General features: G+C 39.4%; 2 protein-coding genes and 1 long non-coding RNA gene across 8 annotated transcripts; 1 reads left to right on the top strand and 2 right to left on the bottom strand.

The window, feature by feature from the left end:
• Positions 1–32,932: 32,932 nt before the first annotated feature.
• Positions 32,933–76,162, bottom strand: KCNK13 (potassium two pore domain channel subfamily K member 13). Of its 2 annotated transcripts, XM_088167464.1 has the most exons (3): positions 75,799–75,964; positions 38,262–38,335; positions 32,933–34,744 (listed from the first exon to the last, which is right to left on the bottom strand). In XM_088167464.1, exons 1-3 carry the CDS (start codon positions 75,849–75,851, stop codon positions 33,852–33,854), a joined length of 1,020 nt encoding a protein of 339 aa, XP_088023590.1. In that variant the 5' UTR covers positions 75,852–75,964; the 3' UTR covers positions 32,933–33,851. The 2 variants fall into 2 exon arrangements, with proteins under 2 accessions (XP_088023590.1, XP_014725359.1); XM_014869873.2 differs by lacking the exon at positions 38,262–38,335 and having other exon boundaries at positions 75,799–76,162.
• LOC148223399 (uncharacterized) lies at positions 47,233–50,392 on the top strand. 2 transcript variants are annotated; one of them, XR_015804669.1, is made up of 3 exons: positions 47,233–47,308; positions 48,021–48,121; positions 49,442–50,392. It is a non-coding gene; the product is annotated as an uncharacterized LOC148223399 (long non-coding RNA). The 2 variants fall into 2 exon arrangements; XR_015804668.1 differs by lacking the exon at positions 47,233–47,308 and having other exon boundaries at positions 47,554–48,121.
• Positions 76,163–79,567: 3,405 nt separating the features above from the next.
• Positions 79,568–120,900, bottom strand: TDP1 (tyrosyl-DNA phosphodiesterase 1). Of its 4 annotated transcripts, none has more exons than XR_015804670.1 (17): positions 120,823–120,899; positions 119,576–120,126; positions 118,055–118,098; positions 117,338–117,393; positions 116,080–116,176; positions 114,940–114,974; positions 113,732–113,824; positions 112,038–112,208; positions 110,375–110,453; positions 107,394–107,579; positions 106,558–106,606; positions 103,584–103,650; positions 101,266–101,373; positions 99,656–99,758; positions 95,370–95,418; positions 90,315–90,429; positions 79,568–80,042 (listed from the first exon to the last, which is right to left on the bottom strand). XR_015804670.1 is itself a non-coding variant. In XM_014869872.2 (16 exons), the coding sequence occupies exons 2-16, from the start codon at positions 120,120–120,122 to the stop codon at positions 79,969–79,971; spliced, it is 1,824 nt and encodes a 607-aa protein (XP_014725358.2). In that variant the 5' UTR covers positions 120,123–120,126; positions 120,823–120,900; the 3' UTR covers positions 79,568–79,968. The 4 variants fall into 4 exon arrangements, 2 of the variants coding, with proteins under 2 accessions (XP_014725358.2, XP_088023591.1); XR_015804671.1 differs by having other exon boundaries at positions 120,819–120,888; XM_014869872.2 differs by lacking the exon at positions 95,370–95,418 and having other exon boundaries at positions 120,823–120,900.
• Between the last annotated feature and the right edge of the window lie 2,618 nt (positions 120,901–123,518).

Raw genomic sequence — 123,518 nt, 5'->3', positions numbered from 1 at the left:
ATTCACATAAATTAGTTGGATTCACTTTGCAGGACTCAATCAAATGATGGAGAGCTAGTGAAATAATTTTTATGTAAAGAGAAAAACATGAAACAGGCATTTCATTTAAGAGTAAGCAGTATTTCCAAAGACACAAATGCCTTCTAAATATTATACTGACTACTACTTAGGTTGTGAGTCTGAAATTCCTCGACAGTACTAAATGTTTGCCAAATCTTTGTACTCCATTGTTTTATTAACTGCTAATGATTCATATATTTTCTGCCATGAAAGGGCAGAGTTGCTATAATTACTCATCTAATGCTGCAAGTGTTCCTGCTTTCCAAAACCCAGGAAAGTCATTATGCCTGCTCCAGGTCCTCTCCTCACTGTGCAGTGCAGAGAGGCCAGAGGGCAGAGCACATCCACACAAATATACCAGCAAAGCCTTCATTAAACACAGGAGTTTGGAGGAGAGTCTTTAAGTCAGAAACCATTTAGGGACAGTCCCAAAGCCCACTGAGGCAGATGCAAAGAAAGGCTGAATCTAACAATGAAAAGCATAAGTGTGCTGAATGCACCAGAATATTAAAGGCAGTAGAAATTTGAAAGAAGGGAGAGAACTATCATCAGTGTAGGGGAAAGAGAAGCAATTGTCTAAGACATCAGAAAAACAAGGTCCCTGGTAAGCTAGGAGACACTAGCTTCACCACCTTGCCAGTGGAACTGAAGATATGTTGGTTTTAATTGCTCCTCCCTGAAGTGCTGCATTAATCTGTTGACTATAATGTAATGGCTCCTCTGTCATTTCCTGCAGCACTGTAATCTAATACTGCACAAGTGTCTCACCATGTTCATATTCTCTGTTGAGTAATTGTGGCTTTGATTTCATGATGCATAGTCTGTTCAATCAGCCTGTAATTGCAGCACTATCTGGAAGTATTGTTGATATATCTATGTAATTATGTTTATTGTTAATAATGCAAATTGAATCTGTTGAGTTAGTCAAGTCAGTCATCCTCAAGAAGCGGTTTTTACAGATTATTTCTTTAGCTTTAGTATTTGGAGATGCTAGTCTTGTCTGGAAAACCTAGGAGCCATGCAGGTGCAGTGGCTCTGAAGCTGTATTTTATCTTCCACAAACATGTTTGTTAAATAAACTTTGTCCCTCCCTGATAGAGATTTCTTCCCCCGCCCCAGTCTCACATAAAGTCAGCCCTGGCAAAGGTTTATAATTGATTAAATTGTCTGTATTCCCTGCTGTAAACACAGCTCTCTATATCGATTTCCTTCATGTTACTCAAATGTTACATCTATCAGGATAATATACCTAATATTCTGTTCAAGGCCAGATTGGAGGAGGCCCTGAGCAACCTGATGTAGTGAATGGCATCCCTGCCCACAGCAGGGGGGTTGAAACTAGATTATTTTTAAGATCCCTTCTAACCCAAAACATTCTATGATTCAATGGTTATAGTGTGAAGTGTTTGGATTATCTGCTTCCTAGTAGTATGGAGCACGTAATTTCCTTCTGCTGAAACCTGCTTTCTTGGGAATTTATTTTTTGTTAAAAGGAATTACTCATTTTGTGGTCTTTTTATCTCAGGATGCTCCTTTTGTAAATGAAGAATTGGTCATACAGTATGAATAACACTTGAAAATGGGTCTCTTGAGTGCATTTAATTGAGACTGAATATAGCACTCTTGCAATAAAATTAATTCAGTTCTGCATCCAACAGCTGGGAACCCTGTATTTTACATTATACAGTTACAGAGTTCTGCCCCCTTTTCTGTATTTAGGTGGCTGTTGGAAACCATTTGTTGGTCTTGCATTGTTTTTCTGGGCAACTCTATTGCCTGTGGCTCTGAAAACTCCCTGAAAACAGCCCTGAGTTCAGCTATTTACATAACGACTGTGGAGTTTTCTTAGGGAGTGCTCTCTGAATATGCGAATCTCTCCTCTTGTTGCTGGCTCACGTGATCCCTCATCTCTGACTGAATTGAAGCTTCACTTCAGGTTTTTACATGATGCCAAAAGTGCACAAGACTGTCAAAGATGGTGCATTCAAGGGGTATTGTTATTTCATTTGCACAAAGCTGGTAAGCACCTTCAAGGCACTCTCCCTCCATCCTCCTGTCTTACCACTGGCCAGCTGGGTGGAGATGGCGTGGCCATGCAGCAGCTCTGCACAGTCTTGGTGGCAGCTGTGGGGCAGGGTTATTGAAAAGGTTACAGAAAGCAATCAAGGGGAACCTTGATTACCTTGATACCAAATATGCTATTGGTTCTTTAGCAACTCTGTCAACATTTTTACACTTCATTTCCTGTCTTCTGCTTAAGCTTTGAAATTTCACAGTATTCACAGGGAGTTCAGGGTATTTTACCAACCAGTCCAGCCGTTTGGCTATTCAGACTGGAGAGTAGTTACTGCATGGTAAATTGGAAGCCCTTCCAAGTTGGTGTTATTGTAATTCTATGGGAACTGTCACTGTTTCCCTGGAAGGTAGCCAAGAGCCCTCTCCTGTTATTTTGACTTCCACTCTTAGTCCACCTCCCCTCTGCTCTGGGGGGATGAGTTTGTAAAGACATGAAATAGTTTCCTTCTCTACAATATGAATGATGAATAACAATCTTTTTTTTCTCTTTTTGCATTTTCGTGATAATGAGACACTATTTGCCTTTTTTGCTCAACATAAGCACTACTCCTCTAGAGAAACAATCGAGGCTTTGAAAGTGAGTATCCCAACAAAGGTGAAATTCCCCATGCCAGGGCTTGGGCAAATGCAAACCATATAATCTACAAAGTGATTTTACAAGAAAAGTAGGGCACTCCTCTGAAACCTAGATAGAAATGGTGTGTTCCAAAGCTGATAACTCTCAGGAATCAGCTGTGATCAAGGAAAGTGAAAACTCCCTTTATTTTGACCCTAATCTATTTTTTTAGTCATGCTTCTTGCTTCTAGCTTCTTGCTAGTCATGCGAATGACTTTTTAGTCATTACTCATGCTTCTTCTATAGCAGACAGCATACAATATGTCTTAAACACAGCCCAGCATTGTGAATCTTGTTTTGGAGGTTCTGACTTTTTCTAGGTGTTTCCCACAGCCAAGTGAAGATCATGATTTCCATGAGGTGACAAGAAGGAACTCAAAATCATGCAATTCCAGAGGATTTTGGTGGATTTCTGATGCCCAATTTGACACTTAGTCATTTGAGAATCTAAATTTATGGCCTTTATAGTAACAACAGACACCCCTGTACTAGTATGAACCACAGCCAGGCAGATAAGAAGCAGGCATGGTACTGTAAGTAATTATTATAGTTAAGTAGAAGTCTTAGTATTGAATTGTTCTTCAGGCAGAAAAATCTGTAGCATGTATAGTCATGATATTTTCACTTATGCTAGATTCCAGGCTACGAACATGCTGTCTTTAAGAGATAAGGAAATCAAAATGCTATCTATAAGATATAAGAAAACTAAAAAAGAATCTGACTCATTGCCTTGTAAGAAGGCTGTCTCTCTTCTCATTAACTAACTTTAGCCTGGGTCTCCCCAAGATATTTGGAGTAGCTGATCTGTATTTCACCCCCTGACTGGGTTATTGGCTGTATTTCAACAGGATAAATGGAATCAGAACAAGTAGCACACAAATGATGTGTTTGTACAGTGAAGGGGAACAATATCAATCGTGGCTTGTGTTGACTTCAGTGAAAGTTTTCAAACTGTTCAATATTGTATGCAAGACAAACTAGAAGCAGGGATCTCTAGAGTGGGTGGATTTGCTAGCCCAACCAGATGCATTTTTCAGAGGTCCTACTGCCCGTTAAAAAGTGATTGGCTGTGTAATTACGGATATGATTACGAATATTAGATCAACAGTCTGACAATGATCACGGCAGCCAAATTTTAGTCTCTGGCAGAAATGAAATTAACAATTGAGAGGTTCTTTCATGGAGACTAACCAGATTTCCTGTGCAACATAAGCATTTTTTATTAAGGTTGTCCAATGAAAAGGCCACAAGACATCCTGAAATAGCAGTTTGTTTCATTGTCTTCCTCTGAATATATGATGTTCCTATCAGTTTGTTCTATAGACCACTGACTGTATGTAGAATGGACACCTGGTTTGATGGGTAACCCAAACATGGCAGGGAAGGCAGCAGAGCTGGATCCCTGCTAGATGAGGTGTCTCATCTGCATCTGAAGCAGTGCAGATCAGTGCATAGCAATCTGGACAAGCTGTGGGAGGCTGGTGCATGGGCTGTTCGCAGGCTGTTCAGAGCAGAAGCCAGGTTTGAATTGCGGAGTCAGAAGTCACCGATTTCCACACCAAGCAGGCAAAGGTTTTGGCTGAAGGCAGAGCAGCCCCCAGGCAGGCAGCCAGCACCATTTCCTTGAGACTACATGTTCATAGCACTGGGTACCTTCTGTTCCTGCCAGTTTGCAGAGTCCACTCTATCCCTCAAGGAGGCTAAATCCATTGTAAGCTTTTGTCAGAATTTTCTGCTGTCTCCTCCTGGTAATTTTAATGTGGGAGCTGCAGACAATCCAGCCCCATGCTAACAGTTTCTCACTGCAGTGCTTGTGTGGAATATTCACGGCACTTCCAACCCCAAATCCCAAAGCCATGCTATAAACACTGAAATGAGAACTGCAATATTTTCCATGATTTTTAGAAACACATTTTAATGGTTCCTCTGCCCACAGCTTTATGACTTTACAGAGTGTACCAGGACCTTGTGTTCCAGCTTTTCTTTGTGACCATGACAGAGTACTTTCTTTTATAAAAGCTGAGATTCTCCCAGATGACAGTGACACAGGGGCTGGGAATTCTACAGAAAGTGTTCAATATGCTCAATGCATTAATAAAATCATGGTGCTGACAAATCCCATGAATACTGATGATTACTCCAGGAGCACAAGCCTTGCAAGGCAGTGATGAAACAGTGAGAAATTGTTGGTTAGATAAAAGGCAACAACAGGTGAAGCAATGAAAGGAGAGGCAGGGGAGCAGAGTTTCATAGGGCTGTGCTGCCTGGCTGCTGGCTGAAATACAGTGGGATTTCATCTGATTGCTGACACCTATAGCCAGAGAAGGTATTTCTGTAAAAGTCTGGAGGAGATGTATAACAGTGAACAGCAAAAAATGGGAACATCATTCAATTTTCATCACTAGCTTGTGGTAGGAGCAGTAGAAAGTCACTGTTTACATGCACTCCAAATAAAAAGGAGTGTTGGGTAGGCAGAGGTCTGACGTATTCAATTAACATAAAATAAGCAGGAATGCAACGTCTCTGTGCTCTCAAACTCTTTGGAGGAGGCAAAAATTGCTGCGAGAACCCTTAACAATTTACTTGTTTTAATGTCCTGAGTTCATAAAAAATTTTATTCCTCCCACGGTAAAGAGATACAGTTTTGTTTCTGGGCTGAGATATCCTGACAACACTTCATGTCCCATAGAGCCAGCCTAGTCAGGCTTCCCGGTGACTCAGGGCTACTGGAGAGCTCCTGCAATCACTGCTGGCAGCTGAAAGACAGCATCACACAGAAAGGACCAGGAGATCTTTTTTACTTCTTTTCATTCTCCATGTATCATATGAAGTTCAACACGCTCACTGACAACCCTGTGACTGAAGATTTCTATACATGCAAAAGACAGCCTAGATTTCATCCCGACTTGTGTGATCTGAGGATATAATTCCAAAGAGAGAGAAGTTCCGTTTTAATGACCCTATGTCTCTTAATCCTTTACCCTCAGCTCAGGTGGTGGCCAAGCATACCACCTGCAAAGTATCATGAGGTAGGAGCATCAGCCCCAGATGAACTGGAAATAAACAACTCACTTCCCAAAAGAGTGGCAGAGGAAAAACCAGATGCTGCAGTTATCAGGACTCAGCAACTGCCTGGAAACTTGTAGTGACCAGCCCAGAGGGAAAATCACGGACTGTCACTCTGGTGGTCCCAGCTCTGGAGAACAGATAAGGAGGAATGGAAACACACAAAGTAACACCTACAGCGTGCCAGGAAGCTCCCTACACATGCTATTCAATGATAGGCATAGATACAGTTGGGTCACTTGACATATTGTTTTAATTTTGGATGGGGGCACTGCTGAGAAAAATAAGAGATGAGAATTTCTCCTCATGTGGCTTGTAGCAACTGATTATTATAGCAACTCACTGTGAGAATGTGAAAAACACGATACCTCTTGAGAGCACATGAGCTTTAACAGCTTGAGAGCTGTTTGGTGCCTTTTTGGTAACCTCCATGTTACCTCTGGAGTAGCAAAGTTCTCAAGTCCTTTGTCCACACAGCTAATTGAAAATTAACCTCCACCGCTCCAAGCATGAATGCAACACTCAGGACCAGAACTGGGTTTGGTCATTAGGCTAATTGAAATCTGTAAAAGTAAGTTTGCATCAGGGCTGACTGTAAGAGTCTGCCTGCACTTTAAGAGTGGCCAGAGCTAAGACTTCTGATGGAAGTACAGAAGTAGCAATAATACAAATACCGGAAGTTTTCTCACTAAAAATTGCAGTTCTATTAGAGGCCTGTAAATTCTTTCAGTTAAGCTTAAGTGCATGGGACCAGAAGCATTTCATGCTGCTTGAGGATTATGTCATTGAGCAGCTATTGTTACAATTAGCCTTAATAGAAAAATCCTCCTGAAAGAATATTTCAGTTGATTGTCTGAACTCAGCTATTCATTTCCTATCCAGTTACCAAGCCATATTTCCTCTTTGTTACAAATCCCTTGCTATTTTATGCCTTATGAAGAGCTAATCTAAAGTTTTTTACTTTTACTGCTGTATATCTAAGGAGAAAATTGCTTCAGGAATTCCCTTGGGGCAGCTTGTTAAGCAAAGCTCATTAATTTACTTGCCTGGATTGCCTACACCCTTCTCTGCAGCTGGGAGTACAGGTGCATGCAAACACTAGCGATCCCCCCTTTACAATCCAATCCTTTCCCGTGCTGGCACTGTTCCTAAGATTTTTAGTTCTAGAGTCAAGCAAAACTTTATCTTGTGCATCAAAATAAAAGAGCTAACAAGCGCATAACATATTTCAACAACTTCAAAAAGCTGTTTGAGTCATGAAATCCAGTCCCTATGACCCCAGGCAGTCACACAATAGAATGCTCCAAAGCATACCCTCTGTGCTATAGCACTGGCCTGGAAATATTTCCCTATTTCCTGTGATAAATATAACCTCTTTTGTACCCACTACCAAAAGTCCACAAGATTGTAACATGCCACAGCAAAAAAGCACAGGAGATATGGAGAGAGTCACCACAGTCCCAGCAACAGCGAGTCTTTAATGGGTGAACATGCCAATCTGATCTAGAAACTGATGGCAGCTCATCTTTCCTTCGGTTTGGATTTTACTCTACAGATTCTTCCTTCTGTCACTTGGTGACAGGGAATTTCAATTAATTTTCTCTGCCTGTAAATTGGATGGTTTTGTTACTGCGCTGCCATCTTTGTGCCTATGTTTCCAAGCTGTCAAACAGCTTTGTAACCAAGCATTTCTGATTGCAAATTCCAGATTGTTTACTTACATTTGATTTGGTTTCTCACACAAAGTCAGAAACCATGTTGGCAAATGAGAGAACAGGGCTGTGTTGCTAATTAGTGTCCTGCCAATTTATAATATTTTACCAAGCCTAAGCTCCCAGCGTGCTCCACTCTGCTCTAAATTTGCTCAAAATATAAATGGAAACTACAGGGGTTTTTTGCCTTTTTCAAAAAAGGCAAATTAAAATTAATGTCAAAGATGCTCTGAAGCCATTTGTTCCACTTAACAACATAGAATTCCTATTGATTCATCTGGAGTTCATGAAGCATATCTAGGCCATAGCATGGAGAGAATCTGAAGTCTGTTAAGAAATAACAGGTCTGTAGAAGGACCAAATGATGTCCAGAAGAGTATCAACCGCCATTGATTCCTGGAAAGGCCCAAGGCATCACCATGTTTCCCAGTCCTGCAAGCAGACCTCTGGGGCACCTGCTGCCCAGGCAGTGAAAGCTGGTCTTTCAGCAGGGACTGTGTTAAAAGGATGTGCTCTGTGTGCAGCAGGCAGAGACACTGCCATGAGCAGCAGTGTCTGTAGAAACACTCAACCAAAGGAAACTGGAAGGCAATGATGAAGTGCAACAAAGGCAGTCCTGACATTCCCAATCTTTCAGCTGCCTTCTTCCCTTATACATTAGTCCTGCAGAGATCAGCCTGAGCTTCCCAGGGAATACACTTTTTGCCATAGCTGGGGTGAGGGCAGTCACCAATCTTCCTGCAGCACCTGGTTGTCTTCTTCTCATTAGGATGGAAAGAACAACTGCAGTAATACAAGAGCTTTTATGTTTTGTTCACCCCTAAATTTGCAGCAGCTGCTGCTACTGTCCTCGAGGTACTTGAAGCTAGAGACACAAGCAGAAGGAATAACTAATTCCCATAGCAGCAACCTCCAAGCCTTCAGCATGAAGGAAGGAGCCTGCCACAGGAGAGCAGCTCCCAGGATTTTGAAGTATGAGATGTCAGTTCACCTGCCTGTCCATGGGACGTGTGAGTGGTTTAGTGTTAAGTGCAATGAACTTACATCTTTTTCATACCTCTAAAAATCACTCTGACAGGTTAGCACAGGTAAATCCTCTCAGGTGTATGTGCCACCACTGCTCAGGGTACCAGCTGGGGAAAGCATTTGGATTTGAAACATCTAGCCAGGACTGCCTCACAAAACTGTGACAGCCATGCTGTGAACATCCTGCACTCTAGGTCCCTAGCTGCTCTGCAACATCTGTTAATTCTCACAGCATGCCATGGTGTTCATTTTGATTGTTTTGTTTCTACAAGAAAAACCAACTTGAAGAATAGGTGACTGATCCCAGAAAGACTGTTCTGATGTGTATTATTTTACCCAGTTTACAGATAACCTTCTCAAATACTGAAGGAAATTTCACATACTGGTGCAGAGCTGAGGAGGTGTGGACAGCACCAAAACTGATATCAACAGGGCACAACCACTTCCCCAGAGTGCAGCAACATTGCCATTGGTACCTGATGGTGACATCCACCAGCACAGTGTGGAGAATGGAGGATTTTAGAGAGAGGATTTCCCTGCTCCAAGGCAAAAGCATTCACACAAATAGCTAAAAAGATAATTCATGTCAATCTGATGCCATTATGTTTAATGGACCTAAATGTGACTTCTGCAAAAACAAAATACTCCTATAGCAGAATGAGGAGAGAGAGAAACACATTTTACATTGTAGCAGCCCCACGGGAATGAGAATAAAGGCTATAGATGCTGTCAGCCTAATTACACAGCTGTGGCTATTTTGTGCATTGCAAAACATGGGATTGATATTTACGAAAATTCCCTAGGAAAGCCGTGTAAAGGCACAGTGTCTGGCTTCCTGACTAGCATGGCCTAACAGGCACAAATATCTCTGACTCCCTATTCTCTGCTTTGTGATTTCTCTTTGCTTCCAATGTCATGCTACTACAGAACTTTTATCATCATGACGAAGGCCTGATAAAATTAAACTTCCCAGCAGAACTCCTAGCTTCTGTCCTAAAATTTCAGAATTTTTAAAATGGATCAGTTAAATTGTTGCTTGTACTCCCTGGCCACACAGCATCTCACAGTGGAGTAATGGTTAATCCACTAAAGGGTATCTAGCCAACACTGACTCTCTGGTCCCACTTTTTCTCTCAACCTTTCTTAATGGGGCCAGACTTGCTAGCATGAGCCACAGTTAGATCCACAAAGGATTCATGTGCCCAAATTGCCACAGAAGATCACAGCAGAAAGTCTGAGATGCTAAACACAGTTGCTGCCCAGCCGTGGAGATGCCTGGGAGAAGCTTCATTGTTATGTCCTCAGAGAGAGTCTGCATAAGGAACTGCATTTTGACTGAGCACTTGGCTTACACTGTGGGGTCTTTAGATGCTGTTTTCCCTTCAAATGTTCCTGGAGTGGGCCTGGAAGGAGTAGGATCTCTCAGCTATCCTTCCTCTGAATGTGGCAGAATGTACTTTGAACACATGCTTTAACACTGGTTTGCCTTGGATGTCAGACGTCTCTTTTTCTGCCTAGCCTCAAAAGCTTAAAAAAATCTGTACTCATTGAGGGGATGGTAAGAACAGCCTGTCATAAAAGTTATACAAAATTCTAGTGTTTATAGTGAGCAGATTATGGATATGCTGCTACCTCCCTAGACCAAGGTTCCTTACATATTCCAATTAACAATTGTGGCCTTGTTTTAGAACCGTGTACCTGGGCAGATAAGAAGTGATGTTGGTACAGGACAAGAAGCATCCCAAACTAAATGCAAAATAGATATTAACTCCCAGAAATCTTCCAGAGTTGGATATCTGGAATCAAACTACATTTTTGGACAATTTTGGGAGGAAATAATGCATCTGTCATCTGGCTTTGTAACATGGCCCACTGCAATCACTTTTGTCAGTGCATGTTTTCATTGTACCATTCATGCAAATTCTGGAACAAGAGATGACAATGTAACTGCTAGTGAGCTTTCCCCCCTTTCTTTTGCTATAATTATGGGTCTCTGTTCAGTTCCTTATTACTTAAGGAATCTTTGGTTTTACATGACCCAATTACTTTCCAATCTTCAGTTTCTCCACTTCTCTCCAGGGTGGGAAAATGTTCAATTTGTTTTACAGTATCAAATTTTCTGAAGGTCTGATTATAGATCAGGTTCTCATCAGTGTGTTGCATCTATCACTTGAGGCTCAGTCACTTCAATAACCCACAGGAAAATTTAGAATTTTGAATTTAAATGTCATTTTGATCCCAGTTCAACCTGGTTATTCAACAGAAGAGGTTAAATAGCCTTGCAGGCTGGACAACTGGGGTGGAAAGCCACATGGCTGAATGTTCATGCCTTAGCATATTCCCTGGTAACCAGCTCTGCACTGGATGAGCTGTGAAGGAATAACTGTGATGCTCATGTCATGGGAGTAAACACAGGAATGGACTACCATGTGTCCTACCCAATCCTGCAACATTTCCTTTTGGATCAAAGAGGACAGATATATAAGTTTTCTTCTGAGAGAATGAGAAAATTTTTTCTTTGGGTTTTTTGGTTTTGGGGTTTTTTTTGATTGTTTGGGGATTTTGCTTGTTTGGTTTGGGGTTTGTTTTGGTTTGTTTTGGTTTGGTTTTTTGTTTGGTATTTTTTATTTGTTTGTAGTTTTATTTTTGTCATTAATACAAAATTCTACCTTTTTTTCCCCAGGGAACTCCTCACTCAACTTTGACAGGAGATGCTATATCAGTATAGCATTATACCAATCAACTTTGATGGTATTTAATGACTCCAGTTCTTCAGACCATGGGTCAAATGCTCTATCAAGAAAGAAAACAGTACTTTTTTTCGCCTTGCTTATTTAGTAATGGTATGAGTTACATGGATATAAAAGTAGAACACTAATTGGCATGAAGACCTATTTAAACATTTAATCTGTACAATGGCCTAAGTCAGTGATTTTATCCCTTAGGGTCTCAGCTTGACCTTTCTTGCGAAATTCTGTCACCTCCAAGGATCACAGTGTGCTTTGGCTGGGAGCTTGTTTCTCCCACGGAGTGCACTTGTGCTTTAAAGATCACAGTAAAATGCAGAAAATATACAATTAACATATTTTATCCCAGGCCAGATCCTGCAAGGACACCATATGCTCCCACAGCTTGCTGAGATTCTCATTTTTAAAACTTTCAACAAAATCATATAACAGCAAATTTGCAAATTTAGGGAAAAAAATTCTTAGAATTTGGACTCCACTGTGAGCTTTTTGCAGGTCTTGACTTCATTGCTCTGACTTAACTCCCCTGGTTGTATGAATCAAAGCATCCAAAAGAGAGGAGCCCTGGCACAGTGCCACTGCCAACACAGTCAGATGTATTTGAGATTAACTGGTTGAAAGCAAAGTGCTCTTGACTTCCATTTGGTTGCAGTCAACATATCAGTGAGGTGAAGATCCTAAAGATCAAAATAGCCCCTTCTGGAGGGCTTTTGGTTTTGTCCTGGGACTTCCCAAACTGTCAGCATTAAAGTAACAGCTGCTATGAGACGAGTTTGTGCATCCCATTCTTCAACAACTAATCACATTGATTCCTCAGTGAAATGGACTCTCCTGTTGAGTCATGCAGTCTTTATTACAGGGTTTCCTCCAGAAACCCTGCATTTCCTACTCTATTCAGGTCTATTTATTAGTCTTAAGAATCTCAAAGTCTTCAAATTGTCAGGCAAAAGCACAAGAACATACTGGAATGGAGTAGAAGTTAATATACTCTCTCAACAATTATACTAATTTGGGAAGAAAATTTGTAATTGCTTTCAGGTCCATAAATATAGATCAAAAGCCCTTAATGCACAACTGCAGTGCACAAATGCTGTTTTCCACTGGTGCTTTCCTTTTGCACATCCTAATGCATCTTACAAAAACGAGCTACTGCAAACTATTATAGAGGTGGGGAAAGTGAATTACAGAGAAGTTACATTTCCAAATCCCTACTCAGAACCAGCGTTATCCAAGCAAAGTCCAGGCTTCATAAATCCATATTCATAATGCAGGAGGTACTAATCACACACAGAAAAGCAGTTAAGTTTTGCTCCAAGCTACAGATTTACCAGCTCAGTTTGGAGCTCACTCTACCGATTTCCCAAGCCTTAGGTGCACTGGTGTGCTTGTGTGGGCAGGTGTGCTGGAAGGTGGGAGTTTGCACCTTCCCATTTCTCCTTCCTTCACAATAGCTCTTCCACCATGGTCTTCTGGTGAGGTCCTGTTGAGATTTCTGCTGCTCTAAGTGAATAGGTTCTTTTCCCCAGTGCTTGGAGTGTGGATAAGAGTCCTCCCTTCTTCTAAAAGCAAGCTGTTGCTCAATCTGAGTGATCTTGTCAAGCTGTCTCAGTCACAAATTTCCCCAAATAGAGACTCTAAGAAGAGATTCTAAAGATTATAAAATGAGACCTGATGACTGATTGTGTATTCATTATGAAAAACTTTGACCATTTCTGCTTAAAGAACATCCAGTATTATTGGTATTGCAGGAAATAATTGCCCAGACAGGCCCAGTGGTTTGGATCAATGCAACAGTCATTACATCCCTGGGGACACTCTGTAATTATTCTATATTTAAACAGTTGATAGAGTCCCAACCCCCCATCATCCTGACCAAAGCTACCTGCATATAATGAGGTCTCTCAAAGTCTTCCTTCCCCCACCATACGTGCTACCAGCAAGCCTTGTCATCCCATTTCTCACAAGCCCAATCAGACTTAGTTCTCTTGACATCAAGTAAAAGGACACAGCTGCTGCACTATGGCCTCTCGAGGGAACCCACATGAGGAGTTAGTACTCTCACATCCTTCACCAGTGCTACACCATCCAGCCTATACAACCAGCTCCTGCTCCCTCCTTCACTGCACTTCACTCTACCAAACCTGCCCCATGTCACAGGCCAGCTTCATTCCCTGTCTCACACAACACAGCAGTTTCTGTACTTTTTTGAACCCTCAAACTAACTTTTGTTCTCATGGTATGTTTAAGGAGAGGTATTTCTCAGTTAACAGCCAAAAGAGACTGTGGCACTTGCTCATGATAAGCCTTTGGCACACCGAGGGTTCTCTGAGGACCTGGCAGTGCCAGTTAGAGTGATGGATTTCTCCCTTCCTGCACTGAGCCTTTTGGTGCAGGTCACCCTGCTTGTGTCTCACCACAAAGACCACAGCAGAAGAGGCCATAATGCTGCTGCTGCCATCACCCTTTCACCTCTCAGGGCAGAAGGAAAGAGAGTAAGAGGCAAAGTAAATACAGCTTTTGCTGTGCCTTACCAAGGAAGCTGTCACCAGTGTAGGCATTAGTGTACTTGTCTGAGGACAAGACTTCCTCTTTTTCAAATTGCCATAGAACAAATTGCCTATACTAAACAAGGGATCATGGAGGCCTTTCTCAGAAGGGGAAGACTCTCTTCTTCCCAAGCACACATAGCTTTTACCTGCATCACCTAATTAGCTTCCTGCAGTCCAGTCTGCATTGCTTCAGAACCTGATATATCCCATATCCGACAAAGTCATTCCTGTTTCTATGTCATGCTTCAATTGCACCAGTTTGCAGGAAGTATTTGGATGTTAAATTTGATTTAAGCCATTATGCTTCATTTTTATTGAGACTCTTTGACTCACCATTTATTTAGCTGCTTCAGCTGCTTGTATGGCAGGTTGCCCATTGCCAAGGCATCTGAGAACCTCATCACCGGTTTAAAAATCAGCAGACTGACAAGCCCCAAATCCTGAGAGACTGGGCCAGATTTTACAGGGGATGATATATCTTCCAGCTGATAACTTCCAGCTTCTGATATTGGGAGGTTTAGTCCTCTGCATTGATAGCACAATTGTCTCAGCCAGTCTCAGTCATTTTAGGCAATACAAAGATAAAATGTCTAAACTAGCTGATCCCTGATGCGAAAGGACCTGCCGCTGTTCATTGGTAATGTCAGGAAGGCTGTGTACTCTCTCTAGTTCCACTGATAGCCCTTGACATCACTGAGAACAGAGTAGCAACTTTGTGCCATTTTCTTCATCCATGGTATCAAGATTAGGAATCAGGAGTGAGTGTGAGGGTTCTTGTGATAAAGCAGTATGTCTAGGAGCTGTGCAGAGGAGCATGCAGGTGCATATCTTAGAGCCTCAGAGGTCCTAAGTTAGCAAGTTGGTTGTGGGAGATCCTGGGGTTACTTTCTAATTATCCTGATGACAGTCTCTATAGTTTTTGACAGTGTTTTATTAAAATCCAATTCGATCACAGTTATCCAGGCATGCAGTTTCCGGCCCCCTCCCAGGAAGGACTGCTTTAATTGGGCTCCAGGGGAAGGATGTGCTCTTTCTTACATTTGGTTCTTTCACCAGCTATCTCTACGGTAGCAGTATAATTTTTTTCCTATGTCTAATCTCAAAGATATTAAAGTTACCACAGGGAAAAAATTTATTGGACAAACAACAAACAAGTGAAGTGATTTTCTGCCTCTGGACCCGCCTACTTGCCCTCCTTAAATTAACAGCTTCTCAACTGAAATCCCAGTACTTCTTAGTGTAAAAACCATCCATGCTGTTTATTTATGTCTAGCAGAGTGAATAGTTCAGTTAGTAGGCTCAAAGGGAAATCCTTGTAAGCACTATCTGCAGCTGGAGAAAGGTTGCCCCAGGGCTCTCTGAAAGTCTTTCCTGTCTCTGTCCTTCTGAGTCACACCAGTGCCTGAGACAGCTGGTAGGTGTCTGGCAGTGACAGAGCAAACAGGGCAGTGCTCCCTGAGCCAGAGGAGTCAAACTGCAATTCACTCCTTGTGTGGCCCTGGTCAAAGTATCTCTTGCCCTACCTCATCCATGGGTTGCCTGATGGTGGGACACTGTTTGTGAGCAGAGGCTGGATGCAGCAGAATGAGCAAGGATGCTTCCTGAAACCAGGTCTGCCTTACCTGTCAGAGCTGTAGAGGGCCCTCCCCATATCTTGAGGTGTTCACTAACCAAACACTGGTTCATGAAGTGAGACTGGGGGGAACTTTCAATGTGCTCTAGTCATTAAAGAGCACCGGCCCTAAAATTGAGTTAAAAAAAATTTGAAGAGTTTCTCAGATCTGCACCGAACACAGACAATTAACTATTTTCTAGCAATCTTTACACTACTTACTTTAAGGCAGTCTTTCTAAGCTCTGTATCAAGCTACCTTATGGTAAAAAGTCTGGATAAGAATGTCAACAGAAGGCTTGACTTTCAAGGTCTTCACTGTAAGCTCAGTAGATATGCTTTGGTATGCACAGGTGGTCAGTCCCATTTTGGCTGGATTTGTTAATGCTTTTATTAATGTAACTGCATCTCATCTAGGCTGTCCTGTTTACATGTAAGTAGGAAAGTCTAGGATAATACTCAGTTCAGAGAAAATAACACTTATCCTTGGTGTAACCTGCAATTATCTTTATTAGGCACCTGTGAGGAACTTGGACAAGAGAACATACCTTTGTCCTGATAATCTTCTAATTTTCTTGAGACATATAACAAAGAAACCACAGAAGGGGCATTACATTGTAAATCCCCATTTTATATGCTTTGGAGTATCTTTTTAAGGAGAATGTCCAATGCAAATTTTGTTTAAAAATACATAAATGAATATCTACTGGAGCTGCTAAACCAAGCACAGAACTGTTAGACTAGGTTCTCTGGTTGTGATTTTTCTCTCCTTTATCAGGTGCACTAGGCCACAATTTTTTATTTTATATAAGTATTGGGGGAGTTCAGTAGCCTCAACTAGAGTCCATTCTTTGCAAATAAAAATCCAAACTTTCCGTAAGTATTTATTGAAAATTTTTATAAAGACAAGCAAAGAGCAGGCCCACTTGTCAGCTCCAAGCAGATGAAACCTACCTGCATGAGTATGCTAGCCACAAATTGTGGCAAAGCAATGTAATTCCTTTCTTCAAGAGGGGCCCTTCTAACTAAGGGAGAAGAGGTAGAAACCATACACCTTTGAAAAGTTCTGATGCCATCTTTCCACAATATTTTCATAAGTAATCTAAGGAAATGTGGCCCAAATTAGACTGCTTGAAGGTGAATTAGAACTGACTGAAAACTGTTCACCATCAAAATGCAGGAAAAGAGACTTGGTATAATTCCACATTTTCACCAGCGAAGAGGTCAGAGTTAATACACTGAAATGTTCTGCATACTGTTAATGTTACATGCACAGTCCTTGTGCAATACAAAACCATAAGTCCAAAACCATACTAGGTTACTCTTATATAATCTCCTCTTATTTAAAATACTTGAGTAGGTTATAAACCCCTAAGTTTAGGGAATACAGTTACATAAAATACTAGCTGATTTTGAAGCCACAGGGAGAAAAGGTAAGTTAATTTTTTTTCCATTTTATCAATAAGCTACTTGTGAGGCTTAGCAATCATTGACCTTAACCTCATTGTACATCTAATTGCTGTAATCACTCCTGACACCTGACACACACATTTTCTTGTATTGAAAGAAAAGTATAAAATAGTGGTCTTAGAATTATTTCTGAAATGTAGGTCTATTCTGTTTGAACAACTGCTACCTTTACTCTCTGCAAGGCAGAAAGTCTCATGATGATCTTTCCAGATAACCTGGGATTAGGGAGACACAGCCTGACCCCTCTCAATGCTTCTACCATCAGGTTGCTGCTTCTGCCATACACTCCTCAGAAATATTCTGTGACATTTGTAGCTCTCCTCCCAGAGCTTGCTCTACCCTGCAGAGCTGCTGATTGTGACTGGCACACAGCAAAGATAGTTTGGGAAGCCATAGCATAAAATTAAGGAGTACAAGTCCAGAGTAACAGCCTGCAACACTGATGATGCTCACTAACACTCCTCACTTATGATTTTGCCTATAGTAAACTATGATGTACTGCAAACATGGGACTAAGTTTTAATGAACAAATGCCAAAAACTCCCCCTTCCCCCATGTTAAAACTGGAGAGCTGAAGTGATAAGCAAGGACTATACAGTTGCTGAAACTCAGGGAGAAGATATCACTGTATCTTTCCCAAGGACTGTCACGGGAGCTTAAATTCTTCTCATTTGACTTCACATTAGTCATCTGCTGATTTCATTACTCATCAACAAAACCTGGAACAGCGTGTCTTGTTGGAGTAGTAATAAAAAAAGGAGACTTCATAACACAGAACAAACAAAGCTAAACTGCAAATATTTTTACGAAGAACTTTTTAGACCAAGAGCCAAAGCTGAGAGAACTTACTTGAAACCAAGTACTGATGGCAGACTGACCCAGCACACCAGTGTGGCGAGTGTCTGTGCCTGACACAACTTCCAAAGCTGTGATACCTTGGAGTGTCTCACACTACAGGGTCAATCTTTCAGCCTGTAAATTACCCACACAGTGTGCACGTGTGCACCCATTTCTGTACTTCTTGACAGTACAGAAAACGTACCTATTTTGGTTTTTTATTACTCCAGGGTAACACTAAAGACAACAAAAGAGGTTCTGTAGCTATATCAGGTTGCTCCAAGAGCAATAAACACCTCACATCCCTCTAAATGGGTCATTGCACACTTATTCTGTATGTGGAACAATGTCTTATTTTTACTGAATGTATGGTTGTGCCATACAGCTTTGTAATGAAAATTTTTAAAAAGGAAGAAATCAATTTGAACACTTGGGGTACAGGTGTAATGTGAAGTTAGACTTCTTTCAAGAACCATGTATTGCAGCCATAGGAGCTATAAACCACTATCAAGGCCAGTAGTAAGAAATTTGGTGTTTTTTATTACTTACTTGTGACCATTTGGTCAGCACCTGGTTTTTATAACTAAGGCAATTAAAATGGTATTTTTTGTCCTTGCCAATGCACTGTTCTCTTAAGCTTGAATTATCTGAGAAGATAATTAAGGGGAAAAGTAACTACCAAGCCCTAAATCACCATGACACCAGGAGTTGGCTCTGAGTAGAGGCAGGATCAGGAAGAACGTTCCCATCCAGAAGGAGATGTGTGGGCAGAGCACAAAAACAGCAGCAGAAGTGCTTAGGTGGACAATGAAGTGGTGGGGCTGAAGGCTACAAATGACAAATGTCACCAGCACAACACAAATTAGAGGTGGGAACATGACATTTAAGTCTGGTTTTGCAACCTCCTAGTTCATAAAGGATTGGGAACGTGTTGAGAATACAGCTGGACTAAAGGGCTGCTGCAGGTATGATCTGTAGTGGAGAAGGCCAGGGAAGGCTTGAAATGTTGGCATAACTATGGAACAGTTGAAGGAGAGGAAATGGCACACCTATTGATTGGAACAAACTAGAACTGAAGAGTCAGCTGCTACTCTTTCACTACAGTTGCCAGAAAAAAAGCGTCTCCAGCTGACATCACAGAAGAAATATTATCGATCAGTAAATGAGACCTTCAAACTTGTAGTTCCAAGTTGCCTGGGTTAACCATAGACAGTCTAGCACTCACCACCATAGTTCAGCTGTCTCTATATGAACACATATTTGATGATCCAGTTACTTAATGGAACATCCATCAGAGACAAGCAGCAGTTTCCTTCTGAAGTGTTTATCTGAGGAGCGGAGAACACAAATGAGTAATTTAGTAAGAGATGAAATTACCACCCTCCCCTTATGAGTTCCATTTTGTATTTATCAGAGCCAAGCTGCTCTCTGAAGGTTTGTGTCTTTTTCTCTAGACTCAGATAATTTTCCCCATGAAAATATTCAGTTGAGCCACTTGAGATTGATGAGAATTCTGAGCCTTTTCAGGAAGAGATGTAGCTGCTATAATTGGTGAACAGAAATTGCAGGGTCTTACTGTGATAAGCAAAGTCCAGGTTGCTTGGGAGAAATATAATTTCTATAGCTCATTTGCTGCAATATAGCTTTGAATTGTCCTTGTTTTACTTTCAGAAGAGATGGCCTGACAAGATCTAGTTAACCAGTTAACGTTAACCAGTCCCTGTCTTTGCCACATTTGCACTAGTACAATGATTAGCACAGAACCACTAGGCTGTTTCAAGTTCTGATCCTTGCTGACATGACCTTTAATTTTAATGTCTTAGAAGCATTTTCATCTTCCCTCTTCACAACTCTATACCTACAACATTGTTAGCATTCCTACACACAGCCAAGAGTCAGTGTGTCTGCTAGAAGTGGAGTTTGATTTAATTTCCCTCAGATGGATCATTTTGTTGGCTTGGATGATCCCCTACCAAATAGGACCACAGATCACTCCAGAGAAATGCTATTATGATGCAAATGCAAAACACTTAATACATTTTATCTAAATGGGATGTAACTCACTACTGCCCACAGTTAAATTCGATTCCTCAGTCCTTGAGAGGAGTGAGGTAAAGTGGTAAAGAGCCAATATTCTCAGAATTCTGAGATTCATTCATCAAGATAACAACTAGTGGCAACAAAAATGTCTTTATTAAAAACACCAGAGAACCACCTGCAGTGTGGTGCTTTTTAAAGCAGGTGCTAGTCTAAACACTCTTGCAACAAGCAGAATATCTACAAAGAACCTTGCAGTTTTGTGACATATTCTCAGAATATTAGAACGATTACAGATCAAAGCTATTTCTAAAAACCGAATAGTTAAAGTAGTGCTGCATTAGGTATAATTGTGTACAAAAAGTGTCTGATTATACATTTAATGGCCAGATGTCATTCTTTTAATATTCTTCTGGTATTGGAAACTGTATTTGAACTTGCTCTTATATTTTTGCAATAAGTGGAATTGCTGGACTTTGTGCTATATTGCTAGAGCTGGAGCAAAGTTAACTGCTATTGTTCGAGCGAAAGGTAAGTGCCAGATGACTGTGACATGAATGGTGATGAGCACAAAATGGACATGGATTTGTTAAAAGGCTTACAGGTAAGTGACACTGTCATTGCTTTTCTTACTACAGGTACTCCTATTACTTCTATCTTCAGGACTTGAAATTATAAAGTAATTTTAAGTGCTTTTACCATCAGACTTGTCTGCTATCGAATCATTAAAAGGTAAAGAATTCTCAAAGTTGAGAAGAGAGATACATAGCAGTAAAATCAGTGAATGAGGAAAAAAAAATTTTGCACAGTGAACATATTAAAATTTGTTTGGAGCTGATATAAAGTGCATACATGCAAGACATATAATCATGAAATTTTTAAATGCAAGTTAGTTGAATATGTCTCTGAGACATATCTCAATTATTTCTCTTGTACAGTCTGGTCTATGAGTTTACACTGGAGATTTCAGTTCAGCCTCATTTCCTAGAATATGAGAAAAGTTACATAGTGCTGCTGTTTAATCTATTTAGTATTATTCTCTTAAGATTTGGCTACCATCCCAGGAAAGGCACATAGATAAGGAAACATTTGCAAAATAAAGGTGAAACCTTGGAGGAATTAATTCAAATAAGCTAAATGAGACTATTTTCTGCAGGAATCTTAGAAAATCCAGTTGTATTAATTCAAGTAACTTTCACATAGAGAAATTGTTTTTACAATTAGGTATGACTACCAATTGAAGATAAATCCACGGCTAGTTGTTAATGTCTGGACAACAATAGCAATGCAAACACAACCCATAAACACATTATCAGATTGCCTGTACATAGCACAATTGCATAGGCAGAATCCCCAGGCACTTTATGGTTTTGGCTCACAATAAAACCTAGACTGCCAGATCTTTATTCTGGTGTTTTCCCTACTGCAGGTCATTCCTGAACCTTTTTACCCACACATGCTCCAGATCTCCTCAGTGTTGTTCCTTTTACATTACTTTCTTCCAGAGGGCAAACAAAAATACCTGTATTTTTGAACTGTATGCATATAGACTTGCAAAGATGTGCGTTCCAAAATGGCATAGACATTAACTGGCAACTCCAAAGAAAAGTGCTAAACTTTTGTCTAAGGCAAAAAACTTAGGGTAAAATCCTGTAACTCAAAATAACTTTTTCTTGTAGCCGTTCCCAGAGGAGACGGAATGAAGTATTGTGTATTTTCAACAAATAAAGAATGGAAAGGAGAAATATGTTCCTATATTCTTTCTGAGGTCCTATGTCCCATCACAAATTCCATTTAAACAGGCTACAAGAACTCTGGTGTAATAATCAGGGAGAAATGGAACCTTCAGTCCTCTTTTTTTCAATCAGGCATTTTAATTTGGAAGCAGATGACTGAAATTCAGGAATATATGGAAACTCATTCTGTTCCTGGATATTAGATAACTAATTCATAAGAATGCCACATCTGCTATATGCAGGAGGAAGAGGGAGCATCATAAAGGCAAAGAAAACTGCCAGCATATTAAGCAGCAAATTTCCATGAATGTCCTTAGATTTCTATCAATCTACATATGTAGACTTCTTCTGACCACAGCTTCTGACATTTAGATCAAAAATAATGGTCAAGAGAGGTATATGAGACTACTTGCATTTATTTTCGTCAACAACAAGTGGTTTTATATTATCAGTATCACGGACATGCTATGGAAACCTCTGAAACAATCAGAAGTAACAGGAAGTAATCAGTAAATTGAGGGAGTTTAAAAAGTAAAAAAGAGGAAACATTAGCAGGGAGTGTATGAAACTTGACATGAAGCACAATTCTCAGCTGTCTTTGGAGATACAGGCCATAACTTCTTTACTTGCCTCTATAAATTCATTCATCTCATGCAATTTAATGTTTTCCCTCTAAAACAGAGTATACTCAAGTGGTTTGTGGTATCTCATTTGCTAATACCACTGTTTCTGCAGTGTCTCAGTGTTTTCTCTTGTTCCATGAATGTGAAATACTGTTCTTTGATCAGATTTTCTACAGACCCTGAAATATTCTGATATCCTCTCTAGAAATACTCTGATTCTAGTTAGTTTTTAGACTATTTGTCCTGGCAGCTGGACTGAGTCATATCAAGATTCTTTTCCCTTCACAATACCTATTTGGTTTCAGAGGCGTGTCATGGTTACAGTACCCTGCTTAAAATTTTTTGGTGGCCATGAGCTCAGAATGTAACTGTTAGGGTCTTTGGAAACATTTGAACCTCTTGGTTATTTCTAAACATATTAGATACAGGAGTAGAAATCAGAAAGACACTAAATTTCTACAAATCTAGGAAGAAAGGGGATGGAGACCCTGCCCCAGGAACGTGCAGGGGTCTCAGCACCCAAATTGCTGGTGGGACAGTGCAATCTCTGTCAGACACTGGGCAGATGGCCCAAGGCACAGCCTTTTCTGCTCCTATGGTGGATGGCTGTGTGGGTACTTTGGGGTGTAGTGCCAGGGAAGCCCACAGGACAAGTGGCAGCCTGGCTGGAAAGCCTGCTCCTTGGGAAAATCAGGGATGGATAACCAGGAAAACAAGTTGCAAGAGTGAGGAAAACCCTTGCAGCCTTCATGGGATGGGCTGGGCATGCCTTGGAACCCTCTAGGTGTGAAAGGGCCCCAGCTCTCTGTGTAGAGAGGGAAGCATGTGGTGGCTGCAAAGGAGGCATTTGAGGTGGCATGGGCACATTCCCAACTTTCTGTGGAGCTGTGGTGTAAAGGGACTGTCGAAGTGGCTGGTGTTGGAAACACAACTGCTGTTTTAAGGTGACCAATGGAACTTGGCTGAAAATAACTCTATATTCAAGTTCAAGCACCTAAATTATCTAGATATTTTGGAAATTTTATTTGAGAGGAACCTAGCCTGTTTAAGATATTCAAGTCCTTTTCTTCCCTTCAAAAGAACACTCAGTTTCTGTAATAATAACTCGAACACTTTGATTATCATGCATTCTCCTGCTGCAGTTTACCACGACAATGGGATTACCATGCATTTTCTTACACATTTCTTAAATACCAGGCCTAAAAATTTCCACTTTAGCATCCCATCAGAAAGGAGACCAGTGCTTCCCCTCTAAAAGTCCCAATGTGCATCCAGATCCAGTCTTTGACGTCCAGTGTCACTTCCTAATGATAGTAAGAAGATGAGGAGTATGTTTAGTCAAATCTCATAACTTTCCTTTCTGTGGTCCTCTTCTACATTGGCTCTGTTGTTTGTTATTATTAACCTTTATTTGCCTCCAGAGGCCCCATTTAGCTCTGTGCTGGAAATTGCTTACTGCAGTTATTGCTGTTGCCAAACAGTTGTGATACCACTCCTCTCATGAGCCCAAACTTTATCAAAATCAAGAGAGTGATGGCTTTACTGTACTGACCTATTTCATATAAAGCTGATTTTGTATATTTAATTTGTAACTCTCCAGGGTTCAGAGAGGGAGCAGCATAACTCCCTTCAGCAAGCCCTAATTCAGTCTGGCTTTCCTGCAAGAAGGATTTGCTTATGATGGGTACCTGATGGGACCACAAAGTACATGTAAAACCTTCTTTTTTCTGTCAGAAGACCATTTGCTTGGACCATAAGCCAAGATGCCTTAAACTAATGAAAAATGAACTCCCTCAGATACAGCACATTCATTGTAAATCTACAAGGTTTGTTTGGGAATTGAAGCAAGGAAGTTTCTATCATCTGCTGGTCACACAACAGTTCCTGCTGTCCTTAAGGACATCAGTGCTTGAAAAAATATAATCAACAGCCTGACACATCAAGGGAAGAATGTTCTTGAAAAACCTTTTTGTCATACACACAAAAATAGTTATTTTGTGCTTCAGTACTTGTAGCCAATAAGGTTAAATATGCCTAGCAAAATTCCACTTCAAACAGGATTTGATGTATAAACTTAAATAAAAGTAATATTTATGGAAAAATATTCCATGCTGATGTTTGACTTTTAAAATTGATTTTAATCAGTAGAATGGAAATTCATGCTGTGTTTTACACATGTGTTGGGAGATTGGATTTTTCCTTTTGTTTCTTTCTCTCATGGAATTTTGCCCCATCTATTGCTAGGAAACAAAAACTAACAATACTTAAAAGAATAAAAGATGTGGCTGGGAGGAGGAAGAATAGGAGAAGGTGCAGCTGGTTACTTTCTTACCTGGGGGATTTTCTCTTAGGAAGGGCAAAGATACCACAAGGTTTTGGCCGGGTGGTGACAGGCTGGGCTCTGCTCCTTCCCCTCTCTGGCTTTTGGCATCAGAGAAGGCACAGACAGTCTGTGGCTGCTGCCCGGAGGATTGGCTGCCACAAGGAGCTTTTGTTGTCTCATTGCTTCTCCTACCGTGGGTGAGCCTTTGCTCATTAGAGCAGCTGTTGAACTGGGACCTATCTAATGCCCATTCTGACTGGAAAGGACACTCATCATGTATTCAGGCATGTCAGGGGAAAAGCCAGGACCCCTACCCACTCCTTCTTCCCAGAGGACACGTCTCCCTGGTTGTGTGCAGCAGCTGCCATGGAGGGGCCCAGCAGCCGCTGCCAAGCCCCGCTGCTTTCTGCTGCAGTCTGGAGCTTTTTCGCTACACTCTAATCCACACTCCCTGCCTGCTGGGATACGGGAGCTGTGGAGTTTCTGACACATTTCCTTGGCTACTCTGGGGCCTGCTCGTCCCTGCCGTCACAGCCGTGATTCCATTCCACCACGCCCGCCATTGCCGCGTGAGGGAGGCCGAGCCCCAGCCACAGCGCCCCCTGCAGGCGCGGGGGAACCACAGCAGCGCCCCCTGCAGGCCCGGGGGAGCCATGGCAGCCGCACTGCCCGGCCGGGAGCCAGCAGCGCCCCTGGGGGCTGTGAGAGGAACTGCACCAAGGGGAGGTGCCCGCGGCCGAGGCAGGCTGGGACTGGGCTCCTGTTCTGCCTGCTGCTGTTGGTTTGCCTTGTTATGTACATATACACACTACTAAACAACTGCTATTCCTGTCCCAATATCTTTGCCTGAAACCCTCTTAATTTCAAAGTTGTAATAATTCAGAGGGAAGGGGGTCATACTTTTTCCATTCCAAGGGAGGTTCCTGCCTTCCTTGGCAGACACCTGCCTTTCAAACCAAGACGATGTGTAAAAGTCAACCCAAGTCCTTCCATGTATTGCCAAAGGGCTTTTGTATTTTTCAGACTGAATTCTTCCAGGTGATCTATTAGTTTCATCTATTTCTGTAGCTCTGGGAACACAACTATTTTATAATATGCACCTGTAAAAGGACAGATTGGAGTTTTATGTTGGAGACTTGGCAAATCAAGATTTACTTTTGTATAATTTAAAAATTTAAACAATTTTCCATTAACTAATCAGTTGTGCAAATTCCCTTGGGATCTGAAACCTAAATCTTTTTTTAGCTCATATCTGACGGCCTAGAATAAAAATATTGCAATTGCAGCTTACTGTAATTGACACTTGATGAAACTAACAAGAAATGAGTGTAAAATTGATTGGGAAACAGTTTTCACACAACAGTAGGTACAGACCAATAGTTTTGTTTCAAACAGGAAGAAAGTATTGACTGGGTTTTACAAAAACACTGGATCAGTATTTTTATTACTAACTTGGATGATGGAATACAGGACACAATTTTAGGTCTGAAGATGATTCCAGACAGTCAGGGTGGCAAAGATGCCGAAGGACAAGGATTCAGATCGATATGGATATGGGAAAGAGATCTGAAAAAACAGAAGTAATTCAATAGCAATCTATGAAAGATGGTACATTGGAATAATCACCTGCATAACTATAACATATATAACTATAGCATATAAGCACTATAGTTTAGGTAACAGTTTTGGGGAAAAAAAATTGCATTGATATAATACGAAAACATGAAGATAAATCAACAGTGTTTTAAAACAGCAATTACCAGTCCAGAAACAGGAACAGGATAGGGAGGTAAGATAAGGAAAATAATTGTGCTGCTCCATGCTCTATTAACAATAAATTTTCTCTGTCACTGGATTTCATTTTGATCACTATACTTGAAAGGAAAAGTGACCAAGAGAAGAAGCACAATCTGGAGCAAGGTAGAGCAATGGTAGAAAATGTCACATAAGGAAGAGGATATTTCTAACCTGAGATAGCAAAGATGGGATGAGATATTGTAAAAAATACCTTCCTTCCAAAAAGAAAGGGAATATTCTGTTCTCCATATTCAGCAGGGCTCAAATGCAAACAATGTGCCTCAGCTGTAGCAAGGGAGAGTTAAATTAAGCATCTGGGAAAATGTTTAAAATTAAGATGCTCAGCAATATGTTTGCAATAGGTTGCCCGGGACAACTGCGACATCTCTAACACTGGAAATTCATTAGAAGCATGACAAAGTTCTCCATTTTCATACCATCATGGGCTGTGGTTTGTGGATTCTAATTCTTGCTATTGCACAGGCTTATTACATGGTGCCAAACAAGGACCAAATCTTCTGCAAACAGGGTGAAACATTTCTGTAGTTTCGGTTGTTCACAGGGCCTTAAAGCCTTAGGCATCCAAAGAAAGTAGAAGAGGGAAAGGCAGGGATAGAACCCTGAATAAAGAAGTTAAAATCTTGGCAGATTAAAAGGATCTTTTTTTAAGAGATGCTAAAATATCACAACACTTGCTGTTTACCCTTTGCATCTATGCTGCAATCTGAGGAGGTGTAAGCTCTGTTTGACACCTTCTCAGCTGATAGGGCATTCAGAACTCTCTGTACCTCGCTTGCTTTTCCTCCTGGCTTGCTTTGTGTGGTACATATACCATGGTATATTTGGCTAACAGAAGAATTTGATGAACTAAGAAAAATGATAAATGGAAAGAAAAAAAAAGAGGGAGAAGGGTCCTGCAGGTGTGGACTGAGAGCAGAAAGCTGAGGGAAAGAACAAGCTGACACAAGCAGTCAGCACAGAGCAAAATCTACCCTTGCAAAATTGCAGGAATTTTCATAGAAAATGTGTTATTTGTTAGAGTTTTTTCAGCTGAGGAAATGAATGACTACCAAACAATTCTTAGAGATAATAATCTGGGTATTTTCAATTTTAAATTGGTCTTCTTTAAAATTATATTATTATTTTGTAGACCAAAAAATGGTTGCTGGGCAATAATTTATTGCAAAACACTGCACTTCATGAGTAGAATTAATAATTTGCACAGTTGGTGGTAAAAGCAAAGGCAAAAGGCTAGTCACATTTCTTTGGATTATTTTGTAAAGTGAAATTAATTCTTGTGCAAAATATCAGATAAAGGATCCAGAAGCAAAGTCTCCATTGATTTCAGTGAAGCAGAATCCATTCCTGAGCGAGTACCCAGCCAAACCAAATGTGTAGAGCCAAAGTGCCATGGGTTGCTTGCCAAAAGAGTAATACCCCTGCCTAGGAGCCTAGGACAAACAGACTGACCTTTTCAGTATCTGCCATCTCAAATAAGACTGCCAACAATAATGATACCTAGGGATCAAAATATCCATCTGCTATGTATGAGGCTGAGAAAAGCAGCTATCTGGATGATATTTACAAAGTAATGTGTTTAACTTAGAGTTAAGTGTTTGTCCAAATGCAGAGGAAGGTGTGTCACTCTTGGTGGGGTGTTGTTCATTACTTCATGCAAGGAGGCCACTGTCAGTACACTGTGAACAGAGTGCTGAAGAAGCATCACCCAGAAAATAACAGATATATTCACTGAGAGGGGCAGGAACTAGCCAGGCCTGCTTTGGAAAAGGGTATCAGGATGGCATCCAGAGGCATCTTCCATAGTAAATTATTCTGTGAATTTCTGAACTGGTGGTTCTGGACAGCATTCCCTCTGTCTAGGTCTGGCCCTGGGCACTAAGTGCAGACCACAGGACACCCAGAGCTTAATGGCCAGCAATTGCTGCTACTGCAGCACTAAGGACTCTTCTGGACACTACTCAGTGTCTCCCTTACCATTGCAGAGATGAGAACAATGGTGATTCCAGCTTTTTGAATGCTAACAAATTTAGAACAGCATCCACTGCTCAGACCATCAGCTCATTGCCTCATTTAAACAGATGAAAAAATACAACTTTAAAGTTCTTTAATTTGAGCTGTGACTACTCACTAATAAGATGAAACGTCTTTGGTGAGCTGGAGAAATTACCCTGGTGCAAACTTGAGTTAGGATAAAGAGGAAGATTCCTGCAGCTCCAAGCAATATATGCAAAGATTATGTAAGGTCATTTTATTTTTTCTTCATGTGCATCTTTTTCTTCTAAAGAAAAAAAGCAAGGTTACGTTTTCTCAGATAAGACAAACAAAAAACACTGACAGTGTTCTATAGCTTTAAAAGGGGGAATAGTTTTGAAAAGCATTTAAAAAGATAACATTTGTGAAAACTAAGCCATCTTGCCCCTCTGGGAGCTTCTGCATGTACCTAATAGGAAATCCATTTGAGTCCAGAAATTGAACCCTTGCTTGCGAAGAGTTGATTCTGCCTATCATCAAACTTCCCCTTTACAGAAAGCTAGGCAGCCTGTGGAAAATAATATTTCATTTAAAATATATCTTACTATTGTACCTCTTCAAATCTTTGCAAATTTATATTTATTCTACTATCACAAATAATTTCAAATAATGAAAACTAAAGGCACATATTAGAATGAAACTGTAGAAAACCAAAATATAATATAGTGCATGTATTCCACAAGGTTGTTCTTAGACTTACTTATGCTCTTAAACACCTGCAGTGATGTGTTTTTTGTCTGCTTTGACATTAAACAGCTCTATAAACACAGGTTATATCAAAAAACTTCTGACAACTTGAACGTGAAGTGTCATTCTTTGTGCTCACAATTTCTCTTAAATCTAATAAAAAATAAGACTGTGTTGGTCCACCTTGATGAGCAATGCCTTTAATTTTCCTAGTGAAATGTGACCTTTTAAGCAATAAGCAGAGTATAGTGTAGATATTGTTGCCAATAGATGTTTGGAAAATAAGGAGTAGGGAAGGGATTGTACTCTTAATTCCTGAATTAAGCAAAAAACTACTGTGAACATTCTCAAACAGACACACTGTACTTGTGTATTTGGCAGTATTTTCTACCCGGGGAAAGAAAACTTGGTGATTCTCCACAGCTTGTACATGAACTTAGATAAAATAACTTTACTACTTCTTAAAGAATCTAAGAAAGTGCTGTGTTAGCCCAGTGTTAGTAGCCTAAATTAAAACAACAGAAGATTCCAACTGTATTGCTTGAAAATGCCGACCCTTCTCTAGGCTAAGGCTCACTGAGCTTCTGTTCCCAGAATGGGGACATCAAGGGGTTACACAAATAGTTCCACTTCCACAGCTGTTGGAGAGTAGTCATCCAAACAACTTAATACCCTCCACCTCCAGAGAAACTTTATTGAAACATAATGTTAATCAAGAATCTCTTTTCCCAACCTGACCTCTTTCTGTTGATCAGTTCAGTCAGAGAAATGGAACTGGTTTATTTTTTATACCTAGCCCAACCTTCTCTTTGTTCTTCAATTTGTAAATGTGTCAAATATAATTAAAACTGACAGAGGCCAAGATCAAATCAAACAAAATGTAAACATTGTTTGTGTTATTTGGTTGATGCAAAGCTTTCACTGTAAAATGCTTTTAGATAAATTAATTCAGCTATGAGATTGCAGCAGCACTGAAACTTTGCTCCAACTGTTTGAGCTTTTCAGGGACACTGTCAGGTCATCTTAGATTCAAAACCTAATACATAATTGGGATTCTGAAATTGCCTAAGCGAATCAAGTACCTGACTTCTGCTGAAAGTTGGTATGTGGTGGGAAGTTAATTGACTTCCAGCAGGAATTGAATGCCTTTAAAGCGTCTATTCATGTCCTTGCAAAAAGAGGCCCATGTCCCTCACGGAGATAAATGAATGTAACTGCTTTCACAAACACCTACCAGCAAAGTACATGATACACATATTTTACAAAACTTAAAGTAGCAAGAAAACCCTAAGAGCTACCTCTACTGTAATTTGATTGTATTTTGGTTAGCACTAGATATTACCTTTCAATGTAAAATAATTATACTGTTCAATAATGGTATTAATAATTTGTGGCATAACTATAAAGTTAAATTTCAGAAGATTGCTCCATTAAGGACTTTCAGTTTCAGCCTGGCAGATTCAACTTACAGTTTAACCCATGATTTTAGTAGTACACCTCACCTTTTAAAGTGCAGATTCAGAATCTCAAGGCATCCAAGGTTTTCCCTCAAGCGTTTTTTGCCTTAAAAACCTCACCCCCATATCTCAATAGCCACCATGAAAATTCATGGCAGGCAATAAACTCAGTAGTTTTGAAAACAGATATCTGTTGTTGACCGAGATTTTAGCGTTAAGTAATACAGCATTAAAATTTACACTTTGAAAAGTTTTGAAAAGCTTTGAAAATACTATCCTGACTATCCCTGACTATCTCCTTTAGTTCCTCATTACTACTTTAAAAAGTAATGCAAGAAATGTGATGTTATGTGTATTTGTATTGTAATTTACTTTTCACACAGTAAAAGGGCATTTGTCACTTCCTTGTTAAATTCTGCTCTTTGTTTGGTATGTGAACAAATGTATCTCCACTTGTTTTGCAAATTTAATATCTTGATACTACATTATGAACAGAGCTTTTAGGGATTTCTCTCTTCAATGCCTTTAGAAAAACAACTGTAGTAGTACAATGGGACTGTAGTAAGAAATTTCTCTCTCTGATCTTAAAAGTCTTATTTATCTTCAGATATTCTCTAAGAATTCTACAGTCTCCTTGGCAAAGTTACTCATTCAATGCTGAGTGTGGCTGCTGTAAGGGGAGCTCAATGACAAAGTCAGATGTCTCTTAGGGACAGGATGATATTATGGTACAAGATAGGACAGGAACAGAATATGCTGGTCCTTCATCTCTGGTAATTGACATCTGAATAGAGATGCTTAGTGCAGCTATTCCCTTGTTATCTTCAGTGGATATGAAATCCAACCACAAAACTAGCACAGATAACTTGCACCTGGCAGGCTTGGGTCATGAGGAAGGCAGTACTTGAGTGGGCAGAAGGTCAGAGCTGATCAGTGAAAACAGAGCTAGTGTACACCAAAGATTTCTCACAGTCTTGTCAAGTCTCTTTGATAAAGACTATTTGTCCCTTGCTTTCATAACCATAGATGTTTCCAGACCTATTGAAATAGCTGACAAAGATTCCTCTGTGGTAATGAGAAACCCAGGCTGGTTATCAGAAAGAATGGAAGAGAGCAACACAATTGTCTCATGTCCTGAAACCATCTGAAGACCCTCTTAATGATTGCAGAAGCAATGGGTTCTGTTCTATACTATTTCTGCTAGTTGGCAGAGGAGTATATCAGTAACAATGAGATCACTTACAGGCAGTGAACAGAGGGGTTTCTGAATTAATTTGGAAAGAAGGCTTCAGAGCAGTACTTCTCTGTTTTTATAGCCAGGTATTTTTATTCAGTGAGATGGAGACGAAGGGATTTAAAAAAAAAGTGTAACAGTATAATGGATCTTGGGTACCATGATTTCATCTGAAATAGCTCAATGGCAATTTTTGGTAATACACCTCCCCCCCCCCCCAAGATAAATAAAACGGCTTTTCTCACGGAAGTTAGGGTTTGGAAGCTGATTCTGATTTTACATGGATGCAAATATGAAGGGATACTGTTAAGACTACTCCATTGCTGCCCAGATGAGTTGACAGATATCAGAATTTGGACGGATTACTTCAGCTTGAAGCTTTCCTTGTAATTAAGAACAGCAGGATTTGACTTTAAATCAAGATTTTTATCCTTAATAATGTAAAAAGAGCTTGCAATCTTTTCACTAGTTAAGTACATTTGTTGAATATCTGGGGTTAGCTTATTATATGAAAGGATTCCAAGCTTTTTTTTTCAAATTCAGATATTGATAAAATAAGTATACAAATGTTATCCTACCATATTAGAAACCCAAGTAAAAGAACTCTAGGCCAGAATGAAGAAAAAGGCTGTGATATTAATTCCTAATACAAATTGAACTGAAGAGGTTATCTGCATTGTTCTGTATGAGAGAACTACAAAATGATGTTCTAAATTTCCTAATATCACAGCGTTCTGAAAGGCTTTCCAGCTGTGAGAAAACATTTAGTCCTAATTCATACACTATTCTTTCCAGGGGATGGGGTCCTTTGTGACCAGTTCTGCTTATTTACACTCTCATGTACTGTTTAGCTTTCATGTGTTGTATGTTTAAAGGTGAATCAGGAATTCAGCCCAGTCTTCCTTAAATTCTTGGTCGATTTTATGTTAATTTAATCCCTTATTTCTCTAGCTACCTAATACAAAGGATAATTTCACTGTCATTAAAGATCACTTTTTTCCTGTTTTCATGATCTTCTTACTGTAATTATTCTTCTCATTGAAATTTCCTTTCTAGTCATAATGAACTCTCAGAGCATTTCATTGAGAAAAACTGTGAGTTCAAACATTTTCTATTTCCCTAATCAAGACCCTGTCATTATTATCACTGAAAGCCAGAGAAAGAGATGAAGAATGACAGAGATACACGAAAGAGAAAAAGGACACTGCCAAAGTGATTCTGTGATCACAGTGATTTATAACAACACTCTGGATGCTGGCATGGCAATATAATTGCACACTAAAGCCTGTTGTGTAAACTCAGCTACCGGTTGCATTACACAATGCTGATGCTTCAGTCACAATTGAGGCAAATATAAACAGAAATTTGGAAAGTCTTTGCTATTGTGGAATAATTCATACCACTCATCAGTATGTCAATTTTCAATTTAATTTGACATTTTTAAAACAGCCACAGTGATTCCATTCTAGAAGAAAAAGTATCCTTGGAAAATAATCATGTTTTGCAAATGAAGAAAAGAAAACAAAAGGAGGATAAATTTTTATTCTATCACTTTTGACAGTATCCTCTCATAGGAAAGACGAAATAAATTCTAAAGGCAAAATTCTCTCCCCATTCACATTCAATAGCTCCAGAATATATCCACCAACTTCCATACTATTTTCCATTAAATTAAACCTGCAATATCACAAAGTCAGATTCATCTTTTGGTCTCAGATAAGTAAATTCCAGCAAGCAGGCATGATGACAGTAAGACAGAAAGCTCCAAACAATCTCTGAATTAAGAATGTGTTCAGTAGACACACTTGGAGATTTCGTATCCTGAAATCTGTATGTCACATAATGGAGAAGAACAGGACATGGAAATTTTATCTGAAGGCTAAATTAAAATGCCCCCGCAGTAACCTGCGTGAGGAGCAGAATGATGGGGAAGAAGGAAGGTCGGGACTGCTACAATGCAAAAACATTAAGTGACAGCCCCCAAAAAAGTCAAGAGGTCTTCCATCAGGAGGTATGCTCTTCACATCATCCCACCCTCTGGTCGTGCTCTCTCCCTAGCTATTTCACTTGATTCACGTTGTTTCAATACCTGTTGAAATGATTCACACCGTTTCACTGTTATTACTGTTACTATTTTACCTATCCACGCTTGTCTCTGCCAATCTGTTATTCATAATTGCTAAGGCTCCAACCCCACCAGAGAACCCATTTTGCTTCGAGTTCGAGCTCATTTGCCTTGGATACCCATTAGCAGTTTCTGACAGCTGTTTCTGCATGATGGCCAGTGAGACTTTATTGGAGGCCAGGAAGTCTTTCATGGAGATCATCTCTCCTGACAGACGGCGTCCATCGGTGTCACTCTCATTGACAGCGTCAGTCTCGATAGAGATGTTTCTCCGGCTGCGCACATTTCCTGGCATTACCACATTCCTCCGGGAACGAAATAATCTTCTTTGGCATCTGTGGCAGCACTTGCAGGCGAACTTCTTTAATATCCAGTTTATGGACTGCTTGATGACAATAGAGATCACATTAAATAAGGAATAGATGCAGCACACCCCCATGAGTATGAAGACAAAGTTGCCAAAGCGGTAAAGGCCTTGGCTCTCATACCTGATGTTCTGGCTACTGACCAGATCACCAAAACCAATGGTGCTGAAGGCCACAAAGCAGAAGTAAAGTGAGTCAAAGTAACTCCACCCTTCAATCGGTGTGTACATTGCAGAGGCACAGCAGGAAATGATGAGGGATGCTACACATAAAATCAGCATAACATAGTACACAGAGGGCTTCCAGCCCGCCAGGCTGTCCACCTCCGAGCTCCCCGAGCCCCGGCGGCCGTTGTGAGGGAGAACCCCTTTCCTCCTCAGCTGTCTCTCGTGGCAGGACTTCATGACGTAAGCTATGACAGTGATCAAACGTTCCAGGAACAGGTTAAAGAACAAAATGGTCCCTGCACATCCTATAAGGCCGTAAAATATCAGAAAAATTTTGCCTCCAATGGTGGCTGGGGTGGTCATACCAAACCCTGGAAAACAAAAAAGAACAGTTGAAAAAAATAGACCCTGTTAGGACTTTCATCACGTGCAAGACCAATGAACTGGTAGCAATTCCCTGTGGTACAGCTCAACTTTGAGGAAAAATACATTCTCCCCAGATGTTACCCACTTATGCTTGACTATGTCTGAAACTGTAAGGGGAAGGAACACATGCCAGCATTTCCTCCGCAATCAGAATGAAACAAAAAGCAGAACAAAAAACATGGACAGGAAAAGAGATTTTAGAGGAGGTCTGAATTTTGGTTTGGTTGCTAGGTTCTCTCGTTCTCTGTGCTCTGGATCGTTTCCAGGCTTTGGGGTTATTGCAGCTGCTTTCTTCTATCTGATGCTTTTCTGCACCATGGCTCTTTCCCAGGGGATGGCTGTTGCCTTCCGGAGATCCATCTGCACTAAGTCTTTGGAATACAAGGTGACATTTCTCACAACTCCTGGTGTTAGTGCAGGTGGCACATAGCCCAGCACTCAGCACCCACTGTAGCCTGGCTGTGGAAGCCCAGGCTGGGAGCATACATCAGACGACATAGCCCTGACAGGACCATGAGTGTCCCAGTAGGAGTTAAAGATGCCCTGCATCTGACTTGGCTCTCACTCATTATCAACCCCTTTTAAAATCAGCATTGCTGAGTTTTTTTCTATTTCTCTGTGTCCCACTCCACAGCTCAAGCCTGCATGTGGATCATATCAAAAGTCTCCTCTGGTCTATTCCCTGTCATGGGATTTCTCAGGCCGGAGGTGCTTTAGTCTACTCTCAAATATTTCCCATCCTAAAGCCTGAAAATAGTAATTTTGTTTTGGTTAAGGCTGCTGATAAGACAATCTTACTTTAATAAGATATTATTAAAGAATAAAAAGATGTCCAGAACATCATTAAGCAAATTGGAATAACACTCATGACAAATCTTTGCTAGTGTTTTATTAGGATTATTGAAGGACTACATAACTGACCAACTAAGCAAAAACATTTTTGTTGACAGGGCAAAAAATTCACAGGAGACACTGGGTTTTTTTTCTTTCTCTTTGTAACTATGAGATGTCAATTATGAAATAAAGGCATTAGGCTCTAAGAAATAAAGGAAAATATAATCAGTATACATTTGTACTTCAAAGATAAGACAAGAGCAATGTGAAAAGACCGTATTTCCAACAGTGCCAAACTGCATGTGTCTTCCCTTCACTGGCAACCTGCTGCTAGCACAAATTCCTCTCTAACACTGGTCCTGCCTCACACTGTGAAGTGTCAGCCCTCACCCTCACCCCTCCAGCTCGAGCTCCACTAACAACAGCTCCAAGTGGGCTCTCCAGGGTCACTGCATTTTTGCCTGCATCCACAATCAAACATCAAGTGGTCCTACAGGAGGCTCCAGCCTCCTCGTTATATTTCTGTGCTAGAGAGAGCTGGACTGCAGTTCTGTGGTGTGGAAAACAACATGACAAGTGACAAACCACAGACAAAACATTCTTCACAGCAAGAACTTTTTCCTGTTGTTGCCTTTGGCACACAAATATTTCCTCTTGCTTTCCACCCTCCCTTTCTGTTCCATGACTTGATCCCTCTATAATTTTAGTTTTAATGATTATTTTTGGTGCAGGTTGGCTTATATGCAAGTCATGACCTCCATTATATGAACAGACACAAAAAAAAATTTGATAAAAGGAATCTCTCAGCAGCTGGTGAGATCTGCCCAAAGAGGGAAGTGATGGGCTGCCATGTTCCTGCCCCACCCTGTTCCTTGAAGAAGGGAAGTGGCTGTAGGCTGAGCAGAGATGGGAAGGTGGGGAGCCCCTGGCACAGGGTGAACAGCATTTAGGGACTGGCAGGCATCTCCTAAAGCATAAAGCAAATGCCCTGGAAAGAGAAATGCAGTTAAGGCTCACACTCCCAGAGCAGCTCTATGCCTTTGGGCTCTTTGCCACACGTCTCTCTTGGGATCCTGACACTGACATCATGGCCAGAGTCTGAACTCCTCAGGTTGTTTCTCTGGCCAATTGGATTTTGTTGCTGGGTTTGTTCTGTAATCCACTAGCAAAGGCTTTACAAAAACACTCAATAGGCATTCCAGGGAATCATGGTGAACTATGAATAAATGACTTAGTGAGCAATTAGACTACCAAGGTGACCCATAGAGCACAACAGTGAAAGAGCAAGAAATTACATCGCAGATTGGGAAGCAAATAGTGCCTCCAAATATTGTGGTTTGTTTTTTTCACCTATTGCTTAACCAAGAATTCTGGGTTTTTGGTGAATATTCATATTAATTCTGAATTTCTCGGTAGCAGATCTACTTTCTTAGGAGTAGGAGGAAATTTAAACTCCAAGTAGAGCCTGCAAAATTCTTCTCGACACTGCACACCTCCCGTGGGAAACAAATTTTTAGATTTTGTTTTGGCAGCAAAATTTTATTATGAAGTCTGGTACTGCAAAGCACTCTAAAATTCACCTGTGTGTTCAGGTTATATTGTGTGGTATCCAAAATTGTACACTTACATTAAAAAAATCAACTAAAAAGGAAATCACATTGACAATATAATAAAATCACACTTCATTATTTCTTGAATGACTAGGTATAAATGGAGAAAAGCAAGCAGCTGTAATTCTTATCAATAACCAGTTTGATAAGAAGGACTGAGGAAGTTCTAAAGCAGAATCCTCGGACAACCAACAGTGAATAACATCAAGCAAATATCAATCTCAATCTAACAGTAAAAAGATTATATTGATATCTAACAAGAGGAAATGGGCATCAACTTCCTATTCCAGGCCAATATTAGGTAATTTCATCTTTTCTGTTGCAAACTGCTCCAGTGCTACCAACTGCTGTAAGTGTTTCTTGTGGGTCATTGCCCACACTCATCTCCCTCTGGTGACACATGGTTTGGCATTTTGTTTTCCTGGTGCCCCTGGTGCCATGAGAAAGTATGAGAAACAGTTCATCAGTCCTAATCCCTCACGAATGAAGCCTAGGGCGCCCCATATAGTGTGTGTGTAGGGAGACTGGGACAGACCTACAGATTTCACAGTTAATTTTAGATCATGCAATCGGGTCTTTATTTTGTTCCAAAAAAAAGCCCTCTCTTTTCTGAGAGGTTTCATTTCCTTTCTGAATGTGTGCAGTTCACTGCTCCTACCCTTCCCACAAAGAGGAAGTAGGTAGAAAGAGGGGGCAACACTATAGCAACGAGTCATTGTGATGTTAGAAATACAAATATCAACACAAAACAGCATTCCAGTTTAGCCTACAATGAGAGCTCTTTGTGATCTTGTGTCTGTATTCCTAATGCATTTTATGTTTATTTCTTTATCTCTGTCAGTTCAGTTTAGACACTCACTGGAGAAATGAAGAATTTCCAGTGAACTAGACAATGGATAACAATTTAGATTAATGATAGGTGTGAACCAAATTAAATAGGACAAAGACTTTCAACTACAGTGAAAAGAAATCAAGAAAAGAGTAATTAGTAAAGAGAAATACAAGAAGTCTTAGATACCTGCAAAGATGCTGACCCTCCTTTTTTCAGACACATTCTGTACTGAACAATCCACGTAAGAATGTTTTATGCTTCTAAAAGAGAGAGAAGAAACAACTCTAACAGAAGCTGTACTTCAAAGACTCCTTTGAGAAAATGTCCTGTACTTTGCAGTGTTCCAACAGTGTGCAGACACCAATATTTAGGCTTATGAAGGGGGAAAAGGCTCTTTCTCTCTTTTTTTTTTTTTTTTTTTTTTTTTTTTTTTTTTTTTTTTTTTTTAGTTTTGAAAGCAAACATTTATTCTGTGGTGGGGGGCACTGATGGGTGGGCACTTGGGGAAAAGAATCTGAGTTTGTCAAACAATCATAGAATTACAGAATAGTCTGGGTTGGCAGGGGCCTTTTAAAATCATCTCATCCAGTCCCCCTGTCAGGGGCAGGGTCACCTGTTAGACCAGTTTGCTCAACTTGAATAGTTCTGGGATTATTCAAAGACTATACCACCTACCAAAAAAAAAGCATTTTTGCCACCAGGTGCAAACATAAGACAAACATAAGATACCATAACAAAGGAAAAAAAACAAAGAGATGTGACAACAGTAGAAAGCACAGTGAATTTTGGCTCAGTGAAGAGAGTAACTCATTGCTGAAACCTTATGCTGGCTTCTATCCACACAACAGCAACGTGTGTACCTTTGTTTTTGAAATGTCTGGCTTTCCCAAAATGTAAAAGGATGCTAAGTCTCTGGCTCATGAATGTCCTAAATCTAATGCATATGTCCCTTCCTATGAAGCCAGAGATGCTCTTTTAGTGACAGCTCTAGTGGCAAATTTCTGTAAGACAAGCATAAATTAAGTGATCAAGTCTACTCACATGATTTTAACAGGTCCAAACATTTATGTAAAACAGGACCCATTTGTAAATTATGACAGGGAGGTTCAACACTCTGCTACTCCAAATCCTCCACAGTAACTTTGGCTTGCTGTCAAAGTGTTGTGCCATTGCAAATATAAAAACACCCACAACACAGCACCTATTTCAGGGGATGAATATCTTCTCACCTCTCTGGGTGATGATCAGTTCTGCACTCTGTGCATCAGGCACATGCAAAGTCTCAGCATTTGCCTTACCCACGCAAACAGTTAAACAAGGACAAGACAGGCGTGCAGAGGAGGGGAGAACTCAATGAGATTACAGCAAGATGTTAAGGAGGAGTTAAAAGCTACAGAGCTAGGCATTTTCTGATATAACTGAACAAGCAATGTACTATGGACATCCCCAAATCAGACAGAGACTAAGGTTGGAAGGGACCTCTGGAGACTGGGCCTCCCTTGCATGGTAGGTGCCCAGTGGATGGGAATTCATCTAGAAGATAACAAGGATCTCTGGCTTTCCAGCCAGACATTTATTTATAGATTGTGGAAATAAAGATCAAACTTCAATGCTGTCTGGAAACCAAAATGTTCATATATGCAAAGATGAAAGTGCAATGAATCCTTTCAGAAGTAAAATTGTGAAATTGTTTCTGAAACATTTTTGATTAAAGGTTAAATGGTCCATAACAGCTTTTGACATCTTTATTTAAGGATCTTTATTTAAATTATTTATTTATTTATTTATTTGAATAAATCTTTATTTACTTTCTCTCTACTTTAGGATTTTTCTCTGCAAGCGGGTTAACAGAATCAAGAGTTTTTTTGTTTTTGTGAGCAATTACTGCACTGCTGTTGGAAGTGGGAGCCGTTTTAGAGGATCTCTCCTCTCTGCCAAGAGGTATCTGCAGCTATTACTTCCAACAAAATATTTGAGAGCCTCCAGGGAAAGCAAACTCTTCTCTGATGACAATCCCTGAATGGAAATGATAAGGCTGAAAAATATGAGTAAAATCTTTGTGGGTGAAATGCCTGGCTGAACTTTGAAGAGGTTACATGCACTCTGGGGTGCAATGTAGTGTGCTGCTCCTTTTTTTGAAGCCTGAAGGCCGTGTCCTGGCCTTCATGCTAAGGAACAGGGACTTCAGAAGGACTCATCTTTTCAAACATTAGTGTTTAAAGAAGGAAATACATTTGTAAATGCACAAAGAGAAATTTTTTACAAGAATCATCCTAGAGATTTCAGATTATTTTGGAAAATAGCTTTTCCCAAATTTTGGGAAGCTGTTAAACCTGGAAGCAGGGTGGTTCAGTGATTGGCAGCTTACGTACAATACTCAGCTTTGTAAATACCCTTTTCACAGATGTGGCTGTGCCTTACTTGATACCATCAATGCTGATCAGTTAAATAACTAAATTTAATTAAAATTGTTTTTCACACTCTGCTTATGAAAGTAGTGAAGCTGAGAGTCTTTATTAAATATGTTTATCCAAAAACATAGTAGTATTGCCTTTGTAATTAATTGAATATTCTTCCAGAGGAAGAAAAAGAGCACAATTTATTTACAATCTATTTGTAAATTTTAAAACTCTTGAAAAAAAAGACAAAATAAAGTCCTGGTTCTTTCTAGAAGTTTTGAAGATGCCACCTGTACTAGTAATAGGTTTAAAGACTTCTAACCTCATAGTTCACAATACTTATTCTCCAGCTGAACAGCACATCTTGCTTTGGAAAAGAAGCACATAATTAAATAATAGGATTTCTTAGGACTTTAAATGTCCAGTGGCTAACTGTGTAAAAAGAAATCTGAAAGTTTTGAGGCTATTTATCAAGTCCTTTCTGCACTAAAAGGACTTTGTGCCATCTCCTGTCTCTCTATAATGGCCTGGAAGCTAAATCCAAAACAGTTTGCCATACATGAAAAGGCTTTGATACAGCATATAATGTACGTGCTGAAAAATAGGTACAAAACCCTGTGCCACAAAGGATTCTGTTCTAAAAGAAAGCCTGCTAGTGAAGTGCTTGAAGAGACAGACTCTATCAGACTGGTGAAAGGAAGGTCTTTGAACTACACAGAAAAAATCATCTAGCCAGGAGCTGAAGAAATTAATGCTTTCAAAGTCGCAACAACTTTTCTAACAAGCAGATAAATAAGTCACACTCTCCAAAGGAGTTTCAAATGAAGCGGAAAATATTATGCTTTTATGTGTGGAGTTTTCCAAAAATTCTCAACACATACGATGAAATATGGTGTAGACAGAGAAAAATTAACCCTGTTTCAGCAGCATAGGCAGACCACAGCTGCCAAACTCCCACAAGTGTAAAATATAGGAAAAAACCCTAAAAACAAAACCACACCAGACTGTCGTCAGGAGTATAATATGCCTTAAGCATATATTAACATTAGAATGTTGAATGACCAAATCCAGCACAAAAGTATTTTGTGAAATAACAAAAGGACCGAAAAATTGGCTAGGAATTATTCCAAAGTACTTGGCTTCACCAAGGCTATTAGAACTCCTGGAGTGTTGTTACTTTAATTAAAACTATGGTTGACCTAGTGATGTCATATTTTGCTCTCTGTGTGTTGCTGTCTTCCAGGAACTTTGGGAACACATGAAAATCTGTATCACACATACTGAATTTGACAAAACCCACCACTTCCTTTCCTTTCTGGCCTCCTATAAAATGAAAATTGGCTAAAGTACTTTTTGCTCAGTGTATTTATAAGTGTGTGTGTATATATATGTATATATATATTTATATATATTTAAAGATGTGATTTTAAAGTTAGACTTTGAATAAATTTTGCTTTTAAAGTGTCACAATGAATGTTTTCTAAAAAATTGTTAAAGAAAAACTAGCAAAAAAATAAAACCAGCCACCAGCGTTTTGCAGTCCCAAGAGTGATGTTTTGCTGACAAACACAACAATAACATTCTTTACCAGATGTATGTCTGCTTTTGCTAAAACATATTTTTATATAATCTTGACATGTTTATGGTTTATGATTTATCTTTTTCAAAATGCATTGCTAGTAGTTCTCCTAATAGAAGAACTGGAATGACAAGCTTTAGGTAATTCAAATGACCATTTGAGAGGTGGGTCTGTGCAAACTTCATGAAGATGAACAAGGCCCAGTGCAAGGTCCTGCACACAGGTTGGGGGATCCCAAGCACAAATACAGCCTGGGCAGAGAATGGATGGAGAATAACCCTGGGGAGAAAGACCTGGTGGTGTTTGTGGATGAAAAGCTCAACATGACCCAGCGATGTGTGCTGCAGTATGGAAAGGCAACCAGATCCCAGGCTGCATCAAAAAATGCATAACCAGCAGGTTGAGGAAGATGATCTTGCCTCTGCTCTTGTGAGACATCACCTGGAGTGCTGTGCCAAGCTCTGTGGTCCCCACACAAGAAGAACATGGACGTGATGGAGTGACCCCAGAGGAGAACCATTAAGTTCATCACAGGGCTGGAGCACCTCTTCTGTGAAGACAGGAGCAGAGAGCTGGGGTGGTCCAGCCTGGAGAAGAGAAGGTTCTGGGGAGACCTTACAGCACCTCCCAGTACATAAAGGAGGCTTATAAGAAAGCTGAAGAGGGACTTTTCAAAAGGGAATATAGGGATAGGACATGGAGGAAAGGCCTCAAACTGAAGGAGAGCAGGTTTATATTAGATATTAGAAAGAAGTTCTTTACTATGAAGATGGTGAAACACTGGACAGGTTGCCTAGAGAAGTTGTGGACCCCCCATTCCTGGAAGTATTTAGGGCCAGGCTGGATGGGGCTTTGAGCAACCTGGTCTAGTGAAAACTGTCCATGCCCATTGCAGGAGGATTGGAACTTGGTGATCTTTAAGATAATTTCCAACCCAAATCATTCAGTGATTCTATGAAATGATAAATCCTTCTGGTTAAGAAATAAAGCATCCAATACTGTCCATGATTAAAAAGCATTTAAAGTATCTAGTGCAAAATCAAACAGAAAATCCATCCTTGTTTGAACATTTAATGAGTATTCTGGTAGACCATGCATAGTTCAGGGAAAGACGAATTAAGATGTTTTGATGAGGAATAGCAAATTAAACCCCATCCATCTCTGTGAATGTGCACTGACAGATGAGGATATTAAGATGCCCTGCCACCCAAAAAATTTTTCTTTTGTGTAAGATCTGTTATTGCCCATATGACACTGATGATAAGCTGTCACCAGACAGGAGATCTGAATATACTTGTACAACCCTTGGCTAGCAATGGCAGCTGTTTCATGTGCATGTTACAGCCAATTCATGCTCTCTTCCTTCTATCCTCTAATCTGCAGTTTTCAGTATCAGGACCTTTTCAACATCCATTCACAAGACTCATAACCGACAACATAATGTTTGCAGTTGAAGATGTCTTAGCAGACCTTCTACTGAAAACATAACTCACAAAAACCCTGACACCTGGATTCAAGAAGTACCTCAGCAGCTGGTCTGGCTGCTGGACCATCTGTGAGTCATAACCACATATCCCACACAGTATTTGGCAGTTCAGAAGGCCTGGCGATACCTTCATCTCCTTCCCAAATCCTGGTATGGGTGTAGCCTGTGGGTTATTGTGTGCTTCACTGAGCAGTCCAGCTTATTGAAAGCCGTAATCATTTCCATTTCCATGTCTAGTAAACTTGTCTTGAAAAAGACCTGCTGTTGGACCAGATACCTTCTAACATCAACATCCAATGTTTGTGGATGCTGAGGGTGTACAAGGGGCATACTGATGACTTTGACCAGGCTTGCATCCCCAAATGGCATCGCCTCCTGCTGCTGTTGGAATGGCTAGGGGACTGAGGGCATTGATCTGGCTTTGCTGGGAATTTTTATAGTTTTTATAGGAATCCTGCTTCCCTGCTTGCTCTGTCAGGATTTGCATGTTATTCCAGCTCTGCTGCACATTCTGTCCTTACTCCCTCCCATCTTCTCCTTTCATTTTGGGTTAGATGTCATATGTCTATTGTGTTCCTCAGCAAAAATTCAAGCTCAGAAAATCCCTTTAAACTTGCTTCATTACTTAATAAAGCATGTATATTAGAAAATAGCTACTATGAAAGTTCTTAGAAACATCTCATTAATCAGCTTCCAGCATTTCATAGAGATTAAACATGACATACTTACTGACACAATAAAAACCATAGACACGAGGGAGGCTGGGCTAACTGACATCATGCACATGGTTGAATTTTGGGTACCTCCTCCCAAACAAATTTTAATGTGAGAACCAATCTATTCTCATAAAATTATTAAGGGATATTAGCAAACCAGATTTACTTTACTGCATGTCAATTTAAATTTGAGAACAAGATTCTGTGGCTAAAAATATATAGTTTGAACGGCAAATTACTGTATTTTCTCCATATATTATTAGGGTACATATTTCTCTTCAGCACAAAATAATCATGTATTTCAGTTTTTATTCACAACTCACTTATGAAAACACACAGTGCTCTGTAGATTACCTCCTACATGCCTTGCCACAGCTGAGGCCTTGGAACTTGTGGGGAAGAGGATGTGAAGTTCTTCCACTCTTATCTTTCTACAAAACATTCACAATTTCAGTTTAAGACTTTGCCATTTTTACCTTGGAACCATTGCATCTGAGGAGATCTCTAATGATTCAGGCAAAAACACCATTTGCTTTGCAGCCTATTCAGCACATGGAATTATTTTTTTCCAGGGTTCTTGCTCACCTCAGGTTTACTGAAAACATCAATGCTTATGGTATATTATTTTTGGTACATTAGAAAATGCAACTTTTAAACCCCCTAAATTTTCGCCTTTTATATATCACCATTAAAAGCACCTTTTTAAGGAGACTGTACAATTATGCTTCTTTTGGTACAATTTAATATTGCTTAATTTGTTCTACTCGGCTAGTAAATTCTGAGGTTTTATTATGGTATCCTCCAATTAATTTTATTTTAAGTAGGCTGAAGTGACTAATTTTAAACTCAGCAGTGTTAGGGCAGGTAATTCAACATAGCTGCAATTTACTGATGTGAGCAGGTGTGAGGAAATGACAGATTTATTCCAGTGCTGTACAAATAAGCACATGCCAACACAGTCTGCTCAAGGATCAGGTCTTCCTCAACACAATGATACCAACTGGTAGAGTATAGGTGTCTTGAAAAATAAAATGTGCTTTACTGCTTTGGCTTGTAAAATGTGAACACATAATTTTAAAGTTTCTGCATTCCCCATTTTACACAACCCTTTGCAGCAGTGCTCTCTTTAGTCTGAGCCACAGCATACGGTGCTGCCTGTACTGATCCCTGAGAGCTGGGTCAGCACACAAACAATTTGACAGGCTGAACAAATTTAGAACCTTAAACCATGGGTTCACTGCTTTGAGTAGGAAGGTATCTTATGAGTAAGCTTTTCTACCCACTGCATTGGCTAAGGAAAATCTAGGTTCCCACTGTTTCCATGAGCTTCTCTTCCAAGACTTACACACCTGGTGTGTATTTTCCAAGTCTCTCTAAAACCCATGCTCTACATGACCAGTAGGAATTCACATTCAGTTTGAGAAGCTATAATATGCTTCTAATTCACCATGTTTATTAGAGATCTGCCAAATACACTTCTTTCTAAATTTGCATCTAGTCATGAGAACAGCAATAGCTGTAAGATCAGTGATAATATAACTCCCTGTTAATTAAGGGAAATGCACACCAAATAAGAAAATGAAGGCATTATTACCATTGATGGGGGACAGGCTCAAGGATTTTGAAGCCTCAATGCCCAGTTTTGAGCTGCACCAATATTCTGAGTAACAATATACCAACTTCGGCTGTTCTTGATCGGAGATCTTGCCACATCCAGCCTTGTTAATTCCTGTTGCAGTTCTGCTATTTGATTAAATGGAATTTGTGTAATCTGATGGGTCAAAAGCTACAGATCTATGGTTTCACAAGAACAAGAATATGTTGGAGATGAAGGAAGAAAAGACAATGCAGAAGGAGCTTGGGATGAGGATAAATGACCTGATGTAGGGTGCAGATCTGAGTCCAAACATCCCAACAGCAATGTTGAAAGAGACTGGGATTTGAATCTCTGGGAACAGACTTGAGAGATACTGGCTCTGTAACAGCATTGGGCACCTTATAGCAAATCCTTTATACTTTCAGGTGATGACAAATTTGAGTGCAGAACTCCAGAGGATCTCACTGTAAGTGAATCCTACCTACCAAATTCGGCTTCAGCCCTGTTGCTGCAGTTATGCCAGCATTGCCACATAAATACAGAAGTTGCCAGCTACACTGATAAAAAACCCTAGCTTTCTCAATTTACACTGAAATTTGATAAGAATTTATCTCAGTGGCAATGGCAGCAGAAGCAGCTCTTGCCCACTTGACCCTGGCACTGACTTTCCTGTACGAGTGCAGCTGTAGAGTCGCATTGATACAAAGTTAAAAATCATAGAATGACTTGGGTTGGAAAAGACCTTAAAGACCACCTCTTTCCAATCCCCCTACCATGGCCAGGGACACCTTTCATTAGACTGGGTTACTCAGAGCCTCTTCCAACCTGGCCTTGAATGCTTCCTAGGATGGGCCATCCACAATCTCTGGGCAATCTGTTCCAGTGCTGCACCACCCTCACAGTAAAAAATTTCTTCTTAATACCTAATCCAAACCTACTCTCTTCCAGTTTAAAAATGAACCTTTTGTCAGAATATTTTTAACCAGTTCAGTCTTGATCCAGCTAGTTGCAGAATCCCACAGGAAGAAGGCAGGTGCGAGAGAGGAGGTGGTTCTGGGTGTGGAAGGGGTTTGGGACAATGGCGTGCAGCACTGACTCTGAAGAACGTCGGGGATAGGGTGTCCACCAGACCAGTTCCTAGTAGGTAAGTGATCAATCAAATACTTTTGGTGTTGGATATGCTGCCCTCTCATTCCTGGAAACTGTTGTTTTCTGGAGGTATGTTTCCTTCTGTCCTGCTCACTCGGGGAAGCCCAGAGAGCTGAGCTCTGAGTGCTGCTGCTGGCACAGTCAGAGCTCCTGTTCTGTCCTCCGGGAGAGATGACAGCACCGGGGGCCTGTTCGAGTGGGTGTTGCTATGGGCAACTGCATAGGAGAACGTAGGCAGAGGCTGAGAAACCCGGGGGGATGGAGCAGAGTAGAAACAACAGCCCAGCAGGATCAGCTCTCAGAGCAGGTTGTAAATGCTGATAAAACATTATCTCATGCTCTTTAGCAATTCCAAAAGCTACAGCCATTGTGCCAGCAGTCCAAAAGTTATTTTTTTTTGCTCCTGGAAGTACATGTGAGTTTTCATCCTTTCTAAAATGAGGGTGCTAAGGATGGGGAGTAGATGGGGAGATGCAGAGGCACAGCAAAGCAGCCAGCTCTGCACCTTCCTCTGCTGTCTTCTCTCCTCTTGTGAAAGATGAGAAACTCACATCTGCAGATGTCAATTTCCTGCTTTCCTCACATCTAACAGGGCACTTTTTTGTGTGCGTTGGTTTGTTTTTGCTTTGTTATTTTGTAACCATTAGGGAAATTCACATTTAGGTTCTTTTAGAGAAGTTCAGTTTCTCTTGCAGAGTGTGTGACAGGCATTTGTACACGCCAGTTTAACCCGAACATTTCAACTGTCCAGGAAAAGAGCAGATTACCCTTCTGTGCAACCCTCCACTGAAGAAAAATTTTCATTCCTTCAATTACCACATCTGTTATACCTTTGAGTTTAAAAGCTGACTTTTAGCTCCAGTTCTTTTGCAACTGTATTTAGGAGTCTAAGATGGACCAGTCCATGCATGCCACACGCCTCAGCTTTGTAACCTTTCCACAACTATAGCAGTGAGCCAGAAAGCTCTGTGGAAGCAAAGTAACAGCTATGCATGTCAAATTTCCTCTGTGTCCTCCAGTTTGCCTTTTCCTGCTGTCCTGGTCTCCTGTGGATACTGAAGCAAAGGAACCAGGAGTGTGATATTGCTGCTTCCTTCTCAAAGGCCAGCTGAACAATCAGGTAATTGATTTTTCTTATTTTAATTCTCCATCCCTTTGCTATTTCCCTTCTTTTCCCAGATCCAAGATAAAGCTTAGATTAGCTTGCTTGCCTATTTTATTTTTCCTTAGGCATTTCACTGACAGAAGTCCCAGCAGTTCAGAAGGAGGGGGAGGAACTACACAAATTACACAAATAGTAATTACATGGACATTATACAAATAGTCTCCTTTGGGACACACTTGTTCAGATTAGACTCCATCCACCTCTGCTTTATATTATGGCAGTTCAGCTAGATCAGCCTTTTTTTCAAGCATGGCAAATTACTCACTTTTTAACACAAACCCAAGTAAGACTAAAGTCTCCTTGGATCTTATTCAGCCAAACCTTATTAATGTGCAGCTTTGAGTTTCATGCTTTATTTATTTCTAAGACAAGAAATTGACTGCGAAGATTAACAAGAACTTATCCTGAAATTTGCAAGGAAGTCTTTAATATCATATCATCATATCATATCATATCATATCATATCATATATTATATCATATCATACCATTAATTTTATTCTTCTATTTCCCAGAGGATAGAATAAAACTCTCTGAAGAAGTTATAGTTAAATAGTCATTGACAGTTTATATATAATTGCCAGTTTTTCAATAGAAGATGATTGTATCCAAGCCAAACTTCAATAAATTGAACTGAATCACATCAGGCACTGTCACATCTTCAGGTCTCCAAACATTTCCCATCATCATTAAACAGGCACAGTAAAAGTCTGCTAGCAGCTCACAGAAACCTGAGACAGCTTCTAAGTATCTGTGATTATACCTGAAAACAATATTCAGCTCTCCTGCTCCTGTATTTTTCTCTTCTCACATTTTATACAGGCATAATTTGCTAGAAATCAACAATCTGACATTCTCCACATTTTAAGATTTTTCTCCTTACTATTTATGTGCAGGTAAACTAAATGGAACATTGCAAGGGATAATTACAGCTTTGTACACAAAATACAGAACAGAGCAAGATTTCACTTCAAAACAGATGCACAGCACGTGCACATCCACAGATGAAATGCTGTGTTGAGCATACTGGATAAAATGAAATATTGGCACCAATAATTAAGAAATAATTGCTAACATTTCCCACTGCAGAGCAAGCGAACAGTTCCATCAATGCAAGCTTGATCTTGCCAATTTAAAGTAACACGATGCAGGAAATTGCCACATTTACTCTTCATAGAAAGTTAAGTATCTCTTCATGGGCAATGGATACTTTGGAGTTCTTTTCACACGTTCTAAAATTTTTCCTTTTCTGACAAAACTTTCTCCTGCCTTCCAGGATGAATCCCACTGAGTGTCAACAAGCAATATTGTACTCCTGTGAAGGGATGCTTCGTTTTGGCTTGACAGATAGAAATTAGAGCCTTTCAATGAATGTGCACAGATGGTGTGTGACATTGAAAAAAGTGAAGTGAAGAGAGGAAACATGAACTTCAGCTCTTTTAGAAAGAGAAGCAGTTGTTGATGGCATGTGCAGAGAAGAAGCGGGTGTGCCATGAGCCCAGTGAGTCTGAGTCTCAAAGACACAGATTTCGTCTTGAGCTTCTCACCAAAATGTGAATGACTGAAAATATTGTCACTACTTTCAGAAACTTGCATATTTGCTTAGTTTATCCTGTGGTGAGAAATTGCAGGGTTGAAGCCATGACAAATTGCAGTCCATGGGTCTTTGCTTCAGGAAATGAATCAACCGATGGATGGCCATTCAATGCCACTGAAGATTCTTCTTTGCACTTTCAGTTACAATGGATGGATCTGACATTTTCTTTCAGTGATGCAAAAGTCTGATCTTCTGTGCTCTTTCTTTTTTTAATGGTTTAAACCAATCCTGATAGAGTTATAACTGGTTCTCTCAGAGATAACTTTTTTTCTCTACAATACAAATCAAAACCAACTCAAGCATTTATTTTTCATCTTCATTGTTAATTAGACAGTCTTAGACTACTGAAAGTGAAAAAAACAACAAGAAGGCATTTCAGTAATTGCCATCTGGGATTCTGCAGAAGATTTTAGTTAGTTTGCAGTTAGTGAAAGTGAGTTCTGCATTTACATCTGGGCAGATTCCTGGGCAGAAATATATAATGCCCTAATAGTCTGGCTGCAAACACTACCAAAAAAAAAGGTGATGGTTTAAAAATATTTCCATTAAATAATCACCATGTCTGCTACAATAATGTGTTTTTCAGCAGACGGAGTGGTAATTAAAGGCTAAAGTAAAACATTAGACTAACATTCTTTCTATTCCTATTTAGACTTCTGTTTTAGAAGCTGGAGACAAATACCTGTCACAGAGCACCTTCTCATGTAGTTTGATGCCTAGAATGCAAAGATATATGGGAGGAGTCACTTTTCCCCCTATGTATCACATGAAGTTCAGAAAACATGACAAATAAAAAAGCAAACCTTTTCATGTCTGAAAGGAACCACATTATGTAAGATGGGTGATTATGTTTAAGGCAACAAAAGTGTTTAGGTTAAGAAAAGTAATAGTCATTTACTTGAAATTATATCAATATTCTCACTGTCAATACCTCTTGACATGGGAAAGTAATGCAATTTTCAGCAGGAAAAAGAACCCCCTTCTTCATAAATTCTAAATGAATGAATCTCTGCCAATGCTGATGGATAAATTCTGCCATAATTCCAACAGCTGAAATGAAAGAAACACTGAAAGTCAAATTTGGTCAAATGATACAAACCCAACTGCTAGACTGGCTGTATCTAAAATCACTTTTCTGTTTCTCATGTAGGCACAAAAGGATCACAGCCTCCTGCTTTTTCATAAATTAGAATGACCTCTAGACTTTTCTTAGAAAACAAATCTCATTATACCCTGTAATTTCCATTACTTTTTCCTAAAAACTTTATCTTCTCTCTCTACTCTTTGTATGTAAGCTGAAGAAAGACAAAGCATAAACTTGACCAAGGGAGAGAAACTTGGTCTCTCTAACATACTTCAGGTGTCCTACTAAAGAAAAAAAAAAACAAAAACACTGAGTGGAAAAAAAAACCAAGCAATGAAGCAGGATATTAAAGATAGTGTGTCATAACAAATGTTTCAGTGCCCCCACATTACTTACTCTCAAACCAGGTGAGTCACAGAATTTCCAAAATATTTCCTAATAATTTTAAACCTGTATGGGGTAACTTAAAAACCCATTCCATTGGGTTAAGTGTACAAAACCCCCTACATTTGGAGCAAAATCTTGGCTTGGCTGAACTCAATAGCAAAGGATAATTTTTAAAACTCCAGAAGCTAATGAAATGATGAGTCACAAGGCTTTCACACTGGTATTTGGTTGTACTTTTTGTAACTCATAAACTCAAATATTATATTCCATTGGAATGGAAATGGAATGTATATTCCATTGTGATTAAACTGACTCTCACTGCAGTTGTATTAGATAACTAAACATTTGCTTATTTGGCAGATATTTGAAACTAAGATGTAGGAGAAGCAAAGTCTATAAGCTAGTGGCAAAACTTTGACTCCTTTTCTTTTAACAACTTACAGTATTAATTCCTTGACTGAACAGATGTACCAGGAGTATAAAACAAGTGTTTATCAGGAAAGCATATTAAAGTAGTAAAAGCAACAAAAACACTGCAACTCATAGCATCCAACAAATGGATCCCATTGGCATAAGGTATCTGCATAGCTGACCTCTAATTGACTTCTCATGGACAGGTTACTCCACATGTGACTGCACATCCATAGCTAAAGCTGCCCCATGCTGCTGCTGTGGGGGCAGAAAGGATGGCAAAAGGCCATGAACAGCAACAGCCCCACATCTCCTGGCCTTTCCCACATTTCCAGCCTCCCTAACAAGGCAGCATGTTAACCCTGCAGCCCAGTCCAGGTTGTCCCCACCCCTGTGTGCTGTTCCCCATGTTTGCACCACCTCAATACTTCTGCATGCCCAGGCACTGAGGGTCTGACACTGCCTGCTACAGCACAAGGCAATGTGCTCAGCATGGGGACCCTGAGTCCCCAGCTGGAAAAGATTGTAAATGGCATGAAATAAAGGCAAAAGCATGTTTTCAGAATGACATTGACTTCACCACTCCAGTGTTACTGTTTGGTTTCCCAGGGAATACAGATATGACATTATGATGTTTGCATGCCCAACATGGTGTTTCCCACCTCTGAAAATGAGCAGGTAAGCAGCCTTTGTAAAGGGAAAGACTGCTGCCAGTTGGCTATAAAACAATATGTCTATATCACAGAGGAGTTTAGTCCCCAAAGCATAGCTATTTACATAGTTTATTAAAATGATTAACTTTATTTGTATATATTCTTATCTGCTGTGCATGGATGTTCACAGAGGAAAATTTTACACTAGCCAAAGTGTTTGTCTACGCTTTGTCACCTCTTTCTTATGCCTTTGTAACTCCATTACAAAAAATCTGTTCACACTGGGGAAACACAATGGTGAGCCAGACACCAAGATAGAAAATTTAGTTACATATAAATGTGCTGTCAATAACAGATTTAAAACTTTACAGAAATGACTCAGTATCTAGAAAATAATATAAATATTATCTCATAATATGGCCAAAAATTGGGGGAAAACACCAAAATCCCCAAATCATTTCAAAAGCCTAGCTGAATAATAAGCTACATAATATTTCAGCTACATTACTTTTATATTACATAGAAAAATATAAAAATATTTAATATTCTGAAAGCTACATGTTGGACATAGCTTTTCTGTGAAAGTTACATGGTATTCCTGAATTTGAAGTAGGATTCTTATTATATCAAGATTTCTAACTCACTGAAGTTATTAAATTGGCTAAAATGTAATGTGCAGTAGGATCGGCATAACATCTAACAAAATATCCCCCATTAACTCATAACATTATTAAAAATCTTTTCCTGTGCAAGAACCATATTTTACTAGAAGAGATGTTACATAGGTGCCTCTTCTGCTCATGACTGAGCATGTCAGTTCTCTCAGCATCTGCAATTGTAGTCCATCTCACACTCTGCTTGGCACTAAAAACTTGTAAGGAAATAATTGGAAAATAGTCACAAAAATTTTAATTGACTTGTACATAACCTAACAGACAATTCATACAGCTGGGACACTTAACACTAAGCATCTTCTAGACCACTGCTGACTCAAAACCACAATCTGATGTCTAATTATTAATAAAATTTCCAATTTTTTCCCCTGATATTTATCTTATACTTTTTCTTGCTTAATATTAGCCTATTACTATTAATCATGCTTTTTCATGTTAGCTAAATCCACTCCTCCCATAAGGTTATGTTTTCAAATACCTGTAGTGTCACCAGTTTATTTTGTACTATCAAATATTTATAAATTGTTACATAACAGACTCTTACCATGCAATTAATATTTGCCTTTTTAAAATCCTGTCATCTATTCACACTTCAACCTGCTGGAAATCAGTGCAGCTCTCCCTTAAGCTCTCTTTATTTGGTGACAATTTCGTTTACAATAGGAAAAAAATAGTTGAAAAACTCTGTGTGTTTACCCAGACAAAGTTGTGAGAAAGCACTTCAGAGCCTCAAAGGCCTCCTCCACTTTGGCCAGGTGTTTGAGGAACTGGTTAGGGCTGGTTGAGGGGGGGAGCTGCCCCAGATCATTGCCCCCCCTCTGGCACATTTGTCTCTCCTCTGCCTGGCTCTAGGCAGGGATGGTGGCAGATGATCTGTTTGCTCCCCTGCCAAACCCTGTGAAGCCCTCTGGTATCCGAACAAGGTTCTAGGAGGCTTCAAGGGGCATCAGCCTGAGGGTTTTCTAGAGAGGCTCTGTGCTAGAGAGGAGCACAAGACCTGGCACTCCCCTGCTACCTACATGAGGGAGGCAGAGCTCCTGACTGCAGACATCTGCAGAGCAAGGAGAAGGACATCTTTCCTCTAGTTCCTTGTCACCTTCACAAAACTCAGTGAACTGACTAAGCAATAATTGAGTTTTCTGGTTTCTAGAAGTACAGTGGAAATACATAACTTGACCTGCAAAAAACAATCGTATTATCCTTGCCACTAAAGCATTTATCAGGAGGACATGCCATTAGTGCTTCTAGTGATTGTGACTCAGAGAGGGAAGGGAACTGTTGGATGCTATTTTAAAGAAAATACTTTCTTGGAAAAGTGTGGGCTTATTTTTAAAAGTCTGTAAAAGTCACTTTGATTCCTCAGAGTTCTTTCAAAATTACCAGAATATGTGATGTATTCATACCTACAATAATCACATGAAGATACTTGCCAGGAAACTCATGCTTAATAAATACTATTATTTGCTCTAAAACTCAATTTTCATTGATGTTCATGTTCTAAACAATGATCTACTGCAGTTAACTCAGGGCAGCTCTAATGAGCACATAGGCGAAAAGTCTGCATGTAGGTCCCTGTTAAAGATTGTGGTGACTCTCCGAAATCCAGAGTTTCAGTGGTAAACAGTTAGCAGTAAATTTATCACTCCAAATAGCCTGTGTTATAGATTAAATTGAATTTTTTCAGGGTTTTTTTCTGATGAAGACAGCCTGAATTAAAACTTTATTTGTAAGCATCTATTCCAAACCACCATTCATATTTATGTGCTACAATGAATAACAAGTGCTACTTAGACTGTAGCCTTTCAGATTTCATTATATATTCTGGCCATGGGCAAAATTAAAAGGCATACCAAGTTCTAAAATGGCAATAATAAAAAAGTATAGAGAGGCTGAGTTAATTTTATCACTAGCAATTTTGCTGTTACTATGGTAAGTGTGAAAGCGTTTCCATTATTTAAGGCAAGATTTTGCACTGCTACAAGTCCTAATCTCAGAGATACTTTAACCCTTTGTTCATGTATTAATTACTTCTACTATCCATCTTTGACTCTTCCCTTGTGGAATAACATTGCCAGCCCACAGTTTCATGGGTTGCAGCTTTCAAGACAGTTTCAAAACAGCATTTGGATGTGATTCTGTCTAAAACTGCATACATGAACTGGCTCTGCCCCGATTTTATCCTTGGCCAGAGAGACCACAATCGAACCTTGAATTTTGCCAACTTCAGTAAAGAGTCTCCTTGAAGAAACAAAAATCATCAGACTGTGGGGAAAGAAAGAAAGGAAATATATATATGGAAGAAACAGCATAAACTATAATAAAAAAACCTATTTTAACGCATCACTGTATGTATGTCTCTTAACTAGAGAATGATTTCTTCAGCAATCTACACCCAGCCATTCCCTGAGAATGTAAAACAAACTCCATGCTTTGTCTTCCAGGAGAACAATCACAACATACTTTCCCCCTCATTTTCTGGTGCACTTGCTCATTTTCAGTGGACAATTTTCACACTCTTTCTGTTTTTCTATTGTCTTTAGTTTCCAAGTGATTAAGTGGTTAATCCATAAAAAGGAAGCAGCAAAACCATCACAACTGGTAAGGAGCAAACCCCTAATGCTCCGGTTTGCCTTCTTATCAGTTGTTTAAGGGCATACTGTGAAAAAAAATACTTCATCCTTGGAAGGGAAGAGGTGGGACAACAACCTCATGAGGGTGAGCACTTTTCTCCTGATTTCTTTTTATCTTGGCAGAATATCACAAATTATTTCTCTTTGTTATGGAGCTTCCTAGGAAAGCAGGGAAAAGTAACACCAACAGACCTTTAATCCTACTGCAGTTAAGGCTCAAATCAACAGCATTTATATATGTTGCAAAGCATGAAGAATGTGTGCATAACATCTACATGTTCACCCCTCACAAATACATCATAAACACTATATACACATACATATGTATACTATCTTATGTATCTCCTATATATGATGCCTTAAACTGATACAAGCATTTTACTCCTGCTATATTTCTGTAAGGCCAGAAGACAGTAAGTGCTTCTCCTCATGCTGAGACATTAAGCCAGTGTTTCCTCTATTCATTCATGCTTTCTGTGGAAGTGGGATGTAAAGATCCCACAGCATTTAAAAGGTGTGGAGAAGTCCTGCTGCCCTACCCATATCCTCACCTTCCTGTCTGCCAAAGCACTCATTGCTTTCACTCTAGGAAAGGTATGCCCCAAATATCACTGTAGTATGAGATCAAATTTGGAAATACAGGAAGATTTGCAGGAAAACATCACTTCAGAATTAACCAAACACTAATTTTCAGTAGCTGGTGAATAATTCCTGACTTATATGAACGGGACCTCTAATGTGACTGAAACTCAGATGATAGCATAGTCCACTTGAATTTTAATGTTCAAGACCATCTGTAACAAATTGACAGCAACATCTTGGCTGCCACATCTTCTAAAGTATGAAAATTAATTTTAGGGTCTAGTCTCTTGCACTGAGGTAATCGAGTCTGTATAGTCTAAAAGGGAAATTTTATTCTAATTTCCTACTTAAAATACCTTATTAAGGGAGGCATCTTTCCAAGATGACACTGTGTGCAGTATTGTAAAGACCTCAATCAAGTCCAGCAATATCTGGCAAGTGTAGTTTACTGATTTCTTGGCATGTTTCAGATTCCAAAGCACTGAGCCAATCTTAAGATATTTCAGGACTAAATATAGATCACCACAACTAACACAACTGGATGAATTAGCATGAAAATATTAAGTTTCATGCTGATTCATCCAGTAGTGTTAGTTGTGTTTTCTTAAAGGAAAATAGTCCTTAAATAAATTTATTTCCTTCCAGATACATGTTTATTTTTAAGAACAAAGCATCACTTCTCAAGGAATATATCCGGCAATACAGAGTTTGTGATAAAGAAAACATACATAATCCAAACCCATGTAGGTGAGAAACTGAGATACTTCCTTTTCTCCTTACCTATTATAAACTGACTAGCAAGAAATAAAAGTTTTGCTGAGTTCTCAAATTCGGGACTTTCTAGGCTTAGGTAATTACCATCAGGCTCTAATCTAAGAAAATAGACTTGTGACTCAAAACACACTCAGTTCCCAGCAATAATCAGTGGCACTGCCTCTATAAGAGAGGAACTAAAATTACCATTTCATATCCCAGTGTGCTAAGCAAAACCATTACCATTGTAAAAGGTGCAATCACCATTTTTTCCCTAACGGCAGAGCAACTAATTTCATTGCAATATGGCTCCTGAAGCAAAGTAGTCCTAGGATGATTTGCATTTCAATATGGAAACAAGAACCTGAGAGCTGCAAACTCAGCTTCATACAGTCATATTATTAGCACTGCATTAGTAGTGATGTTTTCCTAGCCACTGCCAAAATTCCAAGGACAGCAGGCATTCTTGCCTATGCCTGCAATACTGCTCTTTCTAGCTGGTATGTTATGTTGGTTCTAAATGATGGTTCTATATTTTTAAAACTATAAATGCCTGGGTGAATCAGTTAGTTCCATTTTGTTCCATTCTTTACATTTCAGGATTTATTTGTCCTGGATTTTCCCTACTGGGTACTGAAAGCTCTGATAATTTACGAGCCTGAGATTTATACTGGGGGATGGAAGAGTGAAAATCTCCCGCACAAAATTTCCCTCAACTCACTCTAAGGCTGCTTTCTCTGGTAACTCTTTTCTTACAACTGCTGAGGAAGATCCACCATACTCTTGATTTTCATTGAATGTTATCATGAGCAATGTGTAAGAGTGAAATATTCACTGGATTTTATGGAGGGAAGAAACACAGCTGTTCCATTTCTACACAGCAAGTTTTTTTCATAGTCCCATAACAGTGAGGAGAAATTGAATATTTCAGCAGAAAAAATGATGGAAGTAACAATAAAGATGCCATATATTAGTTTCTAAAAATGAAAGTAAAGTTTCATCTCAGTCATTTTCATAGATTTCAGTTTTCTCTTACCCATTTTTGCTTCCAGCTCAGAAATTCTTCGTTTTAATACAAGTATGTGTAAATATCCAGTCTATATCGTTCCTTCTTATCCTTTATATTCTAGTGTATTTAGATTATTATTATTTACAAAGCAAAAACATTTTTAGACACAGATCATGGTTTCCATACCTAATTCTGTCATGAGAAGTCTTCTATAATTTTGTTGAATCTGTGTACATTTACACACTACGTATCAATGTAAAACTATTATTTTCATGCCTAACTTTGCATCAGAAAAAGTAATTACATCCACAAATATGTTGTGAAGCTCAAAGCTTTCAGAAATCTAAAGAAAAGCTTGGCATAGGAAAATCCAGTACTGATGGCATCTAAAAAAATAAAAGGCATATCTGTAGTATTACTTGGGCTTTGCAATGAAATGGAGCTTATGTGCCCACTTGCCCCCATCTCTTTGATTATCTGTCAGTCATACTCTACTTCAGTAATTTTTGGAGTTGTTGATCAGTCTCTGTCAAATCTCCAAGATAATTATGATCCTACACATTTTCTGACAATATGAGTTTAGGTGACAGACAGAGATGCTAATTCATGTCATTCTAAAACAAGAGCAGTCTGATAAAACTTCTATATATTATGTTTGACAGAGATCAGCATATTCACATTGCCTAGCATTTAGCAATTGAACTTCAGAAGACACAGCATGTGCTGACTTTCATGAAATGAAAGGGATCAGAAGATACTTAACAGTTTCTGTAGAGTGGGTTGGCTGAAGGTATGAAAGGAATAAATCAAAGGAAATTCAGTTCAAATAAAAATTATATATAAAAAGAATATCGAATTGACACAATCTTAACCAAGTTTCAGTAGATTCTCACAAACACCAGGCTATTTGTGACATTAACACATCCACAATCCAGTTGAAACATAAGTTACAACTCTGCTTTCTTTCCTGAGGTTATTACCAGATGTGTGAGTGCATCAGGTACAGATAGAACCAAAATCACCCTTAAACTCAGCTCCTCTACATGGACTTGACAGTCATCACTGGTCTCTGTATGACTTTGATTAAGTACACAATTTTTGATGTTCAATACAGGGTATTACTCCTGCATTTTGATTGCTCAGCAAACACAGAAGTCAGCTACAGGATGTATATAGTTTCTACACCAAAACATCCTATCTGAAAACAGGAAACTCTCATATCAAATAATGATAAATTTGAGAGAAAATTTGCAGGTTTGATTCATTTCTATGTATTATTTCCCTTTTTTGTGTAGGTGTGTAAATGAATGCAGGTCACAACAGCCTGGCAGCCCTTCTCTGTAACTTCAGCAAGGAAGCAAACTGTAAGATTAGAAATCTTCATTTCTAAGTGCTGAGGCACTGAAAAAAGTAGTTTCTGCCCAATCACAGTCCTGCAGATCTGACTCTGCAGATCAGCACAGTCTGCAGGCATGGTGGCCTTGGCACTTTGGCTCCTGGTGCCTGGTTCAGGCACCCTTGGCACTGCTTTGCCTTGTGACATAAGGGCAGAAAGGCTCCCAGTTTAGGCTTCACACTTCAGGCATAGACTTTGCCTAATGACCATGAAACTGTTACTGCCATGGTTCATTATGTTATGTCAGAGGGGACAATCACGGGGTTTCCAACAAAATGCTCTTAATTTAATGAAACTGAACTGGTATCAGTTGCAGTCCAGAAAGGTTCAGAAGAGATAATAATCTCTCAAATGTTGCAGGGTTGTTGTTTTAATTGTTAATTTGTGCATGTTTTGACAGTAATCCCTGAATCTTGTGATGGTCTAGCGGTTCCCATGGTGCTGCTATAGGAAATTTTGGCAGATTCTGCAGTCCTCAGATCAACATTAGGAGGATTTACTCAAGAGCACATAATGCAGTTTTTCCTTTATTTCACACATCAGAACTTCAAGCCTATATAATTAGTTTTTTAAATTTTAAATGTAAAATTAAATGGGCACTAAAGACTTGAAATCTAATCAATCTAAAAAAGCTACTTTTTTTCTGCTGAGATTGAGGTTTTAGAGAACACTTCCTCTTCTGTTTCATCTTGCTGTAAAAAAAGCTAATATGAAAAAAATGAGCAATACTTCATTGTCCTGTGAGAAATTAATGGAGAAAACCAGAAATTTGAACTACATTTTTGTTTTGTGTGTAATTGCAGAAGGAAAAATTAAAACTAATTTCTGCAGAGACCTGCTTATATGTTTTACTTACCCCAAGTAAGAAAACAAGCAGTTCTGTTACTTCAGAGTCATTACTAAGGATGCATAAGATTTGCATAAATTTGGACTGTATTTCAGACTGTATTTCATTGTTCCTCCACAAAGTACCCAAAGCGCCTAAATATCAGGTGCTGTGAATAAGCCACAGCAATTCCGCTACACTATCCAATTCTTGCATGCTAGGAGTCATGTAGAGAGAGTCCAAAGAGAGTCCAAACTCTCTTTGTATCCTTGACTTATATTTGTTGACTTTACTAGGCACTAGCAATTATGGATTCTATTCAAAATCACTAGTGGTGTTGCCTGATTTCACTGTATTGCAAGGACTGAAATTATCAAACACCTGGGAAGTCAGCAGCTTCAACTCTAAGTCCTACTTGGCCACAGGGAGGCTTCAAGCGTTGCTTTCATTCACCAGAGCTAAACCAACCTACATGAACACAAGGCTGGGACTGAGCCTGCTCTGTTCCTTCTTAGGGAACCGTGCCATGGTGACAGCTTAACAGGAGGAGACATGGAGCATGGACATAGAGCTGCCAGGGAAGTAATGATTGTGTTGTCTCCTCTTTCATTTTACCACTACAGCAAGGTTCTGACACTTACAAATGCTGTTAAGGGGTATCATCTTTCATCCCTGCCCTAGGAAAATAAGGTTCTTTACATGAATATGCTTCTGGAGAAACCATTCCTGTCAGCCCCTAGGTTATCCCACAAGACACCTGGCTCACGTAAAAGCCTGAGGGAGCTTCTTCAGACCTCTGTCCTAGAAAAGCACTTTTCAGGGAAGCCAAGATCCAGTTCAACAGAACCTGAAACCCACAGTCATGCCTGAGTTGTTATCAAAAGCAAGGTAATGGTCAGGAAAAAATGAACAAGTGAACAGAGAGGGGGGAAAAAAAGGGAAGATTGAGTGCAAAGTCTGTGATTGTTGAAAGCAATTTAATATAAGGTGGAGAAGCCATTCATAGTAGTGTCTGTTGAACTTCTGCTGACTTCAGACCCCACAGCTTTACTGAGTCCTGAAACCGAAAACAAGACCCAGGAAGACTGAGAGGGATATGTTTCTCTGAACAAACTTATGGCAAACACAACATTCTCCATTTTAGAAATAAACTCCTGAAATTAAAAACCCTACTGCTATTGCTGCTATTTGACACAAAACTGAATTTCATTATTTTAGAAAAAAAACAACCTAACCAGTTCATGTTATTTCTGGGTCTGATCCAGTGTTTGATTATGCATCTACTCCGCTGAGTATCTTTTTGCTCTCCATTGATTAATTTTGTGGTGTCTTGCATAGATTTACATACTATGATTTCCTCTGAAAGGGCAAGTGTTAGAGACACTTAATACACCAGTAGCATATGCTTAAAAAGTATTTGTCATTCTTTTGATATGGCTGCTATTAAAAGTACTTAAAAGCTGTCTTTGATGTAATTGAGGCTTTTACTCCTCTCTATCTGTAGGGCTTTTGATCACCTCCTAATTAATGAAGTAATGACAACCAATTACATTTACATCTAACACAAAGCATACTATTAAAGTTTGTCATTACCACTTTCCTTTCTTCCATGCTAACACAATGTTGTAACCTTAACATTTTCTGCCTCATTGCTGCTGGGAGCATTAATCAGTAAAGCTATTTATTCCATTTTAGCATTTTTATTAACTGGCAATTATACATGAAGAGATAACATGTCCACATAACTCATGACTCTCACGATGCTTTTTCAAGCCAAGTAAAGTTATTTCTTCCATTTTAACATTTTTATTAACTGGCAATTATATATGAAGAGATGAAATGTCCGCATAACTCATGATTCCCAGGATGCTTCTTACAAGCCAAGTTTACAAAATACTTAAAATGTATCAGGATCCTCTTGTTTTGCTCTGGACAAAGCCTCATTAAAGCCATGGAAGAGACCTACACACCTCTCTGCAGGTCTACACCCATGTTTTATCACTGGTTTGAATTATCTAGTCTGAGTTAGAGCTCTGAAAGAGCACCAGCCTCAGAAACAGTGGGGAAGGCTGACTTCACTTTCTTATATTCATGTTGATTAGCACTGTTGGGTTTTTTGCCAAAGAGAATTTGAATTTAATTCTGTATTTAAGGCAGAGGTTTCTGACATCCTCTATGAAACAAAAAAGTTTTTTTGTTTTCTCTGGAAAGTAGGATCTTTTTTGCCACCATAGATGAACTTCACCAGGCAGAACAAATTAACTTCTTACCAAGTCCCATAATAGTTGCTTGACATGAAGAAAAGCCCATGTTGCCAGTGGCTTGATTAATTTCTGATTTTAAAAATAGAGCATCTTTGTAAAGTGAAAAACAATAAGGGAGCAAAGAAAGAAAATTACTTTTATTAGAATTGTTTCTGTGTAGTAGAATAAACCAGGAATTTTCTAACAAAACATTTTTTCATGGGGTATAACAAAGCTTCAAACCCATGTGATTCCAGAAACATTTTGGTTTTGACATATTTTTCCCAAAACAGAAAAAAGCTTCTGACAATTGAGCAGGCCTCATCCTTAGTGGTCTGCTGAAGAGCCCTGGTTTCCTTGATGTGCTCAGGGACAGCCCCACTCTGTGGCTTGTCCAGTCAAAAGTAACTCATAACCCCAACACGAGTCTGTCACAGAGCCAAAGGCTCATGGCAGCCCAGCTGCGCTGGCAGCTCTCAGAGCACAAGCACCTCTCGGCTCCTACCCTTAATCCAGGAAAAGGTGCCCAACTTTCCTGATACCAAAAAGGTTCCAGAAACCACTCTCAGCAAATGGAGTCTTTGGAGCACTCGGCAGCATGCAGAATCCCTGACATTACATATCTCTCTGCTCCATGCTTTGAAAAATGAGAAAAAAACCCCATATATTCCTGCAGATAACCTTGTATGATCTGTAGAAACTTTTGGAGACTATGTGTGAATGGTATCTTGAGCCTGAACTAGCTCCATGGGGTCACCTGCTTCACGTAACTCCTTTGAAGACAGTGCTATTGCAAACTGTCCTGTGGCACTGTGAGCACCTGCACTGTGCCCTGGAACAGCTGCAGAGTTGAGAACTTTACTGGGCCAGTTACCAATTACCAGCCAGCTCCTTCCTCAGTAACTTGAGTGTGTGCTTTATAAACAGTTCTAAGAAACACTTCCATTTGACACCTTGGTCTATATTATGCAGTAGACCTGCAGAAATGAAGTCACAAATATTCTGCAGCCTAATTTACCATTGAAGGGTAGACAAAATGATGACAAAATTTTTGGATTTAAAAGACATAAAACGTGATATTCTTAATTCCAGGTCAGAAGATTACATTCAGCTGGTATCAGGAGGAGATTGCCCCATAATACCCATCTCTTTGTAGCTCATTACCTGCATCCATGATTTTGGCATTATAGTGGAATAAAGGGCCAGGGCTCACTAGGCATTACATGGAAAATATGACTTGCAGAACAGAACTGAAGAATAAGGAAGAAAATATTTTTGCCAAAACCAAGTTCTTCTTCAGCTACAAGAGGCATAATCCTGAAGCAGTGGGGGAATAGCGGGCTGGATACTGAGAGCCTTTAAGATCTCATATCCCTGATTACAGAAGACTCTTACAGAGACAGTATTAGATACATGCTTCTACATACTGCTTTGCTGAGAGCAGCTTCCTTCTCACAAGTCCCAGGCATCAATCAATGAGGGCTCTGTTATTCGAGTTACACAGTTCAGGCACAACTCCAGTTAGTAGATAGGACAAAACAGCAGAGGGTGAGGAGAGAGAAAGGCAAATGCATTTCCAATGAAGATGCTATTTAACATGAAAGGTAAATAAATTATGTGATTTTAATGCTTCAGCCCAATCAGAGAAGTCTCCCCTTCTGTGGACACTTACTGCTTTCCTGTAAATTCATAGCCCTTTACATTTATTCCTTTCTTCCACAGCTATTTTAACCTACAGCTTAGTCACCCAACTTTTCTATTATCATAGTAAGGCAAAACCTGGCTTCTGACCCTCAGAACCTCCTCACTGCAGAGAGCTGTAGCTCAGACCACTGGCTTGCACTGAGAGCACGTCCTGAGAAGTGCTTATGGAAGTCAGAGCAGCACTTCTGCTCACCCATATTTCTTGCTTTCATTTCTCTTTATGCAGATAAGGTGCTAATTATCTGTCAACTCAAAAATATCTCAATCTAATACTTAAACGTATTTCACACTCTAAAAAAATTTACTCATTATGTCAGGAGCTGACATGATTTTGTCAGGATTGCAAACACTTGACAATGCTCCCCTTTTAATCTGCTGGGGAGGCAATTCGAGGTATGAGACAGTTGTAACTCATAGCTCCAGCAGCAAATAAACACAGAAAAGTGAGCTGGTATTTTTGTTTGTTTTTGAGATGCTGGACTTGGACTGCTCCCTATTACTTTGCTGTTGTGAAATGTGTTCTGTCATGGAAAAAAATTATCTGTTTGCAATTAAAATGCTGCTGATATTGCCCAGGAAAAGAAAAAAATATGAAGAAATACTACTTTAAGTAATTTATTCTAACCAGCACTTGATTTACCCCAGTAGGGACAGTTACACTCCAGACGGTCAGAGCGATTGCTCTACTGCAAGGGAATTTTCTCCTGAGCAGCTGAGTGGGGTGTGGGTATGAGTGTGTATGGGTGTGTGTGGGTGTGTGTGAACAACAGCAGGATCACCCCAGGGACCCCACTGAATCAGAGCAGTTTTGAATGCCAGCTAGGATTACATAAGAGACTGACAAAGGATGCCCCCAAAGTATGTAGAATCAGTGACAGTTAACACACTTGTGCCCTTTCTTCATCAGCTTTGGTGACTACTTAAATACCAATTTGGCTGTCTCAGAGTAAAGTGACTCCTTAGCCTGGAGGAGAATTTTCTGCCATCAAGATAGATCCTACCAATGTCACTCACGGTGAAGCTGTAGCAATGTGAACTGTGTCACTGCAACAAGCATTGTGCAGAAATCTGCATGATTTTCTACATCCTTAGGAAGGTTCCCAACATGTTTGGGACAGCACAGGAGAAGGTTCTAAGCAGGAATGCCAAGCTGAAGCTCAGACAAGAGGGAAATGATATAGAGAGATCCTTTTCCTCCTAAATATATGTTCCTGGATCACATTAGTTCCTTGTTCAAGAAATTCTTACAACAGCCATAGGATGGGTCTCTCCCCTATCCACACATGTAGATGAAGTTTTAGGTTGAGCTCTTGTTTACAATGAGATTATGCCAGTTTTAAGCCTTTGCCACAGTTAAAGAAAACACAAATTGCACCTACTCCAAGTGATGATAATTTCTGCAAATGCTCTAAGGGATTAAAATGCTTTGCACTGAAATGTTGAGAAGAAAAGCAGGCATTTCCTCTGTGAAATAAATGGACAGACATCATTAATGAATGGATCCTTTCATTATGCTAAAGGTCTTTTCCTCTTTAGGAAGTTAGCAACCAAGCCTCAAGCTCAAGGTCATTAATAAAGAAATTAAACGTTTTAGGAGCAGGTACCTGTGCAATGTCCTAATTGTCAATTTGTTAGGGACAAAATCTATTTTAGGACTGATTATAGAATCACAGAATCATTTTGATTGGAAAAGACCTTTTACATCATTGTGTATAACTGTGAACCAAACCAAGGGCACCACTAAACCATTAAAGCAAGTAGCCCAGGAATACACATGGCAGAAGGTTTTGGAGCATAGCTTTATTGTCGACAGGCAAGTGCCCACATTGAACACGCTCTTTATCCAGGCCTGTGTCTTCAAAATAACTGAAGTACCTGTGACTGAGGGTCAGACATTAACTTGGATAATATTCAGTGGCACTAAAAGACAGCTGATCTCCCAGTTTGAGCAAGGCACAGTGAGTACCTATGCTGCTGCTGTAGTTCAGCAGGTGACTTTAGACTTTTGATCTTCATCCTTAACACCTGCCTGCCTACTGGCCCATTACAGGGAGGTCCTTTTTGTCTGCAGTTGCCTTGATCACCTCTACTGGTCCTTCCCTCCTAATTTCTGCCAGCTTGATGCCCAGGCATCAGCTTTAAAAGAGTGAGAGATTCAGATGACTGCAGCTCTGCCTTTAATGTGGACAGAAGATTGAAAGTAGGATTTACAGATTGTTTTACAATGGAGTATTTAGATTGATGAGCCTTAGTGATAATGGGAATGAACTTTAGGAAGAGCAAATACATGAACTAGCATTAATGGATGATATTGGATGTATTTTATTTAATGGGAACTAAATTAAAAGTGCAAATTTGTTATAAAACATGACTGTAAAATCACCTACTAAACAAACTAGATCTGTGTATTTTGAATCATACTAATGTTTTCTTCACGGTGAGAAAGCTCTGCAGACACCTTGTATGAAACAGTATTTATCCCTTTGAATGCTGGTAAGACTAAAAAAATCTTAAAATTATATGCAATAACCTCAGTGCAACAGTGTTCCAAGATAAGATGTAGACTTGAAGACTAAATAAAATCTTACTTCCAAACTTAGTATTTTGTCCTTGATTTGAGTAGTGAAACACTTTACAATCTGTATAGGAGTACAGTGCAATAGATGGCCTTTAAAAGTGATTGAAAACTCAGCCACTTTGTTATTACATGCTCAATTTTAAACACATCAAGAAAATGGTTCAAAATAAAACCTCATCCAGGTAATTTCTTTTTCCAGTACTCCCCTGAATCAGCTCTTGAGGCAGGAGATTACTCATTTTAGCAGAGCAAGAGAGAAAAAACATCTCTAGTAGGAACTTTTCTCCTTATAAAAGGACAATATCCAAAGCTTTTTTTATGCAGCTGAAGCTGCATAAATTACAAAATATTTAGTATTTTGTTAAGACAAGCCTATTACCTGCTACTTTCTATTGTTACGCTCTTTTGGATTCCAGACAAAAAAATTGGAAGGAACAAATAGGAATGTTGAAACTGTCACTAATGGCCCTCAAGAGTAACTAAGGACACCCATGGGTAAATATTTTATTTCTTTTTGCAATACTTCAATAATATAACTTCAGAGAGTTGTACCCCATGGGGTGTCAGAGAACAGCCAATACAGTATCCAACGAAAACATGACAAAAATACCTTTTATGTACCTTTACCTGGAAGATAAAAATTAAACTATCAGTAATGCTAAAGTTTTATAGAGAGTGTCAGGACTCTTCTAATGTTGCAAGGTTTTGGTTACAGCTTGTCTCCTTCAGCACAAGGACGTTTAAATTTGTGGTGAAAAGAGGAAGGAATGGCCAGTACTGCACCCTAGAGCACACAGACAGTCTTAAGAACATTCTCATTAAAGCCACAGTCCAAACCTGGACCTTCTGACTTGATAAACCAGGAATATTGCAGCCTAAGAGGGACGAGGCAGACTCTAGCTCTTTGAGCAGATGAGAGTTTCTATTTAAAGCATTATACATGAAAAATGAAAGGAAGAGGAGCAGCCTGTATAACAAAATTAACTCCTACTTAGAAAAATAAGAGAAGCTGGCCATTACAAAATATTTTTCTTAGAACAAAACAACAAAGCAGTACGAGTGTGTAGCACACAGGGAATGGAAAAGAGATGTGATGTAGCAAGACTACAAAAGGAAGATATATTATAAAAAGGAATTATTCTTCAATATGAAAGAAAAGTTGCGTACATAGAGGTTATTTTACCCTAGCAGCACTATCCTATTTATATCTTTATGGAAATAACTTCAGAACAAAAATATTTCTGCCTGTAACTGGACTATAATATTTCTTTATTTTCCATGTCATTAATGGAACACGCTGGTTTTGCTCTAACTAAGTAGTTTAAAATTTTTGAGCTTGACTATATAATTTTATGTGTGTGCATGAGAATATGGAATTGAGTATTGTGCCTGTTTGGTAGGCTTTATCCTCTACCAGAGAGAATCAACAAAGCCCAGCTGCCCCCACAGGCAGGTATGAATGAGAGAATCAGTAGCACAGATGTGCATGAGGAACAGTCTATTTTAGCAAGAAGGCTGGACAGCTGTTACTGTGAATTTCTGACAAATTACCGCAGAGTCTTGTGGAAAAATACAAAAGTATTGCAAATACATGCTTAAAATAGGAAACGGGGTTTTTTAAAGTCTGCACCTGCCTTTGGTACTTTTAAATTCAATGTTTTGCTACTCGTTTGGAGTTTTTTACAATGTTACATTTTTACACTGAAGGAATGTATATTTTCCACTTCTTTACTTTTCTAATAACTATCAGATTTTCAGCAGAACTACTTCCTATTAAAACCAGTTGCACTTAAAATAGGCATATTAGTTCTGTGTGAATAAAATCACATTTAAGGTCTTATCAATATTCTCACTGTGAGAACAAAACCGCTTCAAATTCAAATTTGCAACCTCAAAAAGCCTGGGCTATATTTGCAATCAAGAGCACCTACTGATATACTGAATTTTCACTTGTCAAGAAGTCTGAAACACTTCCACAAGCCATATTCTGCCTTCAGAGACGGCAGTGTGAAATCAATGGAATACTGAAGTTTCATGAATGCTACAAAAATCTCCTTGTTATAATACTAAGTATTTTTCCTGCAATTTAAATTATAGAATAATATTTCACTATTTAGCTACAACGGTTCTTTCTTTTCATTTTTAATATTGAAACAATTCTGATTTTAAGTATTCTTAATGTGCTGAAAAAGCTTTAATATATGAACTGCTGGTATATCAGTCACCTGAAACTTTAACAGCAGAAATAATTCCACTGGACAAAAGTGCTATCCATGAGTAAATATAAATAGTAACAATGTCTTTATTTTCGGTATTTTATATCCTGACCAAATTATTCTAAAACTCAGTTAAGACAGCCAAAGACAGTCAGCTAATGCTGGGATTTAAGTTTGCAACTTCCACCAGCATTTGTGATATAATTTAGAACAAATTTCCTCCTCTTTGTATATGTGGGTTAATCCAAGTCAAAATAATTATTTTATATTAATAACTACAATATATATAATTATTTAAACTGACTAGTTAATAATCACTTAAGTCAATTAGTCAATCTAGCGTCTTTTTTTTTTCTTTAACCAGCCTCACTATTCAGCATACTCAGACCCTCTTTATTTCTAGAATTCATCCACGGGACAAATTAGGACTGCTCCCATGACCAGCAAGTAATTTGATCAAATTAGTGTTTTTCTTTTCTCCATCCAATTTATCCCACTCCATGGTATGTCTAATCTTCTCAGCCTTGATTAGGCTTCTGCTTTCAATTAAAAAAGCAAGTTTTCCTCCAGGAAATAGGAAAATTGTGTCACCACTCTAGTCAGAAAATCTTCATATGCTGAGTGCTACAGTCCATAGAACTGATCTCCAGCTCCACCTGCAGCAGGCTTCTCAGGAAACTTCTGCCTGGGAAAATTAGAGATACTTAGAAGTAAGTATTAGGCAGAAGTAGTAGGATAATCGCAGGGCTATCAGTTCACGAGGTGAGTAGGCTGGAGAGTGGCCTGGCTGGGGAATGGATGCATGCTCCAGTCGGCCCCTCTGGAGGAAGCTCCCTCCTGGAGCTTTCCATGGCCTGGTGTTTGTATGCCCAGTCTGCCAGGGAGCTCAAAAGGCCCTGATCTCCTCCCCTTTCTGCCAAGGGCTGCAGGGAAACAGCCTGGGGAGGGAGGCTCCTGCCCGTGCTCACCCAGAGAACTGATTGCATTTCATTCAGACACACAGGGCTGCTACCTGGTCACTGATGCATGTCATCCAAAGGACTACATTCCATTTTCAGCAGTGTTTTGTGCAAAAAATGGACACTAACAGTACTTCCCTCATGCTCTTTGTCTCCAAGTCATACCAGTATATCAAAACCAAACAGGAGGTTCAGCTGCCAGAACAGACTTCCAGAAAAGTACTTAACTCCTTTCAGGACCAAGTTATTCAAAGTAATGTTCTGTTTATTTTTAGCTGGTTTTCTTGATGACCATTTTTACATCCATGACTATTTTTTCTTTTTTTTTCATTCCAGCAGCAGTAAAGATACTGTTATATCTGATTTCACTGCTTTAATTAAGTAAGTACTTCTCAGTCCATTATCAATTCTATTTTGAGCTGGTTTAAAGTTTATTTAAATTGAGGATTATACCAAGCAGGGTAACATAATTGCATATCTCAAGGCCTGCTTGATCCTAATATTAAAATGTTGTTTTATTTCTTTAAGATTTATAAGAAGTTCAGTATTAATTTGTCAAAAAGTTCTTTTTATCTGCACTCTAAAAATACAAGTAAAAAATGGCCAAAGAACAAGACTCTATATGCAGTGTGATTAACAGCTTGGGTTTTTGTTGGTTTTTTTAAAGGATAACAGGAATAATGAACACATACTATCACAGAACCTGGGGAAAAAAGCCCTGGCAGAGGCAGAAAAGGGTCATCTCATCCATTCACGTCACAATGGGAGAAATAAGGATTCTGCATAAAAAATTCTTGTGGTTAACCCAAATGTAAAGGACTCTGGTGATGAAATCTCTATGTCATTCCTAGGTAGACTGCACACTTGTTTCACTTCACTTAGAAAACTTTTTCTCATATATAATCTGAATCTTTTTTGTTGCAATTTAAGCCCATTCTTTTTTATTTCTTCCTGTCATTATCCTTTTGTAAAGACTGGCAAAATGTTTGTCATTTTAACTTGCCTGGAATTTAAAACCCTGCTATGAGTTGTCAAAGTGCTCATTATTAAGTGCTTTAGTAATTTATTTGAATATTCTAGACTGCAGTTGAGTTAGCTTAAATGACTCTAAAAGATCTGACAGATTTAGGGATTCTAACCTGTTCTTTTACTTTCCCCTTTCTTACAAGTGTTACTTGTAACACACAACAGTTCAGAGTTGACCTTTTCAGAAGACTGATACAGAAGAAACCATTACACATTTCAGCCTTCTTGGAATCATTTGTTGAGAGCTCTTCCTCTTTTCTATACAGCAGACCAATGTTTTTCGTAGTCTTTCTCATCACTATTGTGCTGATGAAGAAGTTCACATCACCCATGACACCTCTTGCTAATAGCATAATTTTGTATCTGTTCCTTTTATTTATCATTTTATTCCTTTTATTTGTCTTCACTAATCTAATTTTCTATCCATTTTCTGTATGCCTCCTTCTTGTGACAGAAATTAACTTAAAATTTATACATTTGTCTTTTACTATAGTCCTGTCCTCCTATATTTCACATTTGGATCCCTTGAGCCAGTATCATTCATATCTTTTGTCCAAGACTCTGACAGTCCCCCTTAAATAATTTTTCTTTAATTTTGATTCCTCTGAGATTCCAAACTGCAGATCGGTATTTAAAGTTTTGCTTTCAAAACACCCTGGTTTTCTGTACATCTTCCTTTCCCTCTAAAGAATCATGAATTCTGCCACTCCATGGTCATAGAAGTTGCCTTCTACACTTACTAGGTAAAAGTCAAATCCATGAAAGTTTTTTCTGAAGTTTCTTATATGTTTCAGAACCTTGCTAGAGAATTTGTGCTCAGCTCCCAGCATATTCACCTGAAAACAGAGAAATCCCCATATTATTATAGTCACGCCCTGGAAAATGCCAACTCCTCACACAAAACCTAATCCAGATCTTCTTAAGACAGCATAAGTGATAACAGGATTTCCTTTACAGGGTTTGAGTGCTTTAAACTACTTACTGATTTCATTTAAATGAGAGAGAGAGAACCTGTGGCAGAGAAGTTGCAGTCAACAGTGCCAACAGTGGCGTGCTGATCTGGGTCTGCTGCTGCCTGGGTGTCCATCTGTAGATTGACAGGGTGGGATTTATTTCACCAAAATTTCAACATTAACAGTAGAAGTATGAACCTTTGCACTTGACACATCAGCTATTTTATTCTAGTCAGAGAACAGGCACATTAGGACATATAAATTCATGTGATTTATTTTAGATATCTTCTGTAAAACTGGATGTCTGGCACTAACAGAAGCAAGAAAAATTACATGTGAAACCAGATCTGGCCTTTTCCCCAGCCTTGTGGATTACAACCATATAGCTTGACTTTTATTTTAACTAGTATCCAAGAGAGAATATGCTAGGGAATCACATGTATAACTTTTTTTAGATTTTGCTTGTAAAAGCAAGATTTCCAGGTTGCTTTAATTTTATACTTCCTTTCTATAACATGATTTGCTTTAAGTTTTCTACATTGTTCTGCATATTGCAGAGACTGGTGACAATCCTGTCATTATAACCAGTGTTCTCCTTTGCACATTTTCTCTACATCTTTTCTTTATACAGATCTGTCATATATTATAGAAAGCTTTTGGTAAAGTTAGAGTAAACTATCCACCTGAGCATCCACTTTCAAAGGTGGGCAATGTTCTAGTCTATTAACAGCCACAATCCAAGGCTGGTGGCAATTACAACTTCAGTGAGTTGACAACTACATGGTAGTCTCTGTAAGGCAAGTAAATAGCCTCAGTTTACCTGCGGTTTCCCTAAAAAGCCTTTTGCTCTAGAGATGCCTTTCTTGCTCTGCTTATGGCTCAATGGCTCATTGACCATTTTGAATTATTAGAGCTGTTTGTAGCATGTGTGCAGTTTTGGGCACCACAGTATAAAAAATACATTAAGCTGTTAGAGACCATCTAAAGGAGGACCAAGAATATCATGAAGAGCCTCGAGGGGAACTATATGGGGAGCAGCTGAGGTCACTTGGTCTGTTCAGCCTGAAGGAGACTGAGGGGACACCCCACTGCAGTCTACAACTTCCTTGTGAAGGAAAGGGGAGGGTCAGGCACTGATCTTTTCACCCTCATGACCAGTGACAGGACTGAGGGAATGGCCTGAAGTTGTGTCAGGGGCGATTTAGGTTGGATATTAGAGAAAAGGTTCTTCACCGAGAGGGTGGTTGGACATCAGAGCAGGCTCCCCAGGGAAATGGTCACAGCACCAAGGCTGACAGAGTTCAATACGTGTGTGGACACTGCTCTAAGGCACATGGTGTAACTCTTGCTGCTGTCCTGTGCAGTGTCAGGAGTTGGACTCGATCCTTGTGGATCCATTTCAGCACAGGACATTCTACAATTCTATGATTCTAAATACTTCAGGCATGGCACTCTTAGGTAAGGGCAGATCATTTGGTCTCTGTGACCCCAGGAGTAAGCTTGGCCATGGCCTCAGGTGGAGTTCCACTCTGCTCAGTCTATACACAGGAAAGACGGGGTGATCTCAAGATTACAAGCAGTAGTCCAGCCCTCTGGGTTCAACGACCTTGGTGGTTTGCTGGGCATTATCACACACACTTTTCTTTAATAGAGCTGTAACTCCACTTAGCAGGAACTGTACTGACAGGTGAAAATGAGGAAACAGGCACTTTCTGCACCTTTTCAGAACTCCTTTCAGTCATGACATGGCTGTAACATGGACGCTGCAATTGTTTCACTCCATACAGACTTTCCCATCAGCAAATGACACTTCCATGAGCAAGCCTTTCTAAAAGGCTGCTTAAAGAAGATGCTATGACTCCTTCTATCCCTTCTGTACAATACACCATGTGATTGCTCATTGCTGTGTATGGTAAAAATCCCAGCCTTCGCTCCATGCAATTTTACCTTTTGGGCCTCAGGTAATGTGTCAGTTGATAAATTTCTTTTCTCAACCTTTACCAAGACTACACTTCCAGCCCAATTTGCTGTGACTTTGTGCAGAGAGGAAGGATGCAAATTTTGACAATTTCTCCAGAAAATATATCTCATTGTGTGAAGATGATATAATTTCCTCCTTTGCCTCACTGCTCACACAGTTCACACAAAGAAGACAAGAAGCAACATGTGCAAATTGAAATACATGAAATACCATTTGAATAGGAGAAAAAGACCCTCTTTTAATGTGAGGTTGGTCAAACCCTGATACAAATTGTCCTGAGAGATTGTAGAGTCTCTACCAAGAGAGATACCCAAACTCCAACAGGATGCAGCCCTGAGCAGCTGGCTATCACTGACCCTGCTTGGAGTGTGGGGGTTGGACCAGACAATCTCCAGAAATCCCCTCCAACTTCCAGCGGCCTGTGAAAGGGCAGGAATATCATAAGTCAGTTTGAGAAGTTGCTTCATGTTATGTGTTTTTAACAAGATATATTTTATTCCAGCTCCCTACTTTTCGGAGGCACTACTGTGCCAGGATACCACAGAAGTCTTTGGACATCAGAGCACCTGATGATGACTGTGACCCTACAGTCTAATGTTGCTGAACACCCAGAGCCTACCTAATGCTTTATGCCTGTAAAAAACACATAAACATTCACTGAAGTGCAAATTGGGACTTAGATTTTGTTTTATTTTCTGGTCTGCACATATTTTATGAGGCTATGCAAAGTGGAATAGTTTCAACAGAAAATACTGAGAGTCACTGGTGGGCAGGGCACTGGGATGAGACACAGGAATTGCTTCAAGTCTTCCCTGAGAAAGAAGTTGCTTTGATCTCTCACATCCTGATATATTACTTATACCACTTGATTTCTAGGCAAAAGGGACACTTCGTTATGTGACAAAGGGTTGATTGAAACCAAAGTGAGCTTTTGGAGGAGCCCACTCCTTTTCAGAGAAAAAACCAAAACCTGTTAATGGACATTTCCTGAAGAATTAAATAACCATACCTCAATGTACATTTCATTCATGGAGAGAGACTGATGTGAATTGGCTGTACCATTAATAAGATTTAGTGACTCTTTTGCCACAGTGATAATTGCATATAGATTGCCTGTCTTTAACTAAAGAAGGCTCCCTTCCTCCGAGGCTTTTAGCTGTCTGCAGATGCCTAAATGAAGCATTTCTGTTGACACCCATGGGCTCCCCGGGGTGCTATGTCAGTTCCTGGTGCTATCCCTTTTCATCTTAATGTACACCTGTCAGACTGCTCGGAATTTCTATTCAGTATCACCTTCCCCTGAAGGCTCCTTCAGCCTGAATAAACTTGGGTTTATTCACAAGTGAAATAAGCTGTGCACACCGACTTGATGGTTCTGCCTTGAAAAGCTTGAAGGAGCAAAAAGCCGAGTGGTTTGAAACCCAATCTTTTCAAGTCGTACACTTTGCAGCTGGACACCATAAAATCTATTTAATGGTTCTTGTTAAGACCACACGAGCCTCAGAAAGGGCCCTTCTGAGCGTACAGCCTACGAAACCGTCAGATCTAAGATTTTCTACATTTCCCAGAATTTCAAGACATGCAGGATTGTTTAGAGCTTTCGGCTTTGGGTGCGACTGGTCTCTCACGAAGTCTACTACCGTATCCCGAGGACCAGCTGATCCGCGCAGGCAAATGACACCCGAGAGGAGCATCCTTGTGTCCTGCCCTGCCAGCCCGGAGCTCGGCCCCAGCGCTGGCCGGGCTGCCCGGGGCGCTCCCTGGGCTGAGCTCTTCCCGCCAGAGACGCGCCCGCGGCAGCGGCTCTTCGACAGGAATAAGGCAAAAAAAGGAGCAGCGAAGAGACAGGACCATGCCCGGGCACCGACACGAGCCCGCTGTGAGCCCGCGAGGAGGAGAGGAGCAGCGCATCCCTGGGCACCCAGCCCCGGCCCCACCGCCGCCTCGGTGCCCGCCCGTCCCGCCGCTCACCGATAGTAGAAACGACGGTGCCCACGAAGTAGAAAGCGCCGGTGAAATCCCATCGGGGCCGGATGTCATCGACGCGGATGCCGGCCACGCTCGCCTCCTCGTATTCCCGAAGGAAGTGCCGGAGCTCGGCACGGCTGAGGTTGTGGCGCCGGGTGAAGTTCTCCAGGCGCTCCTCCCAGCGCTCCTTAGCCTCCCGTTCCGTGGGCAGCTCGATGGCCGAGAAGACGGCGGCGCCGCACAGCATGTAGAGCACGATCAGCACCGCCAGCAGGAGGAACCGCGCGTTGTCCGCGTTGAGGCGACCCGCGCTGGAGCAGCAGCAGGCGCCGCGACACGCCATCCTCCGCCCGCGGGACCGGGCTGCCGCGCCGCCAAGCTACGTCGGGGCCCTGCCGCCGCTGCCGGGCATCACGGCGCCGCCCGCCAGCCGTGCGCGGGGCCGCGGGGCTCAGGGCGCCGCGGGGCCCGGCGGCGGCGAGCGGCGCTCCCGGGAGCCGGCCGGCACCTTCGCCCCGGGGGCAGGGCGCGGCCCCGGCACGGCCCCGCGGCGGACGCGCTTCGCGCTGCCGAGCATCCTGCGGGAGAGGGAACCGCTCGTCCCGTCCCGTCCCTTCTCGTCTCGCGGAGCCCCTCAGCGCCCGCCGCGCGGGGCTCCCGTCCACGCCAGTTTCATATCCCTTTCCTGCCCCCGCCCCGAGCACGTCGGAGCGGGGCGCAGGGACAGGCACCGCCAGGCGCCTCCTGCCTGCCGGGGGGGCGAGGCGGGACCGGCGGCAGCTCGCCCCCCGCCCTTCTCCTTCGCCGCGGGGCTCCGCCGCCCGGTGCCCCGGGCCGCCCGCACCATGGCCTTGGGGGAGCCGCGGGCCGGGCCGGGCTCCCGAGGACGGCTCCCCCCGCAGAGGCGCGGCCGCCGCCCCCGAAGGTCAGTGCCGGCTGCGGGCAGGGCGGGCTGCCCCCCTTCCCGCCCTCGGGTACCCGGCCCTGGGCTGTGGGGCCGAGGCAACGGGGCTTCTTAGAGACCGGACATGAAACCCGTCAGTCAGATATGCCCCCCATCAAAGCCATACAAATTAGCGCCTTTGCTAAAAGAGGGCACCTCCTCTCCACAGGTCTGGTTACCCACTGCCTTCCCGACAAGGTGTTACATCTCTGTCCTCCAGCCCATGGTAGTCGAAGGGAAACTTTAGGGAAGACAGAAGCAACCTCTCCAGCTGCAATGTGGTTTTAAAATGCGTTATTCGCAGGTTCAAAGAACAGAGCTCTCGATCTACATCTTCTGGAAATATCATTCTCACTATAAGAAGAAAAAGCTAAACTCAGCAATATCTGGTAGTTGCTACAGTGCTGATTTCTACTTTTAAATAATTGGGCGCTGGAGTTCAGCTCTGCTAAACATAACAGTATACAAGCACATTCTTTCCAGGGACGGAACACCTACATATATTTTTTTTAGAAAGCAAGTTAATGAAGTACAACATCAATTTCCCTTCCCTCCACCCTCCAATTTTCGAATAATTCTGTTGCAGTCAAAATGCAATGGGAATGAACACTAAGATCTTAGAAATCTCCCTTAATGGCAAATAGTTGCACACTCCTGATTGTCTCACAGCCTGAGGTATATTTGAGTATTGGTCTGAGCCCTAAGGGTGCACTGTAGGCAATTCCAATGCCAGTGTTTGAGAGGAACAGCACCTGTGTGGCAACAACTGCTAGATCAGTAGGCATAGGGAAAAGTAAGTCCTTTTCTTATGTTGCACGGTAAACCAGCAGCCAGGAATGAGTGTCATGTTTAATTTTTTCCTATTTGTTGTTATTCATAGATGATACATCATGCTGCAGGTTTTTATTCCCTCTTAATTAGTCTTTAGCATAGACTTTAGTGTGGAAATTAAAATTAGCAACAAGACTGCAGGACTGGAAGACATTAAATAGCCAAAAATAGGAAGATGCGATGCCAGCCAAACTAACCAGATTGTGCCAAGTGCTAAAGGTAACCACGTGCTTCCATAATAAAATGCTGGTGTATCTTTAAAATTATTGGCAGTTCCTATTTGAGGAAAAAAACCCCAACAAAACCCAACCTATACTTCCCTGCTTTGCCAGTCAGAAGGAAGACAGAACTCAATCAGTGCACTGTTAACCAGCAAAGGCAGCAGAATTGAGTGAGCACCCTCTGTCCACACCACTGGCTCCATCCATCAAACATGCTCAAGGGTGGCTTGGATTAGCACAGTGGGAAAAAGAACCTTTAGCTGCTTGCAACCATGACATCAATGTGTTTGTCCAAAGGAATATGAATAACAATAACAGTATTCAAAGGAATATCCAAGGCAAATTATTCAAGGTAATTGAGTTTCTCCTTATTTACATATTATTTTGTTAGTGGGGAATAGTCATTTTTGTGTTTGTCTTGGACACAGACATAGTTATTGCATGAATAAAGGTAAGATCATCTGGCACAATTTTGAAAGATGTGTACTACTGTCATTGATCATCAAAAATTGCAAATTCCCTTCATTTGTCAACTTTGATCTTGGCAATGACTTAATCATCTCTTGAGAAGCTGGCTTTTAAAGGAAGTGCTCTCTGTTAAAGGATAGAACAGCAGCAAGTTGATATTGACTGGAATATTGAAAAAGAAAATGAGAATATGGCTTATTCTAAAGAATACTTTCTTGTAAAACAGGTCACTATTCCCACTGCTCTTGGGTAAATAGCTGGAAAAACTGAAGTGTGTGGAGAGCACAAACAGTGTAATCAGTCAGCCATCCATAACATTTCAGCGTGGTGGAATAAAGAAATGTTCACTGGCATAAGCAAAAGAAAATTAACTTTTAGTTTCAGGTTAAAAAAAAAGTGGTTAAACATGTTGCTGACATTTAAATTAACTTCAAATCAAAGTGAATATTTTGTGAGCTTGAGCCCCGAGTGCAATACCATTACTCTCAGTACAGTCACTTGTGCATCACTATCACAAAACATGCTGTTTTCCCTACCCTTCAGCACCACAAGCACACAGCTCCCTAGTGTCTGTGTGTGCAGCCATTTAGTAACAATAGAGTGGTGATGGTGAGGCTTAGCAGAATTGTAAAATAATAGGAAAGAAAAATCAATATATTTACCAATTCTGCTTAGTCCAAACATAAACCATAACCCATATCACTAAGTGGTACATCCACACATCTTTTAATACCTCCAAGGATGGTGACTCCACCACTTCCCTGGGCAGTCTGTTCCAATGCCTGATAACTCTCAGTGAAGAATTTTTCCCTAATATCCAGTCTAAACCTTCCCTAGTGAAACTTAAGGTTCATCTTGTCCTCTTGCTTGTTTCCTGGGAGAAGAGGCTGATTCCCACCTGGCTACAACCTCCTTGCAGGTAATTGTAGAGAGCAGTAAGATCTCCACTGAGACTCCTTTTCTTCCTGCTAAACATTCCCAGCTCCTTCAGTTACCCCTCAGAAGACTTGTGTTCCAGACCCTCCACCAGCTACACTGCCCTTCTCTGGACATGTTCTAGCCCCTCAATGCCTTTCTTGTCACGAGGGGCCCAGAACTCGAGGAGACAGCACTCGAGGTGTGGCCTCACTAGTGCTGAGTATGGGGGAACAATCACTGCCCTGGTCCTGCTGGCCACATTATTTTTGATAAAAGCAATGTGTTCCATTAATGGGATGCTGCTGATTTTATAAAACACTTGATACACACTTGCAAGATACAAGCTCCAACCCAATCTGAAATGTACACATTTAGAAGTCAGAACAAAGGATATATTAACAAGATTGCCTTTATTTTTATTTGAGTTTTACATTTAACTTTTATTCCAGCTACTGGAGTCAACTGACAGTCTCGCAGAACAGTATTTTTAAAATTAATTACAGTTATAAATTCAGAGAGAATCTCGGAGAACAATTCTCATCTTGAAAACCATATTAGGAACCACAGTAAACAAAAAGCATATAAAAAGGTATTCAGAAAAGCAGGTTCCCTTGTAACAGTATGGTTATAGATTCTCCAAGAATGTCTCCCTTATTAACATTTTAATGTTTCAGCTACAAATTAGCCTTTATAGCGGACATTATAGCGTACAGAACAGAAACAACGAGTTTTTGCAAGTAGCACGGCAGGCTCAGTGTTAGCAAGTGGAAAATCACAGAGTACTGAAAACATTCATGATGGAACCCACATATTTCCATGTGTATCAGGGGCATCAGTGTAAGGAATATTCCAAATCCACGGCTGATCTGTAAACCAAAACAAAAACATTCTCATGATAAATTAATTTATCAAATGCAAAATTTGTTTCTCTTCCTCTTTTCCCTTTGGAGGAAGAGAAAGGTCAAAATTCCCACTCATTTTCAATTAACATCACATGCAATTTCAGTTTAGTGGAAATTTTTGTTCACTTTTTTTTTTTAAACTCTAAGATACAGAGTTTTCAAAAGACTTTGCTTTCCTCCAGATATTATTTAAAATATGGTTATAACCCAACATGCTCACCAGCTGTATAAGAATTGTATTTTAGACAATATACAAGTACAGTAATGCAGCCAAATTTGGTTTGGCCTAGTGCCAGCAAGTTTTGTGCTGGGTCTCTCTAAACCCAATGGAATTACAAATAAGCATGGTAACACATTAATATTTTTCACAATGTATTAATAATTTCACAGTAAGAATTCAGTACCTAAGAATGACACTGCCTGACCTCTGAAAAGTTCACATTTACCCCTCACTTCTTCAACCATTATGCCTTCAGATGAGCAACAGGTTTGCACCACACAGTTCCCTCCCTCCCTCCCACTTCTCAGAATACAGAAGCTCTTTCCACTCTTGGGAAAGAGAAAAGGCAACACACCAGAAGTTAACTGCTAGCTCTGCAACCTGCTCTGTGCTCTTCCGCCTACCATACATGTGGCAGAAATGCAGTTGTTCTATGAATCAAAGGTATTATTCTACTTCTTGCAGGCTATTCCTACTGAAATAGAGAAAAATCCTTTAACGCTTTATTTCAGTGAGTTTTGTCAATTAAGAAATTTATATAAATTTAGCCTGCTTCTTCTCTCCATGTACAAAATGAGCCCTGAAGGAATACAATGACATTAATCTGTAATATGTATAGATTAAACTGAATTGTACCAAGGATGACAGGAATAGCTATTGATTGAGATTACTTTTACCCAATTTTAAATTTACAGGATCCAATGCCAACTCTGACAATACAGGAAGTGAGAATTACTGTAGCAAGGAGAGTAAGAATGTGTCAAAAACAGTAATGAAGGCTTATATAAATCACACAACAGCACACTGTGACAAGTACCATGGCAATTGAACATGGGGCAGAGGGACCTTGCTATTAAGTGCTCATTTTTACTCGCTACTGGAGTGTCCTTAATTCTTGTACTGTAGCTCCATATGTTGCAGTAGAACAAATCCCAGCTATGCAAATGTTTTAAAACTTATCTGTTTACAGCAGGAAGAGAGCAGTAGGGTAGTTGGTTGTTTTTTTGTTATAGCGGACAGGTGATTTCAAAGCATACAAAAAAATAAAAGCCATCAGAAACTGGAAGAAACTGTAGCACTTAATTCACTGCCAAGAAAGCTCTCTAGGTTTCTGGTTCAACTGCAGGATATCTAGACTTTGAGTCATCTCTTAAAAAGAAAAAAAAGCAGCACCATTATTTCTGTAAGCTTGTTTATCAGTCTCCTGCTGGAGAGCCAGGTGTACCTTTTGTATTTTAGATGAATATCTTACCAGACAGTAAACATTAACAGTTAAAAAAATGGGTACAGAATAAAGCAAATGTTGGGAAAAGCATTGAGGATTTCAAACATATATTTCAGATTTGAACACTGACCTCTATCTATGACATCAGAATAAATCCAGTCCCACTCAAGCATTGGAATCCGTCACTCAAGAGTACATTATGCAGCTTCGACATATCCATCTTCCCTACTTCCCTACCATCTGGCAGTCACTCTGCTTAATTCAGCAAAACATGCAGGCAGAGGAAAACTTAAGATGTACAGAAATAACTTCAGCCACCCCCTTAACGCATGCTGAGAGGCCTCAATACCTAATTTAGTTCTAATTGTAGCTATCTAAATAAAATTTGCTCAAGGTAGCTATTATTGTACTTGGAACTTTGTTCTGTTAATGGGAGGCTGTTCATTTTATAAAACAGCTGACAATATTTTAATAGTCATGTGTAGAACTATTGCTGATACAAATTATAATTCAGTTATTTATAAAATGTCAGGTTCAATTTAAAATTATTCATCACTTTTAATAGGATCTATATCAACAAGAAAAAGACAATGACTGTGTACAAATGCCACATGATGGTAGCTGCTTACTGTTGCATACAAAAATGACTGCCAAGTTTCTCAAAGTCAATGCTTTTGATATTCTTGGGGGGAGCAAACAAAAGTCTCATAAAATAATTTTTAAAGTCTTCTTAACATGCCTACCTTCCACATATTTCAAGATCAGTGCATCATTTCTGATACCCCAACTTTGTCTCAACTGCACCTCACTGGAGTATCTACTAGGCTGGTACCACAGCTTTACTCTTGCCTCATTTACAAGCAGCAGAACTCCAACAGTAGAGTCAGCACTCAATAAATACAAGGGGGCATTCCAGTCCCACTGCTACTTAAACATTATCTGAAAGCTCAGGTGGACCACTATTTCAGTTATACTCAGATTTTTGAACATTGTCTCACAACTGAATAGACTGCCACATTTTACTTAAAGGTAGAGAGGCTCTGGAGAACAAGACAAGTTCATTTTGAGTAACACCTGAGTGTCACTCAAAAAATTCATGCTGGCAGGCCACCTCAAGCCTTCATAAGTTCTCATAAATACGACAGATAGCAGTACAGTCAAAACCAGGAACATGCAACCGAATAGCAAAGTATAAAACACAATGAAAGCACCTTTGTGAACCTCTTATTATGGGTGTCTTTTGCACTGTGAGTGGAGATCTGGGTAAGAGAATTCCTGGTTGATTTCTAAACCCAGAGACTGGATTCTAACCTCTATTTAATCGAAAAAGAATAGCTTCAAAGCAACAAGTATTCACATGTATAGAAATAACCAGACTTCTTCAAGTCATTTTACATATACATGACAAACTCACTCCCTGCTACATGAATCTGGATAAGTTCTTCCTTAAGATTTTGCAAAAGGTGCACACTGTACCTGTCTCTCTTGTCCCCTCCCTCTGGATGAGCATGGCATTTGAAAAGGAGCTAATCTTGCTCCTCTCAATGCAAAAATCATACTTAAAAATCTCAAGGAGGAAAGGCAGATGGGGAACAGATGTGGGATTTACATGAATATTCACAAAAAAAGTGACGATTTCTGAAGGCCGGGACAATGACCACTTGTTTGGGAAAAAAAAATGAAAAAAAGCACAACCCAGTACCACAGTTTTAAACATAGGATTTGCTTTGTTTCAAAGCGCTGATGTGATGAGGAAAAAAAAAAAGTATTTTGCACTTTTCTGAGACCTCCCCCAAATTGTTATAAAATAACCTTGATATACTTATGAATTAGAAGTTTCAAGTTCCCTCCACACAACAGATGATTTACTCGGTCAGTAAACTATGTAATATCTAAATCACAAATGAAGTGAAATTTCTCGACTACAGCAAGCAACTTGTATTGGTAAGAGAGATAATAGTAATATTGCAACTGAGATGTGATGACAGGAGCTCAATAAGAAGATAATGTTATACAACAGAAATATTATACAACAATATTGCAGTACTCATTTAAAAGATTCTACACGAAAGTAAAAATCTGAGTACTGTGAAAGACACAAAGAAATTTTATTTACAATGACATCTTGCTAAGTAAGATAGGCTATTGTGTGTATGATTCCCAAATACCAGACTGGATAATTTTCAGCTTCCCTTCCAAGGAACTCTCAAATAATACTGCTGGTTTATAGCTTTTATTTATCTTAGTATCATTGATACACTGAGCTTTGTGATAGTCTTTTTTATTATGACAGCCTGAATCTGTTGGTTACCTGCAGAGGCCTTCAGTAGATTGACATATCTATATGATTTATTTATCTAGATATTGAGTACTGTCAGCTACCAGAATTTTTTTTTTTAATTCTCCAAATGTTTTGCCCTAAAGATACATCTGCTGCCAACAAATGGCCTTCTGCTGTTCAGCTGACTATTGGATGTGATCAACTGCAATTGCTCAAAACAGCAATGTGAAAAGAGTTAATAATGCACATGTACACACAACAAATGTTATCTGCTAAAAATTAATGAAGTCCTTTGTCATGTCAGAATAGGAATGATCTTATTCTTTATTTTAAAACTGCTAGATGTAAAATATGCATGTTATTCCCTGCAGCAAGGAAACATGCAGCCGTGCATAATATAACTCTTTTTTGCTGGTAATTTAAAGCATTCGTGAAGAAATAGTATAAAGGAAAAATGCCCAGGTAAAAGTCTTCTGTGCAACCTTAACTCTGATCTGTCAGGATGTCATTCCGTTAATTTCCTCAGACTTCATCTACAAATCCTGCCCTCTGCACAAGATGGCTCAAATCACATACAAGTTCCAAAACTAGACTAGAAATCATACATCCAACATTAAAAAAAAAATACCCAAACCAAACGGCATTTTAAAATTCTTGAATTGACCAACTATCAAAGCAAAATACTGACCATCTGGTGAATTTACCATCTCTTGAGAGTGCTCTCACCTAATAATCTGAAGCACATCTCCCTTAGCCAAGCATAAGCTTTGAGTTCAAAGAAGTTGGCTAGTAACATGTGGCAAATCAGATAGTCAAGTGGCTCTTCTGGCCTGCAACCCAATCATAATATTACATAGAAGTGGCCAAACTAAACAGGGACTCTGTAACTCGAGTTTCTTCTCACACACTGTTAATTTCTTCATTATCATCAACAGCTGGGACAACAAGTGTACTCAAATGTTACACTTGGACTCTGGGAGGTCCTCTGAGGCAGCCTCAGATGTCACACTGCATTATGAGAGCATCAGTCTCAAACTGCAGGTTTAGCATCAATAATGGTGCTTTTGGTTCTGCCGAGGAAGGAAACTGAGACCAAAGCAAATGAGATTGGTTTCAACCCTGGCTTCCTCACTCTGGGCTATGATTTACAATGATAATATACACTTGCTTCTTGAAAAAACTGAAAACTAAAGTTCTAAACATACTCTGATTTATATTTACCATTGCTCTGAATGCTAAATAAGTGAAATATTTTCTGTTCAGTGTATTAGAATCACTAGAAACGGGATTAGCTTCTAGTTGTCATCTATTAAGAAGAAAGGATATTCTCAGACTTTGTGCATTATAAGGCACACTGAAAGTACTTGAAGTTCTCTAAAAATTCATACAGGATGTTGCTAGTTTCTTTCTTTCAAACCCTAGAAAGTACACGGGTTTCAAGCAGCTATGCAATGTTAATTAGACAAAAAAGGTGGCTATTGAAAAACATTAGTTACTTTCCCAGAAGTCTTCATCTTAATTTCTTCAAAAATATTTTAACTACTTGACAGAGAAAGTAGTGGAACATTCTAGAACTTAAAACAAGAAACAAAGGTTAGAGAAAGGTAGAGGCCACACACAGTGAGATTTTCCTAGAACTTATATGACCTCCTGAGGATATAGCAGGTCCCTGTGGGGGAGCTCAGAGTAACAAAGAATTCCTACAGCTTTGCTGGACAAAACACCAATCTCTTCTTTTAAGCACTGTGCCACAAGCACAAAGCAGGATAAATGAAAATTCTTTCAACTCTTTAGGTAACAGGTTAAACACAGATACCTAAGCCTGCCAGAGCTGGAGGCAAATAAGCCATGAAGTCTTTCTTCCTTTTATCCAGCACAACACATTATATGCAATAAATAAGATGCAATACTATAGTTTCCTGAAATTTACTATAAATATTTACCAAATGCATTTTCACCACACTCCCAATTCCCATTCACTGGAAATCAGATAAAATATCAAGCATGGAATATACGAAGTTACAAGAAAAAGGTCATTTTGCTTTTCCATGTAAATGTGGCAGTGGAACATTGAACAGTGAGCAGGGCCCTTCACAAGGGAAAGAGCTGCTCTTGTGAAATATGTTAAAGATCCTTTTGTGCAGAGGTTGAAGACTTCAGCTAGAGAACTAATGAATTAAATGGACAGTCATTTTCTGCACAAAGCTTGAACTCATTTTTCCAGCATGCAATTTGACAGCTTTAGTCCTCACTTACTAAGGGTAAAATATATTTTCCCACTGGAACATAATGAAATACATCTTAATACATTTTTGCAAGTTGTAAGAATTGTTCAGGAAAGAAATCTTCAACAAAGGGCAAAACTAAGGTAATTCATGTAATAGCATGTAGAGAGACTAATATATAGCTTCACTCTAGGGTCATCTCAACTGAGTTGGCACCTGTCTTATTTTCTTGCATACACATTTATCTTCTATATACTAGTATTCAACCAACTAGGAAAAACACCAAATGAAGTAGGCCAAAATAGTGTACTATAATACAATATATTTTACAACACATATAAACCATAGATTTGCTATTCATTGAGCTAATTGATTATATAATAATTCTCTAGCTATTTTTAGGTCCAAACCTATTTTTCCAAGCATTATAGCATTTGCTGGTAGCTTTGATTGGGTGGTTGGGTGTTTCTGTTTGTTTGTTTTTAAATCATCCTATGTAGTCAAAATGAGCTACTTAAAATATTTCTGGTATGATTTCTTTCACAGAAGAAATTCTGCAAACTCCCCATCGCAACTTCAAGTTCCTAGGCTGCTACTGCAGTGGTTTGAGGCTCAGGTAAATTTTATTCTTCGTTTGCTTCAGGGGGATCAAATGAGTCTGGCTGGCAGAAGTAGGTAGAGTTTACCTGTTCATGTATTGTACAACAGGTCTGTGCAAGTCTGAAATACAGCTGGAAACTAAATGAAAGTAATGGCAAAATTTTAAATATATGTCATATTAGAATTTTAAATATTATAATTTCCATACTGGTGATATCTTAACACATTAGTGAACCCTTCAATGAGTACAGCTCAGCCCATGACTATGTTTCAGCAAGGGACAATCCATCTCTCTAGGAGAGAAAATGAGTAAAAATCCAAGAAGTTATCTGTCTCATAATTATCAACTTACACTCATTAGAAATTTTTGGAAGAAAAACAAGAAGAAAATCTTTATTACTTTCTCCAAGTAATTCTATTTTTCTGTTTTGCCTAAAACTTGAGTTTTAGAATAAAACCCACTGACTAATGGGGCAAACCAGGCACAGTAGGACAAGACTTCCTTATCTTTTTCCTCCCTGTTATATTGGTACAAGAAAAGTAGGCAGAGACCAAATTATTTCATTACTATTGAACTTAATGGACTTTAAAAGGTTGTGGATCAACCTCATTAATTATTATGTCTGAGAACAATTACTTACATAATTTACTGGTAAGTTTGTCATTGTATGTCCTGAGATATATTTTATTACTTTTCAAGACGCATTTATTTCATATGTAACTGTTTTCATGCTGAAGTCCTGTCCAATATGATAAACATCAAGTATTATCACAGAAAGCCTTTGTGACAGAATGACAAAGAATCTCTGCAATTAAATTATTTCCACAAACTAGGAAACTGATTTTCTTTAATTTTGTTACATTATATAATAATATAATCCTCTAAGTATATCTGATCCATTGTTAGAATTTGTACAAGTACAGGAAAAAAACGTCGCTTTTAAGATTTTGGAATCTTCCAAGTAGAACTTTATGGCAAATGCATGGCCCTGCTCCTGACTGTCTCTTCACTATTCTGCCCACTTCTCCTTTCTCCTGCCCCTAGTAGGATTTTTCTGATTATATGAAAGTGACACGTACTTTGTTTTCCTGTGGTTAGAGAATCTGAGTTCAAGGAAAATTCCCCAGAGCCTTTTCTCCTTCAATTATAAGGATCAGTCAATATGGTTTCTTTGGGGAAAGGGTAATTACTTGCATTTTTGCTTCTCTTTATTAAAACTATTTATATCACACTCCAGAGAGTTTGGGAGTTGACAACTGTATTGTTAAGAACAGATTATTTTATGAATCCCTCCCTCAACATGAGAATTCTTTCAACATCATTTTCACCAGGAGGGTAACAAACTTAAACAGAATATTCAGGAAAGAGATTTAAAACAGCATAGGCAGCCGGCTTCATTTCCACTGCCAAAGCCTAGACAACCTAAATTCCGACATCTGTGCATATCACCAGAGAAAGCTAAGACCCAAAACCAGAACTACAGTCAGTCAAATCAGTTCTCTAGAGAAGTAAGTTTTCCATGAAGAAAGTTAAAAGAGTTATTTTGAAAAAAAATCTTTACATTTAGTTGGAATATGCACAAAATTCACTGACACAATAGGTTAAATGTTTGAATTAAACCACGTACAATATCAACTGTACAAGCACATTTATTCACAAAGAAGACAGTATATGAAACATTTGAGAATATAAATGGATTCTGGTAATCTGTTTTAAAATCTCCAAAAATTTAAGTATAATCTCTTAGAAAAATGTTTTTAAACCAATCAGTTTGAGCATTTGTTAACAAGCAGACAGTCCATACATATCCCAGAGCACAACAGCCAGTTGATGTAGGTGTAGTATATTCTTACCCTGTCATTAGCTCATAAGCCCAGTACAGTCCCTGCCTCTGCTCCCTGACACAACAGTACTCACACTGTTTTATACTGAATCAAACAGCAGAACAGTTTGCATTATCATTTATACATTGGACCAGTATTCCTTTCTGGGAAAACTGAAACCACTTAAGAGGTCTTTTAGGCAAGCAGCAAGTTCTTAGAGCAGAACAATCCATCTTTCCAGAAGCTACAGAACATGCCTCATACTGAGGAGGTGAATGCTTGGCTGTGTAGCTGTTTTTAAGGTTTGGACTTGCATGACCATGGGTCTACTGGTGAGAAGCAAGGCTTGTTGGAAGCTGAAGACATTCACCTAAGTGGGGCATGTGCCTCTTTCCAACAAGCTGGCCAGAACTTCAAGCAAGGGCTTTAATCTAGAGGTAGTAGTGGAAGAGTTTTGAGCAACCTATAAGAGCCAAGGGCTGCTGCTGCATTAGGAACCAACAAGAAAATAACTGTGAAATGCTGCAAAGCACTTAGGGCTTGTTGCTCTAAAAAAGTGACATGGTTAACAGCCCAGCCAACAAGACTTTATACCAATGCATGCAGCATGGAGAGCAAACAGGAGCTTGGAGCCACTGTACAGAAACTTGGTGGCCTGAATCAGGTGACACTTCAATCAGTGCCTACAAACTATCCAGAAGGAAGGCAGGCTTTTCACCATATAGAAAAAAGGGTATCAACTGCACAGAGCTGTGTTTGAAAAGCAGCAATGAGTGAAAGTGCACAGGTAAAAAAACGGAGGTCAAGCCAACAGGAAGGCTCATGGCTGGTGTTTACTACAGGTCACTTAATGTAGAATATGCTGGTGAAGCCATCTTACTTCAACTACAGGAAGAAGCATCAAGCTCATATTCTGATCCTACAGCAGAATTTCAATCACCCAGTGCCTTCAATTTTATTTACTGTGTAAGACTCTATTATAAAGTCTGTTGACTTCTTAGCTTTTAAATCTTCTTTCTCCCCACACCATTCATTAGTTCAAAGATTTACTGAAACATTTGAGTTTCTATAAACTATGTTACTCCTATTTCAAGCTCTGTCCTAGATGCCGTCTTTCTTAGATGAAGGCTTCTCAAAAAAAAGTCTTTTGACATTTGTTTTAAGAACAAAAATATAAAAATTTACTCTTCCCAAATATTGCAAGTTGCACATCAACGTTATGCTCAATATATTTTTATATTTTTCAGCCATCACCTCACAGCCACACTCACTTATCACTTTCCTGATTTCCATGTTCTAGAGATAGTCTCAGAAACTGCAACAGTTGAGATTTTGTACACCTCTTCAAGTGTTATGAAATATAACCTATGAAATATAGAATGGAGGAAAAGCAACTCTTCGTTCTTCTGACTGACAGGAATTATTTCACATTTGCACTACAGTATTTCTTTCACATTCCACTTCCAGAGGACTGTATTTAGCTCATGCCTGCTCTCTTCCAAACATTCCCTTTTCAACCTATTTCTCCTTCTCCTATTAGTTCTGCAAAAACCCACTTTGATTCCATAAAGAATATCTATTTCTTAATGTATATAAGAATCACAAAAGAATAAAAACTAGCATTGGAGTTATTGATCCAAAACTTAAACAATAAAGAAAAATATTAGAATTAAGAACCTTCTAGTTGCTTCTTTGAAGTCCAAAGCAGAACATGGAACTGATATCAAATAGCATACAATCACACCACAAAAAAGTTAAAATAAATCTTTGGAACACAGCAGTATTCAACTGACTCAGAGTTCTCAATTAGCTTGTTTCGTGTAGAATACAAGCCTACTTTTCCTCTGAAGACAAAACTTACCTTTGCTTCCATACTGTTCTGGTGGCAGGTCATAAGGTACAGGAAAATACGTTGCTGAATCTTTCCCTTCTGGAAACTTTTTCCCTCCTACATTAAAGTAACCTTTGTCCAATCCCTATGAAAGAAGGGAAACATACAGAAGAAAAGATTTAATAGTTTCTGGGGAAAAGACAAACTTAATCTACAAAAGATGCTTTCTCAGTGAGCTATTTTAATGAACAAAACCTTTTGCCTCCTTTACTGAGATTAGATACTTCATCAAGCACCTTCACGTCTTAAAAACTCAAGTTTCTCTTCTACCATTTCAGCTCTTCTCTTTTTATTACATCCTTTGGCTTGGCCCCACATGTGGGCCCATACTGGATATATTCTGCCTTCTCAGGTCCTTACATGTATACCAATTTATTTCCATGTTCACTAGGTGAACTCCTTCGGTGTTTAGTATTTAACTAAAGTAAAAAACTTCTAAAAATTTCTCTCTGCTGCTTAGTTTCATTCTGACCACATTAATTGGATGCTCAGTATGTTTCATGGGCTAAACTAGAAACCACTTTGTGTTATAGAAGCAAGTCTTCAAATCTTTTCAGACATCTTGAGTAACATCATCTACAGACAGAAAAAAATTTAATGAAGATTTGAAAACTGCTTGCACAAAAGCTTCAAAGACTATCCTTATATTAGAATGACAGCATTACTGTCAAACAAGGTTAAAGAATATAAAAAGAAAAAATGCAACACAGTACAAAGGTAGAGAGATTTAAAGTGATTCAAGTAACTTGGGCAGATGGTATTGCTCAGCTACTTCTCCAGAGAAATTGGATCCCAACTGTAGCCAGTTACACAAAAGCAAAATCTCTTAGTTCTGAGATTTCAAATAGCTTACTGTCAATCAAGTACAGTTTGATTAGAACAGACTAGATATTTAAGGGCTATTAAGTTATTTATTTATAAGATATTACTGACAACTATTTTTCTTTCTAAAATCATAGAATAGTTTGAGTTGGAAGGGATCTTCAAAGGTCATCTAGTTCAACCCCTGTGCACTGGGCAGGGACACCTTCCACTAGTAGCAGGTTGCTCAGAGCCCCATCCAACCTGATCCTGGGATTCCCAGAGATGGGGTATCTACCATCTCTCAGGGCAACCTGTGCCAATGTTTCATTATCCTCACAGTAATTAATTTCTTCCTTATATATATATATATATATATATACCCTCTTCTAGTTTAGAATCACTACAGTTCCTATAAAAAAATCTGTCCCCACCGTTCTTATAAGCCCCCTTTAGGTACTAAAAAGCTTCAAATAAGTTTCCTTGGATAATTCTCTTCTCCAGGCTAAACAACCCCAAGCTTTCCCTGTCTTTTCTCACAGGAGATGTGCTCCAGCTCAGACCATTTCTGTGTCTCTTCTCTGGACTCAGACCAACAGGTCCTTCCTGTCCTGAGGACCCCAGAGCTGATGCAGCACTGCAGGTGGTGTCTCACTAGAGCAGAGCAGAGGAGCAGAATCCCCTCCCTTGCCCTGCTGCCCACACTGCTTTGGATGCAGCCCAGGACACAAGTGGCTTTCTCGGCTGCACGTGCACATCACCAGCTCGTGTCCAAATATTAACTTACACTTCATTCAAGCCCTATGGTCCACCAGTCTGAGTTTTACAGCTTTATTGTTTTGTGATAGTGCAAGCAAGCATCCTAATTACCACTAAAAAGTCCTGTGGCATTCAAACACATGCACTGAATGTAGAGTCCCATCTATATACAATACTACAAGTCTTTCTTCAGTGAAGTTACACACCATCAAATGTTATAATTTTAAGTTCACACACCACACAAATCATGGGAATCAATGAAGCCTTGTGCCTTTTTCTTTAATATTCGAGAAGAATAGAAACCTAGAAAAAGGAGATCTTACACAGACAATGTCAGATAGCAGTTCTAGCAAGTCAGTTCAAGAATCTCCTTTAGAATATAGATGCATCTTTTGTCTCATGACCCAAAGTAAGAGCAAAATATAGGTTATGATGTAAGAAACACTATATATTATTTCAAGAACTAGACAAAAGCCACTGCCTTTTAAATAAAAGAACAGAGGATACAAACAAGATCCATGCTAAAGGACTGCATTGAAAGAAAATCCAGGGTGAACTTTCCTTTCTTATACCATTTAAGTCAGATATTTTGACAAGTCTTCATTAAAACCAGGCTATAGCATTTTGTGGAGCTTAGCCTTGAGGTAACAAGTAATATGTTCAAAACAAACCAATGTAAATATGCAAGATTATTTTTAAAAGCCCATAAACATCTAAGGGTTTGAAAATGACTGGAAAGATTCATAATTACTTAGACAAAATGCAACAGTCAAGTTGTATAGCCTTACTTCCAATGAATTTGAATTACTTAGGGATTGGTAGAAACTTCATGTAAAAATGCAAATAACCATAATTCGGTTTGTAGTGGAAAGAACACGAAACATGCCAGGGATTCTACAGTTCACAAACAACAGAAACTGTGTAAGTAGTGGTGGTGCCAACAGATTTATTTTCACAACTTACAGCAGTCAGGTTGCAATTGATGGGAGGGTCTGGGTGGTGTGTATTCCTAGATACTACTCACAAGATGACATTTTAATTGTCAGCATGTATGTGACATGTATGAGGTTCGATTGCCCAGACATCCGTGAGCTTTTTTTGGTCTTCTACATCACCTACACACAGAAGAAACATAGAACAACAGAGAAGGTTTCTCTGCTGTATTGTGAGATGGTTCTTATGCTACAACAAACTTCATATGCCTGATCAACAGCAGCAAAATCACAAAGCTGCTGCGTGGCACCATCTGAGCAAGGGTTTCACAAATGTCCAACTATCACAAAGCACAGTGTAAAACACAACCTACTTCAGCCTCTACCTACAAAGTAAGGACATTTTTCACTTGCATTTTTCCCCCCGTTTTTCTTCAACCTAGCAATATTTTTGTTTCTGCTTAATTTCTTCTACACTCCATGACCTGTTATTTCTTCAGCATCTTTCTTTTCAGGCATCTTGCTTCCTTCTCTTATTCTACAACTTTGCTTTCCTCTGTCTTGCTCTTCCCCAGTACTCAGCAATTATATTTTCCTCTCCTCTGAAAGACTCTGATGCTGTCCTCCAATGCTGCTTGACTCTACCAGTTCATCCCCAAATTGTTTGATTTGTCTGTCAGAATTTGACCTATAGAGATCTTCCATTCAGGAAATATTCATCTAAGAAAAGACATTTAGTTTTCCTCAAAACACCCTGGAGTATGCATCTATCTTGTGGAATACATTCTTTAATAAGGCTCTCTGAGGAGATTCACATGCTTTTAAAAATAACTCATGTGTCTATCTTCACACAGAGACTGAAGTAAGTCACACACTTTGTCTGTTTTAAGCATTTCCTGAATGTTGACAGCTCTCATTGCTGTTTCCAAAAAGCAAACCAGCAGGATCTTGCCTAAAATAATTTTGTCTGACTTGTAAATTTTCCTCAGCCATATTGTATTTTTTCAGATTTTTTTCCTCTTCAGCTTTATTTTGCTCTTTGACTGCTGCTTACAGCAATACATTTTGAAATACTAATAAATACATATCTCAGTTGGGAAAGAATTTTTTAAATCCTTATAAAACTTCAGGTGCTGATGGCTTCTATTAGTGCCTTAGCATCATACATTGAAAAAGCAGTCATTGGGAAGAATTGGAAAAGGAAGTTTAACAGTTTTTAAAATATTGCCTTCCAGTTTTTGAGGGTTTTTTGTCCCAAACACAAAGCAGATTGCAGGCTATAAAAAAAACAGAACAAGGTAAGAATTGCTAGCCCTATTGAAGTGGGAATTAAGATTGATACCATTACATCATTTTGATCCTACCAAAGTAACTTTTAACAGGAGACAACTGATTATCCCACTAGATGATTAAGGGACTATTGTTTCCAATGCCAGTAAACGGAAATATAGTCCTCTTTGGCAAAATCATAAAAAAACTTGCTATTTTTGGCAGCAAAGAATTAAGGACGCACACAAACTTTACATGGTCATGCTCATCAGGCCAGCAGAATACACAGCAAAATCCTTCCTCAACACTGTGCATGATTATTCAAAAGACAGCTTTATTCATCTGTACCAGAACATATTAAGAAGTCCACAGTGACAAACTCAGGTATTTAAACCCAAAGTTTCTTGGTTTGGAAAGTATGTGTCTGGGTGTCTTTAATACTGGAATTTGAAAACCTTGTGGCAGTTCTGTGAGCACTTAAAGCAAAGCTTAACATCCTGAAGTCTACATATAAAATCTTGGTTTATTTACATTGTATTTTAGCTTTCCTATACCCATTCGATTTTACATGGGATGAAAGACTTCATCTAAAACTAGAGAAACCAAAGAAGAAAGTGGTACTACATTGCCTTGGAGGTTGATGTTACAGTCAAAGAGCTTAAACTTGATTTTGGTTCTGCTCTAAGTTGAGCTATGACTAAAGGTGCCTGGCTCGGTTATGTGAATGCAGCAAAAAAAGCAGTTCAGTTCTGAAAATCATATGCATAATGCCTGGCTGCTCTCTAATCCAACTCATACACACAGCCCCAGAGTCAACTACAAAACAGTACTTCACTCCAGTGAGTATTCACCATCAAATACAGCACTTCAGAATCTGAAATACTACTGTTAGCTGTCGGAGTTTGATTATCTAGATATAATTGTAAGATTTAATAGCACTAGGTAGGCAATTATGGCTAAGTTTTCAGTTTAATAGCATCTGTTACATTTTTCTGAGTGGCTATTTCTAAAAGCTGACTGAGCCAGTACCATACTCAACAAACCTCTAAAAAGATTTAAGTATTTCACAAATTTTTCTACTATTTTACAGGTCAAGCTCAATTTATCTTAGCATCTTATCAGACACAGAAGCTGTGAGGAAGAACCGTTTACTTAAAAGGCTTTCCATTAGTCACTTTCAAGATTTTTCAAACAAACTAGTAGCTGGAACATGCTTCCCAGAACTCCGTGCTTTTTGGTCATTCTGTTCTCATTACATGTTTACCTGTTAAAGATGTACTTTATCTCAGCCTCTGGAAAGGAATCCCCAGCAGCTGAAAGAGCAAGTTGAAAAAGAGAGTGTAGATGTAGGAGGTGAAAACTAGAGATGGAAAGGGAAATGTAGTTCAAACACAGGACAATCTTTCTTAAAAACATTATTTTTTACTCAATAGAAGCTTGTGATCTAATGCCAGCATCAGTTGATTTTTCCCTAAACACTAAAACTGTAAATGTTAACAGCTGCTGCTATATTGAGAACAACCATTCAACACACTTCTGAGAATCTGTATTAGCACACCAGGCCAGAACCCAACCTCAAAGCATAATTCTGGAAGCATTTTTAAAAAAATACAAAAACTGGCAGTCAGCTGATAGCAAGTGAGGAACGATCCACTTCCAAATTAGTATTCAGCAGAAAATAGAAAACACAAACTGCAGAGCTAGAAGAGTTCTTAAGATAAGTGACATTAACTGTGTGTTATGCAAATACACCAGTGTAGCCAAGGAGTCCCAGCTGCTGGATTAAGGCTCCAATCTCTTCTGACACATGGGTTCAACTTCCACCACCGCCAGGGATATTTTAACAGTTGGATTATATTATCTCAAAGGTTTTTTTTCAGCCTAAATGATTCTGTGATGCTAAGTCTTAACTTCTACCAGAATACGTGTCATGAACTTTGTGATAAACTGCATGAAATAACCCAAAGAAACAGAACTATCAGAAACTGGCAGTATTAGATCAGCATTCCGATAGCCAGAGCATGGTGAGTCCCTCAAGGCCTAGGAAAGATCAGTTAAGTTTCAAAGGACTTCATGTAGTTTATGTTTTGCATAACTTTAGTTGTAAACAAACTTCTGTTTCTAAAAAATCTAGTCTATTCCCAGTTCTCTGTTATCTTCACTTAAAACTACTCTGCCACATAGCATTCTAAACCTAGTGTGACAAGCAGACTAAGTTATCAAAGAACCACTTTTTATGCCGAGTCAACTGCAGGGCATGTACATAAGAAAATCATAAACTAAGGAGTTCAACTTGAATATCAGATGCCTGCATATACAGGAGCCCAGTGTAAGTATTTGTCTGACTACCTCCTTGTTACTAAGAGTCTCTGCAGGCCCTTACTGCTCAGTGAAGAAAGAAAAGCAGCTGCAGCGTCTCTCCCTGCTTTGCTCCCACGTACACCATATCATGTGACTAATCCAGTGACTTGCTCTCTTCCAGTTGCCAGTCTTCACAATTATCAATATGTAGGAAACTGGGAGAAGTATTCTCCTCCAAAATATATACTGATACATATTCTTGCAAGTTTTAAATGAGTTTCAATTAAGTTGTGCTAAGAGATCTGAAACTCAAATAAAAGACTATCTTGTGTACACTGACAGGTTTTAGTACAGCCATCTAAAAGCTGTAGAAATTATAGAAAGCATAGGAGCTTTCTATAATTCACAAAGTTGAGAGGTGAGGGCTGTAGAGAGAAAGCCCCCATTCATACCATGATTAGCAAACCTGTTACACACCACTTTGTAAAAATACAGCAGGCCACACAGACCCAGTGAGGAGAACCTTTGTCCCTCTACTTACCACCCTCCCAATCCAAATGATATAGAGGAAAAAAAACCTACGAAAACAACTAAAAGTGATCAAAAGATCTCCCCCCTAGGAACAAGAGAGCAGGGTAAGAACTTCAGCTAGACAAAGATAAAGGTGTCTGGAAAGAGAGGCATGAAAAGGATGATTAAGGATCACATGGTTCTTGCATCTTTCAATGCAAGAAGAAAAAACTTTGAAATGAGTAACTTTCAGAACACCACTTCATGTGACATTATTACGTTGTGGAACTCAGCCAGAGCAGACTGTGACTGCCAAAAGCCTACAGACCCTTAAGAGAAGACAAGAGACACTCACAGACTAGGCCTCTAAGTCATGAAGTATGCAGGGACAAACTACTACGTAAATGCCTGGCCATTATACTTGTATAGGGAATGACTTTGGACACCTATCCTGTTTTGTTTTGGCCGGTCTGGCTGGTTTAAAGGATAAGGAATGCACTGAGCACTGATATCAGTACAACTAAGGGAGTGAAGATGGCCAGAAAGTTGTGGTCAATGGTTCTATATCCAGGTGGAGGTTAATGACAAGTGATGTCCCTCAGTGCTGTCTTGGGACTGGTGCCCTTCAGCACCTTCACCAATAACTCAGACAGCAGGACTGAGTGCTCCCTCAGCAAGCTTGTCTATGACACCAAGCTGAGTGGTGCAGTTGACACACCTGAAGGATGGAATGCCATCCACATGAAGCTGAACAAGCTCAAGAAATGAGCTTAAGACCACAAGAACTTCATTAGCTTCAACAAAATGAAGAGCAAGGTGCTGTACCTGGGTCAGGGCAATCCCACACAGGAGCACAGACTGAGAGAAGTCACTGAGAGCAGCCTTGTGGAGGAGGACTTGGGGTACAGGCCAGACATGACCTGGCAATGTGCACTCACAGCCCAGAAAGCCAATTGTGTCCTGAGCTGCATCCAAAGCAGTGTGGACAGCAGGGAAAGGGAGGAGATTCTGCTCCTCTGCTCTGCTGAGTCCTCACCTGCAGTGCTGCATCCAGCTCTGAGATCCCCAGCACGGACCTGTTACAGCAAGCCCACAGAAGGGCCACAAAGATCATCAGAGAGCTAGAGCACCTCTCCTACAAAGACACACTGAGAAAGTTGGGATTATTCAGCCTGGAAAAGAGAAGGCTTCTCATTTCAGCCTTCCAGTACTTAAAAGGAGTCTATTAAAAAGCAGATAGAGAGAATCCTGTGTAGAATGCAAGATTCAGGATAGAATGCAAGCTAAATGTTTCTCACAGGAGTTTGGAGGAGGGGGTAGAAGTGGGAGATGGGAGGGGTTTTTGTTGTTTCAGTGGGGTTTCTTCAGTGAAAAGTTTGCAGACTGGGAAGATCTAAAACAGGTAGGGTCATTCTTGGCAAAAAGACTAACTCAAATATTCCTGATTTTCTACCCATTTGAAGTATACACAGAAAAGCCAGTCAAATTTTCGCACAGCTTTGCTTGCCCAATGCTTCATTATTCTACTATTAATAGTTGTTTATACAAATGTTTTTTCTTTTTTTAGAGCCCATTGACATAAAAAAACCCCAATGCTTCCTACTATTAGAAGCTGTAGGATTTTTCTTGTCTTGCTCTCTGATAAACACATTTTCTTCCATATAAACCATGCTGGAGAGAAAAATCTCTAAGGTTCATGGTATCAGAGACCTCACTACTATGCAAACTCATTATAAATGTCAAGAGTGAGATACAGGAGTTCTTTGGCTGCAGTCAGAAACCATCAATCTTAATATATACTCTCAGGAGACTACAATTATCCAGTTATGGTAGGCAAACATTTTTACAATGTCATAACAGTACTAAATATTCATTTGGGACTACATTACTAATAGCAGAAATGACAGAACATTATGTGATCATTTGTGAACTATCTAGGAAATAAATACTCTTCATCAGCAAAATATTTCTAAGGACTTTTAGTATACAAATACTTTTTCAGAGGAACTTAACAGTTTCTTCCCTGGAAAGAAGGAATTTCACTCAGGAAGAAGTTTGAATCGTTTGTAATCATAGTACCAAAATGTTTTCAACAGCAGTTAGTCTATCAGCTCACCAGAGAGAAGGAGGATTCAGCCACGTAACAAAAAACTTGCATCTCCCCCCATCAGGTAATAGACAAAACCCAACATAAACAATGGAGAGAAGCATTTTTCTTAAATACATTGTACAATTAAGGACTTTCTACCACAGGATTTTTTAGAGAGCTAAAAACCAGCAAGTGTAGTTCAATAAGGAACTTGATCTTAAGAGACAGTCACATGACTTCAAATACATTTCAGAGAATGAGCAAGAACATGACTGGTGCAACATTAGGAATCGTTTCTCAAGTTACAATATACACACCTTACTTCAATGAGAATATGCACTCTCAGCCTAATTTTAAAAAGCACAAAAGAAGATATTTGACCATCCTTTCCAGTAACATTTAGAGTATATGTTACAATTTTAAAATATTATTGCCTGTCATAAGAGGAAAAAAGTCACAGCAATATTAAACCCATACCTGCTGTGCAGGAAAACAAGACTCTATGAATACCTCACAGATTCCATTTCCTATTAACTTTCTAAACTGGAAATACAGAACCTACTGATCGGATTATTCAGTCATACTTGTATTCATAAATATATGCAGAATTTCAACATATCCCAGGATTTGTGCTTGAACTATGAACTTACAAATGCTGAAGGCAAGAAAAGAACTCCAAGCTCATAAGAACGGATCATCAGTTGGCTGCCATTTTTCTCCAGAGCTCCCCAAGCTGCTTTAGAAAGATTGGCACTGTGAGGAGAAGCAAAGCATATTAGCAAGGCACAAGCTTCAGGGCAGAAAATATTTAAATAACATAGTGTAGCAATGTCCTTCCAGCAGAACTTAAATTCAATCAGAATAGTCTTCTTACAAAAAGTGACTTGGTTGTTCTTCCTTATTGCTATTTTTACAGCACAGTGGGAGCAAGAGACAATATGTAGAAAGGCATTCATACAACACATGTGGATAATTATACTAGCCTATTTCTGTCATACAGATCTAAAAGACAAATTCAGCCTTTTGAATCTTCTCTGCACATTTCAGAAAGGAATTTCAGAAAGGTACTGGTAAATAGTTTAAATTTGATGACTTAAGATTAAAGGCTAGCTCAATTATGACTAGTTACAATACATTTAGTACAGAGTGCATTTGCATTTTAGTACAGAATGTTACAGAATCTTTTGCTCTTGGCATTTTGTTCTTTGATCTATTTATGAAAACAAATACTTATCACAGAGGTTGTTTCAATTTGCTATTCAGCATCATGCTGTATTAACCTTTCATCAGTATCTACTACAAAGTAGATCAATTTGAGAATCAAAAAATATATGTAATTCTGTTGTCAAAACATACTTCTATAGCACAATACAAAATTTACACATTATGTTTCAACTGATGGACATAGTGAATGCTGTTTGGTAACAGCAAATGATGGAACAGAAGAAACATAAGAAGAAAATAAAGCAACCCTGAATTTCTGTATTAGGTGGAGTGAGCATCACATTTAAATGATTTAGAACCTTTTAAAAAGCACATTTGTCACTACCACTATTGCAGGCAACAGTATCAATGAGTGATGAAATTTAAAGAGACCAAATATAAAGAGGATAAAAATATAAAATAACTGAGCATTTAAGAATAAGGATAGATCAGAATATAGGGTTGCATAAAAATCAGTTTTGGCAAAACTGAAACATATCTGTAATTTTTGCTCACAACAAGACTTTCTCCCCTCAAGTCAAGAAATGTCTTGCTTCCTCTTTTGGCTTCTTTAACAACCAAACTACAGAAATATAAAGCTTATACTTCAAGATAGACTGCTAAACAACTCAATCTGACAAAAGATCATATTCCAAATTCTAGGTATCTGTACATTTTATAACAGTAGGGCAGCCCCATGATAACTTCAGCTAACCCAAGCTGTACCTATTTTGTAGAAGCCAGCACATTTATACTGTATCACACCACAGCATATCTTAAAGAAACTTAACCCATGATTCAAAAATATTTATCACTTTAGTTGGTGTTGAACCCCAAAACTGGCAGTCAGAACTCAGACAAGATTTTAGTGTGATTACCAACAGTTCCTGACAATCATTTCAATCTGCAGCCTCAAATGGGGCAATGCAATGGAGAAACACTAAATATGGGCAAAAATTTATATCATGAATGGAAGTAACTCACCCGGGCCTGCAGCTGACAAAAGCCCTCCATAAATAAAGTTCTTAAGTGAGAGCTGTACTGCTTAGATGTTTACCTTGTTACCAAGAACCATGCAATCTTCTGGAAGTCAGGAGAGAGTCTCATGTATGTCTTAATGTGAGGTATAGCATGAGTTCGACCTGTGACTTCTGCTGACCATTTGCTAGAAAACCAAAGAGAATTCTTTTCATATATGGTTTTGAGGCCTAAAAAATACTCACCGTACTACAGCACCATAATTTCAGGAACACTACTTATATTTATCATACTCAATACTTATTTCTCCTAGAGAAAATCTTAAAATACTACATTTAACTGAACTGTTAAAAATTCTACTAGTAGTCAGAAGGGCAGGGTTTTTGTTTCCCTACAATCAACCCAGAGAGATATTCTCCTCAGTGTGTCAGGTTCCCCTAACAAGTTTTTTCCATTCCTCCATTCCTGATAGCACTCAAGGAACTAAACAAGTTGAAACTTCTGGCCAATATATCTTTGAAGACTACCAGTGATTATGACTTTAATCAACTGAGTCTGGCACTGAACTAAACCTCACAGAATTCCCCAAGTTTATTACAACTTATGATCCATGACATAAAGGCAGGGAGCAACTGGTAGACTGTTGCTGCGACTCTTCCTCTTCCCATTTCTGTGCCTCTAAGCCACTGAGAAATGTGAGAGTTTAAGAGACTATATCTATATGTATATTAAAAAACTAGTTTAAAATAACAAGCCATTACTGGATTAATTCAGCATCAGTGTTACAGAACCAAACTGTAAGCAAGCAGTAAATATATGTACATAACTGAAGGCATGTAGTCACAGCATTAAGAAGCACTTTATATTCACAGCTGTTAGTCCTCACCAAAATAATTAGGTAACGCCAATAAAATTGTAAAAATAAAAACCAGGAAAAATAGCAGAACTGAGAATTTAAAATTGATTTTCTTTAGATTTACCTCACTGCTTTACTCTGGGACAAACTTCTCCCATCACCACTAACTGCAGTTATTCTGAGATACTATCTCAGTCTACTATCTTTTTGACTCCTTATCTTAAGACAGACACAAGTAGGATGCCTTAGCCAGAGTAATACCACTACTCTTATATCTATTACCTACAGTACTCGAACTGTAGCTTGATTTCATCAAAAATGATTGAAACTCCTATTTTAGAAAGCTAAAATCAGAAAGGGGAACATATATTTTGGCCATGTTTTCCTGAGTAGAACAGCACAAACATGTACTAAATAAGAGACTAACTGTAAAAAGGTTACATCTTTTTTCTAGTAAGATTCTCATGAGGTATGACTACAGAAACTGAATTAAGACTGCACAAACACCCCCAGATTTATGACTTTTTTTTTTGCTTTTTGTATCATGACTGAACAATCTTGAAAGCTTCAAGTTGATTGCAGCTTTCCTTCCTTGCTAAATGTGCTCAGAGGACACAGTTTAAAGGCAGGGGATGAAGCCTCATATGCTTTCTGCCTGAGTTCCATTCCTTAGACATTGACCAGCAAGGTTCACAACAGCAATCACCTTCACTCTAGAATGGAGGATGCTCTTTGCCACTAGCAGTTCTATTTTAGTCTCCTGAATATAGACCCAACTGAACACAATCTTAGTATACTTTCTTACCAGAGCAACTTCCGCCCAGAAGAGTTAAAAGTTTCTGATGAAAGGAATGGGAAGTTGTGGTCTTGTAAGAAGTTACAAGTTCTATTAATGTTTTTTGATCTTTGCAAAACAACTTCTCCCATTGTTCTCTAAACATGCATAAGTTTTTAACGATTCAGCCTGTGGGAGACATCTGGCATGGAATGTGACAGACTGTTAAAATTTGACACAACTAGTAGCACATGGAAATAGAAATTCTTAAAAGAAAATGTCAGGCATCTTTTGTTAAAGATATTGCCATAAGGGTCTGAGAATTTTTGCAGCAGGACTGCTGCACTTAGAAGAAAAAAATGAAGCAACCACCAAAAAAAGCTTTCCTAGTCCTGTTGTGGCTCAGTTGAAATGCCATTAATACAGAGGCACAAGTGGGGAAAGTGAAATACAACTGGAAGTTAAAAAAAAAAGGGAGTAACATTATTGCTGCTCAGAGAAGGAAACATTATATAAAGTTTACAGAAACATAAGTCCAGTAGCAACATTTTCCTATATAATCTTTATAGGTAAACAGCATGTGTTCTATTAATTGTTGGAGAGCAGACGCGGCAGATAAGGAACTAAAGACCCTTGTTTTAAGGAGTTTAGGAATATCGTACTTGTAACCACTTCCACTTATTTGCTTTTAACACTCAAACATTACAGCACTGTACCTTTAAACATACAATCTGAAAGAAAAAAAAAAGAACCGAGTTCTACTTACTGAAAATAGGAATGCAACCACAGCTGTTTCTGTGCTGTCTGTATACTGTATGGAAGTGAGCCACCAGCTTAAGGAAAAAAATACAATATATACATTTATTTTTCGAAAGACATTTTAAAAGCAGCAAGCATCCTGGGGAATAAGCTATCTGTCCTACTTTCACGAGTTACTTTCAGGAAATTGTTAAATGCTCTGGTAGTATAAAATAGCATATACTTCCTGGGTTTTTTTCTATTCTTATAATGAAGCAAGTTCCTAAACACTACACAGCACATTTACACTAGGAAAACCAGGAACTGTATATAGGGAGAACGATGGGTAGTTTTTTTATATGATACGACTTCATATCAACAGATTGGAATCACTACCCATACAAACTAGAGGAAATAAACCAAGCACCTTTCAGAAGAAAGAATAAACTTTCCAAATTTCAAACCATGTTATTTCAAAAAAGCAAGAACTTCTATGATGAAATTATATTTGTATTGATTTGGCCTTTGGTTAATACATATTGTGATTTCTTGAAATGGATTTAAGAAGAATCAGCCAGGCATACTGAATTATATTACTGTTGTGTAGTAAAAGCATGATGCAAAGCCTACTGTATTCAACATGTTCTAGAAGATACCATAAGAACCCTTTACAAAAGCTTTGCTACTCTCAGGAATGCACTAACTGCAGGAGTCCACAAAACTGTTCATTTGCAGGAACACAAAAAGAGTCGTGTAATTCATCAAGTTATTTCACAATAGGAAAGAAATTACAGTAAGAAGTCACTGGGCTGTAGATAACCAGATGTATTTAAAGACCCTGTAACTTAATTCTGGGAACCACAGATAGCTACAAATTCTCTTGCTGCAATTTCTACATATGTCCAAACACAAACCAGAGGAAAGACAAAAACTGAAAACATTAATGCTACCGCCATGTTCAAAAGCCATCAGCTGCTAGAATTCAAAAGCTACCCTTGTGCATGAGCACAGGTATCCAGCTTGGAACAGAAACACACTTAATGATTTAGCAAAGCCAAAGAATCACTGAATCGCTGAAGTTCAAAGTACCCTCTGGAGATCATCTAGAATAACTCCATGCTCAAAGCAGGGTTGGGCAGTTCAGTACAGTGTCCTGTCAGGTTTTGAGTATGCTCAAAAACAAACTACAGCCTCTACAAGCAACCTATTCCATTTAAACACCAGCGAACAATTTGGCTGTAAGGACAGATTGAGATACAGGAGATTCCCATGTACATACATTGCCTTTAGTTCTTTCCCTGGTCACTGTGCAAAGCATCTGCATCTACTTTGCACCTTCCCATAGTTTATATTTATACACACTGACAAGATTTGTCAGGAAAGCATTCTTCTCCAAGAATTATCCAGCTCTCTCAGCCTCTCCTTCTATGACAGATGCTCCAATCCCTTATTCATCTTTGTGGCTTTCTGCAGTGCTTTGGTTCAGTATGTCCATTGTACTGAAAAGTCAACAACTGGACACCGCACTCCAGAGTGGTCTTACCAGTGCCAAATAGAGAGGACAGGTCACTTCCTGGCAATGTACTTTCTAACACAGCCCAGGATTCTGCTGGCCTTCTTGCTACAAGGGTGCATTGCTGGTTCATCTTAGTGACCATCTGCACTTCCTGGTCTTTTCCTGCAAAGCTGTTCACCTCTACTTAACCCCCAGCATTCACTCGTGCCTGGGTTACTCTTGCCCCAGCTCAGTACTTTGCACTGCTCCAGGTTGCATTACAACGGGCTGCTGTCTGCCCATTTCTCCAGCCTGCACAGTTCCTCTGACTGACTGCAGGATCATCCAATACATCAACTCCTCCCCAGTCTGCAGTATTTGGAAACTCCCCACAGTTGTACTCTGCCCCACCATTCAGGTCATTGATGAAGACATCAGTGCATGACCCTAGGACCTGTGCTTGGCACATGTCACCACTAATGGCTGACCTCCTGCTGCTCTTTGTGCCAAAGCTTGTAGCCTCTGAGGCCTGGCAGCTCAGTCAGTTTCCAATCTGCCCCACTTCCCATTCATCCAGCCTGTACTAAATCACATCATTGTAAATGATGTTAGAGAAGACAGTGTTTAAAGACAAAGGTAAGCTAAATAACATCTAGGGACACTCCTCATTCATCAAGCTACTTATCATAGAAGGACGTCAGGTTAATTAAGCAAAATTTCTCCTTTAAAAATCTATGCTGACTACTCTGAGTCATCACTTTTTTCCACCATAGGTTTGGAAATATTTCTGGGATTCCTTGTTCCATCACCTTCCGAGGAATCAAGGTGAGGCTGGCAGGTCTATGGGTCCCCAGATCCTTTTTCTTACTCTTCCTACAGACAGGAAAGAATTCTTTTCTTTCAGTCCTCATGAATCTCTTCCAATTGCCTTAGCCTTTTGAAGACTCGTTTTTGAGTAACAGAAGCTTCTCTGTATCAGAGTACTACCCGTTCCTGTCTCAGGTTGGCTGGGGCTATGCTTTTAAAAATATGACTTAATGCAAATAAACATAGGAATAATGAACAGAACAGTTGTATATTACAATATTTTAAAAAACCCAACAACAATAACACCTTAGCCTCCATTGTATATGATGTGCATAATGACATTGAAATCAAAACAAAAGGAGAATTTGATACACTCAAACCTGAATTTTCTGCCAAAATGAAATTATGACTGGAATAAGAGCAGTGGGCAAGAACTGTTGTTTTCCTATACACTGACATGTGAACATGGCTAGGACAGACAAACATTACATATCAATGCCCACAAAACCTATTCTATTCAATCACAACAGGTGAGCTGGAGTCAAAGCTCCAGCAAAAGCAGCAAGATTCTACTGCCACCTATTCTATCATATTCTCAGCAAGATAAGAACTTCATGTTCATTTAACATCAATCACTAAAGTGATTTTGCAGGACACTATGACCACAAAAAAGCAAATAAATGGGGATTCATCTGCTTACCAGGATAGCCTTCTAGGCTTTGCCTCACATTGTTCACAGTCGGATAAACCTTCATGGAGGTAAAACAAAAAGTAACTTTAATACAGCTCTTTAACACAAAGTAACTTTAACGCAGCTCTAAATAGACAAGCTGCCAATTTTCAAGCAAACACCTTAAAGAAAAATGAAACTTTAAATTTTTTTTCTCAAGTTTTCAGAATTAATAAATTTACACTGCAGCTCACAACTACAATTGTGCCAGTAACACAAAAGCTAATATTTTTACCACTCTTACAGAGCTAACCAAATTTAGCTAACAAGTCTCAAGTAATACTGCTTCAGCCACTTCCACAGTAGCCAAAGCTAGCTCTTAACATTATTTTATGAGATTTTATTCTCACACTTCAAATACAAGATATGAGTAGGCAGGGGCAATTAGCACATGGTAAAGGCATAGTTTGATCATCATTTTTCCTTGATTTAACAAGCTCCTGCCACAAACTTTTCTACTCCTCCCCTTAATTGTGCTAATAACCAAAGGTATTAATGACTAAGGATTCAGTTACACCTCAGGAGAAAAAACAGCTGCATCTATAAAACCCAATGGAAGACAAGCTATAGAATGAGATGGTAATTTTGATGAGGTGATATACAATGTAGTGTCATGCAGATGGAAATTATGGTATATTTTTTATAGCAAACCACATACAACTAAATGGCATTAAGTGGCATATACATAATTTCATGATGCAAACTCCATTACCGTCTTCCAAAAGTTAAAAGCAAACCAACGACTAAGATTTCCAAAACAGATGAGTAAGTGTTAAATCAAGGTCACTAGCACCTCAAAGACATACCAAATGGATTGGGACATCACATTTACGGAGGGTTGTCACACCACTGCCTGCAGCCACCAGGCTCTCCTGGAACTCTGAACACAACCATTTGGACCCATCAGCTCCCATTGAACCAATGCTTGAGAACTGTCCAACAAGAGGCCAGGATTCCTGTGCTGGTAATGACAAAGCATGCTCCTTCAAAAGCTGGTGAGAGGAATTAAAACACTGTTAGACTTCAATACACAAAGAATACTTAATCAGTTTGATAACACTTTAGATACAAAAAAATCTTCTATGTATCACTTCTGATAATGAAGGAGATTAACATTCACACTTCATATTTAACTTTGCAATAAAAAAAAATCGCCAGGCTTTCCAAATAAACTCACTTCAAGATTAAGCATCACAAGTTTTACCCAAAAGCACCAAAGCCAACCATTAAACAATGGGTGAAAAGAATGTTAGCAGTTCTTTCTGAAAGCATGAAACATCAGCTTCAGAAGTCACAATAAATAAAACAACTAAATATTTTTTATATTTGGTTGTTGTTGGCCGTAATACTTCTCTTGCATCTTAAAGCCATGACACCCAGCTACAACGGAAGCCTACAATAAGAGGGGAAAAAAGAACAATTGAAGAGAAAACTGAAACAATCCTTTTAGAGGAATTCTTCAGCTGTGAATGGAATTCAAAGTCACATTAAAAACAGATGGATATAGACAGATATTAAATTCTATGTAGTTACTACCTTTACCCCACTCTAGAGCAAACACATAATCTAATGGCTTCAGTCATCAACTGTAGTAGTATCATCAGGTTTATCTGCAATGCCACTAAAAACCTTTTTAAATCACAGAAACATTTGCCACAAGATCATCTTTCTCCCTTAAAAGCTTTTTCTGTTTTATTTTTTCTTCATTCCAGGTCTAACTATGCAAAATCATCAGACAACTTGGACGAGAAAGGACAAGCTCTTAATGAGCAAAGGGATGTCTATAAAAGTAATGTCATGTTGAAAAGCAATATGATACATAAATATTCTGTATGTCACAGAAGTTTGCCACAGACAGCATTAGAATTTCATACAAAAATCATGACAGTATTTGAAATAATGACATTTCAGCAGGAAGTGCAGGTTAAAAATTCTCCAATTATGAGAAGCATTTAATAGATGACATGAAATACCTCATCAAATTCTAAAGGAAAAAAAAAAAAAAGAAAACATATAAGGGTCAAACCAAACAAGAGTCCCTACAAATACAAACTTGATATATGCAATATTGAAAATTTACCATTACAGCTTACCTAAAGACCTCTAAAGGCAAGAGAGTTCAACTATTAACATAACACTATCATATTCATCCCTAACCATAACCCTAAATCCCCACACATCTGTTAAATATTTTCAAGGATGGTGACTCCATCAGTTCCCTGGGCAGCCTGTTCCAATACTTGACAGATTTTGAAGGAATTTTTCTTAATATCCAACCATACCTCCCCGGCACAACTTGAGGCCGTTTCCTCTTGTCCTATCACTTGTTACTGGGGAGAGGAAACAAACCCCGACTCATCTACAACCTCCTTTCAAGTAGCTGTAGAGAGCAATAAGGTCCTCCTGAGCCCTTTTTTATTCCAGGCTGAACACCTCCAACTCCCTGAGCTGCTTCTCATCAGAACCATGCTCCAGACCTTTGCCAGCTCTGCTGCCCTTCTCTGGACACACTACAGCATCTCAATGTCGTTCTCATCATTAGGGGTCCAAAACTGGACACAACACTTGAAGTGTGGCCTTACCAGTGCTGAGTACAGGGGGGAAAAAAATCACTGCGCTGGTCCTGCTGTCTAAACTACTGCTGACACTGGCCAGGAAGCCATTGTCCTTCTTGGTCACACACTGGCTCATGTCCAGCTGTTGTCAACCTGCACCCTCAGGTCCTTTTCCACCAGGCAGCTTTCCAGCCACTGCTCCAGTCTGTAGTGCTGTGTGAGGTTGCTGTGACTCAGACACAGCACCTGGCACATGGTCTTGTTGAACCTCACGCAGTTGTCTCCACTCATGGATCCAGCCTGTCCGGATCGCTCTGTAGAACATTCCTACCCTTCAGCAGATCAACATTCCCCTCCAATTGGGCTCAACAAGGAGCCCTGGGGACACCACTTGTGACTGTCTGCCAGTTGGATGTAACTCCATTCACCACTCTCTGAGATCAGCCATCCACCCAATTTTCTACCCAGCAAAGAGTGCACTCATCTAGACCAGGAGCAGCTGGTTTTTCCAGGAGAATTCTGCATGAAACAGTGTCCAAGGTTTTACTAATGTTCAGGTAGACAATATCCACAGCCTTTCCCTCACCCACTAGGCTGTCACAGAAGGAGATCAGGTTAGCCAAGCAGGACCTGCCTTTCATACTCATGCTGACTGGGCCTAATGACCTGGCTATCCAGTCAACAGAGACCTTCACAGCTGGCCAGAACAGATGATAAATGATTGAAAGTGGCTCAATGAGCACTTTTGCCAGCTATCTCAGTGGATCCCATTTGGTCCCATAGACTTGTGTACATTTCAGTGTTGCAGAAGGTCGTTAACAGTTTCTCCTTGGGTTAGGGGGGTTTCATTCTGCTCTCTTGCAGCTGGGAGAGCTGGATACATGGAGAACCAAGTCGTGTTGCTAAAGACGGAGGCAAAGAAGGCATCAAGCACCTCAGCCTTTGCCTCATCCTTTGTCAGTATGTCTCCCCCTTCATCCAATAAATGATGGCGATTCTCATTAGTCTCCTTTTATTGCTAATGTACTTATAAAAACATTTTTATTGTCTTTTTCATCAGTAGACAGATTAAGTAAGTTCTAAGTTGCAAGCTTACATATGTTATTGCTAACTTTAACTGTAACAGCATAGTAAAAGACTGATGATGACAGCTGGAAAAATTGGAAGGAACTGAAGAATTCTCTCCAAAATTCTATTTACATTTTAAAGTATATTAACAAAAGTTTTGGTACCTTTCTGAGCCTAAGATGGCCCCACTTTTCTTTATCACTGCCTTGATATCGTCCAGGGGTAGAACCAAGTAGATATACTCTAAAAAGAGGAAAAAACAACAGATTTTCGTAAATCTCGAGTGCTTTGGTTTGTAAAGTAGCAAGGTATTTGAGTAAAACTTACCAGCAAGGTTGAACACTCAAGTGTAATCAGAAATATTTAATGTCTCTCATGGGATTTATAATACAAAGAAAAGTGGATTTTCAGCTGTATAATTTATTATCAGCACCCTTTATGTCTGTCATGCATCAGCAGGCTGCTCTACAGCAGAGACAAGAACTACATCTTTTTCAGTGTATAAAAATGCAGAAGATAGATAATGTTAGCAAAACACATAAATAGCTCATTTGGCACATAACTTGGCACATAATTTTGAATAAAGCCAATCTACTGCTACATCCAAATCAGCTGATTCAGGTATGAGTTTTCATTTGGGCACCTAATAGTTCAGAAACAAAATACAGTTTTTTCAACACTTCCTAACAATGGGTTTAGTAACCTATTTGACTTTGCCCTGAAAACAGGAAAGAGATCTGCCTAAAGTCACAACAAACAGATGCTTTAAGAAGCTGTTCCCTACAGCATAGATCTCATGCCTAACTTTGTCCATGACTGAATGTCCCTTACAGTACATGAAATGGCAATCCTTACCCTAACAAGGGACTCTTTCCTATCCCATGCATAAACTACTATCAGCTAGGGCTCAACTCATCTGTTTAAACTCATGAAGATGATCAATGCAATCAGAGCAGCTGTTAGCTCACCTGATTATATAAAGTACATACTTTTTTTTTTATACCCTCTCCAGTCCTTTAAGATTCCACATGAAGATAAAAGCACTTTTTATTGTGTGAACTAGACAAGATTTTAGTCCCTATTTCCACCACAGTATATGACCATTTTCAGCTTTTCTTTTCAACAACTTTTGTCCAGATTATAAAACAGCAATTAAGTTGCCAGGGAGATTTACACTTTCTGAAGTAAATGCTCATATTTAAGTGGAACTACTTATTAGAAGCAAATTAAGCATCCTGAATTATTCTTAAGTAATATCAGCAATGTGGTAATAGAGATGACTATCCCAAGACCAGTTAAACACAACATTGCCCACTAAAACCAATCCATGCCTTTTATAGGCAAAATTTTACAGATATGTATCTGGATTAAACTCTGCCTTACAAACAGAAGCCTATTCTGAATAAAGCCCCCATTCCAGTAACCTTTGCTTATATGATCAGTCTTACATGACAAACCCTATACAACACAGTTTTTTCCCACTGGTAATATTATTGGAATAAATACTTGAGCCAGACTAGCTCAAATGAAACCAAGTCCTTATTACTTTATAGCTACCTTCTGTAAAGTTGCGGCTAGTGCATCTTTCTTTCTTCTTTTAAAATGCACGCTTATAAAACTAGAAGTTGGTCAATTTGACATAATCTACATAAGAGAAGTTCTTAAAAACTGCATAGAGTCATGTTTGAAACTCAAGCCTGAAACAAGATTACCTTAAAAAGTAAGCACAAGGTCTAACAGATCTTAACACAGATATTTAATTTTTATTAAAAAAAAAAGAAAAGAACCTATATGTGCAAGTTACAAAAACCTTAACATTATATATACCTTGTTTCTGATAAATCATGTTCTTGAATCAGGTCTATCCATTCCTTGAGTGCAGGAGAACTGTAAGCTGTCAAGTAACTTATTAAGTCAGATTTAAAATTAGTTGCAGATTCACCAGCAGAACCAGAAGCTCCATTAGGTAGCCTTGGATATAAAGGGCTTAGCCATATTCTTAAAAGAAAAAAAAAAAAATCAGCCATATAAACAAGCATACAATGCACTAATAATATATGGGTTTAGTACATGAGTAAAGCACATCTGAAGGTCCTAACAAAGACTTGACAGATTCATTGTGACACTAACAATAGATGACTTTATATCTACAAAATCTGCTCATATTTGAAGTTATAAAACTAGCACTTCCAAATGAAAACAACAATCCTCTCATCAACATTTTCTATAGGAATAGAACACTGCAATGTGTTTGCTAAACTAGTGGTTTGTGCAACTGCAAAGAAAATCACCAATTAAAGCATCTGAAAGGTTAATATTGTTTGAAGAGTAGCCCACAATAACAGGTTGTCTCAAGAACTTCAATCATAGTAAAATAGGATGGCCACCACGCAGGGAAAACATTTATTATTTCTTTCCAGTCACACATTATTGCAGCCTCAGGAACCAAAGATTCTGCATTATCAACTTTACATTGTGTTGATACTATTTTTTGAAATGCAGAACCACCATATTGTGATACTGTATAACACTGCAGTATGCAAAAGCTAAAAAAGAAAATTATTTCTAATATTTGACAAGTAGGAGAACTTTTTAAATATCCCAATAGGTATTTTCATGCTTTCTTCGCTTTCAGAAAAGCTAACTGCCATAAGATACTAAGACCACCCATAAGATTTAAAGGCAAAAAAATCAGTGGCTATTTTTGCCACTCAAAGAGCTTGTCTCAGACAAGTAGTCTCAAAACCCTGCCATACTTAACAGCAGCAAAATGGATGTCAAAGTGACAGTAACTTCTGAAAAGCAACTTTCCATTAGTTTGAAGAAATTTTATACCCTGATTTATTGTGGTGATCTAACTAAAAAAATGCTCCCATAAAAATAGCTAAAAAACTGAAGAGGTTGAGGACCCTTACATTAACATGCCACTTAATTCTGCTTTTTGTGCTCTCAACAAAAGTATATCCTCAGCTGGTCATTAAGTTTAAAAACTTCTACCAAAAAAAATAAAACAGCAAAAGAATTCTTTCTCAGGAAAGGATACTGGGCAAATACTAGGTCATCTACTGTATTACAGAACCAATAATGCCCAACATTTATCAGACTACATTCTAGATACAATCACAACAAAACCAGAACATTTGCATATTCCACATTATTCTTGCAGTATTAAGGTAATTTTTTAAATAGCTGCTTCAGATCTACATAAATGGTATACTTTATAGGTATGAAGTTTTTTCATGAAGAGACAGCACAGCATAATAGAATTTTCTACCAGTCAGACTGATTTTGAGCTATCAGCCAGCTGGGAACATAGTTTTGTTTACAGGAGAAAGCAAGCAGAGTTCAGATTTAGACAGCTACGAGCATTCTAAGTCCAGTTTTGAAATTTTTTGTTTTAGAATAGCTCTATCTTAAGAGTGTAAGGCTTCCAACACTAGATCCCAGAGTATCACATCTCCAGCAGTAGCAAATACCTATGGAAAGTATTAAACATTCACCTGCTAGGGATTGTTGCTTACCCCTGAGTTTTCTGGTGCCAATCTTCAGCGATAAGATTGGATGTATGTATCACAACTCGAAGACCTTCTTCATATAGCAACAACATCATTTTCCTTTAAAAAAAGATACATAATTCTTCATCTATTTCAAGCACACTGAGAGTGGGAGATAAATTAGGAATTCATGAAAGAGCTCCGAAGTAATTATTTTCAAAAATTTGCTCTGCATCATGTATCTTGAATCCATGTGCATGCCAAGCTCACATGGTAGTCACTAGACTATCCCCAGATATTTTATTCTGGAGTACAGCTTAACATCTCATGCAACTAATTACCCAAAACAAAGTGAATAAGTGAATATTTGCAGAACACTTCCTGTATTTGCACAGCTCTTCAGATAAACTTATCTCTTGGCAGATAGTCACAAAAACAACTAAGGAACACTGAAAGGCCTTTACTTATAGCTGAATTCATTAAAACCTAGTTACTTCCTCTTAAACTTTAAAAGATGATACGTATAACTATATACATAACTACATATATGTATAGCTAACCATTGCAATGGCAAAAAAGCTATTTATTTATCATTCTTAACTCAAGCTACAGCACAAAGGAATTTTAAAACTAGCAACTAAGATAAACATCCACATCCACATCTCTATCTTTTGTAAAAAAAATTGCGTGAATTTTCATACCCAAGTTTTCATTAGCTGGGTACAGACAGCATATCCATGTGACCCCAAAGCATGAGATCTGAAACCCAAACTGAGCCCAAAAGATCTTTGCTAAAACATAAGATCGGTTCTTATCTGTAGATTTCTATCTACAAAATTCACTTTGTAACACTTTTATTACATCAAATTCAAGTTTTTTCTTTCAGAAGACTCCCAGATTCACTAGTTATTTCCAGATCCTCCCTATGAACTGAAAAACATGATCAGTAAATCAGTGTTGTGTCGGTCCTGTGCCTATAACTGATTAAGTCTGCATTACAGTTTTGGTATTAAGGCATAAGTTAAGAGCCAGGACCTGCAGTCCACCTGTCTTAGACCAGTTCAACTTCAACAGTTTAACTTGCACATCTAGTTACTCAAGAGCTAATTTATCTCATTAAACTAGAACAGTCCTGTCATCTCTAAATAGAAGCTGTTAGCGTAAGCTTTAAGACTCAACAATTTCTGTGAAACCCATTTTTGCTGCAGACCTTTGTGCTTCATAGTGTTACTTACGTATGGTGAGTTCCAAATGCAATATCCAGTTTAGCCTACAAAATTAAAAGTTGATCATTAAAAATTGCTATTGTGCATTGGTTCTTATTTTGTTTAATTTCACTGCTCTCTAGTGGACAGATCACAAACTACATTATCTTCCTTCTCAATAACTCGAATGCACTCTCCACTTTCTACAAGCTAGATTTTAAATGGTAATACAATTCTTGCAGAAACCGTTCCAGAATTTGTGCCTCTCTTACTAGCAGCATTTTCAGAAATAGTCAGCAGAAAACAACTCAAGGCTCCTGCTGGACACTAAGCTGAACAGAAGCCAGCAATGTGCCCTTGCATGAAAGATGACTAGCAGGGTCCTGGCCTGCATTAGGAGTGCTGCCAGCAGGTCAAGGGAGGGGATGCTTCCTCACTGCTGAACACCAGTGAGGACACACCTACAGTACTGGCTCCACATTCAACAGGAAACTCAGGATTACCAGACTGTTTCAGAGAGAAAAAAATTCCAAGATCATTTTCCTCCTAATAAAGAGTACAGTGTCCCCATGATCATTAATATACTTCACCTGGCAAAATCTTGAAACACTGGCAAGTTGCCATAGCCACACCCTCCCCCAGGATGAAGCCAATGGCTTCATCACTTAGGGACAGCAAAACAATGAACATAACATCAGAGATAAAATGGCATATGCCAGGAAGGGTGCTCACAGCAATTCTAACAGTATTACGAAGATTATTTGCATCACCATCTTCTTGTATAAAACATATTTGGAAAATAACTCTTTGATGAGATTTAAGATTATAGTGACACTAGGACTAAGTTCTGTGCTTTATACAAAAATAATGCTTCCTTTTCAGCCATGTAAGAACTTGACTGTAATATGTTAGTCGAGAAGGTGAGCAGCTGTTCTGTGAATCCTGTGACATTTCTGTGGGCAGCTGTTCTGTACAAACTTTTGTGGGTGAAACCTACCATAACCACATCTGACCAGGACCACTGTTACCATGTTCCTATGGTCCTGTTATGGATATTCCTCAAAGTGTAACAAAAAACTTCCCACAAAAGGTGTGTCTTTTCATCAGTAACAAGACTGAGTGTAAGAGATGGCTTAACTTCAGCCAAAGGATGATACAAATGCTAAGTACCTGACAAAAGCTAATATTCTCATAAGGCCTTGCTTGTGCAATTAGTTCAGCTTTGGATTCTCTCTTCTCACCGTGAACTATCAGCAATGGCTTCTTCCTTAAACAAAAGGAAATTACGATTAAAAGAGCAAGTGAATCAGCAATTAGCCTAAACCATTCCTTCACGTAGCTATAACATCTGGCCCCAGAAAGCCCAGCAGAAAGACAGCACTGAAATCAATACGTCTTATTAACTAACTCAAAATAGCAGTAAGTACAATAGAACCTCTAAAGAATAGACACTGGAAAACTGTAACAGAAAAAAAAAAAAGGGAAACAGGGTGTGTGTATTAAAGCAAAACCAAAATAAAAACCAAAATAAAAACTTTTAATACAAGACCATGAAATAAACTTCTGTCCCTATAGCTGGAAATAGACAAATGTAAGCTGTCAAAAACAGCATGCGGATCTAAGACAATTAAGTAATTATTATCTTACAGAGAAGATGGAGGATTGAAAGGGAAAGGATCTATTCTGGCAGTAATTTGGAGTTCGCTTCCTAAATCTAAACTTCTGGTCCTGCCAACCAGATCTAATCTGCAGGGAGATGTGTTGCTTTCCTGGGGTCCAGGTAAGAGACACCACCAAGAAAATTCCCAGCCTGGCTCAGCCAACTAATTTTTGTGCGTTTTCAAGAGAGTACCAACGAAGTCCCAACAACACTGCAGACTATGAGAGCGACCTCAGGGCCTTGGGACAACTGGTCAAGACATCTGGAGCACAAGTTGTGTTCTCTCCTGCCAGTTATGGGAAATGATGGGACAGGCTGGAGAGAGTACAAGCAGCCAAATACATAACCACAAGACAGAACTATGAGGCATCCCTTTGCACCCCCACTAGGACACTGGCACATTCATATACTTCTATAAAGCACCTGCATACCACAGTACAGGGAACAAACAGGAGGAACTGGAGATTGTGTGCAGTCACAGGGCTTTGATCTCTTTTTTGCAATTACAGACACATGGTGGGATAGCTCATACAACTGGAATATTGTCATGAATATTGTCTGACCATTTACTAGTCTTGAAAAGAGTGAAGAAATCAGAGAACTCTAACTGTGAAACAAGAGTAGAAAGAAAACTAAGAGTATGTACATCCAGTTGGTAACATTCATCTGCACTGCAAAGAAGTGTTTATCATTAGTTTATAATGGGACCTTGTATGAACAGAAATGATTTGGAAATGTCATCATTTTAGCTTTGTAAGATAAACATACCTGAATTCCTGCGGGTACTGTCTTACAAGCCATCCCACATCTATACAGTAGTTAAACTTGTATGTAAGAAAAAGAAAACAGACTCATTAAAAAGAAAAAACCAGCTAGATAAACGAACTACAGAAAAAAGCTTTCTATGTAAAGACTACTTACATCATATATAGCATATTCTAAAAACAGATGTATTTTTGACTTTCACATCCTTTCTTTCATTTCTGTTTAACAATTCAAGAACGAATTTAAGTTTCTCAAAAGTGTGCATTAGTGCTCATAAAATTTACCATTCAGGGAAAAAAAAGAATCACATGCATACAATATAAAAGCTCAGGTTCAAGGATCATCTCTTTGCCATGTGTTTATATCATGAATGATAGCAAAAACTTCCAGGCAATAACAAAGATATCATTCCTAGATTGCAAGGCGTTCTTTCTTTCAAAAAACCTCATTTATATGAACATAAATACACGGTTCTCCGTTGCACATTCCTCAAAAACAGGAGAAAGAAGTCTTATAATTGCCTGAATTCTACAGCTGAAGATAGGATGGTGTTTATATTTCAATAAACTGTTCAACAGTTGAAAACATTTAGAATTCCCTCTGTGTTTTAACGAAGTTCCCTATTAATATCAGCTACGCAGCACAAGCATGGATTATCAAGTTTAAGATTAATGAAGTGAAACAAGCAAGTGAAATCACTTTGACAAACAGGAAACTCACCTGGGCAGAAGATATGAGAGTTCCAAAAAGAGGAGACAAAATATCTATTAAAAATATTAAAGCATAAATAAATAAATAAGACTTCAAGTAAACATTTTGCATCTTGAACACCTTGATAACTACCACAGCACAAGGGCTAGATTATTCAGAGGCTTGTGAACTTGTTCACAAGATTACTGTTCAAAGTATTCAAGTCATGGACTCTCCTGTGAATCACTTAGGATCATATACTTTTAAAAATTAATAGTGCTCTCAGAGCAGAAAACACGTTTTAAAAGCTGATTAGGAAAAAATCCAACATCATATTGAGAAAGGGACATTAAACTACTCTCTCCCCTTTGAGTGGGCTTGAAGACCAAAACAACTGTGGCAGGATAGCAGCAATAAGGGCATGGTCAATGCTTATTTATCAGCTGCAGGCTGATTGTGGGACATGTGTATCCATATTCAATCACAGAAACACAAGAAACTAATCCAAATGGGGATTTATAACCTCAACAACTGAAGCACAGTGCTAACTTGAAAACATACCCTACAAGTAATTTCCAGGATGCACGAATTATTTAATGCCCTAGCGCTATAGAAATCTGGTTTAGCAGGTTAAACAAAGAACACTGCCTGTCCACCAGCTCAACTAATCACCTAGCAGGACTCCCAAGAGAGGACAGGCGAAAAGCCACAAATTCACAAAGCATATAAAAACATCCTGCAGTAAAGCAATTGAAGTCTCTAACACCTGCCTGTGCTAACAGGAATGAGGTTGAGGAAAAGTTACAACCTAATTGTATAGGTCTGGAGTAATCAAAGAACTATACTTTTTTCTGCCTTATTTTATTGCACTTCTATACACAATTCACTTACTAATACTAGTTTCTAATTCTGTCGTGTGATGTATAAGATTTTATTTCTAACTACAGGGATGTTTACAGGTGCACAAAGCACTCCCCCCTTACATCAAATGACAGGTAACAGAGCATTCCTGAAGCATCAGTATTGTACACTGAAGACTCCATCTTGACTGATGGACAGCTCTCTCTCAGATAAATTTAAACAGATCCATGAACCCCAGACACAGAACTTCATCTGCATCTAGCAATAGTGAAGTACTAGGTCCAAACTACTCAGCAGCACGAAGGCCAAGTGCAAACAACTACTCAGGGAGTTATGTACCCAAGAAAAGCACCCCTTTAAGTGCCACAAAGACAAATGGTTTTCCCCAGACTAGCTCACAGAGAAAGCAGCAATAAGAAGCAATACGACTTGCCTTGGCTAAATACACATTAGCTTTCTGCAGCCTAACTCAAGTTACAACAAAGCATTAGCAAATAATGCTTAATACACTATACTTCTAAAAGAGAAAGGTCCAGATAACAGAATCAATTTCTACAAACCTGCACACTTACAATATGAAACCTCAGTGACACCAAGAAACACAGGCATTTAAAAATACCCACAAAAGAAAAATAAACATTCTCTTGCTTTCTCCCAAAAGCCCTCTTCTAGTAGAAACCACTTATTCACCTTTTATGTGCAGAGCTCCAGAATTATAGTTCTGTTCAATTCCACTGACTTTAGTGAGAAAAAACCTGAAAGGATTGCCTCCAGTCACCAAATCCCAGGTATCTTGGGCTTCACTAGGTGTTACATTATACTCCTCTTCTTTCAGATTCTCTGAGAGTTTGTCATCTTTGCAAAGATTCAAAGGATGCTCTTTGGGCACATCATTTTTTTCTTCTTTCACGGTTTCTTTGTGGGCATGCTTTTGCTGATCTTCAGACTCTTCATCACTACTAGAAAGACACCAACCTGAGCCTTCTTGGCTTGGTCTCTGTTTAACTGCAGGAGGTGTTTCTGTAGAAGGCTTTTCATCAGTGAGCTTCACGGGAGAAGCTTTTCTCTTGTGAGCAGCTTTCCTAGCTTCAGAGCACGGATATGGTGGTCCACTTGTTGTACCACACGCAGCGTCTGATAGTGAAGACGTACATGGCTTTTCACTGTCGGAATTTTCCTCGGCACTTTCATCACTGCTAGATACTGTCCATTTACCGTGTGCGCCTTCCTGAAGCATGTTCCTGTGGATGAAAACACACCGACTAAATTGTACGTTTTGTTATGCTCAAGTCTGTCTCCCTTCCTAGTTTCCATTTGTTTATTACTAAGGACCTGTGCTTTGCTATTTAGCAGAATCTCCGGGAAATTCCATAATGTACAAGGCTTGTTTCTGTGCCCAGGAAACAAAGAAACACGTGCAACGGGCGCAACCATGAAATGGGAAGCAGCAAATGTGGAAATCTGCACATGGAAAACGGGCTAAGATAGCGGCAGCTATGGGAAAGCATTCAGAAAATCAGAGGTGCAATTTGCACGACACAGGTATTTCCCCTTGGCTGAGCGATCCAGCGCGCTCTGCTGAGCGGATTCAGGAGCCCGGGCCGAGCCGGGGCGGCGCTTTCCGGCAGCCTCCGCGGGAACACTCCGGGACCGCGGCCTCCCGCCTCCAGCCCCGTGTCCCGTGTCCCCGGCGAGCCCCTCCGCCGCGCCGCCCCGCTAAAGCGCGGCGGCAGAACTCGGCCACCGCCGCCCCCACCGCCGCCCAAGACCGTTCGGCCGCAGCTCCCACAGTGAAGGCAGTGCCCGCGGCCGGGGGAGGCGCGGGCCACAGCACCAAAAGAGCCCCGGCAGCCGCTCCGGCCCTGCAGCTCGGGGAGCTCCCCGCCGCCCGCCCGGCCCCCCGCGCTCCGCAGCCGCCGCCACCAGCACTCACTCACCAACCCGCCGCCCGCCCGGCAGCGCCCGCGATGGGCAGCGAGAGCAGGCCCGGGACCGGGCCCGCCCTCTCCGGCGCGGCCCCGCCCCGCCCCGCCCGCCGAGCCCGTGGCGCGCGGCCGCCGTGAGGTGCCCGGGGGATGGCGGGCGCTGCCCCGGCAGAGCGGGCGCGTCTTAATGAGCCCGTTCATTCTAAGCAGCTTTCCTTTGATCTTAACGTTAGTTAGGGGCAGCTACGGAATTTGCATAATGGTTCGTTCGGCGCGGTACTAATTACTGTGTCTGAAGTGCCCCGCTAATGAGATAAGTGCGTGAGGACTTCGGGAAGGAGTGGGAGGAAAGCAGGTGTAAAATTAATCAGAGGAGGAGCGCGGCCTGCATCAAAGCGCGCTTTGGCTGCTGCAGTGAACTGAGCGCTCGGTTCTTGTTACCGTTACTTTATCATAAGCTTGTGGCTGCAGTTAACAAATTTTGGAAGTACCAGCACGGCAGGCTACTCTTGGAAAAGCTTTCCTGAAAATTCACCTGCTTTGTGTCATTTTCTTAGTGCTTGTATACAGCTGTGTATACCGCTTTTTCCTGAAACGCTCGTGGATAAACCCTTTGCTACTGTAAGATACGATACTGTATTATCAATCCTTGCTGAAGGTGTTCTGTAGGAAAAGCTCTTGGAGGGTATAGTGTGTTATGTGTGTAGTCTTCTCTCTAAGTATAGGCTCTGGAAATGCTTTTTTGTTTCCTACAAGCACTTCAGAAAATTTGATGGCTTCTGGCTGTGCTTTCATCGTACTCTCTCGTAATAGCTCCTGTCTGTATAGTGACTTAACTGAGAATTAAAGCTATCTGGCGTTTTTCAAGAAAAAATTATGGTCTGATAAAAATAAATTTCATGTGATTTGTTTCCTAGAAGGCTGTACTGTATATTCTAAGTTTGCCAAAAGCTTTTTCATCATAAGCACGTAGAATGTAGCAGTTTGAGAAATTTTATTTTAACCTAAAAATCCCAAACTGAATGGACTCGGCCCATTTTCAATTTTAATGGAACAGAGTAGATAACTAGAGGTGATTCATCAAATGCCTCTTTTATTTTTCCTATAACAGTTATGCAAAGTCAAAAATCCTAGGTTAGGTTTATTGGTTTTTAATGCAAATCACTTTCTGTAGGTTTTTGAAGCATGCAATGAGGATAGCAAAGGCAGCTTAAGCAGAGAAGACTCTACAGTTGGTCTAGTAATGTTTTTTTGCTAGAAACCATCAAAGGCATATGCTTTTTCATTTATGTTCTGAAGATCCAGCTGAGGTCTCATTATTGAGAACACTGTGTACTGACTGGTCTGTGCTAATTGGAGTGGATTGCTGTAGGTGTGGTAAACAGAAATACCAACAAATCCTAAAAGTAATTTTCTAATTTACAGGTATTTATTTCAACAGAAAATAATAAAACCTCTAGCTTTTCTGTTGATTTATGTGATGAGCAGAAAGTTGTATTGTATTTTATATATGTGCAAGACATATCAAGTAAATGACTTACTGAGCTTGTTACTGGTTTTTTTTTTAGTGGTACATTCAATTTCTTTATTCAGTGGTTTCAGTAAATGTGAAAGTGCTGCATGTCCCAATAATAAACATGTATTCTCAAAAATATATCTGGTTTTAGTTTTGAGTAGTAGTTGGACACTTTTAGACATGAATTCTCAAATGTAATCTACAGCTCTACAGAAATCTTAAGAAAATAAAGATTAATTGAGAGACTGTTTTTCCATACTTACAGGAAAATACAGGATATATTGTATGGCTTGATGTAGTTTTGGAAGTCATATTTTTACTCAAGTAAGTACAAGTGAATTAAAAAAGAACATGAAGAACACAAGAGATTTCAGAATACACACAGCATGTCTGTTAATCTGTCTTTCTCATGGCCTGTCAACAAATCAGACCAATCTACTCTGAAGTGTATTATATATATAAGGTTTAGAAAGGATGAATCATCTTTCTTCTCCAGCTTGAGCTGGAGTGACCGCTTGCAACTAATTATTAGTATTTTTAAAATTAAACACATATTTTACAAAAACTGTCTTGATGAGGTCGTCAATGAAATATGTCTACGATAATTTAGAGTAAAACCCACAAAAATATTTTAGTAAACTATGAGATTTCTGATGCATTTCAGTTGTGAGTAAACATTTTCTCAATGAACTATGGCCAGTTCTAAAAATGCTTAAGGTTTCTAACATGAGTCTCAGCTGCTGAATTATGAATCAAAAAATGCTCAGCTTCTTCCTTATCTATCTTCTCCTAGCTTTTTTTGCCATATAAAAATTAAGTGTTCTGCCAAATTCCCTGGATGTTTCTTGCAGCAGGAGTACTCAAAACATGCTTTAAGGCATTTAAACAAAAGCAGGCTCTGTGCATGAGTCGCTGATGACATCTCCTTGGAAAGAGAATAGAAGTAGAGGACTCCTGGGAAGACAGGAGATGCAGGTTTAGTTATTTCTTCCTGAAAAGATGCCAATTCACACCTGCTGTGGCTTTAGGCACTACTGTGACCACCTGTTAGACCATTTGTGCAGCTGCACAAAAATTAAGAAACCTTTCTTCTAGGGCTGATTCTGTCATCTAGTGGTTTTGCTCGCTCCTTAAGCAGGTCCAATTCCAGCAACCGTTGCCCTTTACTCATTGTGAAGATCCCTAAAAGGTC

This window comes from Sturnus vulgaris, chromosome 6 (genome assembly GCF_052056855.1).
Source record: "Sturnus vulgaris isolate bStuVul1 chromosome 6, bStuVul1.hap1, whole genome shotgun sequence".
In the NCBI taxonomy this organism is placed as follows: Eukaryota; Metazoa; Chordata; class Aves; order Passeriformes; family Sturnidae; genus Sturnus; species Sturnus vulgaris.
Note: the sequence above shows the minus strand (reverse complement) of the source record. Positions and strands in the feature narration are given on the sequence as shown.

What these genes read in the sequence shown, in the direction of transcription:
- KCNK13 (XM_014869873.2), bottom strand. Translation starts at nt 76,138, where the DNA reads ATGGCGTGTCGCGGCGCCTGCTGCTGCTCCAGCGCGGGTCGCCTCAAC. An exon ending in CACCGTCGTTTCTACTATCG is followed by an intron (nt 34,745 to 75,798) that starts GTGAGCGGCGGG and finishes TTTGTTTTCCAG; the next exon opens with GGTTTGGTATGACCACCCCA.
- TDP1 (XM_014869872.2), bottom strand. Translation starts at nt 120,122, where the DNA reads ATGCTTCAGGAAGGCGCACACGGTAAATGGACAGTATCTAGCAGTGAT. An exon ending in CAGTACCCGCAGGAATTCAG is followed by an intron (nt 116,177 to 117,337) that starts GTATGTTTATCT and finishes CTTTTGTTTAAG; the next exon opens with GAAGAAGCCATTGCTGATAG. An exon ending in GCATTTGGAACTCACCATAC is followed by an intron (nt 113,825 to 114,939) that starts GTAAGTAACACT and finishes CTTTTTTTAAAG; the next exon opens with GAAAATGATGTTGTTGCTAT.